This window comes from Catharus ustulatus, chromosome 1 (genome assembly GCF_009819885.2).
Source record: "Catharus ustulatus isolate bCatUst1 chromosome 1, bCatUst1.pri.v2, whole genome shotgun sequence".
NCBI classification, from domain to species: domain Eukaryota; kingdom Metazoa; phylum Chordata; class Aves; order Passeriformes; family Turdidae; genus Catharus; species Catharus ustulatus.
In genome coordinates, this window is record NC_046221.1 from 113814414 (window position 1) to 113958592 (window position 144179).

The 144179-nt window shown below is 42.4% G+C and overlaps 1 protein-coding gene across 6 annotated transcripts; it reads right to left on the bottom strand.

Annotated features, from left to right (window-relative positions):
• Window positions 1–12363: 12363 nt before the first annotated feature.
• On the bottom strand, window positions 12364–110476 carry KCTD1 (potassium channel tetramerization domain containing 1). 6 transcript variants are annotated; one of them, XM_033062277.1, is made up of 6 exons: window positions 51927–52014; window positions 50972–51133; window positions 45442–45620; window positions 19080–19224; window positions 16549–16854; window positions 12364–13343 (listed from the first exon to the last, which is right to left on the bottom strand). In XM_033062277.1, the coding sequence occupies exons 2-6, from the start codon at window positions 50975–50977 to the stop codon at window positions 13185–13187; spliced, it is 795 nt and encodes a 264-aa protein (XP_032918168.1). In that variant the 5' UTR covers window positions 50978–51133; window positions 51927–52014; the 3' UTR covers window positions 12364–13184. The 6 variants fall into 6 exon arrangements, with proteins under 6 accessions (XP_032918168.1, XP_032918188.1, XP_032918148.1 ...); XM_033062297.1 differs by lacking the exons at window positions 50972–51133; window positions 51927–52014 and adding an exon at window positions 110429–110476; XM_033062257.2 differs by lacking the exons at window positions 50972–51133; window positions 51927–52014 and adding an exon at window positions 79389–79768.
• Between the last annotated feature and the right edge of the window lie 33703 nt (window positions 110477–144179).

Here is a 144179-nt window from a genome sequence, read left to right on the forward strand (position 1 = left end):
TGGCTTCAGATCATGAAGCATTTGCCATTCTGAGGGTGTGTAACTCTGAGGAAGCAGAAAAATGAGAAATATTTAGTAGTTTTTGACAATCAACTTGAGAACTCTTGAAGAACACTGATTTTTCAAAATCATGGCACGTTTGCTCTCAGACAGCCTGGCTGCTTTCAGGTGTATCATGCTGGGCACCTGCCAAGGCAACCACTGAAATTGCAAGTCTGCTCAGAAAATCTAGATGGGAGATTGTGATGGAGGAAACTGTCTGTGCTACTATTGCTGAAGTTACTGATTTTTACCTCCTCTGTTTTTAAATTACTTTGTGGCATTATTTGCTCTTGAAGAGACAGCTAGGAATGCAAGGAGAAACTGGAGACTAGAAGCATGATTTATATTGCTATGGGCAAAAGACTTGATTTTCCTGGGTTTTCTTGGATGCTCAGACCCTGTTTTAGTTCCAGGGACAATTAGCACAGGGAACTGTTGTGTTTAGGTCAGATACACCAATTTCACCAAAGCTGTTGGTCTGTGCCACAGCAGAATATTTGCAATACGTATTAGGACAGAAGCTGTTTACCACCCACTAATGAACTTTTATATGTAAAACATCCCTTTCAATTTGGGCTGAAGCAGACACTTGCTTTGATAGTTATATGAAAAAAACCCTTAACTTTGCTTTGGGATATTTATAACCAAAACACGTAGAATTATTGCAACATAAAATCTGCTTCACTGGGTCTTGGTGATATAAAAAAGGAGTGGGGGGGGAAAGAGGAAGAAAAAGAAGGTTAATAGAATAAAGAAAAAAGACAGATGAGTACATAGAACACACTTCAGATCTACAGCACTATATTGTCCCAGCAATGCCACCAATTCAATTTAAATCCTAAGGAAAAAGCTAATGCTATTGAAGCACTGCAAATTAACAACAGCCCTGGCCTTGTACATCACCCCTTCACAACAACCAGCCCATCAAACACCTTTGCGGCTCCACATGAAGACAGAGTGGAGGAAAAGTGAAATGGTTTCTCATCCTCTGCCCTGCCAGAGGCAAGTGCCAGCTCTCACTGTTGTAAACTGTAAGGCAAGGCAATCTGCAGTGCTATGGAAAGAAAACAAATACCACAGTAGCAGGCAGGCAGGCAGACAGAATGAGACAGAGATATTTTTAATTGATGCTAGAGGAACATAAATAGATGAAGCTGGCATTAAGCAGCACAGCCCTTTTTCTCTCTCTGCCAGGTACCCATTTACCCGGGCTTATAACCAAAGGCCAACATGACATCAGAAGCCCTGTGGTGTTTTGCCTTTGGGCAACAGCCGGTAAAACTGGTTTCATCTGGCAGATGAGCATGTGAGCTGAGGTAATTGGTGTGTTCTTTTCTGCCTCAGATTCCTTATCTCATCCTGAATATTCCCATAACCTCCCTTTTTCCAGCCCCTTTTGTTTCTCAACAAAAAAAAATATTTACATTGAAATAAACAGTGGGAGCCTCTAGATTGCATCGGGAGACACAGGTGCCAGTGCCGGTAACTTCATGAACAAAGAGCAGCGCAGTGACAGCTGCAGAAAGGATAAGCTGGAAAGGGGGGCTTTTTCTAGTGAGACTGTTCCTGAACAGAAGGGGTTGGAACAGACACCCTTTGATAAAGGTGCCTCACTCAAAACCAGCTGCCCTTCCATTTTTCTTTCACTTCTGAGATCAGTTTGGATTATTTTTCTGAGGTGTTTTGCAACTGCAGAATAAAACCCACCTGAATGTGATCAGAACACAATGTGGGAACCTTTCTACCTGCCAAGGCTGAAAACAACCACGGCTGCCCATTCCTAGGGCTGTGTTAGCAGTGCTTTGGCAGCACAGCCATCCCCGGCTATGCAGAGGTTGGGCAGGCTTCCTGCGGGCATCCCTCACATCTCTGCCTGCTTTGCTCACTGAAGAGAGCAGGGTCGTGGAATAAATCCTGCCAGCAAAACTGTATTTTCTAGCATATCACTGAATGTACATTACTGGTGGTTTTGTTGGATTATCTATGTGGATGAGTGACTTCACCCATCACAGCTGTTGTTTAGGGATGGCCACTGCATGTCTGCAGGATACACGTGCTCAGAACATTACTGTGGGGCAGCACCACAGCCAGGTAATGTGTGACTGGGTAATGTGGGGGACTGGACAGAGATTTCTCGCTTGTTTGGAACATATAAACCTCTATAAACTTCCCCTGGAAAGAAATTGGAGGGCAAAAAAGTGTTTTTTCCTTCCTTCCTTTCAAATATACTACCGATATGTATAAATGTGGCAGAAGGACTGGGCACCAGCAGGGACATGCTGGGGATGGGGCTCCTGCTCTTACACATTGTCTCAAACCAGGTGGGATGCTGCCTCCATCTCTGTAACTTAAGGAAATGTGGCCTACTTTCCAGAAAGTTGTTCTTTCTACTTATAGGTCCCTTTGGAGCTGGGAGCATGGAGAAGCTTGGGAAATCTGACAATAGACAAACGCAGACCCTTGGGTATAGCCTCTCACATTTTGAATGTTCTCCCACTTCTCCTATGGAAATCACTGGTGAAGCTTCCCACTGAAGTGAAGCTGGATCCCAGTCTGTTAATGCTGACATATTAAGAGGGAGAAGAAAATGCAGAACATAACATAGAAAAAAGAGCCTCCAACCTGCTAAACAAGGCTAAAACACAAATCTGGTGGTTATGTTAAACAGTCCAAATTAAAATTATCCAAATGTACAGGATTATAGGAGAAGAAAGAAAACAGACAACTGGAAAGAGATGATGAAAAGTGGGCTGAGGGAGGAGGAAGATATAAAAGGTGGGAAATTAATTGGAAAATCCACTTGGGGATGAGAGAGAAGCCAAAGATGATGTAGGAGGACACAAGTGTAGGAAGATTGGTGTGAAACACAGGTAGTTCTGGGTGCAGGCACTGACATGGGGGCTTTGACATCTGGGTCTGAGCCTCACAGATGTGGAAGAAACACCTGGAGGAGTATGGACACCTCCAGGGCTGGAAAATGTCTGAGCTCTTTGTGGTCTCTATGGAAAAACAGGTAGGGGGAAATGGGACAAGGAAGGAATGGAGGGGGTCCCTTGTCTGTCTGGCCCACCTTGCTGGATGTGCCCCAGAGACCAAGCCTGGACAGGTGCTGCAGGAGCTCCCGCTTTTACTGGAGGGGCTTCAGGGCTTCCAGTAGGACTGAGAAGCCCAGGTCAGGGATGTGGTCCAAGCAGTGAGCAAGACAAATCCAGGTGGCTCCTCCAGCACATCCCCCTGCCCAGACACACACACACATCTGTCTTTGCGCCACCCTGCTGCTCCCATCCCACAGTCCAGCACTGCAGGGCTACCCAAGACCTGAGCAGGAAGCCAAAGGGCTGCAGCCTGTGCTGCTTTACACCTCTACATGGCACATGGATATTTGGGAGCCAGAGGACTCTGGCTTCTGGGGAGGCTTCTGAGCTTGTCCAGGAAGGTGGCTCTTCCCACACACACAGCCCCACAGTGACTGCACATGATCCTATCTACCAGGATTTAAACCAGCTCCACCCAGATAAAGCTGAGAGCACTTTTGTGACCACTCCTCCTGTCCCTGTCCTCTCTCCTGCATTGAGAATGTTTTGGCCATGGTCTTAGCAGCAGAAGGACATGTCCCCCACTGCTTCTCCCTTTGGTGAAATACTAACCAGCACACCACTTCGGCAAGAAGACAAATGCCTCAGGTTCAGAAAACACATTTTGGACTTTTAAGAAGAGTGAAATGAGGCAGCTGCCCATTGTGGGCAATTTAGCTTAATGTGATATTGAATTCAGCTGTTTAATATACCCAGATGCTCCAGCAGTGAGTGTATAAAAACCCCTCAACTTCAATAAATAATGAAGATGTGAAGAATTTTTTTTCTGTTTGTTTCATTTTTTAATGAAAGTGGCAAAACCACTAATTTGCTACTGTACATCTGCATCAGTTATTTAACATGATATCTTGCTGTAGTAATAATCCATCAACATCCAGTATTACATATGGATTCATAAAAAGGTTTATGCTTGTGTTGGTACTTTTGCTTTCTGCCAAACTAATTATGTACATTTTACAATAAATTATACATATTGAACTGAGAACCTGCTGTGCTAATTGCTCACATTTTTGTAGGGGAAAAATGTGGTCATGGAGTACTTTTTTCATTTTAAACATATTGAGAACATGGCAGAAGAAGATGTTATGTCTTCAGTTTTTCAGAGCTGAAAAATCAATATTTAGCCCTACAATAAGTAAACCAGCCCTACAATAAATAAAATAAACAAAAAAAATCAGGAAGAAAGAAGTTGGGGGAAGCTTTTTCTGGTGCGTTCTTGCCTTTCTGTGTCTTCACTTGGTGAGGTATGGAAATACAAACACAATTTTAGTACTGTGAGTGTCCCACAAAACAAAGACCAAACTTCTTCTGTACCAAAAGCTAAGGGGTCCCTGAAATGCCTCACCAGATCAGGACCCCACAAGGAAGATATGAAGGAGCTTTGCATCTGCCTTTCTTGAATTTCTTTGTTTGCTCTTCAGCAACAGTGACATGTAATTATGAGATTCAGCTGCACTGTTCACAGAATTTCTGTGAGTAATACTTTAAATATAGTTTATTACATTAAGCCCAGCACTTCCACCCAATGGCTTTCAAGTCCCATTAGGAGAGAATCCCCATTCTTCTCCCTACTGAAAAAAACATAAAAGATCATTCTTGACTGAAAAGAAATAGAGGACAGAATTAAAACTCCAGATAATATGATAATGGCATCAAGTAAAGAGGTAGGGCCATATTTCACACTCCCTGAGGAATCTTTCACATCTCAGTCAGTTCAGTCTTCCTGGAAATGACAGAAGACATAGAATGGTTGAGGTTGGAAGGGGCCTCTAGAGATCGTCTTGTTCACTCCCACCTGGCACAAGCAGGGCACCTTGAGCCCATTTCCCTGTGACTGTGTCTAGCGAGGACTGTGTCCAGATACTTTTTGATCTCCAGGGGACCCAGAGGATTTGCCTGATGATAGAACAGGGAGATGGGCACCCAGAACCCCTCAATGCCAGCAGCACCTCTCCCAGCCCCAGCACTGAGTACAGGCACTGCCCTGGGCTGCACCTCCTCTTGCTGCTGCACGGTTACAGCTGTAACATTTTTGGGGTGGTTTCTCATCGCTGGTGCTGCTCTTGCAGCTCTCACTCACACAGCAAGGCCCCATGAGCTGGGGAGGACACCACCACAAAGGCTCCATGGTCACCACATCTGCTGTGTGGAGCACCAGCTAAGGCTGGACCAGAGCAGGCTGCTGAGACAAAAATAAAGCCAATCCAAACACTGAGGATGAGTAAGTGCCCTAGTTTTCAAAGATATGCATTGAAAGGGGTGGTTCATCTTACAATGCAGCTGTTATCAGGCCGATAAGAAAAGCAAGGAACAAAAGCAACAACCAAAGATGTGGCTAAATCTCTCAAGTTAAAAAAAAGTCCTTTTTAAATGAAAGCATGTTGGCTAAAAGATGAGAGGAAAAAAAATCCTCCAAAGATAAAGAATAACATTCACTATGAATGTGTAGGAACATCCTGGTCCTCATCATGCTACAGCCCCATATCACATCTTTGATGGAGGAGATTAGGAAAAGACCCATAGCATATACAACAGGGAACAGGAAAGCAGTATTTCTTAAACACTTAAAAAATCTGCACTTTTTAACCCTAACAAAACAAAATATATGCTGTTCTGATTGATTTATTATCTCAGCATTGCCCTTCGGGCTCAGTGGATATATTAACATTAAGCAGGTAAAGACTTAGGAATAATTTAAAATAGAGTTTACAGCAGCTTCAGATCTAACTGAATTCTGCTGTGGGATGGTGAAAAAGACAGAAATACTCCATTAAATTTAGGAAAAAAGACAGCGGTGTTTAATTATGTTAGTGAGAAGAGGCTGAGACTCACTGTGGCTGTGAATTCTCTGCCAAGCTGGAACGTGAACATCATGGTACAACTGGTTTGGTCTCACAGAGAAGATTCTTCCTCAGAGGACATTCCTTCCCTCTCCGAAGAGCAATGGAGGATTTTTCCTTTTCATCAAGGAGCAGATCAATCAGGAACGAACTTAAATGCATGAAACATGTTAAACCCACCAAGTTACATGCACTGTATTTGGTTTTCCTTAAACATTGTTTCTTTGTACTTCTTTACTAGCCTTCAAAGTGTGCCAAGTACTCTGCTCATGCAATATCTGGTTTCAGGCAAACCAGCATGGCAGTTTGCCTGAGCTGAGAAAATATGCTTGAAGTTGGCATTCACAGGCAGCTTCAACATCCTAAGGAAAATGCTTTGTTTTTGTAGCCTGAAAGTATGTCACAAACATGAATAGAATTATACACTCGCTCTCCCTCACCCTCAATCCTCTTTACCTGAGGAAAAAATTATACACTTCCAATTACAGGGCCAGTTAAAATCAATACAAAGGTGGGAGAAAACAGATCATTTTTCTTATGGAAGTAACTGTTTTCATTAATTTTTCATTAGTCCTGCTATTGTTGTGCTATCCATCACTGAAGAAGCTGGTATGCAGTAGATTACATTTAGGTTATCTTACATGCTTCCAGGATTTAGTAGATATTGCCCGATAAAGCTGCGAGCTTTATGGCTTTAACTTACATCTATCAATAATGCATCAGAAGAGAATTTTTCTGCAGAACAGCTGTCCCTGAGCCAAGCAGCTTTCTTCTGGAATAGCTGCACTGGTTACAGCAGAGATGATAGCACAGCTTTTAAACTACTCATCTAAAGGCTACAACTGTGAGAAAGATGAGCAGATGCTTAAGGAGGAAGATAATCCATGAGGGTTTGAGCCCTAGTTTCCCACTGTTGTCATTTTCATTGTGGAGCATTTGAAGCTGGGAGCCAGCTGTGCCTTGCCCCATCTCAACAACCACACCTGAAAAACATTCCTGCCATCCTGGCATGCAGCAGGATTTTGTTGTGACCGCTGTACAAACAAACAAAGCTCTTTCACCAACTGCACTGGATCTTTCCCCTTCTCCCATTTTAATGCCTGAGTTCTGTGTTAAGGAACATAAACATAAACAGAAAATTATAGTCCCTACTGAAAAACTGAGCCAGAGAAATTAAATTAAGTAAGCCATCAGTAGACTTCACTTAAAACATGTAAGGTAAAGGAAATTTTATTTCATTTAATCTATTTCTCTCTCCCTTTGGAAGGAATTAGAAAAAGAAATCAGAAAGTGAGCCAAGCCCAACATGGTTGCAATGCTAACATTTTAAGCTCATTCAGACATCCCAACAACTCCTTCTATGTGCTTGAATAGCTTCTAACTCTCAGTTTTAATGAAAAAATGTGTCACAGTTCCTCGATTTCCACCTCTTTCTGTACTGCAAGAGAGCTTGTGGAACAGGACAGCTAAGCGGGACTCCAGACGTGCAGTTTGACGCCCAAGTGAGTGACAGTCGAGTTTCTTCAGCCTCCACAGCTGCAAGGTGAGTTTATTGCTGTCTTCTTCCCTTAGAGGTAGAGAGATGCTTAATTGAAGGTCTGCACAATGCTTTGAAGAGACCAAGCACTGCATTAGGGCCAAAGTTATTACTCTTGAGCTGCCCAGGCACAGCCCCCAGCAGAAGAAAACAAATTTCCTGAACTGGAGGAAGAGAGAGAAAGAAATGCACAGCTGCTTTTGGTTTTAATGTAAGCCACCCAGAACTGAAATATGTATTCAGAAGCAGCAGGGATTGGTGAAATCATGGCTCCAGATCTTCAGAACAAGCATCCATGCTCTGCTTGCTTTGCGTTTTGTTTTTGCAATTTCTTGGTGGCTAATCAAATGAAGTCTCAAACATCCACTGCTGAGCCTCACTGAGCCCTCTGGATTGACCTGAAGTCAGAATGAATGCAGTACATGAGTTTAGGGGACTTCACCATATGCAGTTTTTGTTTTAAGTCAATGTCACCCTGTCTTTTAGACTGCATCCTAATGGTAAGGAGGCAAGGCCAGCCATCCCATGCTTCGCATTTTCCTTGGGAAAATTAATAACAGCACTGACAAGCTACATAACAGAAGCCACAAGACCATTTAGGGTTGTAGATGAGATCATTTATCAGTCCAAACTCCAGAGCACACAGACAAATCTCCCTCTCTCTATGTTTCCTCTGACCAGCAAGCCAGAGCTGTGCTCTGAGGACCACAGGACAGGGATCAATGGGCTGGGCTAGGGCACCAGCACTCCATGCTCCCCAGGAAGCACAAATCCAGTCTGCTCATACCAGCAACAGCCTCTCCAGAGAGGAGAACTCATATATATAGGGCTTTAATGAGGCTGAGAGAGAAAAGTCTCATCAACCCATGCTTCCTCTGACCTGCAGTGGAAAATACTGTATTTTTAGAAATAAAAGACATGACCTGCTATTGCTGTGGATGCAACAGCACTGACAGCTTCTGACTGGGATGTGAGGCAAGTTCACCATGAGTATGGAGGGCAGAAGATGGACTCTGGCTCATAATCTCCAACACCACCTAAAAAACATTACACCCCTATTATTTTAGGGACACATTAGGTCCCTAGTCAAAAAAAGGTGTGTGGGGGGAAAACAAAACAAAAACAAACAAGCAAACAAACAAACAAACAAACAATTCCCAAACAGATTCAAGGAGAAGTGGGCTTTTCTCCATTTGTCAGAGGACATTTCCATTTCTTGAGCTCTTAGTTGTGCAAATAGAAGATGCTTCAGCAGACTAGCACTAGGGTTTCCCCATAGCATCGATGTTAACATCCTGGTTGCCAGCTAGCAGAGCTAGCTCAGCTTACAGGAGGATGAACTTGTGTACTGCATGCCTGTATTTTTTCTTTTTAAGAGGAGTTAGGGCTATGATTTTAGCAGTTTCAAATAGAGGATCCCATATGCTAAGTCAGTTTTGGGGTCTTCAAAAAAACAAATCAATGGGGCAGCAGCCAAAGCCAACAATGGGACCTGGTGCAACATATTGATTTTTGGTGGTGGTGATCCCTTCAGACCCTCAAGAAATAATAAACCATTCAAACTGAAGTCTGAGAAAAAGCAACTGGTCTACAGGCCCTAAGGATGTCTTGGTTTCATTTCCACTGTAAATAAACCTCAGGCAGCTTGAATGCCAACATACAAATACCAGTTGTCCGTAGAAATAATTCATAATATAGAATTCCACAGTGAAGAAATGACAGATGGAAATAAATGTTTTTATTTCTCTGAGAAACTGACCATCGGTCAATAAAAATGCTTTTCTCATCCCCCAAAATCAAACCCTTCCCCCCAAGTCATGCAGTGGAAACATTAAAGAAAAATTCACTTGACAAGCCATTTGGGTGGCAGTAAAAACCCTGTAATTAGTATAGAAATCAATTTTTAAAGCTTGCTGCAAAAAATTATGCTTATGAACAAAATGTTTGACTTCAAATTGAATTCAGTGCCTGTTCAGCATAAAGGAAAATAATTGAATGGGTGGCTCAACTTTCATGTTTTCAGAGTTTACTAAGTTTTCCCCATTGGTTTTTGTTATGCATTTTAGTGGGCATCATAAAACAATGCGTCAACTCGACTTGCTTGTGACAGTCAAGAACTGAGATGATCAGCTTCCTTCTATAGACATGTGGCAAAGGAGAGAAAAAACATTCATTGGGCCAGACTGCCTGGCTAGTATGTACCTGAAGACAGAATAAATCAGCAGCACCTACTTACCAGTACTGCTTTTGGAAAGAGAGATGACCCCACTGAGAAAGCAAGAATTCTCTTTCTCCAGCACAGAGTAAATTAGCTCAGTCTTCATTGAGACATCCAGTTTTAAGGTTCATCCAAGCATGCCAGGATCCATACTTACATTACTGCTGTTTGGTGCATTAAGGAGGTGATGGGAAGAACTAAACCCTGGGTCGATGATTATTGCAGAAATCCAGCATTAGCATTACCCAAGGAAAAGGTGAGGACCAAATTCCTCTGCCTGTGTCTCTCTGTGGGAAGAGGAGTTGGTGCCATCTGCAATCTCTGCACGCCTGCAGGAGTTCTCCTGGCAGCTGCTTAACCAACTTGCTGAAGTACAACATTGGCAGCTACTGCTCACTGCAGCTCTGCCTCTTGGTATTAAATACAGCACCACTCATGGCATAAAATGAAGTCAACACTTTCTAATAAAAAAATAGATAAATTTAGATGTCAAAATTACTAACCTCCAGAGACAAGCTGACAGTAATCTGGTCTTTCTTGGTTCCCCCCACTCCCCCCACTTTCCTGGAGAAATTGCTCATTTGTTTGTTGATCAGTTTTTCTAAAGAACATTTTAAAAACACATGGTTATAAACCTCAATCGCAAACAGGACTAATCTCATTTACTCTCTAGAAATCTACAGCCAGTGTATTCCTGCATACATTTTTCATCAGCCATTACTTTGAATATTCATGACCTCTTACTCCATGAGCACACTGTAACTGCAGAGACATTTACATTCAGGGTCTCAGAATGATTTTTGGCTCCGTCAACAACAAAAGTAGGCTTGGTGAGAGAGTGACCAGCCAACTGAGGATTTGGGAGGAGCACAGTGGTATCTTCAAGGTCATTGACTTGGACAGGTACATGCTGAGCAAGCAAAACCACCAGCAGAGCATAACCTGCTGGCTTTGGGAGCCACGTGTTGGAAAGCATCAGAGGCAAAGCTCCTCGCCTTCCACACCCTGCTGCAGAGGCTGCAGGCTGTGTGGGCCCTGCCAGCACTGGGGGGACACTTTTGGGGCTGCTGATGCTCCTGGCCAGGCAGACTTATGGTGCCTGCTCGCTGAGGAGCCCAGAAAGGAGCTGCACTGCCCCCAGCTCCAGCCTGCACTGGAGCATAAGCCCATATGCACAGATGGGGGCCAACAGGGCAGTTCTGGATATGGGAATACCTTTGGGCTGAACAGAGAGGGTAAACACATCCCCAGGCACACTGTGGAGGCCCCAGAAAGTGCAGCTTCACCCAGATGCACGGGAGGATTTGTACAGCAGTCTCTGAAGAATCACATCACCTTGCACTAGCACCCATGTACTCCCAAACCCATGGGGTCCGGCATCTTTTTGGACATCACAAATTTCATCAATTCCAAGGTTTTGAAGATCTGTTAAAAATATTTATTTCCCTGGGTTTTAGCTTTCCAACTTCTATGCAGACTAACAACCAAATTGTGGGCAGTAAGAGCAAGCATTTGTTTATTTTGTAAGAGGACTTCTTGCTGCTAATTGAAAACAAGCATTTTCAATGAGGCAGCTGTTTCAGTACTGTGAATAGACAGATCAGCATCACATTGAAGATCTAATAACCCACTAATGAGCCTTAATTTTTAGAGCCCCCTCCCTCACCCATTTTCACATTTCAGCAATTCCAAACAGTTGATATGTGCTGCCAGTTATTTAGAGATGTTCTCTGACATCTTTTAATAAAAACCATAAAAAATGTGATTTGTCTTTTTTAGTTATCAGACTACATTAAAAACCTTGTTGCATGTATCTAACAGTTTCTTTTTTTCTTTTCTTAAATAAATAGCAAAGTGTGACCAAAATGACCAGTGGAACACCAGCACCATTGAGTTGATAGAAATTGCCATACTGGGATGAACATAGAGTCATATTCTGTGACAGTGCACAAAAAGAGACTTTGGAGGAAAGGTGGTGCTTCCTGGTGCATCAACCCATGAGCAGTCCATGCAGTGGCATTGGGATGTGGTGCCTCTGCAAAATCCCACAGGCCTGGAGCTGGTGAGGAGACCTCAGGGAGACTCTGCAAGAGAGCAGCTCGTAGGACATCTAATGCAGGACGTGGATTTACTGCCTGCTGCCAGAGGACACAGCCACTGGGTGACACAAGGGCTGGCCATGTCACTCTCTAGGCAGAACAATGGCTTAAAATGAGGGAAATGAGCAACCTGAAAACCAAACAGGCTGACTTACACTCAACAATGCAAGGGCTTGGAGAGCCAAAGCTGCCAACTCCTTAATCAAGAGGGAATGATGCAAGGATTCACTGTCACACTGAAGGTTATAGAATCAGGTGTCATTTTTTGATGGGTTTCCCTGGGCTGAGCTGGTGTTATTTTCATGTCTGACCAACAGCTTCTCTTTCAGCTGGGACAAAGCTTGAAAGGGACAGCACTGAAGGAACAGCAGCCACATGCACCACACCAGAAGATCCCTCAAAAGCCTCTGCTGCCTTTAACTCACTCCATCTTGTGCAGGAAGCACTGCCCACCCACTGCCTTGCCCCTCTACATGCTGGAGTGCAATGCAATCCCACCTCTCTGCTTCTGTTGGCTTAAACCAGACCCTTGTTATTTTAAACAGGAGTTTATTGTATTTAATACATTATAAAATTTGAAAAAATTGTAGGAAAGCAGCAGATTCAAACCAGAGCATCTCTACCAAATATTAATTATTCTGGCCCCCTTTGAAAAACACAAAACAAAACAACAAAAAAACTCATTCAAAAGAAAAGTTAACCTTTCACATCTGTGAGGGCAGACAAAAAGTGTGCGACTTCTGTACAAACTACATTTAAAATTTCAGCTTTCCAATGCAATGGATGGTTGTCTCCTGAACACCTGCCCATCCACCTCTAAAAAAGACAGACATAAATCTCCATATGCAAATAAAGTTGAATCAAGGTGTGTACACATTAAAAAGTGGATGGCTGTTTGGCAATGAAAATGGGTGAAGAGCAGTCTATGAATCCCCCCCTGGCAATGGCTTGTACACCGTTAAGTGGGCCTGGGAATGGCCTAGGACACTTAATGGCCATCACAGCACCAACCTCATCTACCACATTTTGTCATTGCATTTCCTACCCTTTGACATATACATACATATATATATGTACAGACATACATATACATACATATTTTTTATGTGTGTGTGTGTGTGTTTTCTTTTATACCTTGAGGTTATTATTATTATCACTACTATTCCAAGTGTTCCCATATGAATTCAGGTGTGGTCTCTATATTTGATATAAATGTGTCTTTTATTCAATTTTAGTTCCAGGACTTGTTTGGAGTCCAAACTGCACATGAAATGTCCCCCTTTTTTTTTTCTCTTTGTTTTCCTCTTTTTTTTTTTTTTTTTTTTTTTTTTTGCATAAAGAAACATGTCCATTTTAGTCCAGAGGTTCTTGCTTTATTCGAATGACAGAGGGTGCACGAGATGTCCTTCTGAGTTCTCGTCTCAGTACGTATTCACTGAATTGGGAAGAGTCCACCCCACCTCCACATGAGCCAACAATCTCAAACCCTCTTTGCTGTAACCTCTCAAGTACCTGCAAAAAAGAGGAAACAATCACCAATGTATAAGTAAATAAGCAGACTATTTGCTGTCCAATCATAATAGCAGCTGTTTTCAAAAGGATTCATCTAGAGAAAAAAAGAAAAGTGGTTACATAGCTTAATTGTACTGGATTGATTTCTGCTGACTATGGCCACTGAGCAGTGAAAGAGATAAAATGAAGAAAATTTTATTTAGTTTTTAGTACTGCCAACAAATCCAGTCTCCTGGCCACAGAAATATGACTAGAAAAACACACTCTGCTTCACAGAATTTACAACACAAAAGGGCAAATACATGATTGCACAGTAGAAGCTGAGCAAACACCTCAATGAAATGGTGACAGTGTAGATAATATTGTCATAATTTCAGAAAACCTACCATGGTATTTACTAGCGACTTAAAAAACAACTCTTTGTTACTTTTATCATCATCTTCACCTGTTCTGGGCTTCCTTTGCTTCACCTGTGAAGGAGACTTCCTGAGATATACCAGGGTCAGCCTGACAGCCACCAGGGCCAAGGAAGGGGCTGATGCTCCTGGACCCCAGAAGATGTGGGACCCTCTGTTCAGCATGACCAGACCTCACAAGGGTTGTGTTGGAATCAGGTGCCTACCCTGGCTTTCCCAGCTGTTTCACCAGTTGTCAAATTGGCTTGCATAAATTCTGGGACAACACTGGCAAGCAGAATGGCAGAAAGCTGCAAAGGACTAGGGCAGGGGAAGAGGCAAGCTGAGGTTTAAAAATGCTTTAAAGAAGACATACCACGTCTTTACATTAAATGCTTCATGTTGGCAAATGTCTTTCTGAAATACTTGAGCATGGCTAATTGCACAGCAGTCATATCAAAAAGGAAAGGGGTAGGAAAAGAGACTTTGAAACAGTGATCAAAACACATGTGATCTTTATCTTTTAACAATATATGCCAAAATTCCCTGCCCAAACGTTGGTGCAAACCATTGAAAAACGTAACAGGAGAACTTGGGTTCTGAGAAAAAATGTGGTGGAAGTAATTCTGGAAACTTGCTCAGCCCTGGACAATCCATTTGCTCTGTACCTAACTCTTCAGGTCTATTGGTAGTTCTTGTCCTGTCTCCCGTTTTCATTAGTATTGGGAGATGCTTATCCTCCTATTTATCAGTGTGGGATCATTACCTCTCTTGAATCCTATACATATTTTGCCACTTTGACTCAGGTTTTTACATCAGTAAATATGCTTTGTAATTCTTATTTGTGCAACAAAATTGTAAGCATCAGAATAAGTGACAAAGTGCTGAGGGATACAACTGCCTTGATAATTATCATATGGTGCAGCTAAACAGCCATCCTTGAAACGCCTTTTCAGTTGTAATCTGACATCTAAGGCTGTCCTAAATTTGCACTAATCTCTACGACAAAACAATTCTGATGTTTCAGCATGACAGTCAAGCCAGTAAGAGACAACTGTCCAAGCATAACAGCGGTTAGACAGGTCTAGATGGGTCTATCTAGACCCTTGTGTTAAGTGTTAGCACAAGTGCAGTGCCCAGCCAGCCGAGTGTGCCCCAGTGCTCAGCCTGCTTCATCTGGAGAAAAAGAGGCTCAGAAGGGGTGACCTCCTACAACTACCTGAAAGGAGGCTGTAGCCAGGCAGGTGTCAGACTCTTCTACCAGGAAACCAGCAACAGGTCAAGAGGAAAAGGCCTCAAGATGCACCAGGGGACATTCAGGTTGGATTGGACATCACAAAGAATTTCTTTACTATGAGAGTGGTTAAGCATTGGAATGGACTACCCAGGGCAGTGGTGGAGTCAGCATCGCTGGAAATATTCAAGAAATGACTGGATATGGCACTTAGTGCTGTAGTTCAGTTGACATGGTGGTGTTTGATCAAAGGCTGAACTTGTTGATCTTGGAGATCTTTTCCAACCTTAATGACTCTGTGATTCTCTACCTGGACAGTAGGACCTGGCAGATGAAAAGATGCCAAGCTCAGCTTGCAAGCCTGTTCTGTACAAGAATTCACTTGTGAGCCTGCAGCCTTTAGGAGGTGTGTTTAAACCGAACAGCATTGATTGTGCTATTGATGATTCCACATGGAAAGTGCTGGATATGAGGTTGATTACTTTTAACCAACAAAGGATAGAAACATAACATTAACCCTGAAGTTGATTATAATTATTCCAGGAGTTACCTGCATTTGTCTCCCAGTTTTTTCTTATCCGTTTCATAACATCTACTGATTTTAGACATTGCTACATTGCATCATAGAACACTTTGTGTTGAAAGGGACCTTTAAAGATCAGCTTGTTCAACCCCTCCGATGCCTAGAGGAGCTGGAACAGAGGCTACACAGAGTTAAGAGGAATAAAATGGGTATTTATGAGAGGCCTTCAAAGGCCACACCCTGGCAGTACCAGTCATGGTCCCTGCCTGGATGGCTCCAAGATGGAAGCAAAAGAGGGCTTGGTCATGAGATCTCACATCTTTATAGGTTTTAGTCCATTTGCATGCAGGAGTCAACTGTCCAATTAATAGTCTCAAATCGTGAAGTTTCATCCTTCTTGCTTGCTTGCTGGCCCACCCTTCTCTTTTCACGTTGTTTATGCTTAGGGCTTGAAGTTTGAAGAGATTGTCCTTGAGTCCTTAGCTGGAATAGGTTTTTGTCTTCACCACCCAAGTACAAGAAAAGCACACCCAAGCAGAACAGAAAAACTTAAAACTTAAGGCATCTCCTCTGCAATGAGCAGGGACATCTTTAAGTAAATCAGGCTGCTCAGAGCCCTGTCTAACCTGACCCCTGAATATTTCCATGGATGGGACATCCACCACCTCTCTGGGTAACCTGTTCCAGTGTTTCATCACCTTCACTGAAAAATTTCCCTCCTTTTATCTAGCAAAAATCTACTGTGTTTTAGTTTAAATCATTACCCATTGTCCTATCCATTGAAACAGGCGTCTACTATGCTATAAAAATCAGGAAAAAACACTGAAAGGTTTTCCCTATGACCACAGAAAATTCTAACACTACTGTAGCTTGTTTGCAAAGAGATTTAGTGATACATGAATTAAATGGAGAAAGACAACTCAACACACAGAAGTAAATAACTTGCTGAAAGCCTCCAGCTGATTCTGCTCACCAAAACGCTCCAGTGACATGGAACAGGGTCAGCCCTTTCAAAAGGGCTCCCTTCCAAAAAACGCACACGTGGCTTCCTACCTGAACTGAGTTGAGGTGACAGTATCCGTTCAGCGGGAATCGGATGACGTGTGTGGAGTCGTGGTTCCAGCCGGCATTGACAGAATTGCACATCACATCACCGATCTCTGGGAACACCTCCTCTATCAAGGACTTGTCTCCACTCAGCGTAATCCTCTCGCCGAGATCTGGGGCCACTCGCACCACCAGGCACTCGCAAGACTTTGAGAAGCGGCCGCTCTCCCGGTCCTGTTTCCACCGTTCCATCTCTCCCAGCATGGGCTGAAGCTGGAAATACTTTGCTTCTTCATATAACAAGCTGTAGTCCTGAAAGACACGTACATTACTGTGCACAATTAAGAGAGGCATCTAGGTCTGGAATCCTTCAGACAGAGCTCCTAATTACTGTGTAGGAAGGTGTAATAAAGTAAAGTGCGAGCAAAAAATAACCATCAGCCACTTGAAAAACAATGAATATGGCAGCACTTGCAAGAGTAGGGAAAGGCTATGCTTGTTCAACTCCATTCTGCAAAAAAAAAAAAAATCACACTTTTCTCCATATTTCATCCCCACAGTGATGTCATATAATAATGATCTCATTGAACAGATGGAACAGAATTCAATCAGGATTCAGAAAATTCATCACTAGGATCCATTGTGTCTTACAGCAATACTAGCAGGCATTGTAACAGGTAGAAGAATGTAAATGAGGGAGTCTGCAATGGTTTTTAGTGTAAAATGATTCAGATATTTGCATAATGTTTCCACATATTAGTGCATTTTAAAAATTAAGTATTTTTTAATACTTCCCTATTTTGCCACTAGTATTGTTTACTACATCATCTCAAATGTCAGAGCAGAGGGAACGCATTTCTAGGCATAGCCACTGCAGAAGTAATTTAGAACTGATGATGTGGAGTCTGCCTACTGCCATTTTTTAAATTTAAAAAACATTTTTTTAAAAAATCTTGTTTTTCTAGGTGTAAGAGCATAAAACCCTTTGGAAAATATTTTTACAGAGAAAAGAGATACATGAGAATTAGGGAAGAGAGAGAAACAGAATGACAACAAGAGAAGCTTGCTAACAGTCAGTATGGTCCTGAATTTGAACTAGAAACCAAACACTTGATGAGGACACCTAAATCATGGTAAAAATAAAAAATACTGCTTACATTAATTGTGCAACAAAAAAGTAATGTAATCTATGTATTTCTAAGGAAGAAGAAACACTGTTCATTTTAATAGTTTTTTTGTACACCTCAAAGCATAGCTGGGGAGGACACCCCTTTGAACATCACAGTTGGGTGAACTTGCCAGGAGTTACATTTTTAATTTCAGCACAGCTACAGTATATTTATGTGTTTAAAAGGCTCTACATATGTAATTTCTTAATATTCCATGAAAGATGACTTTTACTTTTTCTGTATTTCTGATTACCTGCAGAAGTGCCGAGAGCAGCACAAAGCCATGCTAAGGCTTCAAAAGAAGGAAATGATGCTTATCTGCTAGCTCCAAAATCCCACATTATTCAGGGAGATCTACCCTTGTCACCTATGGGAACAGCAAGGATGTGTCTGCACCAGATGATTCAAAGATTGCTGAAATACAGCTCTTGAACTCAGCCTCACAGCTATTAGTCCCAAACTGCTGAAAAACTGTTGAGCTATGAGGGGAAAAGAACTGCCCAGCAGTGTGAGCTACTCCATCCCTGCCTCATCACCCATCACCTCTCCTGTTCAATGCAGTTGCTGCATTTCCTGCAGTGAACCAGGTGCACTGATGTGTGATCATTAAGTAAGGATAAGGATCTGTTCTACTGAAGACACCACATATACAACCTCATACCTACTAGCAGATACACATCACATAGATGCTAAAGCTCTGCCTCAGTAGGCTTTGTCTGACAGTGAACTACCACTAATTTGATTTGTTACTAAAAAGTTTAAAAACAAACAAACAAAAAAACCCCAGCTCTTTATTAAAGTTTAAATAATAAGCATAGAACTATTAATTCCTGACTTCTCTAAAACTCCAAAATTAAACTTGCAGTATGCATTCAAGAGTCTGAGGGAGAAAAGATTCTATGACTTAATGCCCAAATATTACCATGTGTGCAGTTTATTTTGTCAATATTGTGATTCACACACCATTTTCTGAATTTCAGTGTGGGAGTGGAAACTAGAGCTGCTGCAATCACTGGGGAAGCATAAAAATGGATGAAAGGACAAGTAATCAGCAAAGCCATAAGCAGTCAGTTGCAGATTGTAACATCCCTTCTGTTTCCATGAGTATGATACAACATTTAATTTCCCTAGGTCAAATCTGGCAAGGCTGCTTTATTGCCACCATAGCCAGGAGGGGAAAGTTTAATATTGATGCCATTCTAGGAAAGGAAAACACCACTTTAGCAACCCCATTCTTACTTTTGCCATGTACCACAAATCAAATACCATACCCGGCAAATTCCCCTTCCTATCCAGGGCTCTGTTTCTACTACACACCAGGTACTTGCTTTACCAAGGTACATGCAAAAAAGTCTCTTGAAATCTCACCTTGAAATCATCAGGAATGAGGAGTTTTGATGTCCTTAAGAAATTCAAGATATATCTGAACATCTGCCCATCTCTGTCGATGAAATAATGCTGCTTGAGACTGTCGAGGACAATGGGCTCCGTGCCATCGAAAAGCCGGCCAATTCTAGAGAGGAAACAAGACACAAGGAGCACAGTCAGACCAAGCTCAGCTCAAGAGCTGCTCAAATGGCCCAGTGCTACAAAACCCTGCCATGCAAACTTCACTGAAGCAGCTCTGTGGTTTTGTTTCATTAGAAAAGGGCTGGTTTCAAAGCACTGTTTTGTGGTAAAAAATATATGTAAACCACATATTTTCCAGCATGGCCTCATTACGTTCCAAGCAGCACAGCTGGGGAGGTGGAAGGGAAGAAGCCAAGCCAGCAGCCTCTCCCACCCACCTCACTGCCCCAGTCTGTATCTCATAAGATGACAACCCCTCAATTACTTTGGACACCTCTTTTGATAGCCCCCTTCAGCACAGACCATCCCCTCTAGATGCTCCAATGTCCTGGACTGATTCATTCCAGGGCACTGCGTAGGGAACTTAATTTAGTTTGGAAACTGTACCTGGGGAATAGATTGGTTCTTTGCTTGGTTTTCATTTGTTTTTTAAACCCAGGTCACTTTTTGGATATCATTTACTGCAACCAACACTAGGGCAGGCACAGCTGAGGTGAGGGGCAGCACATTGTGGTAATATAAAGATGGGGGTACAGAGTTGATAACATTGCAATGTGAGGAAATGTAAAAGTTAAGTGCTTGTGGCAGGTGTCAATCAGAACATTGAACTAATACAGAAAAATGTCTCAGCTTTTAGACACCACCCACTGACCACCAGAACCACGCAGCCACCTAGAGAGCCTTCATTTGGCAACAAGTCTTGCAACATCAACCACTGGGTGCACCTACATTTCTGGATGTGGGTCTCCCAAACCAGCTTTAGTTAGAGCAATAAGAAGGGCTGAAAATGCCAAACAAAACCCTCAGAGTAACACCAAATAAATGTTTTGTTCCTGCACTGGTGCATTTGCAAAACACTCCTGAGTCACTGGTAGTTTCCCAATGAAATGAGCAGGAGTGACTGGCAGGTCTGATTCTGTGTGCCTGCTCATATGTCTGTACTGCAATGTGGAAGTACTTTTTGACAACAAATATGGCACACTATTTTTGTTTTGTTTTAAAAGCAGTGAATAAACAATGAACCCCCAGCAGCAGCAATAAAAAAAAGCCACCAAATAGTCAGAGGTGATCAGTCCTCCACGAAGCACCCCAGGCTGAGAGATGCCCCATCCACTGGCCAGCAGAACGGGATGTCCAAGAGGCAAAATAAGCTCCCAAAGAGGGGGAAGCAGTAGGGCTTGCAGCAGGGTCCCAGGGAACTGCAGAGGGGCAAGGCTCCAGGTGACCATGACTGTGTTGCATCAACAGCCAAATACCCTCTCTTTGAAAATGGCACAGGCAACCCAAATTGAGTTTGGAATGATGTCTGTGCCTGGAGCAGATATATATATATATATAAGTTGTGAACAGGATACAAATCTCATCTATAGTTTCTCACCAGCTGGGAGGAGACCAGGAAAGAAATAAAACTCCATTAACCCCAGCTGGCCATTTACAATTCTGTAATAAATGCCTGAATCAATTCAAGTTGCATGAAATCTCTAGCACATAAGGAATTAAATATATTTTGCATCATGAGTGGGTACAGAACACTTTTTTTTCAAAGCCATGCCTTGAACTATTCAAGCTTTCTTCCTCACAGACTTGTTACTGCCTGCCTTGCTGCTCAAAATTTAAGCTGTGACAGCCCATATAACACAGGCTCCTGTTCACTTGGTGTATGAGCCACATTTTATGTCTAATATGGAAGTACTCAGCATTTAGAATTAATTTTCCCTTATACTCAAGCATGTCATCTTCAAATTTATCACGGAATTCACACACAAAACATGTATTTGGCCAAGTCAGTCATTACTGAAATGTATAATTGTAATTGGTTTCTGCAGCATTTTCCTAGTTCTAAATTACTTATATAATTACATATTTTAAACCTCTAGGCTTTTTGTCTCCATTTTATTAATTGTTTAGAGAAGGGCAAGATAGTATCAGAGGATGGAGCCTTCTAACAAAACCATAATGCTGAGGAGAGTGCTCAGCCACTGGGAGTGCTACCTGGGACCTGAACAGCTTTGGGAATGGGCTGGAAGCATTAACAGAAAGTGCTGCCTTAGTGCTCTGCTGCTCTGCAGCAGCAGCAAAATCCCAGGAACTGCCAAGTCCATATTCCCTCCTGACTCCCCTCCCAGAATCCCTCTGCAACACACAACTGCACTTTCACACATTAATATAGCATTGGAAGGGAAGACCCCCCAGCAGAGACTTCTGTAAAGAAAATTAAAACATTTTTCCTTTTCAGATGGAAAAATGTAGATTCCAGCTTCCTTCATATGTCCATCAGGGAAAATCTCAAGACATTATGGGATCCAAATCTGGTGACATAGTCCTGCTCTTAATCTGTATTTGCCACACACATCAGGAGAGGAGACTGGGCTATGCCAGGATCTGGGGAACAACCAGCACCCTCACCTTCCAGCCTCACCAGGAACTCCTGGGTTCCCAGGGGCACAGAGAAAAGCACTCTCTCATGCCTCACTTGTCACCTCCTCTGTACAACACTATTTGATAACCATCCTCCCTGCCACCCATAGCTGTGCTGGCACTCCTGCTTGGTCTCACACTGGGAATATACACGCTTAAGTGGCACCAGTTTGCTGGCACAAGAAAGGTCTTTAATAAGGTAAGTCATTACAATACTTTACTTACAATAAGGTAAGTCATAATTTCACTTCCCAAGAAAACCTGAAAGATGTTTTTCCCCATCTCCTTGACACTGTTGGCCAATGATTGGAAAAGACACCTTTCTTTTTTAAATGAGAAATATGTAACAGCTAAATGGAGTTTTGAGACAGGAAAGCACTTTGAAGGAGGCTTGCAAAATAAGATGATAATTATATGCAGAATTAGCCAAATATCAAGGGTAAAGGATAAGAAACTGCAGTCCATTTACAAGAAAATGTGCTTCTGAAATATTTAATTAAAACTAACAGGCTGGAATTTTCCATATATCAGGAAAATTAATGTCCCATGGGTTGAAAGTGCGACCTCCAATGGGTAATAATTAATGTCTGTGGCTTTAAGTATCATATTCCACTGTCAGAAATCAAATGCTTCAAGGGTTGAAAATATAACCAGTGGAAAACCCTGTTTCCATCAGAGAATTTGGTTTTACTTAAAGGACACAAACTAAGTATAGACAAACCCTTGTTTACTGGGGAAAAAAAAACAACAGGGAATGGAAAGATTATTGTTTTAATTCCATAAAATACTACAGGGATGGATTTTTCTTCCCACAGATCAGCACTCCCCTAACAGCATTTCTATACCAAAAAGCTAGCACAGGAAAATGAAATTGCTTGCAGGATTTCTCAAATTCTTCAGAAAAAAGTCCTGCTTGTCAAGTATAAAAATATATTGTCTGCAGCAAAACTGTATACATAGTGTGTTTACAGCCTCACTCTCTCATTGCATAAATATTTAAATATATTATTACTATTACACACATAAAGAAAAAAGACTTCACTTTAGTATATTCTGCCTCAGCTGGAAATGTGGGAAAGCAACAATAATTAGGAACAAGATGGCTAGTACTAATTAAACAAGTCACCTATTGCAAAACTCTCTTAATGCCAAGAAAAATGACAGTGTCTACAGATTGTTTCAATGGCTTCACTGGACAGAGCTAAAATTCTTCCTTTCTGTAATCAAAAGGATACAGGGAACATGGAAAAGCTGCAAGCCTTGATGCTTGCAAACATGAAATTGATGTAATATTCTGCAAACTAAGGTAGAAATAAACCTTTTTCTTCTCTGAAAAAATACAGGTCTCTTATAATTGGATATATTCAGTATATAATTTCTCATATTAATGTTTTTATCAGAGGACACTACAAACTCCAAACTAACTGAAAATCTTTTGCAACAAACTACTTTCAACAGTTCTGAGCTGTCAGAGTTCCCTGCTCCCCATGTCTTTCACAGAAGAACAAAAAGGGAGGAAAACTTTTCTTAACCCATCAGAGGGGGCTGTGCAGCAGGAGAAGCATCAGTGATGCCCTGGAACCTGCAATCCCACACTAATGGCAAGATTTCTGCCTAGATTACACTAGGGCAGACATTCAGCAGCTAGCAAAGAGCAAAATACTCAAGAAAACACATCTCTCTCCCTCCAATAATGAATCACATCACAAAGTAAATGGATTTTATTTCAAATCTTACTCATCTGGTTGGAGCCACTGCAGCGAAGTGATCAGGAGTTTGGTCCTTAAAAGTTAAGTGCAAGTTTTATTATCACATCATTATATTTATGTGGCTAATGGGAATGCTTATTTAACACTCTGGAGTGTGTGGAGAGTGAGCTGGAACAAGCTTTTACTTTTTTCCTCTGCAACTTTTTAGTCTGAGCTGTCCTTATTAATTTCTTTTCATTTTCTTTTACTGAGTGCTCAAAGGCAATTTGCATAAGAGTCCATTATAAATTAGATCTGTTTAATGGTATGCTCATCTCATGGCTATTTAATTTTACTTCCTCGTATGTCTAAATTATATAATTTTGCACTGTCCCCTAGCAGCTAGTGCAGTTGAAGAGGCGTCCATGCCAGTGAGAAATGTTATCCTACCCAACTGGAGAATGATGAGGTTTCTATTCTTTCTTTTCAGAGAGCCACTTTGACAGTATCAACCTGCTTTTCTTTTTTGAATAACTCACATAATTTGGATCTATAGAGACTGAATACATAGCAACCTTCATAACTCTGCATAACAAAAGTTGGCTCATAAACATAACAGAATACATTTGCAATTTTCAGGAACATATATTATGAAAACCACATTTTAACCAAATACCCTGTTGTAATCTCTTGCTCTCAGTGCTATTATAATTTGTTCTTATCTTTTTCTTCTTACATTTAATTTAAGGTTTCATGTCCATGAGTCTCAGGAATTCCTTGGCACATACAGTTCCTACATTATGAGAAGATGCATGAATACAAATAATTATAAAGCAAAAGTAACAGGGGAAACATGTTTTAAAAACTGAAAGCTCATTAAACCTTTTATAGAAAAAGTATTTATATAGGAGCCAAAATGGCAGAGAAGAAGAATGTACAGGAAGAGGCATAAAAACACCAGGTCTTACGAGATTTAAAAAAAAAAAAGTTACATGGCATTTTAAAGAACAGATAAATGCCAAAGACTGAGTAAAAGGATGTCAAACCTTTGTGGAAATATTTGCTGAAGATTAAGGAACTGAATCATTTACATGGAGAAGATTTCAAACATCTTAAGATTGTTATTTCAGCATGACAATAAAATAAAAGGTAGGGGAAAGCTCAGAGGGCTCATCAAGCATTTAGAAGGAAGTGAGATAGACAAAAAGTGGTGAATAATCTTAAAGACAGAGTAAAGCATGTGAGGAACAGGTGGGAAGGATCTGAAATGATGAGTGACATGGTATCATCAGGGAACGCACCAGAGACAAAAACAAAACCCTAAGAAAAAAGAGAGAAACATGGGATTTGCTCCAACCTGCCTGATCAGAGGCAGCATCAGGAGCAGGGATGAAAGAAAATCAGACATATTACAAAATGAACTAATAGTCATTGGAGCTGATCCAGATGGACAAACTGACACATTAACATTAACTGGAAAAGTATAAATTGCTCAACATGGTGCAGTCATGTTGCAGGAATGCCACTGACACGAGAGCAAACTACGTCTTTCTACGGCACAGATGAGCATGGAGAACGAGACGTATGCCAATAACAGCGGAACAAACGTGGATACACGGGTCACAGGGAACACAGGGGCGAATTAAAAAATGGATGGCCAAGGTTCCACAAGTCAGTAGAAACACCCTAACTTGTGCTTGCCCAAAGAGGAAGTTTTTCAAAATAAAATAAAACCTGTATTTCCCCTGCTAAAGAAGTGACCTAGCTACTTAGGAGTTTCACACCAGAACTAATGACTACACCATGAGATAGAGCTAACACAGCAACTCCCTGGGTGTACAGAACACACTCACTGACAGTCAGTCACCCTGGTGGGTGCAGGGTGCCCAAATGTTCAACAGAAGCCAGTCCAAACATGTAGTCTCTGCCACAGCCTTCTCTCGGGATGTTCAAACCCTCATTCCCAAACTCAGGACCATCATCTACCCAGACACAACTGGCCCTTGTAGAAATGCTGACATTTTAGAATAGAAAGGAATAAATAGTTGGGATGGGATGTTGAGAGCTGTTGACTCATGACCAGAGAACAGTTTATGCAGGTAGATGGAAACCATCTCCCACATTTCAAGATGGCAACAAGGGTGAGGCCAGCACAACACTACCCCAGACCGTGGATGGGCCAGGGAGTTTCTGTTTACCATACTCCTTCTCTGTCTGCTTTGGTGTACCAGGGAGATGCAGACTGATAGGAGGAGCAGGGCTGAAACCCTAATCTGTATTTTTTCACAGAAGGCTGGGCAGGTAAATGTTTTTAAAGCAATTTCAATACCATGTCAGCCAAATCTCCTGAATCTTCAGGCTGCATTACAGTCTTCAGATGTGGCTGAGAGGGGTCTATCCTCTGCTCACCAGCTGTTCTCCCACCCCAAACCAGGATCTTTACCCCACAAACCCCACCACTTTTCAGAAAGTGTGGTTCCTCCATCTGACAGACACTGAAGTCCTGACACTTCCCAAGACATGTATGGGCCATTCATTTAAGAGCTGGACTCGATGATCCTTGCAGATCCCTTCCAACTCAGAATATTCTGTGACTAAATACATCCTTGATCCTCACAGCTTTGCTTGTCTTCAGATACCAAAGGTGCCTTCAAGCCCTTTTGCTACCATACCATAGTCTCTGGGACTTTGAGACACCTCTGGGACCAGCCAGCACCCTGAGTGACCCACCTGCCAAATCATGGAGACTTAGGGCAGGGCAGGAGGCTGCAGACGCTGCCATCACCCCTCTCATCACAGGGGGCAATTCGCTCAAGGTATTTGTGAGGACATCAGGCAAGAAGGAACTGTACACATGGCACTCCCACATGTCCATAGCTACAGTTTGACCACCAGGATTTCAGTCTTTTAAAATGGCATCTCTGCACTTTCTTTTCAGGCTTGTGCACGCACTGGATACACTGAAGAACAGTCTAAAGCCTTTAAGCCCCACATCTCCTACAGTGTTTGGTATCTTGCAAATAAGTCCTTAAAAACTTTCTAGTTTTCCAGAGCATATCAAAACCACTTTTCCTAAAATCATTTAAACCAATGAAATGTTAAATCAATTATTCATGCAAATACTTTTGCCATCTCTGTTTTTTGTAACCAAGTTTTCTTGGCAATGATAACATTTCACAGAAAAATTAACAAATACTCTCTTTGCTTGCCAAGATGATTTTACTAAGCTTGAATCCGATTTCATTGAGGTATGTTATTTGTTTTATCTTGAGGGAAGCTGCCTATTAAGTTAGTAGCAACCGTGTCCTTTTGCTTGTGATATGGTTATTACTGAGCTATCAGGAGTACCTTTAAGTTATTAGGGTGCAATGGCAAATTAAGTACTTTGCGTCATAATTAGCTAATAACTTTTGAATTATATTTTAATCATGTTTAAGATGGTCAGGTTGGCTGTGAGTACAGATAATGGAGGATAGGAGAACAGGAGTGTTTATCATTCAATACCAAAAGCCAGAAAGTAGGTAAACCGGTGGATGCACAACATCCCAAAGGAATATATAATCCATATATTCACAACACTGAACTCCTTCACAGGCAGCAATGTAAAAAAGTGAAACTTGTGTCTTAGGATCACATTTAAGTAAAAAGCAAAAATATACCCATTTCAACTCAGCCTATTTTGAGCTTGTCAGCTTTGTTTTTTTTTTTTTAATAAAAAGATTGTTAACAATATTAATCTTCAAATCCCTGTTGATAAACCTGCTCATGCAGATCCCACAAAGACAGGACACCGTTAAAGCAGCTTGGAAAAAACTACCAGAGCTATTTCCCTTTCAAAACTCATGATGTTCAAGAAAAACCAAACAACCAACAAAAAAAACTTCTCAGAACAGGGGAAATCCTTTGATATATTCCTTTATACATCATGTTTGCCCCTCAGCTTTCATGAATTTCATTCAAACCACCATTAGCTCTCAGTATTTCCTCCATATCCTCGAGAAGACTCGGCATCAAAATTCCACATACGAATCACCGGAAATCAGGAAACACTCTTGAAATTCTCCATGAAAATTCTGCCTTAGAAAAGTAGCAGCAATACAAGTTCTACATCCAAAACAAATAGATCCCACTACAGCACGTACATGCCTTGTGTGCTCTAAGGTGTTGCTAATTCTGCCCCTTTCCAGGATGTTACTTTGAGAACCTGGCATCCCACTTCACATGCTTGGGATTGCTTTCTCTATAAATGACAACATGGCAATGAAACCATAATAAATTAAGCTTTCCAAGATCTTCACAACTTTGACTACTCAGCCAGAAATCACATCTACGTTGTTTTGTTAACTGCTGCCTTCTCTAAAGAAAGGACAACACGTTTCCATAGACAGGACAAGAACACACTTGCCTTTCCCTTTGCAAGAGTTGCACAAGTTCCTCTTGCATTGCAGCCCATAAAGACAGGAGACAGCACAATTAACCTCTGTGTGCTCTGTGGAGGATTCTACAGGAACTGCTTCCTGAGAGAAAGAGGCCACTACTGCATTAAAGCCTAAGTAAAAGCTTCCTATTAATGAATAAAATGGAATGAATAAAAATTAATAAAATTCAGAGAGACAAAGGCTTCTAAAACTTTTAGACGTTAACTATGTCTGTGCCTGTGTCCCCAGAAAACACCACCCTCCAGAGCCCAGAATGAAGTATTCCCAAACATCCTTGCTCTTCTGCTTTCAAGAAGTACCCATGAAAGTCACATACAGAGGACAACAACTTGCTGCTGTTAGCTCGTGCAGCAGAAGTCTGTAAAACACATTACCAGGTCTCAACCTAGCTGCTGAACTTGGGCTTGGACTGTCAGACAACAAATTTGCCAGGGAAGGTAGAAAAGATGTTCAGTCTGCTTTTTAAAACCCCTACACAAATAGATAAAGGAGAAAAACATACCCATTCAAAGAACGCTGTTAAGGCAGTCAAAACAAGCTTCACAAGTTAAGATACGTCAGATATTAGAGACGCTCCTGCAAGTCACGTTTGCAAACCTTGCTCTGTGTGAAAGATTTTAGACTATGCCTTTAACCATCCACTCTTTTCTCACAGTACCCTGAACTTGGCATCTAAGCCAGGAATATGCCAGGTTTGTACAGTACAGACCCCTGCTTAATCCGCTGGAGCTCTAGTGGATGAGGAAGGGACTGCATGAAGGGAAGAGGGGAAGGTAGATGGGGGCTGACCCTGAAAAATGAACTCTGTCCAAGAGTGTGACAGATTTCCCCTGAGATGCTACCACTAAGCATATATCACTTAATTTTTTCAACTCCTTTGAGTGAAGCAAGAAGGTATCAGACTAAGGAATGTTGTAAAGAAAACATTCAAGAATGACTCTTCAGAACAGGACTCAAATAATAAGCAGAAAATACAGCCCAAGGGACACATGCTGAACTGAGGAGGAACAGGAGATGCTGATGACATGTTTAGTAAATAAGCAACACATCTCTCTGCACTGAGGCAGGCAAATGTACTGGAGATGGAATTATTACACATATACTATGAAAACCACAAAGGTCACCCTGACTGCCCAAATAAATGTTCTTTTCCTATAAAGCTTACTTTAACTGCAATGAGAGAAGCTGCAAGGCCAGCTACTCAACAGCACATTTATTATACTTCAAATATTAGTGTTCTCCCTTATTTACTTAGCCCACCTGCTCAGAGATTCCTCTATCTAGACTGAAAGCAGTACTTTCAGACTAACACCCTGGATTACAAATTCTTCTAGAAGGGCAATGCATATAGTCTAAAAGCATACACAACAGAGGTAAGGAAAAGATGGTTGTTATAAGCACAGAATTTAGTATGAGAAACACAGGACTGTACACTGCTCTATTTTTGATTAACTCACATACAGTACAATTACATTGCTGTGATTCCTAGTGTGGACACACATAAGTGTCTACACAGGGAAACGTGTTTATACCTGCATAACTCATTCCCATACATTTACATGTTTAATCGCTTCCATGCTAGAGGTTGAAATTATTTATGCACTTCAGTAACTAGAAAAATCACACCATTAACCAAATCAGTTCATACAAAACCTGTGTGCTAATCAGTTAAGAGGACAGGAAAGTCCACCTAAAACATCTTAGACAGTGGCTCTGAGCAATAAATAATGATTATTGCACAGGTTAGAAATGCCAAAGCCACACCTGAACATTTTGCTGGTGGTGGGGTGATAAAAAAACACACAGATAACATTATTTCCATTGACAAACTTTACATATACAAAACAGCGGCTTTATTGTTTATTAAATTAGATGCTGCCATGGTGTAATCATCCCTGCAGCCATACCAAACCCAACAGCAGGTCAGATGCAATCCTGTGGAGGAGGTAGAGAGAGAAGGAAAAGAACTGAGACACAGCACAGAAGCAATACAGCCCCATAAACTAGTGATGCAAGGAATAATTAATCCATGAATGTGAAAACAGATGCCATAACTGTAGAAAGCAAAATCTGCAAAAATACCACATGACAAAAGTAAATGTTACAACATGGTTCCTTTAATAAACAACATCCAGGATGTGATTCATCTGTCTGTTGCCACTTGAGATACTCTAGGGCATCCCAAAGTGCTGGGTGATGGCACAGGGACACTACTGCAGGCTTGTGCCCTGCTGGAGCAGCCACAGAGTCTGAGCAGGAACAGTGCACAGGCATTAACTTCCCATGTCAAGGTGAGTGTATCCCACTCACAAAAATGACCAGAAACTAACTGTACCAAATTAATATATTAAACAAAATATAACGTTCTTCCTAGACACTCACTTCAATTTTTAAAAAGTCAGGCTCTATTAGATAAAAAATTACAAATTCATATGATATTAAATTCAGAGCAAAAGTTCATGGTGCTCCTAAATTTTACAGGAATTAGTAACATTTTTAATTTAAGAGCTCTTTTACCTAGCAGCTCAGGTCACTCTCACACAGAGGAGCTGACTGGTCCTAGCTTCTTCCTGAGCCACAGCTTCACTACAGGAAATACAGAAGAGTCGCATTACAAAGTCATATTACACTGCAAAGTGTGTTAGGAGCCCTTCATCCTAAATGCAGTCAGCCTCAAGTATTTTAGCAGGGTGTTGAAGGGAGCTGGCTCCAGAATGAAGCTACAGCCCATGGACAGACAGACTCCCATGGATCCACACGGGGCTGGATCTCATTCCACGCACACCCTGTGCACCACTGCAGCAGGAATTGTGCACCCCAAAGATTGCGACAGCTCTGTCACGTAGCAACTAATAAATGCTGAAAGCAGGCAGACAGGTGGGAAATGATCTGTCAAGAAACACTCAAACAAGCATAACTCCATCAGTCTGGAGGATTTACAACAGTGAGGATATATGTTTTACATCCACTGGGATCTTCCTGGTGGAAACCAGCACAACCCAACAGTGAGAATGTTCCTGGGGTGGTTCCAGGCTGCTAATAAACAAGAAGATGCCTACTAAGTTGAGCACTGCTTTTAAACTGGTAGAAATATGCTGCTTGTGTTTGTAGGTTTTCATTATTTCATTCACTTAACTGTGAAGCTTTTCTCTAAAAAGAGCAAAATATAACTATACTTGGAACAATAGAATGGGAAAAAACCCACCATTTCCTAAAGGTCTCTCCATACTGCATCTGCGCTTTCCCCCAGATTCTGATAAAACCACACAACCCTCATATCAATAAATTAAGTTGCAGCTTGCACTAAAACTGAAAAAAAAAAAATCTGATCAAGAACCAACAGAGGTATGTAAGCCAAAAGACTAGGATTCCCTTAACAAGAAGAAGATAAAAAAGCTAAGAATAAGAATTTACTGAGAAAAATATTGAAATTCAAACCTACAGATTTTTAGAACCATGCAAGTCTGGTACAGGCATTTTTGAGGACAGAAAACTGTTTCAAAAAGTTCTCCTCTCTGTTGAAAATAAAACACATTACAACCACCTTGCATTATTCCCTCCACTTGTGTACTTAGTTAATGCCAATGCTTTTTGCTCTATATGTGAATGTAATAAAATTTTAATTTAGCAGAAATCCAGGTGTCTTGGTAGATTTCTGATTTTTTTCTTTCTTCCATCACCCCAAGGCATAGATATAAATTGTTTTCTGCTATCTTTACAGGAGATCTACAGAACCACGTTATCGAAAGGTGCAGAAGACTGAAAATAGTTTAGGGTAATCAAGACCTGAACTCTTTCATCAAAGCTCCATCTCTCCAGAAGCCACTGGTGTTGCAACAAACAGTTTGGGGCTATAGTTTGATTTTGATTATTTTCCATTACCTTCCTACAAACCTCCTCTTTTCATAGCAGGCAGAAGCCAATTAGTACCATGAAAGGAAGAAGTCTGGAGAAAGATAACGTGTTAAAACGACCAACTTCAACTAGGAAGTCAGACCACCAAATTATACATTGCTCACCACCCCATGCACAAGTGTCTGTGTTCATTTGTTTTAACCTCACAGTCCTGTGATGGAAATGATGGTGCAGTTCTTGGCCCCTCACTTTTGCACAGCTTTTCTTCTCTCAGTGTATACCACAAGGTGACTACCCACAAAAAACGACAGGAGGTGAAATGGACCTGGGCTGCCCAGCTGTCTGCTGCTGAGCGCCATGATGGGTTTTAACAGGAGGGAGAAGGCACCTGAGGTCAGGCTGGGCTCTGTTATGTCACCACTGATACTGCAGCAGTGCAGTCCACAAGAGCAGCAAGACCACAGGTCTCGCTTGCAGCTGCCCCTCAGACCAGATGCCTTCCCCAAGCCCTACTCAGCTCAGCAGCTGTGCCCACCCCATCCCTGAATCCTGCAGCCCACCCAGAGCTCCAGCCACAGTGGGAGCAGGCACATCATCCATCCTCGCTGCCTCCAATTGCCACCAACCACTATCTACGTGCTTTGATGTCAGAAGATCTCTGGCAGGGATCTGCCCCAGAGATTTACACTGCAGGAAAGAACCAGTCTGCCATATTCACACTGGGAACACAGAGGCAGCAACAGCTTTGCAGGGGTCCTTGTGAAGTGTTTACTAAGAACTGAGCCTCACAACTAATGACTAAAGGAAGGGATATTTCTCCACAGTGCTTTAAGGGTTGGTTGCTCTTCAAGGAAAATCCTCTGCTGAACAAATACTGAGGGGCACAGAAACAGCCAGCCTGAGCCTGGACAGTAACCCAGGCTACTTTGCAGGATTGAAGTCAGACAAAGCATGTTTGCTCCTCAGAGCCTGTGAACACAGGCAAAATTCCACATCTAATTTTGGGATCACTGGCTTATTATTTATTATAAATAGACACTCAGATGAGACAAAAAAGGAGCTTCACCTCAACTCTGAAGCAGGGATAGCTGACAGGAACACATTCTTGCTGGCTGAAGCATGTGGAGTCACTTTTGAGCAGGGGCATCAGCTCCCTCCACACTACCTGCCCTACCATTGCCAGTATTTTGTTACTACAGCAGAATAATATTGGGACAGCAGTGAGTGAAATAAACTCTTTGTTATGATGAATGTGCATTTAGTCAGCAATGTGCTACAACAAACATGACCTTTATCAGGACTAGATTTCACTGACTACTTTTTTTGGGACCTCACCCCATTTATTTTGTTCTGTCTACAGCCTCTGCAATTTCTGGTTGATAAAGCTTTCATCACCTTTTCCAGTGGAAACACATTGCAAAGAAACATATTCTGGCATGCAAGGTCAAGGGACAGAGCCCTTTCTGTGGTCTTTCACAGCACCAGAAAAAGCTCTTGGAGGAAATTCTCCCAGAAGAGCTGCAGATGAGCTGTCCCAATGTGAAACAGCCTGGCACAGCCCCACAGAGTTTCTGCAGGCTCAGGTTCAGGTTTGCAGAAGAACATGACTCATTTTTCTTCTCTGAACTGCACTGCCAGCTGTATGTTTTTTACACGGTACCAAACCTGTTATATGCTCTTCATCACTCCCAGGGTCATTCATGTTTATCATGTTTCCAGGATTTCATTAATAAACAAAAGGAAGAATGCCTCTGATTGAAGTACTTTGCATTTTAATAGGAAATAATAAACTGACCCACGTGGAAGCTAAACACAATTGAAATTTGCAGCCATAGCAGCTATTTCTATTTTCAAACCACTGCTTTATGCCTTGTAATGATAGCAGAGAGTAGCTACTTCCAAAGCATCTTTTTCATCCTTCATTTTGTTGAGCCTACCCAAGAGAGAAGCATGAAACATACCTGATTAGGGCTTTTATTTCTACTTCCCAAGAGGGGAATTAAATGCTCACCTAGAATCAGACCTCTGTGGTCTGGAGAGCAGCATCCATTCAGTTTTGGAGAGCTGCACCATTAATCCAAAGTGGAAGTGGGAAAGTGCAATTGTAGCTCTGCTGATGAGTTTATCGAGGTTAGCTACTAAGCAAGGGAAGGCCAGTATGAGAGGCATGGCCCAAGGCCCAGCTTTATGAGACAGCAATATTAGAAACTGGGAAAATGAGAATGCCTGATGAAAAGTGGAGCCTCAAAATACGCTTTAGCTACAGAAAAGCAGTAGTTTTTCTCCTTTCCCATAAGGTCTTCCAAAGGGGAAATAAGCAGGCAGCTATCCTACCTGCCACTGTTTTGCCAGCTTGTATCTCCCTAGAATAACATTTGCCACCACTTCCCTACTCATACACCTCCTTTGCACCACAACAATGGGCACTGGACTTTTCCTGTGGCAGCACAATGGAGCCAGTGTGGTTCCCTATGGCACTACTGCAGCAGAGCTGGAAGCTACCGTGAGCAGGGGTATCAAACACCCTCCTCATCAGGTTTTGAAAGGCCAGAGGGAAGATTATCACTCAGGGGAGCTTATACACACGAGAAGCTAGTAAAGTAAAACTAAACCTTAATATTCTGCAAAGGATAAGGACATTGTTTTTGAAAATGTTAGCAAGACACGAGAAAAACATATTTAAAAGTCAGCCACTGGCACATCAGGAGTCAATCATGCTGAGCAGTAAAATATTCAGAAAAAATGTAAGATGAATATAAATATAGCCCACACATTTGAAAAGTACACATTAACAGCCTTTCACATGCTTTATGTCAACTTCAGTCCTGTGCAGCTGTAGCCACAGCACTTGGAGAAAAAGCAAAACATCTAATTGTTTCAAACAAACATGAGCAGTTTCATGTGACAAGCTCCAAGTATAAAATGAAAAAAATATTCCTAAAACTCCCACATTATACTGCTAGTAAACTAGAATTTCATAGCAAAAGTGAATAAACAATAGCTTTTGAGGCTGGAGAAATTACCATCATGGTGTTATCTAATCTCTCCCCAGAAGTCAAGAATTATGACTAAACCCTTCCAACATAGATATAGCCTGAAATTCTATGTCAGAAGTATGTCCAATTGCATTTGGCAATCCTTAGCCAAGAGAGAGGCTGACTATAATTGGATGAATATTTGAAGTGCTTCATTATTCATGTAGGAAGGCTAGGTAAAAAGTGTTTTGTAGTCCCAAGACACTGGAGGGTGTGTGTTATTGGGTAATAACCAATTAGGAATGTTGACAGCACTCTGCCTTTGGGATCACCCTGGCCAACAAAGCACCTGGGTGTATGTTGTTGTGCAAAGGCACACACCCGCTGCCTACTGCTCAGTTTATTTAAGCTAGGCTTTCACCAAAGGAAATGGAGGACACCCCAAAGGATGTGTGTTTGACAGCTCAGTTACATTCAGAAATAGTGTTTCTTCGTTGTTCTGTCTTCCAAAAATACATCTTTTTTAACAGTATTTCTGAATTGCTGATGCTACTGGTTATTGAAAACAAATTCCAATTCTTCTGTTTTACTGCTTATAATCTACCAAAAGAGCAACATGTTTCCTACTTCCAGTAAGGAAACACTGATAGCAAAAGATCAGCTCCTACCCCTGTAATCAGGCAAAAAACTCCACTGCACCATTGTGAATACTTCAAACTCAGAACAACAGAAATCAATGATTTTCCTTTCATGCTAGTCTAAGAAAAACATATGATTCATTAATACAGGCATGCAAAAGATTTTTAAAACTCCAGCATTTAAAAACTAACAATCCCAACACTTGCTCACACGAACCAGAAATTCAACACCAATTCAGGTAATAATAGAGCAGTTCAACCCTATCACTACCTCCCACAACAAGGGCAGAATGGTATTGATGGTACAAACACTGATTTTTATTTGCTCCTTAATTTTCTTTATCGTTGTAATGGAAAAAAAAAAACAAACAAATAAAACCTGCAAATTTACATTCTCATTGAAAGCAAAGAAAATACTGTACAAGCTGCCCAACAGGACTTTCATACCACAAAAGAAACATTCAAAACTTTTCCTGAAAGATTTGCTTGTTTCAAACATGCAAAATTCAATATGTTATAAGGAGGAACATATCAGTTTTTCTGCAGCTCTCATTTTCTGGCTTGTATCATATTTAGCCTGTCCTGTGGCATTGAGAGTACTGCAGCATTTTCCCTGAAATCCCCCGAATGCCCCCCCAGCCTCTCCCCCATATATCACCAAGACGATGATGTTTTGATGAAGCATCCAGCACAGGCCCTCGAGATAATGGATTCAATGGGATACACTTAAAAGATCATTTTTCTCTTTTGTATTGACTGCTTGCACTGCTCTAAGACAGGAAGGGCTTTCATTTTTTATGTAAGCTGCAAGACCCCGAGGGTCCTCTAAACTGTTTAAGAGGGATCAATTTTCAGATGGGTGGAAGGGGCCCAGCAGACGGTCACGGTTTGGAGCGCCTTCTTCCCCTCGTATTGCCGGCAAGTTGGGGTGAACCTAAAACCAGCTCCCAGTCGAGCCACTCTCTGGCATGGCAGCGCTTCCCACTGTTTGGGATCTGTGGTTAGCACTCCAGCAGAACTATAATTTACAGTATGCATGGAACAAAATAGGAAAAAAAAGTTTCACAGAAGCAAAATAATCACGGGTTGACAGAGATAAACAGCAATAGCGCTGCTAAGCAAAGTAGGGCTTGGCGCTGCTGCAGCAGCAGGAAACCATTACCCCATGACACTGGTTTAATGCAGTGACATTGTTGCAATTACATCCAGGCAACCTAACAAAACAAATTCATTGTATGGCACAAAATATTTCCAATTCAACATTGCAACATTTATTTTTAAATTACAGAACAAAGAACAACTTTTGGGGTGTGGAAGGATATAATCCATCATTTGCTCTGAAGTGACACACTTATGGCAAATGCTGTATATTATAACTTTCTATGCCACAGTAAGCAACTACAAGCAATTTCTTAGGCAAGGAATGCAAAGGGTTTGGGTGTGGTTCTGTGAGATATTGCTTATCCCTCCATCTCCCTCTGTGTCAGCAGGGAGCCAAAGGCAAGCCACATGTTGCTGCACTGGGACTTCAATCACTCCTGTTTTACATGTGTCACACAGCTTGTGACAGCCTTTCACCTGCAGCACGCCTCACATGGAAAGAGTTTTTACCATTAAATACAGCCTGAACGGGAACATATATACAATTTTTAATTAAAAGGAATGAGATGGTAATAGGTCACTTAAAGAACAATTATGTCTACCATTTGATTGACAGGCTTTGCACATTTTATCATGAAAATCCCATTGCGGTCTAGGAGATAGAATTTATAAGCTGCTGAACTACTGAAGCAAACCCCATTGCATTTAACACTGCTCTGTCCGACTATCTCATCTTCTGAACAAAACCCTTGCATCTTTCTAATACTCTCCCCCTTTACTTCTTCTAGTCTTTTGCAAACAGAAAGTTTTTGATTCACGGAAACTGAATTGCCAGTGCTGCTTTTTTTTTATAAAATGCCTGTTCTGCAAAATGCAGCAGTGTGAAGAAATAGGAAAGATAGGTCTTCGGTAATTAGCTTGGGTACCAGACATGGCACAGCTGCGTTTGCTGGAAGCAGGAAAAACAAGTCCAGGTGGAGCGTCGCGCTGTATTGCTTTGAGCACCTGAGCTACCCAAGTGTGTACACACATGGTGCTGCACAGTGGAAGGACTGGATAGGAAAGTGACTGTGAGCCCACTGCTTTCCTAAAGGCATGTCCCTACAAAGCAACCCACAGGTAGCAGCTACAAGCTCAGCTTAAATGCTTTCAAACGGTTGCAGAAGCCCGTTGGTTCTCTGAAGCAGGCAGAAAGTGCCTGGAAAGTGCCTAGAAAAGTGCCCACATGAGCTGCACAGACAACTGTGCAGAAGAGTCCTACAGACCCAGGCTAATGAACACATCAAGGCTAGAAACAATTTATTTGATTACTGAGTTAAAGACTCAGTGAAAGAGATCAATGTGAATGAGTCTCAGAAGCATCCCTGAACTGATGGAACTAAGACCAAAAGCATCATCTGAGATATCTATAAAATACGCTGGCTGCTTATCTGCTCTAAGACAGCTCACTAATAACAAGAGCCAGAAAACCATACATGTGTGGGAGGAAAAGGACAAGCAAGCAAGCAGTGTGCTTTGATCTGGTCAGGTAAAGATCACTTGTGACCTCTGTGAGCTCTGACTCCTTCCAACAGAGATAGAAAGGTGTGCATGAAAAAGAAATGAAGACAAAGCAATGAGGGACTAGTTGATAGAAGTAGGGTCAATGCTCAGAGCAGAACAGGGACAAAAAAAAGATACTGGAAGGCAAGAGTCAAAGAGATATCAACATCTTGTATGGTGTAGACAAAGGCAAAAAAAAGGTTAAGAACAAAAAAACAAAAGGAGAATAAAGCTTGCCAGATGACACTTATCTGGTTATGATATTTGAATAAACTGCAGACCGGTTAAGTTAGAGGAAAAGTTCACATAACAGGAACTGGTGACATTCCCTTGGCCAACACAGCATTTGTGCCTTACTTGCATTAAAATGACTGCAGATAACCATTGAGTCCTGAGCAGTTTTCACCATTTCCTATGCAGCCTCTGCAAACACATCCCCAAATGGCAAGCTTACTTGTATACATGAAACCCAGCCAGAAGGTTGATCGTCACCAGAAAGAAGTAAGCCAGAAGTTGGAATCTATATCCTAAAGCTTCAAACACACCCAAGAGGTGGCCGGGTGTTGACGGCAAAACTGGAAGCCAAATGTTTGCTTCTGCAATTATGTATGTACTAGATGCCAATTTGCTTAGCAACTACATTGCAATTTATGAAAGACCAATGAAGTACAAACAGTTTATGTGGGAGAAGAATGAGAACCTTCTGCTAACATACTCCTTGCCATCAGGAACCTCTGTAAGTACAGCAAAAGGCAAAACAAACCACTGAACCTCACGGCTATGGCTCAAACCTGGGCTCTGTCAGAAGTGACCAATAAGCAGAATACTTCAGTGCCACCTCAGTTTCTAATGGGATTTTTCTTATTAGGTCAGCGAGACTCAGAGACTCAGAATATTGTTTTATCTTCCCAGGTATTGGTCAGGCAGAGTGAGAAATACTGCTTGGGTGCCTTCAGTCTAGCTTATGAAACCAAGCTATTGGGCAGAAATATACAAAAATTTTAAGGTTCCCATCCACTGAGGATTCCAGGTGGCCTTTGCAATCAAATGATTTCTCAAAGGACAGACCCTTAACCTACTTGACAGCCTCTGCTGGACTTACAGGTTGATCCAACCCCTACAAACCCACATGAGCCAACTGGCAAAGGAATCTACACTGATGATATGGCTATGGATTTTCTTCTCTCCCCTCAAGAAAAATGATTGTTACTTCTGAAGATTACTAGCCTCAGGAATAAGGAGCTGAAGTCTTTAGTTTTCTAACACTTCTGGATGTAGACACTTATTCCTCTGAACATATTTCCTTATACACTGTCATAGCCAGGCAGCCAGAGACAAGCATGGCATGAACCCCTGTAGCATCAAGTCTGCACATCTACTTTCTCTGGCTCTGTACATGTGCAAAGAGCTCTTCATCAATCCACTATCTTGATTTTACTGTCATTTTAAACATTTGAGTGCAAAAGCATTGAACAAGTACAGGACCCTGCTTTTTACCCTCCAAGTAAATACATATAAGCCCACTTTTACTGGTGTTTTGTGGCCCCTTTCAGTGATGACTCACCACCAGTTACTGACCACATGATGTGAGAACCTGCTAATCTGAGGGTGCTATTTCTTTCACCAGTCACCAGCCACAAGCAACAGCAGCAACTTGCTGATCTTGCAAGTTAAACATATTACAGGACTACAATTTGAAAAATATTTACTTCTATAGAGGCAACAGTGATGACTGACCTGTGGTGATCATTAATTGAGGCAAAATGAGGTCAATATATACCCTAAGTTCAATATACATACCTAGAGCTACAATTAATCTTTGTTCAGCCAGGACCAGAAAATACCCCTCTGAGCTCTTTATTGACAGATGTGTGTTGCAAGAGAGTTCTCTTTAAAATATCAGTTGTGTAGATTCTCCTAATTTCTTTAAATAGGGATAAAGTAAAGTATCACTCATAGTTCTGTTTCTATTTTCTTTCCAAATCTGTATATGTGGTTACACTGACCAACACAACTGTACTGCCTGACTGTGTTGGGTCAGGTACTCATGAATCAACAGTTAATTTTTAATTTTTTTTTAATACATGTTACTGATGATAACAATATCATCAACCTCTATCTCAGTTACTGGATCCATAAATATTTATGCTTAGAGATAGTAATCTTTTGCACTTTCAATCATCGTCCCAAAGCACTCTACAAATTGCTTTTTTGTTAACCTTGGTAGGAAGCAAGCAAAGCTCAAAGTTAAATCAGTTATCTTGGGTCACAGAACAGGTCAGTGAGAGTCAATGCATTTCCCTACCCCAAGCTCTCACTTTTCCTTGCCACAAGACCATGCAGCAATCAAATGATGAAATATAAAAGGTGAATAACGAGATGAGTAAGACAGGATAGATAACAAAGACTGAACTGACCCTCTGCCAACTTCTGCCTATTTCCCTCCTACCAGGAATGCTACAAAACATTAGAAAACTGTAATCTGGACCATTCATGCTACTACAGCAGACAAAGCTGGTTACAGCAATACTGAAAACTTTCACAGAAGTTTGCTGTTGATGTTGCCACTCTAGAAAGATACAGATAGAGATGTACCTCTCAGGAAGATAAATCCAAATAAGGAGCGTGGAAATAAAGACAAATTAACCCCCACTCCCCAAATATTTCCTTAAAAAACTCAAATCACCAAAGGCTCATTAGTTAGAAAATGTTGTATTCCTCCAAGTTTAGCATAACTTAGAGCAGTTTGAGAATTTCCTACTCACTTTCCAAGGTGAGTAGGAAAGTTGTGACAGGGTTTCTCTCACGGAGGTGTTACAGAGGGAGGCCTATGCCAAGCACACCCTCACTTCAGCAGGTCTCTTGTCAAGACAGAAGCCTCCAGCATGGTGCTGCAATTTGCTGGAGTTTGAACTAAGGGCCATGTCAGTTTGTTTTGGACCTTGGGACTGATAACAGAAACTGCCAGAGCTCTGAAACAGGCAAGCAGTGCTGCCTGATTCACAGCACCTCCTTGGAAGTCTACCTACACAACTTAAGTCTTTCTTGCAAACTGTCAAAAAAGGCCAAGGACAGTCTGGGCACTCTCTTAAGTAATTCTGTGCTCTTGATGCAAAAGAAACCCTTACCAATAAAAAAAAAATAAAAAATGCCAGTGTCCTAACTGGATCCAAGTGTGTGAAATTTAATTTCCCTGAGGGTTGAGAGTGAAGATTGGGTAAGAAAACTGGGACACGAATGGATTGGTTCATATGAAAACCTGAAATAGCCCTGGGCTGAAATTTGGACGGATTGTGAAATAGTGTATAAGAAGAATCCATCTTCATATGCAGGGAGTAACTCAAGATGGGAGATGTAGCAACACAAATAGAATCAAAAGGTGCTACAAAGCTATATACAAGGTTTAAAGTGAATTTTTCCCATTCTGTTGTGGGAATATAGGATGTGGCAATCCAATGCCATGGTGTTATGCAAATATTTGTATCAGATGACTTGGACAGAACTAATTAGAAGTTCAGATGCTTTGAACATATGAGATAGACAGCACTGCTGATATTGCTGATATCAGAGATATCAGACAGCTAATGCTTGCATGATCAAAGTTAAACATCCTCCCATTTAGCTCCAATATTCAGTTGAGGTTGTCTTAGCCTGGTACACAATAACTTTTGGTAGATGCCACGCAGACAGCATTAAGGCTGAGAGATGCAGGAATGCCGACTCCAAGCAAAAGAGTTCAATCCTACTGCAAGATGATAAGGCACTGGAAGGAGAGTAGGTTGCTTGGGTTAAAGTGTCAGAGCTAACCAGCCAGTGCTTCCTCTCCTCACAATCATAAAACCTAACACCTCAACTCATTCTCCTCATACTTTCTGGTGACCACAGGGAACAATGACACTGCATGCACGTGTCTGAGCTCTCGGGGGAGAAAGGCTCTTTTAGCAGACCCTCATCTTGGATCCACCTTTTCTGGAATAATTTGTTTTTCCTGGGCAGTGGAACAAGAACAATTTTTAAAAAAATCTTTATTTGCAAAAACCAAGCAATTTTTAAAAAATTGTACACCCAAGTCTTTAACAGATAGCTCTCTGTTGCCAGATACCAACCTGAAGATCTGGTAACTTCAAGTAAAACAAAGATTGTTCAATCTACGCAGGAGTGAAAGCACCAAGGTCCACAGTCTTGGTGGAGAGAGCTACATAGAAGGACACCTGCTCCCTCCTCAGACTTTAAAAGAAAATTGCTATTTATTTCAGCATAGACATCTTACATTAGGTCTTCTTGGTAGACAGGCTGATTCAAACTGCCGCTTCCTGAAGCCTAAGTCTGGCAAATTGTGTTAATGAGCTTCATGAGACCATGTTTGAGGTATGGTCTCACTGTTTTCTTGGAAGAAACTGAAGCCTGTTGATGAACTAAAGGGGATTTTCCTTGTGGAAACAACAGGTTATCCCTAATCTAGATTATAACTGGGCTCTACAAAATGATATGGTACTAGATTTTAAAGTTCATTTTTGAAGGCTTTTTAAAGCATTATTTTAGCTTCAGAATTTATAATTCTAGGATTACTCAATTCAAACCATCTATTAGATAAGCTGCTTGTCTGTCAGATTGCTTCACTGAATCAGCTTTTGCCCCAAACCCAGATCAGTTCTGATTCTTTGGCTTCTTCAAGCACAAGAGCATTTTTAGAGAAACCCACAATGGTCTTTCCAAATCAAAGGGTGGAGATCCAGCAACAGTAGCAAGACACTTTTACAGTCACACTAACGTTTCTTTGGAGGAATGAATAGATATCTGTCAGTAGGCATTTTACATGTCAAGGCACAAACCAGGTTGGGGAATCTAACACAAGTATTATGGAAAATGATCCCTTCAAGCTACAAGTCTTTACCTGATATAATTTAAGGAACTCTTTTTTAAAGAACTCTTTCCAACTCATACTCTACTGCCCAAGAAGAAGAAAACAGCGAGGTACAAGAAGAGATGTTCTTGACCCCAAAAGGAGAAGGAAGAGTACACTTGTTCCAAAGCAGAGACTGCTCTATCAGAATAGGTCTCCCTCACACCAGCAAGTCAGATTGTCTCCAAAGCTGCTGGTTTGAATATCACCCTTTCAATCTCACAAAGAAAGATGACTCTGGTACCTGGCCCACAGATGAAAGGTTCATTTTAGGCTTCTGGCCCTTAGACTACATGTAATATGAGTCAGAAACCTAATGACTTTCGTGTCTCAACCTGTTACATGCTGGAGCCTGCAACTGATGCCTTGACTCATCCCTGGAGCACTGCTCTTTCAGGCAAGATAATCAAGACCTTATTTTTCATAGAAAATACTTCATGTAACAGTAAGTCTCAGGAGGTTTCAACTGGCCCAAAAATATCAATGAGACCTTCCTTAGTTTTGATATCATTCACACATATCATTGGAAGAAAAAACCATATAAGCAATGTTGACAAAAACCTTGTGCCACAGTTGAGTAACAGTGTTAGAGTCTAGCTAGATATAAACTGACCAGGTCAGGTTCAAAGAAACAATTTGTATTAATGTCCAAATATTCCTGGATAATTTTTACCTAGCACTCACTCTATATAAATATGTATAGATATATATATCCCAACCCTCCATGGGGAAAAAGCCTGATGCCAAAATCTCAGACAAAACCCAAACAACTATATCATGATTACTGGCATACTGTTTCATGCCATTGTCTTGACATTCAAACGAGCTTAATAATTGCTCTTTTGAAGCTGCTAATGTTAAAAAAACTTCTCAAGTTCTGGAAGTGGCTGGGAATTCCAGGTTCTAACAGCTATGCTGGAAATATTCACTCATCAAGAGGTTCAAAAGACACTGTCAGAACTGAAACACAAACACATGTCAGAACGACTTGAAACAGAATGACTATAACTCAGAGTTTGGGTTTTCTTTAAATTATGTTTGAAGAGCTTTTAAAATGTTTAATTTATTAAACAGGCTTTGATACTACAGGCATAGCTTTCACTTTCAAGTGCTGCAATAGCTCAGCTGAGCACAGAATATATTAAGCTTAAATTCCACTGCCACCATACACATTTTTGAATGACATTTTCGTGTTTCTTCACTTGAAGTAATATACTTTCTCTGTGAATTTGACATGAAAACAGAAGCATCAGCCTCTCACTCTGCATACCCAAGTGTAAGACACCATCACCGCTTCAACTACCAAAAAACCCACTAAGCAATCACAACTACTAGGACCTAAACACAAGCAGCTTCTAAAAAAACCCCAAAAGAACAGATTTGGTTTTTGGAAAACAGTTCTAGTTTTCTCAGACATTACTTCAATCTCTCCTGGCAGACCAGGCTTTGGCATGGCTTCTTTTGCTCCCCTCTGCTGGGCCTTCCTTGAGGAGGCTGTCATAAGGAAGGCCATGTGCCTCGCTGTATGCACAGTTTTCTTCCTCCAGCCCTGTCAGGAGCACTACCTCAGTCCACCCAACACTGTGAGCTGATGATGCAGTGTATGATCAAGTGAAACCCAGGCTTTGAACGAAGTCACATCCCATGAAGTGTGCTTTGTGCCCTTTGAAAAGGCAAGTCAGAGCTGTGGGACCAAGAAACTGAAAATCTCCCCCCTCAGACTTGAGAGAACACAATGGGAACACTGCCTTCCCTCTAGAGCAGGACTGGGTGGTGAAGGGCAAGGTATAGATCTATACAATGGACACAATGAATTCCTGCTGTCTCATAACCAACCCTTAGAACTACAGCACCACTACACTGCTTGTGTGCCAGCACCACCAGGTAATGCCCACACACACAGTTAAATACACTCCTGATTTCTTAGAGATGCACTCTTGTTTTATCTGCTCTACAGGCACCGTTTGCTCACACACACAGCAGTTCTCTGACTGCGTAACACCAGTGAGCTACCAGAGTCACAAATGCTTCGTTCAAAAGGTATGCGAGAGTTAAGAGCCTAATTATTTGAAAAGTCCTAAGATTCTACAAAAAGTATTCAGTTAATACTGTCCTATAGTTTGTTTCGTTCATCCTTGCCTTTGCCACCAGTGACACATCCGAGATGGTGTGCTGACACTACAGGAGAGTGGTTACTGTTCCAAAAGAAACAAAACAAATACGCCAAGACCCCACCTTTGGGCTTAAATGCAATATCACTACAGTTTTTGCATGTAACAAACCACAGCATGGGTGCCCTGGCATAAACCCCAGGATCCTAGATAGTAGAAAGTAAGTGCTCTTTTCTATCAGCTTTGTTTTAGTACCCACACATCAGGATTTGCAGAAGTGCCATTTGTCAGAAACACAGTGGAGCAGGGAAAGAAAAGTAAGTCTCTAACTGCCTACTAACAAAGAAACCTAATTTAATTTTGAAACAAAAGGAGCTAAATTCATCATTCTGAAACAGCCCCAGGACGTCCAAGCGCAAAAATGAAGAAAAGGAAGAAAAGGAAGAAAAGGAATTTGCCAAAGACATGCAGAAGAAGCTTTTTAAAGTTACCTGGAATCGGGGTATTTTGTAAGCGTGGCCAAGCTGCTGGTATACATGTGCCCACCCACATCAATGTGAACTGGTGCGTTGGATTTTGTGAGCTGTGCTGGAGTGGGGATGCCTTGATTGTTCAATGGAGATGCAGGGGATCTAGTGATCAGAGGTCTTGACATATTGGGCCGACTGTCCTGTGAAAAGATAGACCTGGGTTAATGATCTCCTGAAAAACCTTACTGAAACCTCCAGTCTTGAATCGATAGGACTGTCTCATAGTCTCATATTATGACTTTTATCTTGGTAAAGCACAGACAAATATTCGGCAGTTTTTGAAATGAATCCAACTCCAAGAGTTTGAAACGGCTACATTTTAAATAAGTGGGGCAAACCGCACTGATAAAATCCACAAAGAAACCACGTTCAATAAAACAAGTTTTTCCTGAACACTACCCGCGACAGTCAATCCATACCAACAAAAAGGGTCATTCTCATTTTTAAGAGTTGATGAAAGCACTGACAGAAAGAGATACAGACAAAAAGGCTGAGAACAGTATATTTCGTAATTAAGACCCCAGGTAGACTTTCTGCTCCTTCCCAAGCCCTCCGTGACTGCCGTACCACCAGAACAGAAATACAAACCCTCAACTCCTCCATCCTGCACACTCTTCTCTGGAACTCCCAATTCACATAGCACAGGAACAGAAGCAGAAACACCTGGACTAGTCAACTGCTCATGGGCTGCAGACCACTGGACATCGACAGCCTTTGAGAAAGACATTTTCCATTTAAGAGTCAGGCGTCCGGCGCCAGCTGCCCCCGCGTGCGGCGCACAGGCTGCGGTGCCGCGGCTCGGCGGGGCTGGCGGGAGCGGAGCGGGAGCCGAGGCTGCGCCGGCAGAGCCAACTTTGAGTCACGGAGGGAGCGCTGCGCCCGCACGGAGCGAGCCGCGGGTGGGGCAGGGCAGGGCAGGGCGCTGAGCTGCAGCCAGCGAGGCAGGCGGCGGGCTAAGGTGGGGATTAAAATAGAAATGCATCCGAGAGCGCTCGAGAGACAGCCCCGCTTTCGACTGGAGGACAGCTCCGCGCGGGGTGGAATCTTATAGGGATGCCCTGAGAACTAAAAGCCCTTGCAAATGACCGAGTTTTACATTTAAAAGGTAAGCAAAGCAGCGAGAAGTCAGATACACTTCATCACAAAACTCCCTTTGTTCTTTCCACACTGTCTTTGGGCTGCACGAAGTAATGGATTCCTTGTAAACATCAGCAAAACCTCAGCCATGAGAGAGTTACGGGGCGCTCGGACTAGCAGAGCCCTCTCCGCCGCCAAAAGCAGCATTCCTCCGTTTTTCATGGCTCTTAAAAGGCTCAAACCATAAAGGCAACGTGAGCCAGGTAATCGTCTGGCTGAAATGATTTACAGGCCAACGTTGCACAATAAATCCGAGTAATATGTAACAAAAGGCATCTATAAACCACAAGGTACTTAACTAATTTTCTTTCAAACCCAAAAGCAAGCTTAGGTCCAATACTGATAAAAACTAAGGGAATGAAGAAAAACATCTAGTTTAGCTTTTGGGGGGGGGAAGGGTTGGGTTTCTTCTCTTTCTTTATAAGCAGAAGTTAATATAAATCTGCAGAAATACCAGGCTTAATCACTACAATTGCTGGAGGAGGTGCCTGCAGCGCAAAGAAGACAAGTCCAGACAAAATAAGGTACACACGCTATGCAAAACTAATGTCTGCTACAAATGCTATGTGGTACAACCACCACCCAAGATGCTACTGATCTGCAGAGCAGTATTTAGTAAAATAATGAAGAAAAAATCAAAAACAACGACTACAAAGGTGAAAGTAAGAATTCAAGGACTGATACAAACTGGGGGTGAGGGGAGCATGTGCTGGACGATTAGCAGGAGGAAAGCAGCAGGTCTGAGAAACCCATTTCAGTGCTTAAAAGCAGACAAACAGTTTGGCAAAAACAAAGATAAAATTATCAATGGAAGTTGAGACTAAAAAGAAAAACAAATTCTGTAACTTGTATGAGATGGACACCCACATGTCCCTTCACAGGATCCTCTCTGGCAGAAAGAAAACATAGCTGTCTTGCAATTTAGCACCGTGCAGCACCACCTAGTCTGTCATAGTTTTTCAATTGGACACATTCTCCTGTATACCCTGCCTGGGGCTGCTCGAGAGAAAATGAACAGATTTGCAGGGTTAATATTGTAGTTAGGCTGGAACCTCATTCAGTGTAGCTGTGATAGCACTGGCTGCACAAAACAGCAGAAGAATGTGTAATATAAACATCACTGCCAGGATGGGAGATAGGGTGGGGGACCATGAGCATTTTAAAAGGCAGAATCCACAAAATATAAGAAAAGGGAACCAGTTTCCAAACCCAAGTCATAACCAAGCTGCTGTTTACACAGTTTCCTGACTAAAACTCCCAAGAAATAAAAATGCTTTACAGTAAAACCTTTTGCTCTTTTATTTCACCCTTCTCCTATTCAACATTTCCTCTTCAAGTTACCTGTGTTTATTGTGTTTCATGGAACAAAGTCCTTCTTCTCAATGGCTGATATTTAAGCTCAACAATGCTAACCTTGCTTCAGTCCTAGCCCACAAAGCACATGTCCCTGCACAAAAACAGTTCGGTACCATTTTGGAGACACTTTGAAATGAGGCAAGTGCATTTCTACTGCAGTTGTCCCAGAGAAACTAAAGCAGAAATGGGATTCAGAGAAGCAGAATCCCATTTTTTTTTAATGTGGCACTGTCAGAACGCAGAAGATCACCATCCAATAGGTACAGCATTTAACAGATCAGAGTTATACAACTGCATTTCTTAAATAACTGTATTGTCCAGCTATGGAAAGGACAACACAGGGGCAAACAGTTCCTGAAGAAATACATTGCTTGTGTTGGATTATTGCAAACATGGAAGTGAACAAGCTTTGGTAAAAAGTAGCTAAAACAAGGCACTGCTGGTAAGCTAACCTTGTACCACCTAATGTGATTACAAATACAATTCCTTAGCAAGAATTACAGGTGGAGAGAAGAGAAACTAAACTCAGCGAGCTCCAGCAAGCTATCTGGAAGACCTGACAACAAAAAGAATCAAAAAGCTCTTCAGAAGCCTTTCTTGGTGTCAGGCAGGTGAGACATGAACCCAGGAACAGGTTCAGAGCTCAGCCATGGTTGTTCCCACAAAGGAGATCACAGAGGTTGTTGTCTGCCTTGGGAACTGCTACAGCTTTGCTCTTGAGGGGGGCACAAAGCGTGGCCACAACCTGCACTGGCTGGATGAGCAGTGACCCTCCTGACCTGTCAACAGTCTGACCCTTCATAGCTTTCTTTCTCAAACATTTTACTATTTATCTACACATAAAATTAAGTAAGAACAGAAAATACAGTTTTATAACAATTCCATGAACCAGAATACTTCAAATGCCCCATAAAGCATGTATAATTTTTAATATACAGATGATTTCCCCTCACTCCAACAACTTTTCATAAAAATTAGTTCCCACTTTGACTCAGAATCAGTGTATGACTGAAACTGTGCAATCAAAAGTGCCAAAATCTGTGTGCTAGGCAGGCTAAAGGCATTTAGGTTGTCTAAAACTTTTCAGTTTTGGTTCAGCACACAAAAGCACTGCTCTTAAAGGAGTCTGGAGCTCCTTGCTGATATTTGAAGGAGTCTTTTCACATGAAGTAGCTCATAGGCACAGGTCTTTAGAGTATATCTGAACCTGCTTCACATTTTTTGCTCTAGGCAAGCCCTCCTGTAGCCTCAGCAAAAGCAGCCCTGCCTTAACTACTCTGCCTAGGATTTACAAAAATATGTATCATTTAGAAGTCTTCCTACCAAAGGGAGCCAAGGATCATGGAGAAGTGCTCACAAATCCCTTCTCCTCTCCCTGCCTTTTCTTCTATACCATCTTCTCCCCAACTCCACTCCAAAAAAATTGCTAAAGAATAAGCCTTTACACCTGGGTTGAAAAAAACCCACGGTAGCTGCAGGGTTGAGATGTGCACTCACGCAACTTGTCTACCACAACAATAACACAGGAACCATGTCAATGTTCTGGTAGCAAGTGGAAGGCATAGGAGATATCTGAAGAACATGAGTCATTACAATGTGCTAAGTGTACAAAAATCAAAGAGATGGGAGGCTTACTCCTCCCCTCAAAATATTAGCACTGGTGTCCTAAGCATTATTCATTCACACTCTGTGGTCTTGAGTAAAATCATCTTGGTTCCCTTCTTAAGACAGAAGGCCTGACAAAAACCATGCCACTATAAGACAACCCAAGCTCAGGTACAGAAGGACCGGCCTTCAAGTACAAACTATGTGCTTGACTCACTGGACTGTGAGGATCATTCCAGTTTGCAGGTCAAGACACTGCTGGCTGGAATTATTTTAGGCAATGTCTTCCCTGTAAGCCAGCCCAGCTCAAGCAGAAGTGTATATGCTTCTCAGTAGCATATATACTCCCTGTCAAAGCCCCAGCATTTATTACTGCTGAGAAACTCAAATTTACACATTTCTAACTCCCTTGTATTTTTGGGGAGGAGGTGAGGGCAAGCTTGTCATATCTGTTCTGGACATTAGAACAAATAACCATGCAGTAGTTTATTCTAAAGTATCAAATCAGTCTGTGTTCATTGTTCTTTTTTCACAACACAGAGATATGAGACAGATGCTTCTCCTCACAAAAGCTTGGTGCCCAGAAACAAGTGGAAACAGCAGTTAACACATCCACATCAGCCACCTCCAGCAGAAGAGTCTGAACACATATATCCCACTGTTTAGGGAACGAATACAAACAGCAAACAAACTTCAGAAGCTGGCATCAAATCCCTTTTCCTCCAGTACAGAGCAGAAATCACTCAAGTGTCAGGGACATCTGTGTGCCTGCACTCTGAAATAAACAGCAGGCTGATGCTCTGGGGTGCTTGTGGGATGGGGGAAAGTGCAGCTCAAGAACCTCATCCAAACCAGGAACATTAGGATTGCTCTAGAATTTGGCTTCTGCACAAGTGTCCCCATTTTGAAGATGCACTTTTTCAAAACAAACATTTCATTAAAGATTAAAAAAATAATCATGATCATGTCTCACCACAATGCTTAAACAAGTATCCCCCCACTTTTTTGAATTCAGCAAAAAGAGTTGCCACAACAAAGAGGCTGGAGAAAGCATTTATTCAACATAAACAGTATCAGTATAGTACAAACAGCACTTCTGGAAGGTGTAGCAAGTAGACAGAGATACAAAGCTATGTGTCCAAGAAACCCAGGAGCTTATCCTGCTGGAAGGGGAAAATCCCACCCTGGGTACCTCTATGGGCTGCTGATGTCCTCACACCAAATTCTCTGGCTGTGGCTCTGGTACTCAGCATCCATAGATGATACCAAACTGTGCTGGCCCCTCAGACAGAGCCCTGCAAGGTGGTCAAAGATGACCATGTGCACCACAAAGAGCATGCAAACTGCATTTTGATCTCAAGATGTGCATGCCATCATGGTGCTTTCTCTTCACCTTCATTCTGAAGAGTCCAGAAGGACAAAGAAATTGCTCAGATCTTTGTCAAAAAGTCTTTACATGTAAGCACATCCATCCTTTTCTTCTGCTTCTTCACCCTGACACCAATGGTCGGTAGCTCCCTGAGGACATGGTTGGGCTTTACTGCTGCCACTGGGTCTGCAAAACAAAGAAACAGCCCATTGTTTTCCCCAGCAAAAATATGCCAATTGCACTGTCATGTTTTGCCTTTCATCAATATAATCCAACTGCCCTTTCTCTCACAGCTGCAAGGTTTGGGATTGCTGACTCTGAACATTAGGAATTATGTTTATAAGGCAAAACTCCAGAACAATTGTGTTTGAGCGTCACACGAGAAATGGGCCCAAAACACAATCAGCTGCAATTCAATGCCACAGTAAGTTAAGACACCAGGTCCACTGAGACTCAATAGTAGTACTAGATTTATTATTCTAAATCTCTAAAGCTTCATTTAAAATCCTGAATGTCTGTCAACATACGAGAGAAGGTCAAATGATGCTATGCAAGACTGTCAAATACAATGGAGAGCTTGAGAAGCATGAAGGTTTTCTGGATATGCTGAGCCACCAAACTGCAGAAGATCTACTATGCCAAGCAGCTGCTCACCCCTCACACCACAAGTGCCATGCTTGGGGCACGCAGTATTATTTGCAGAAATAGATGCAGCAATGCATTTTAGAAAGGTGGATGTCACAAGGACACCTGAGAGAGGGGACAGAGATACCCAGAAGGGTCCCTCATAGCCAGGGTGTAGGGTACAGTTAATTGTGAAACAGAAACCTTGGCCAAAACTCTTTCCTGAAGGTGTCAGGAACAGTATTAGGCTCTCTGTATCTTGAAATAGTCCAAATGCAGATCAAGCCTACAAAGGTGATAAATGCACCTCTGGTCACACCAGAGTGGCTACAGCAGTGGTGACTGGAGCACTTACCTGATGGGACAGTTTTAACTGGCACATTCTCCTTGTCCCAGAGTCACTGGCCCCGCAGTGGAATGCTGATCTGGCCCCTCAAGAGGGGGTTCCCTTGCAGCACATCCCAAATGCTGGCTGCTTACAGCCTTCTCCTCCTTGAGATGCTGACACTGCTGGGTATATGCACATGCTAAGTGCTGCAAGCGCTGGAGAGATGTGCTGGTATTTCCTTGGTAAAATGAGCCTTGCTGAGATTTCAGAGCTGACCAGGACCTAGAATAAATGACACAGGTGCAGAGAACCAAATGCAAGGCAAGGGGCTGAAGGAAGCAAGGTATTTGTTTGTGCTGGGTGGAGAAAGTTGCCTACCTGGAGACACAGGACAGTTAAAAACCACCCTTGGACAAGAGCTTGGAGGCACCTTGATAATTCCAGAGCCCAGGAGCCAAGTCTATAGCACACAACTTGCTTGAGCAGAACAGCTCTAACCACACTTTCATCAGAAACTTGTCACTGAGCACTTAAGAAAAATCTTTAAGTGGAGAAAAAGAATTCATGGATAATAGCAGAAATCAAATGAGGGCTGTGCTTACACCAGTACAGCAGTAAAGGCGAGTCCAAACACCTGGCAAAGTTTACAGAGACTGGTTGTATCTTCTCAAGTGCTTATAAAATTTCTCTGAAAACTTCCCTAAGCCTCGAAACTGCAGACAAAAGTTTAATACCTCCCTCAAAATATTTTATAAGTTTGCACTCTTTATGGAAGATTAACTCAGCCCCTTGCTTGTTTGGGTGAGTAGTGCTGAGGTCAGCCCAAATGTTGTCATTTATTACATGTCACTTCTTCCTTGGGTCAAGCACAACCCTTCTGCCGGAGGTGGCTGATGTGCACACTTGCTGTGCCTGGGCCAAGCAAGTGGCAAACATGGCCAGCACAGAATCTGACTGAAGCCCCTAGCACAAGCAGGATCTTTGGAATACATCCAACACACTGTATTACAAAACAACAAACCAAACTTGGGGGTCCAGCCCAGACTCACTACCCCCAAACACAAACACTTTGCCTTCCATGGTGGAAGGAGAACTTCTACAGCCTTCAGAGGTGCCGATTCAATTCTCACTCAGCAAAAGTGTCCATTTGATTTACAAGCAAAACCGGATTTGAAAGCTGCTCCCAATTAGTGCATAGCACATCACTGCTGTCCACCTGACACTGTAATCACAGGGTGTTCACCCCAGGATGCAGAAGGCAAAAACATCCCCTAACCATGCTGGAGGACACAGTGTTTAGATGCAGGAGGACATGGGACCAAAGGTAACAGACTTGCCATTACACTGCTAAGGGTGTCCTATGATAGTGGTAGACTGGACAGCTGGCATTTCAGGCCACTTGCTCCACCAAGGGTTTGTCTGTTCTGCACCAGCATCTACTCCAATTAGCAATAAAACAGAGTTAGGAGTGACCAAACAAAAATGTAACTCCCAGCCTGAGCTGGACATGACCAGTTCAAAATACTTCACGAGGTACACAATGCAGCGCTTCTTTATTCTCACTTGCAAGAGGGGACAAGTATCTTGTCAGATACTGCAGAAACAAGCCAGTAAGTATGAAGTGATCCCTTGGTCTGAGCAGAGAATGACTGCAGTCACTGTGGACACTTAAAAAAAAAAAAAAAAAAAAGAAAAGAAAAAAAAGAAAAAGAAAAAGAAAAAGAAAAAGAAAAAGAAAAAGAAAAAGAAAAGGAGGAAATGCTATTAAAAGATGAGCAGTCCCTGGGAAAGGCTTCCAGGTCTGAAGAGCCTTTAGCAGCCTGGCAGCCCTGCCCACAACACTACAGCTTGATACAAAAGTGTTCTGCTGCCCTGAGGACAGTTTCATTTACTTTCCTTTAAACCTGGAAAATAGGTCGCTTTTCTTCTCGTACCTCTATCAAACCTCAGGTAGCAGAGACAATGTGAATTTACTTGTACTTCATAGGAAAGTAAGCACATACAAAGGGAGTTTCATCAGTAGATGAGACTACTTCCCCACCATACAAGGCTTCACTCATTCCAGTGAACCATCCATCCAAATATCTTGGACCACTTCATCCCTGCTGCAAGAGGTTTAACATGCCAGCTACTTTGCAGACAGCACACCTAAATACTCTGGGCCTCCCTGAAAGAGGCAGCCACTCAGCCAGCTCTCCCCATTCCCAGGGAAAAGTCCAGCACAGAGCAGTCAACAGCTCCCACTGCCTCTGTGAGGGATGCAGCATCTCATCTCCTGCACCAGTGAAGGCAGGAGTGTGACAGCCACCTTCACATGTACATGGGATTTGGGCCAGGAATAAGGGAACTCTGAACACTGGAATCCATCTTTCAGCTGCTCCCAAGTAGACTACTTGTAGGTTGATATTTACTAATAATGTAATTTTTAGTCAGACTTTTCACTCAAGTGCTGTTGCCTTTTATCCACTTGTAGCAGGCACTCTACACATATTTTGCAAGAGTCTTCACGTAAGGATAAGGGAAACACAACAACAAACACTCCCTCCTGGGTTCACAAGGAAAGGACTTCTCTTTGCCAGAACCATCCTGGTATATTTGAATGCAAAGTCAAACAAATCCTTACAAATGGTGTCAAGATTTGAGTGGGAAAGAAACCAACTGGTTACATTCTTCTTGGACCGAATTTGCAATCTGTCCAATAATCTTCTGGTGAGAAGTAACACTAAAAAACAAGCATTGTTAAAATCTGTTTTGTTTGCAAGGTAAGATCCTATCAGCAGTACATGAATAAAGATTAATGTCTTGAATTGCAGTTGCAGCTGAAGATTTTAAAGACCCATAAAAATGTAGACTGCAGTGGAATAACTGGAAGATTGTAATGAATTCTCAGAATTTGAGAAATGGGTTTTTCTTCTTTAGATTTGGCTCACAAACTGAACAAAAGTAAGCCTGTACTGCCTTATTTGAAGTCAGTTTACACTCCACTTTGAATAGCACCTGCCCTTGGGTATATTCCAGAAGAACATCTACCTTTCCACAAAGGGAGGCTAACACCCATTGTAAAACTTCCAGAGGCACATTAGATGTCTGTTCTCCCCCCAGCAATTTCACCCTTAGAAGTAGAAGGAACGCTGCCAGTTACAGCCTGTGCTGAGGAAACATGAGTTATAATTTTACCCTGGGAAAATTGCTGAACTGGGAGCTTCTGGTGTGGCATAGGTCTTGCCTTCGCAATCCAATGGTTCTTTTGATTCAGAGAGGCTTTGAAAGGGTGGTGATGAAAAACATAGCCTCTCCCTTTGAATCAGCCAGCCGCCTGCTTTCCTTTGCACTTTTAAATTTGGTTTATTAATTTGCCTAGGAGCAGAAAGAAATAACACTGACCCATCTAGAGAAGATATCTACTTCAGACCGAACAGGAAAACAAAAAAAAACACCCCCACTTGTGCAATTGTCTGAAGAATTTTGTATCTAAAACCACCTTTACCACACTTAAGAAAAATATAAGAAAGTCTTCATTAGGTCTCCTGGCCATATGGAGAGGAAAAAGGGACAAAACAGAAGGATCTGATAAAACCATGTCTCTGAAATGTTGCATGACACAAGAGTTTTAAGCACTCTCCAGATGTTTCTTGAAGCAACCAGCAATAAAATATTGTCAGCTGGAATTGCAATTTTGAAGACATTGAATCGTCTTGGTAATTATGGCAGTAGCCAGTAAAACAGACAGTCATCTATAACCTGACTGCAGGAAAAAGTGCTTTGAAAGTGCTTTGAAGCCACACATTTGCAATTATCTTATTTATGATAAGGATGTAAACAGAACCACAATTTTAAGAGTCACAGCTCAGTCTCAGAGAGAATTAGAAACAGGGTGTAAAATTGTAATTTTAAATTACACATTCCTTACTCCAGTATCAATGAAACACCATGAGCAAAAAACCCTGTTGACCTTTAGAATCTCTGTGTCACTCAGTTTTCTTTCTTTCTTCCTTCCTTCCTCATCTATTCCACTTCCAACAAGTCTCTGAAGCTGAACTTAGCAAAGCAACATCACAGTCTCACCAAAATGATAATCTATCAAAACCCCACTAGAGGGACAGAGGCTGCCAAGAGGGAGAACAGTGCAAGGAAAGGGTAAGAGTTGAACTTACTGATATGGCTGAGGCTTTTTGGAAGTTCTTGTCAAGACGGACTGCAATAGGGAGCATTTACCCGCCTCTACCACGATCCCATGCATTTCCAGGGCTAGCTGGGACTTCTTCCTCTCCCCTTGTAACTCCCATTAAAATTATCAGCCTACAGATTTCATAACAAGCAGGAGAATGAAAAACCCAAACATTATCGTGAGAGAAATCGTATTATGATTAACTATTTCAAAATGCCTGTGGGTTACCTAATAGCTTGGGACTGGCAGCATAATACCACCAAGGTGTCACAGTATGGGGACAGGAAACAGCCCCCTGCTAAAAATACACACACAGAGCAATGGGAATGGGCTCTGCATGTGGCACATGAAACCTGCACTCAAACCCACCCGTTTTGACTTCCCTGCCTCTGCCCCACTGCAAAATCTGTCCATCTTTGAATTTTAAATCCCTTAGAGAAGCAAGGTTTTTTCTGGGTGGCTAGTAGGAAGAGGCTGAACTCCTGAACTAAGCTAAATACAACTGTGACTAAATTAAAAAGGTTCCTTCAATGCAGTAGTGCATGAAAGTTTTTTACTTCACTGTGCCTCTTTTCTGGTGTTTAGAGTTTTCTTAAATGCTGGAAATGTATTCAAGGATGAATGGAGAAAGTCATATGCCCACCATTCCTTATGCGGGTCAAACAGCAATTCTGTTTTGTTAGTTTAAGGGCAGGATTCAAGGAAAGGAGAACACAGGAGTCTGCTCTGGCAGGCAAAAAGAGTGCTTGGCAAGACAACGACCATATGGCACATGAACAAAGCATATTTTAGATTTGGTTCATTTGATTCCATTATATGTAAAAGATACTCTAAGATCCACAGCTAAGAAATACAATTTTGGTTATTGTTTTCAGACCTGTAGGGATTTCTCCAAGTAGTCCTTGTAGCTCATACAATAAAAACATCCATTGGCAGCTTATTTTAGCATTTTTTACCCACGTGGGTGATTAACCCTGAGTCTATATAACCCTGTTCTATATGTTAACAGCAGCCATCATTGCCTCTGCCAACCCTATGAAGAAGCAATCTACTATTTAGTTGTGGACAAACAGTCTCTGCTAAATAGCTTGGCAAACTCTTAATTCTGTATTAAAAGGCTTTTACTTGATCCAACACCAAATCAGACCATGCATACAACCTTAGAAGAATGGATGAATTCTATATTATATACAATATGCACTTTTCTGGATAGCACAGCCTGCTTCTAAGGTAATACTTCTCTGGTCATTACTAAAACACAAAACACCAGTGGTTGGGCAATAAAAGGACCTGAAAATGTTTAAAGAAGTAGAAAAATCTATGCCTGTCAATCAAAGATAAATGCCTATCTCATTTCCTCTAGCTACTAGTTTTTATTGCCTCTAATGTACAACACATTTCAATAAAATTGAAAATACAAACACATTGACATTAACTAATAGCCAACATATCTATGCCATTGCACAGAGAAGAATCACATCCTTAGATGATTCCAAGGGACAGCTCAAACCAGCAAACAGCAGCTTCATCAAGAAAATAAAAGATAAACATAATAAAGGTACATTATTTTTGAAATACACAGAAGTTAAGTGAGACAGCCCTGGACACAAGCTGCCACTTGCCACAGCTGGACCAGCCACCAAGGAGTAAGAGGCATTTAGCTATGAAATAAATGTCTCTTCTGACAGGCTGCTCTGTAACAGGGCTCTCAGAGAAGTTGGCAGTGGCCAGAAGCTCAGCTCAGGCCACTTAAACTGCTATTGAGCTTTAGATGAATTTACCCTCATTTGGAATAATACTTGAAGAAATCTTTTGTTGTGTTTGTAGGGAAGCAGAGGAAGAATTAATTTAACCAAAGCTAGAGGAAAGAAACTCACTGAATATCTTGAGTGATAATAACCAGTAAGACCATGCTGCTCAGGGGCCTCTCGAGGCCCAAACAGAGTTTTGAACTTATCTTCTTCAATATAGAAAAAACAACTTTAAAGAATAATAAAGACTAGAAGAGTTCGGACAAAAAAAGATTTTTAAAAAAAATCATTAGAAGAACAGTTTTGAGTATCAAAAGTATGAGAAGGTGCCAGGTACAGAAAATCATCAACTATGATGAAATAATTTTTTAAAACCATATGCAAGAAACCCACCACATTCCAATAGGGACCTGAAACATGGAAGAAACATTCACAACAGAAAAAGTTGTCAGGGACAACTGTACATGGCAACACATCCAGAGCCTTTAAAAAAACCAATCTCAGATAAAGTATGGGAGGCAACTGCAAGGAATTTTATCTGAAACCAGGTAAATTTGAGGGAAACATCTGGAAGGCCTTACAGCTTGTGTTTCACTTCATACTTGCCTCCCACTCAGGAGCAGTGGAGGAAACCATCAGCTCTCCCTGGTGTGGAAAAGGAAGAAAGCAGAGGCTGAAGCACTAGCATTCCTGAAAATGGCAAGGACAGGGTGCAACAGAGACACGACTGCATGTTGGGAGTGGGAAACCAAAGTATCCCCTTTTGAAACACCAAAACACTGCAAGGAAAAGGAAAGAGCAGATAGAAGAAGGAGGAGGCATTAAATTGCTAATAGAGGGGGGGAAAAACCAAAACCAAACTCCCACAAATGCCAAACATTTCAGTTGATAGGTCTCTCCTCCAAGAAAAATTTGAAAAGCCTGGCTTCAAGAACAGAAGATTTGTAATGACAGAAATAAAGCAGCATTTGAAACAAACAGAAAGGGTTTCAGGAGTCTTGTGGTGATCATCCAGCAGAGCATAAGAGAACTTAACTCCAGTAACAATCCCAAAGTTGTAGATTGTCTCAGCTCTCTTCCATCCCATTACAAATACAGTCAACTGAACACTTGATTTCTGATGAACACCACCTTACAGCTGAAGAAGCAAAAGGGAATAGCTTGGGGAGAAGTTTATCTGTGGGGAAAGGGGGCTGAGTGGAAGGATGAATGGCTAGATTTTGTTTTTCAGCCGAAAAAACATGATTTCCACTCACACTGCCTTGCACAACGAATGGAACTTCAATCCAGAAATCAACAATGGGTGAGGGTATGTGTGTGCCTTATTCCACATATTTGAAAAGCAGCATGGAATGAGGTGTGGCAAGTGGAGTTCCTGATTCCAGCCCTGGCCAGGAAAGATGGCTGGATGCCAACCACGCCATGAAGGTCTTGTCATCTAAAATTCAAGTAAGTCCTGAGGTGCCCAACACTTTCTCACACTGAGGTGTGCCACAGACACAGGAAAAGCCCTTATATTAGACTCACAGGGTTTGATAGCCACAGGAGTCTTGCCTGCCACATGCTTGCTTCAACAAAACCTCTTAACCCATCTCACAGTGATGAGTCTTACAAAGTGCTCAGCATTGAGTAGCTTCACAGAGAATAACACACTCCTGCCAACAGCAGCCTCACTTGACCAGCAGCAAGTTTGGAAGTTTCTACGATGCTGACACTGTGGAATGCAGTAGGAGACAGATGAAGGTTCAGCTTGCGAGGGCACAGTGAAGCAAGCCAGGAGGTTCACCTAGGACTCAGAAACCCAGGAGAAATGTGAATGCATGGCTGAGCTTAAGCAGTAGCAGTTACCTTAAAGATGGTTTTAAACACAAAAAAGGATCAGAAGACAAGCAGACAAACTCTAATACTCACATGCAAATTAGAATCGATGATGATGATTGATTTTTATAAAGGGTCTAATGATACAATGCCAAATAATTCTTCCCACCTGCAGTCTGGCACCATTTAGCATACATTTAATCCAAAAGAACCCTGAGTATGTCTTTTTCTTCTCCCCCTTCTTCTGGTTCTTTTTCCATGCTGACGCTTGTTTGCATTACATCTATTTTGAGCTAAATTAAATAGGAGAAGCGGAGTTTTGATTCAGTAGTAGCAATAAATGGGGTTAGCCTGGCATTGATCTGTGTAAAGGGGCCAAAACTAGGACTGCCAGAAGCAAAACATGGTCAGTGAACTCTACAGCACAAAGAGTGACCCTGCAGCTGAATTCCTAGCCCTGATTACAACAGAAAGAGACTTGCTTTCCTGAACAAAGAGTATTTCAGGCAGCAGATTAGCAAGAGAAAGTCTACTTGCAATGGCAGTCAGAGGAAACTGACCAAAATTAAGAACCACAGCAGACTTTGGAGGATTTAAAAAAGCCTCTGAACAGTGCAAAACAAATGCCTGCCTTACTCTGCATTTCTTGTATACCATCACCAAGCCCAAATACTGAAGGAACAACACTTTTCTTTTGCATCTCAGTTAAATAGCTTTAAGTTTAAAAAGTGTGCAGCAGGGAAGATGAGCCAAAACCATGTTAAGGATAGCATGCCAAAAAAGTTCCCTTGAAGACTAAGAACATTTATCTTGCAGCTCTGCAGAAAGGGCAATCACATTTACTCTAAGAGGAAAGGTCCTTTTTATAAATCATGCTTTAAATTCAGCCAGCAAATTTGTACAGAAGGAGAATTTCACAATCCTTAGGAAACACGGATCAAATTTGCTCGCTCTCTGGGTGTTTGTGCTGTTGTGCAACGCAAAGCAGGGAGAGCACAGCAGTAAATCTGGCCTCATGACTACCAAGTTTAATCACAGTATATCTGTGATGGAGAACAAAGTGCCTCTTATTCCCACTGCACTGTGATCCCACCGGATCTCAAGCCAAGCAGGGTCAGCTCAGGCTAGCTTTTGGCTAGAGGCTGGCAGAGCACTGGAATCAGCCATTCCGAGGTCGAAGCAAGCTCACATCTCTTCCAGTGAGGCCAATTCACACAGGAGAAGCACACAAGGTGTTGGGTACTCAGTCATCCCCAGCAGCCCTTAGTAGCACAGCCCTGACATGTGGGTGACATGGTGCTGTGTGCCCATAGCTCACCCTTGCTGGAAATCCTGAGTCAGGGCTGATGTCCAGCAGTGCAGCCCCACTCCTCACACTGGCTTCACCAGGGGCAGTGGGAACCTCAGCCCCCAGAGCAGTGAGAAAAAAGAGGAGCACTCATTATCGCTGCTTTGACTTTTAACTTCTTTCTTTTCCAAATTTTACATGAGCATTTATTTAAAAACAAGGATCACGAAACTCAGCCATGGCAAATCCTTATGTATAAGCTATTAAAGGTCTTCAGCCCATTTTCCCTGCACAAAGTCCCATATGTGATTTTTGCTTGCTTCTCTACCAAGCAGAAAGAGGCAAAGTGGAGACCCATAGAGGAAAGGGAGGAAAATTGAAAGTCTGTCAGCATACTGACAGCCCACAAAAAATTAAGTCAGAAATCTGCAAGATTGCAGCACCTTGGTTTCTTTCTTGCTGCTCATTTGGTTGGTCACTTTTACTAGGGGTTGATTACATCCCTCTCCTGAGTTTTGCGGTGGTTGCAATGTCAGAGTATGGGACGTGGTTGTCATGACTGGGAACTTGCCGACTGATTTACGAGAACTTACAAACCTACATAACCAGAAGATTTTTATTATTCACTCATGTTCTGAATGTTCCTTTCACCTTTCATTGAATGAATCTTGAGAAAGTGAAGATTTATTTCTAGTTTGAAATTCAGCTTCCCTTTTGTAGAAGGGTGCCTAAGCATAACATACCTTTGCTATGGAAAAATCACCCCACAATATCCCTCTGAACAGCTCGAGGTCAATATATCTACATTGGTAAGAGCATCTTAAAATTAGGTTGTCATTTTAACTGTTTAGCAGGCATTGAGCCATCTCAAATAGATCAGTTCATTATTAAAAGTGGCAATTATTGTAAATTATACTCTTCATAAGAGCAGCTACCTAAGCTCTAAATATGTTGTGATACCTCCCTGACCATTCCCTTTAAATGAGGATAGCTGAGGGCTCAGACATCATCATGCAGCAAATAGCTGTGCAATTTCGGACAACTCTTTTTTAACCACTCCTCTCCCCAGGGCTACCACCCCCATAGCAGAGCTGGCAAAACAGACTGCATGCCCCTGCCTCCACTGTTCCAGTTCACAGACTAAATGTGGCAACCCAATTTACCAGTGACAATGATGGCACCTAAAAAATACTAATCCCTTGACCAAGGTTTGTCGTAGCTGCTGAAGTGCAGGCACACGGTTCCTTTTGCTGACTCCACAAGGGAGCAAAAGCCTTCCACAAAGGAGGAGGGCAGCCGAGGGCAGTAACATCAAGCTAAGATTTGCCAGGGCTTGTCTGTCAGCGGACAAAGTTTTGCATTTTAACCACTTTTGGCACATTCCACATTCGGTATTTTCAGGAGCTTTCTAGGATGTTTATGAAACAACTGCAGGGTAGGCAAGTAAATTGATGGCGGCACAAAGAATGCCTTCCCACATTCTTCTCCCATGCTCTTACCGTTGAAGTAAATGAAGATGTAGTTTATGTTTCTGTAATTACAGTTTGTTAAAAGGAGAACAGGTTGTTAAGTTATGGTAAGGAGCCCATGAGCCTGTCCTCTGCTTTGAATACCATAGTGATGTAGATTTTACCAAATACAAAGACCAGTCAAAACATTAGTCAGAGAGAATCTACACTCTGATGCCATCCAGCATAAAACAACCTACTTCTGAAATAGTCACATTAATCAAACTTATCAAATGGAAATTGTTCTCATGAGAGCTATTTTTACACAGGTGAACACTGTCAAGTTTCAGTCATTTAATATTTACTGAAAGGACGTTACTACACATTTGCTCCACACATTTCTGTACCGTACATCATCAGCTGTTTGCTTTTAATCCTGCATTTCCCCTGTTAAAAACTTACAGCATTTATACAGCCTCATAAAACTCCAGTACAAAAGAATAAGCCACCAGAACTTTTCCCCATACATTACTTACCAACTTAACTATGTAACACAATGTGAAAGGTTTATGCACACCAGCTGGATCTCATTACAGCTAAGTTTCTGTCTTTTTAAAATGTACTTTATCTGGAACATTGAAGTCCCTTAGAATTTCACTTAAAAATACTGAGCTGACATACACACAACTTTCTACTGCAGGATGCTCAGTAAATAAGTCCACAAATCAAACCTGTGGACACTAATTTCTGGAGTTTAAAATGCATCAGGTACAATTCAAATATGTGAAGCCAACTGAACACCTCAGCCTAATTCAGTCTTCCCCTCCTAAGCATCATGATAACTAGAGATGCTACTCCTTGTACAGTAAGAAAACCAGCAAGGAAAGTAAAAAAAAGAAGAGTTTCAAGATAGCATTGGTATCACCTCCCTACCAATTGGTGCTAAGGCTCAGAGGTACACCAGCTTTACATACTAAGATACATCTAAAAAGCAGGAATCTGAGCAGAGATGAATTCAGTAGGAAGACCATCAAAGAGTTTACTAAATACCCAGCTGAACCAAAGAAAGCTTGTCAAACACTTTGGTATTACCAGTTGAGAGATTCCTGTTCAATCGTGAGGCAAGAATTGTGGTTTAATAAAAGCGCAGAACAAAACCAAGCATAAAAAAAATCATGTGCAGTGATTTTATTTTTGTTGTATATTTGACTGTAATTACTGTCTTAAGTACTTTAATTGCCTGGCATCTCCTCAAGTGCCTTGCCTGTGGGGAGGGGAGGCAGGGCAGTTTATAGTTTGTTATTAATGAATGAAGTACAAACAAGTTTACCTTGTCTGTAATCAACGTTCCCATCAAAACTGTTTGAGAGGAAAATGTAAAGGGGTCCATACATCCCACATGCCCAATGTGACTCTGTTAATATCTGCTTTTTAATGATTAATGTGCTTCTGATATGTCGCACCTCAGAAGGAGAGTGACAAACATCTTTATAACACCCACATGAAAAGCATCACCTATCTGTCCATTTTTGCTCTCTTCTACAGACATCTGCTCTTGGCCACTGATGTGGGGATGGGGTACAGGGACAGGCCCCATATGACCTTCCTTGCATGCACTCTAGGAGAGAAAATGGGGTATGCAAGCAAATCTGTAGGGTCACTTACAATAGCGCTGGAATGACACACATCCAGCCCTTCTTCACTGGAAATAATTTTTGCCTGGAGTGGAAATGGAGTAGAGGAAAACAAGAATAAATGATGAGAAGCAGTTCACAGAGGATAAAATAAAATATAATTGTCTGCTTCATTAAGAAATTATTAGAGACAAGGAGCCATAAGTAAAAGTCAGTGAGTTATATGAAAAAGATGGTGAAGCCAGGAGGACAGAGAAGCAAACTGCTATTTTTCATGATTAGTGAAAGACACATGTGTAGAAATTTGGCCATTAGTCTTGTTTTTCCACTTAAATTGGTACAGGAGTCTGTTGCTTTGAGGTAACATCACATCAACAGTCTAGCAGACCATCCAGGCAGCAGAGAGAGCTTTCTCTTGTGTCTGTCACCCTGTCCTGCTGGTCAGGAGCTCAGCTCTGGGGCAAGAGCAGCTCTTCACCACCCAGGCTGCCAACAGCAGGGACAACCAGCATGAGTGCAGTAGCCTCCACTGCAAGGATACTTGCCCACTAAGACCCAGACTGAGACTGCGAATTTTCCCACAAGTCACCAAAAAATGCTCTTTAGGAACAGCTAAAGATGCTTTCCATTTTTACAGATGGGGACCTTTTTCCCCACCCACTTTTTTTTGACTCTTTCAGAATAACATTTCTACCATGTATCCTGTATCCTGCTTACAGCCTTCCATTAGCTGGTACAGCATCTCCAACATTGTCATCTCCCATGTCTTGAAACACAACTTACTTTAGTGGCACTGTCTCACTGGCACGGAGGCAGCACATTTTTTGCTCCAGGGAGGCTTGATGTTGTGGTGGCCACTTTTCTCCACAGTTAAACACAATTTTCAAGTCACAGCAAAGGCCAGCATATTTGGCAGTTTCTCCAAAGCACATTTCTTATACAACTGTGCTCAAAGCATCCTCCTATCATTGTTTAAAAGAAGAGATATTGCTGATCTGATAAACACTTCCCCGTGAATAAATTTCTTATAAAATGCATAACCATGTATCTTGATAGTGCTGTATATATAAAGCATGAAAGTAGACCCTGTAAATATTGATTTGAGCCTCCTACTCATACAGATGCATAGGCAGAAACTTGATAGAAGAGATCATAAAAGTTTAAAATATATTTATGAAAAAGTGGAGTACACTATGACAGCAGCTTGACTTCTTCTCAAGAATGGGTTGCTGAAAGCTAGCACCTGGACATCTACCTACCAACAAGAAATTCCTGACTTCTCAGAGCTGTGACACCATGTGTTTCCTTAGGGGGGAAAAAAAAGTGTTTTGATCAAGCACACCACCGAAGCATTTAAAGTTGTCATGCAACATGAACTGACTACACAAGAGAAATTCAGGCATTAACATACACAGAATAGACTGGCACGCACAAGTCATTTTGGATGCAGACAGTTATTCATGCAAATAATTCAACAAACCTACTATTCCACTAGGAATAGGTGGGTCAGGTAAACATGGGGAAAACAAGACACTCCAACTGTCTCCCCTCAACCCTGTACACTTCCCATGTGCTTTCCCATCATACAATGGAGCTGCTCTCTGGCTTCCAGGTGGGATGAAGCTGTCTTTGAAAGCAGGAACCCACCAGGGCTCTTCTCAGGAATTTTATGAAGTAGCTGAAAGATTAAGAAAGTATATGACTAACTTCTACAGCTCTCTGATCAAAAACACGTTTTCCCAACTTCCTCAGTGAGCTTTAATAAGATGTGAATGAGAAATTGATCCGGACACTTTAGTTTACAAGGAGCATTTCAAGTAGCTCGAGGAAACTACTTTATTGTCCATTAGGCATAAAACCAAACACAATGCTTACAGGCCACTTTACCACCGTGCTGACAGCAGATTTCTTTCAGAATACATACCCAAGACCAACACTTACTCCAACACGGAACTCTACAGGAAACCACTGTTTTAAATTTCACATTTTTAAGGTTAAGGTTAAGATTTTAGTTCCCCTAGAGGCAATAATACTTAAATTAAGTTCTACTCACATTTTTTTTAAACTCACTCTAAAGCTGAAGAAAACCCAGACTTCCCTCCCTGCCCCTTAACTGTTCTTCTGTATTTTCCTTTAGTTTTTCTACTTTAAAGAAAAGAAGTGCATAGTTCTTCTTTGCCATCCCTCTGGGTTTATCTTTTCCTTGATCAGATTTTGTTTCAGTGTACCTACTACATTTGTTATTTAGCATTAGGAAAGAAGGAGGTTTTCCCTCCTAATTTCTTCCTCCAATTTTAGCCCCTTTCCAAACAGAGACATCATTTTTTGCTCCTTTAACCCATTAAACTAATCCAGCAGAAGTACACTGGTAAACGGAAGTTAATCTAGTTCCCGAACTGATATGCTGCAACAAGATAGTTGGTATGGTATTATCACCCTGCTTTTCCTCTCCTTATTTTCTATTTCAACTTATTCCTTCCATCTCTTTCTTCTCACAAATTAATCATGCTCTGCCTTCAAAATCCTGCTAGCTCCGTTATTTAACCCTTTCTGGCCTCTAGATAGGTTGGAAAGCTCACATCTGCTCCTTTCCCCTCCTAAAAATCTATTCCCTTCAGATAAAGTAACAGCCATTTCAGCCCACTATCATTAGTGTTAAAGACAAACAAAGCTTTTTAGGGCGAGGCTTTTTTGGAGCTTTTTGATATTATAAATATTGGAGTGGGGTGGGGGGGGAGACATTTTAATTTTTCCTTATAGGATTAGTTGTCATTTTGGGAGGAGAGCCTGAGAAGACCTGCAGAACCCTGAACCACAGGCAGGGCTGCATGGCCACTGCTCCAGTGGCCAGAGCCTGAACCAGGCTCCCTGTAGGAAGGACAGGACCACGGAGGCACTGCCACCCCCTGTGCCAGGCAAGGGGCAGCTGCTGTGAGGGGTAGGGTAGCTGGGCAGGTCTAGCACCTGCTGCTGGTAATCCATGCAGAACAATGCCAGAACACCATGACACCAGAGCATTTCACAGCAACTAACACTGGTAAGATCATAACCCTGTAGCAAAAGAAGTGTCTGGTCAAATCAGTCCAGCACTTTACAGAAATAAAAATTACTTGATAAGTTAGAATAGTCAGCTGAGGTACCAAGCAGAAGGAGGAGTGTGTTTTGCTGTTTTAGCAAAAATTTGGACATGGGACTTGTGAAATCCGTATTTAAAGAACAAACAAAAAAAAGTTCTCATCTATTATATTTTTTTTTCCTGGAAAGATACAGATTTGACCTGATGCTTCTGTATCTCTTAACAATTAAAACAACATACACAAGCTTCTGAATGTTTTACATGACAATCACAGTTACTACCATATCATTATCCTGTACTGCAAATCCAGCCTACTATTACGTTCACGATCCTGATTATATCCACTAGCAGTCTGGAAGTGAATATACTGTACTGAGAAAAACTGAGTGGTTAGAATTCTATTTTAGCACAAGAAGGAGAGATCTTTTCTTAATGAATTGCCACAGTAAACTCAGAAGTGTTGAATTATCCTCCTCTGTACCATGGGGATAATTTTGCGAGTTACATAGTAATATAGTGCTACTTCCATACATCAATACAATGCATTAGCAACTCAACTAATACTATATTTAGTATTGAGTCATGGTACATTCTACATGCCATGCCCATTTTGACACATTTGTACTTCCTAGTTAGAATAAACCTCATTTTCCTCAGCTTTTTAAAAAAAATCCTTACTTCTGATACTTTGCAATGCCTAAACTTGAACAGAATAGCTTGTATCTAGAGTACTTTCAGTGGAAACAACAAAAAAAATTTGTATTCAAGCACACCTCAAAAGTAACACACTAAAAGTCTCTCTAAAAAGGTAACTTACAAAGACTTCTAAGAGATAAAACCAGTAATAAGGTTGCTTTGGAAGTGTGTCAAATATCCCAAAAGGAAGGCAAAACTACAAAGTTCTTGAAAGGACATTAAAGTTGTTTCTGCTTTTCAAAAATCAAACTGTAACTGTATTACACATACTGCTTTGGATTGGCAGAAGCTTCAGAAAGCAGATTTTGCAGCAGTTCGAGGTTGACACGGAAACCACATTAGTCCCATTCTGTCTATTTTATTTTCAAACAGTACTTGGGGCAGGGGGGAAGCAGATTCAAAGGCTGAGGAATTTTGCATTGCCATCTCTGCTACGGAATACAACTTTTTCAAGTGTTTGTGCTGAGAAAAAAAAAATCATATTCTTACCAGAATCAGTCAGTTCTAGAGAATTTAAGTTTTCCTCACATGGTTTTCATGGACCACATAGCTTTGCCTTATCTGGTTTTCCTCTAAGAAAAATTACTTTCCACTCCCAAGTCCATCAGTCACTATCAATGTTTGTTTTCAGAGAAAGTGTTGGGGTTTTTTTCTGAGAAACTGTATTTTCAAAGAGATAATCAGCAAGACACACACTTCAGCATTTCTAAATTAAGAGACAAAATAAACCAAAAAACTCAACAGTTCTTTCTGAATTGCTGATTAGCTAAACCACACAAGCTTAGAGCATTTTATTATTTCCCCTATCCCTTAAAAAGCATTTTAAAACCTTGAGCAAAATGTGAACCTGGTTCACAACAGTTTAAGGGAGAGTTCCAGAAACTGCTGTATCATGACAAGAAAGACATTTTCTACACCCAAGATGGAAACTAGTACTGATCAACGTGATAAAAGCCTACAGAAAGTGTCACCACAAACAGCCAGTATCACTGTCACATCTGAGATAAGGAGGAATAGCACTAAAGCTTTTTTTGTGACTAGCCAGTGCTGCTAGTTATAAAATCATTAGAAACACAGAGAAACCCTCAAAAAGGCAATCAGTTGAAGCAGGCTCCCTCTTTATCTGAATTTCAAACACAGTTTGTACTACAGCCACAGGATTCTGTTAGGACATCTGTGCTCCCATTTACACTTTCCAACTTGTCAACCCAACCCTTAGCTAGGTCCTCCCAATTTGGCATCAAAACTAGATGGGTTAATTACAGCACTTCAGATGACTGGAATTCTTCTGAATGGGGCGATTTCAGTACAAGGGAAGGAATTTATCAGGCATGTCACAGGTGAAACAGCTACCCCTTGTTAAGAAGGAAGGAAGCTATTTAAGTCTGCTTCACCTTCTCCTCTTCCCCACATTTCAGGCAAGAGGTCAAAAAGAGTCTCAAGCCACCCCAAGTAGAAATGAAGTGGGGAGGGCGACATGAGCGGATTTCCCCTTCTCTTCCATGCTAAACCCACACACCCATGCTCCCACCCCTTACACTGGCCAGACACCACACACTTCTGCTGCTACTTCCCCAGGGGAGCTTTCAGCCAGAGGATGCTCAGTAATTAACCACTGGTGCTACTGAGCCCAAGAGTTTCAATGCTGTCCCTCTGTGTGCACTGCAGACAGCTCACCCATGAAACAGGAACTCTCACCAGCAAGGTGAGGACAAGCTCCCCATCTGGCCAGCCTGCATCAGTCAGAGCTCAGTATGACTGCACTGGACTTGAGTGACTCAAAGCCAAGGCTTCAGACACAGCATGCTGCCCCTACTGCAGACCAACCTCCCTCTGACACTTTTGAAGCCTACTAGAACCATACAGACAAAAATAAACAGCAGCAAAAGAAGCAGCTAAAGAGTGGTGAGTAAAAGCTCAGGATTCAGCTGAAGGGTGTTGAGAAATCACTTTTGAAATTTTTCCAGCAATCTTTAGTTTTGAATAAACATAAGTGCACACACACACAGAAAAGGCTTAAAATAAAGGTATTTTAGGGGAGTAATTCACTTCTGCATTACATTTCTGATAGGCTGACACAGAAGTAGTAACAGAGTACACAGGTGCCAGTTTACAGGGGAGCCTGAGAGCTGTGGCTCCTTCATTAGAGCTACCAAGAATTAGAGTCTCAACTGCACAGGCTGCTCTTCCTCTCACTCCTGATATCAAAAATCAAACTAAAACAACAGCATCATCAGACCTGGTCCCTGGGCAGTTTTTGGAGGAGAGTGGGAAGTGAAGCACTGTGGTAGAGATAAATTCAGTTCAGAAATCACCCCAGCACCTCCTCAAGACTTTTTGGATAAGGAAACTGGAAAAGGAAAGCCAAAATTCCTTTGGAAAGGAAAGCCAAAATTCAGCTTCACACCTTGCCTCCTGCAAAGAGTTTTCAGCTCTCGTCCCTTTAGACAGACAAGTGTTCCAGCCTGTGTCACCTGCAGCACCTACCAAACAACTTCCCTCCTGCCACGAGCTACCCTCACTACCCAAAAAAGCTCCACTCAGTCCTCATCTCCTACATCCACCTGGGGAAGGAGTGGTGACACTGTTTGAAGAGAAGTGATTACCTCTTTCCAGAAGTCACACAATAATGCATTATATCAAGACTACATGACCTATTTTAAGTATCAAGAACACTGCAAACCACATGAGAACACTCGGGATTTGAAGCAAGTCAGAAGTCCCAAGGAGGTGCTAGCTCAGAACTGTGCTATATGGAGCAAATGTGTGCTAAACATACAATGAAAGAAAGAAAATTTAAAAAATCCATACATTGGTAAAGTGAATGTCATTCTATTTCCATTTCATTAAAATGATCTGTCCTAGCCACAGAAGTGTACAGGTGCATACAATAGGCAAGCTTATCAATGAACTAAAATTTTATTGGGAATGTTTATAATACATTTGTGCACTACAATTTTGATTATTTTCAAAACTAAAAGTTGCATTAAGAACACATCAAAGGTACTTGTTCTCATCAGGGATTAAGTCCTTAGCAAGTTTGAAGCTTTTCAGATCAACTAAAACTGGCTGAGTGCAAAGCATGTAAATTTCTAAAAGCTCAGAAATGCCATTTTTCCTTGTTGATAATCCCCAAAAAACAACCAGAACACAATTCAATTGTACGTCTTCCAATGTTACTTTTAGATCAAGGTATTACGAGAAGTTCCAATCCCTTCCTTATTCCCCATTCTAACGCCTGGAAGAATCTGAAAGCTTTCCCTGGAAACATGATTATATATTTTTACTGTCTCAACACTAATAAATCTCTTCCACATCAGATAAAATGCAGTTACCAACACTTGTCCCTTGAATCCAAAATATGATAAAAAAATTATCTTGCACATACATATTTGGCTTCATGCCCTTAACAATTTCCTTCGGAAAAAGATGGGTGCATTGGTTGGTTCAGAAACAGTAAAGCAAAATAGTCAGAAAGGACACAGGGAAAGAGATGAACAGAAGGGTTTCGAAAGTGACTGAAAATCTACAACATCTCTAATTAGGTTCCAGCTTCGAACACAATAGTGGGGGTACCATGGCCTGTTATCAAGTTTATAGCCAAGGGCACAAGACAATACAACCCCACATTCAATTTAATTACAGCCTATGGCTTTTGCAGTAGTGGTGTGTTTCAAAGGGTTTAAGCACTCATTTATTTCTACACCGTACATGAAATAAGGCAGCTCCCTGTCATACAGACTCACCAATTAGACTGAGCAGTTTCTGATCTCTTGCTCTCTAGAAACAGAGCAGTGGGCAATGGGAAATCTTTCACAGGATAATCACAGAACACTTTTTATTTAAAAAAAAAAAATCAGCTCTCTGCTGCCTTTAAGCTTGTGCATTTTATCTTTGATATGCATAGAGTACCAACACAGTCATTTCAGATTCTACAGGATGTAAAAGAGTGTCAAAATACAGCAGCACTTCAGTGATGTTTTATTCTCCTGATTGTATTACAAAGGTCATATTTATTTGAGCTACAAGGACCTGGTCACTTCTTGCATTCCTGCCATCACTGAAGAACTGGACAGAGCAAGTTCTCTGACCAGCTCATGTGATATGAAATAAAATTATTCTAACTTCTAAAAATGAAAAATATTTTGAAAAATTAAGTGAAATTAGTAGAAATCACCAGCTGAAATAGTTGCACGATTTAATACCTCTAACATATCATGCCAGTACAACCTACAAAGGACCTACAAAGACAGCACTGGACCTTTAGTTCCACAGCCACCATTCTAAATGCACGTATCAAAACACCATTCTTGGACCTGCTCTGAAACACTCTCCCAAATCACCTTAAATCAACTCCCTCCCTAACAGCCAATTCAACATGGACCAACCTCAGTCTAGGAAAGAAAAACCAGTTCCCTTCATTCCTTTCAGTGCACGTACTGCCCCCATATCTGTATATGAGACCACCAAGCCTAAACTCTATTCTGCTTGTCTTGTACTCATCTTGGGAAACACATGCCTACCAAGCTACATGTTCATTATAAGGAACACAGCCTCTCTTCCACAATCTTTAGAAGCACTCAGTTACAAACAGCACTGACTTCCACCCAAGAGAGCAATCAATAGCCAGGATTCCTGCGTTTCACTCAGGAGATTGATAAGAAAGCTTTGGGGACCATACTTGACACCCACTACTACCTTATTCCCTGCCCTCCAAGCATTTCAGAGCGATTTTGATGACCACAATAGTCCCTTCTACAGTTCTACTTTCCACATCTGTAACTCAGCAGAAGACAAAAAATCTTCATCAGTAAAAAACCCATAAGTAACAAAGCAACAAACAGTAGCTTCTAAGGTAGATACAGTTTATTAATCCATAAATTAAAGTTTCTTTAATCCTTACCTTCTACAATTGTAACCCCAGTGCTTCTCATAAAAAAGGCACCTAGCAAATTGTGGATTTTCTTGCAATCTGGGATAATCCAATAACCAAAAGAGAAGAGCACTAACTATGCAGTAGGGCAGCCAGCACTAACCTCTGAAACCTGATCAACAGTAGTACTGTCACAAGAACTAACAAGGTATTTAGCAGTCATCAGTCTTAATAGCCACTGTACTGCAAGCCCTTAAGATAGGGATATTGCTCCATCTATTACCCTGGTAGAAATAAAGCTTAGCATCTTTACACCACTATCCCAAGCATCCTCCCCTGAAGCTACCTGATGAGTTCTCCAGCTCTGCCTACTGGGAAAGCACCTAACAACGATTCTGGTCAGAGTATTAGAGATATCTGTACAAAACACAAGTCTCTTTTGTGGCATGGAACGTGCAGGATGTTGTCAGATCAAAGATCAAGCAGACAGATTCTTATCCATCTCCTCCAAACTCCAAGACTAAAATGGGCTAGACTTGTTAGCTACTTTTGATTTGCTCCCAGTTGTGCCTACTGCCTACTCGTATTCCTCACATGCTGTTGTTCTGCCTTCTTTTGCAAAACCTGCAGCCAGAACTAGATTTCTGGTTTTGGTCAAAGTAAGCCCTTCAAAGAGAATGTAAGGCAATGAAAAGACGTGCCAGATCAAAAGACAGCAAAAAGGGCAACTCTGAATTTAAAGCAGAAAAAAAAATAAAAGGCATTTCAGGATTCCCCGAAACAGCTATGACAAATGCACATGGCTCAGGTTTTAATGACCAAGCTTTTGGTAGATATGTTAATAGCTAATAAATTCTTCACAGCCCAGAGAAACCCAACCAAGCAACAGAACAAATGTAACCAAAACATTTGCAAGTGACAGGCAACTCTCCTCCCCCGTGGCAGAGGCCAAACTATTTCCCTACACCTATTTTTGGGTATTACTACTGTAGCAAGTTCAGCATGTACCAGATCTATAAAACCCAAAAGCTACCACCACATTGTAGCATCAAAAGTTTAAGCTTTAGCTATTGTTCATCTTTCAGCAACATGGGAGATGAACAACAGCCAAATTACATCTCTCTGTCATCAACTTGAACTGAAGTACTGCTGTCAGTGGCAGGAAAATTGCTACACTTCAGAGCAAATAAGGACTGAAAATAAAGTTGTGCCATGATGGCAGTGCTGTATGCTGAAAATATACTATAAATGCTGCTCTTAAGGCTAAAACCTAAAGCAATAGCTGGATCAAGATGAACATTTAATGTACGTTTCCTGAGCTCTGGAAGAGGCTCCTACAAACTCAGCATCGAAAAGACAATTTGGGGCTAAAATGAAAAATGGGAGCTACAACACAAAAGCATAAAATTAACATTCTTGCTCAGATAGTCAATGCAAATGGAAGACACTCCATTTAGTACTTTCATTTTCCACACTTTGCTTAATGCTATTAAAAAACCCCAACAAAATGCACAGTACAAAGATGCTAAGAAACCCACACATTATGCCACCACTTTTTCACCGGAGTATTGCATAAATCCTTGGGCTCAGCAGAATCTGTCCCCTGGAAGACTAATTACAAAGACAACCAATGAACCACAAACTTACGACCTTCATGTTTTCAAGGAATCAGTAATATTTGTCAACAGTGGAATTTAGTGTCATGGTACTCGATGATATATATTCAGCAAAAAGGCCTAGAAACTCTTTGTTTATAATTAAGCAATAACGATTGAGGGTCAGGGCATTTCCTGGGAATTAATGACCGACTGGGAGAGTCAATGGCTTGAGGCAATGCCTTGGGCCATTAACCTCAGCCAGTCATTAATTTCCCCAGGAAATGCCCTGGACCTCGATTAGTGTAAGTATCATAAAAGGTAGCTAGAGAGAAAAAGTTTTGCATTAACATTCTCCCAAGGAAATCCATTCCACAGTCAGTATTTTTTCATTTTGTCACATCCCAGAAGTGCATAAGTTAAAATTGACACAGAAAAATTGGTGATAAAAAAAAGGGGGGAAAAAAAAGATTTTTTTTCTCTTAAAGATTTAAATTAATGAGGTTTGCAGCAAAGGCAAGACTCAGCTACAAAAGTGACTGAGCATCTCATTTAACTCATGAAATTGTGAACGGAGGTGAATATTTCCATATAATTACTGAAAAAAGCCCACACTGTCTAGTTCTAGTACCCTTGCTGATTGCTCATTTTCTTTCTTGATACACTTAGGAAAACAGCAGATGCCTGTGTACTCTCTTTTAACTATTTCTCCCTTTCTCCCCTCAGCCCGCTGTTAATGAGAATAACAGCTCCGAACGCTTCCCGTAGGAAGTACAGCTTTGCAACAAATGCTACGGCAGCTGGATTTCTCCTCGCCTAAGCTTTATGCAAGTGTGAAGGGATTTGTGGGCTAGGGTAGAGACTGGGTTCTCTAGTCTGACAACTGAAAGTACCAAGACACTTCATTTAACAGGTTAAAGACACACACAGTCCCTGGCCACTGACTGCTCTGCCCAGTTCCCTCTTCCCCTTCCCAGCCCCAAGTGCGGTGCTCCTCCTAAAAAGCTCAACTATGCTAGAAGTTTCAAAATTACTTTGAAGATCATTAAAAGTACGGGGAAGAGGAATCTAGGGTTAAATACAGAGAGGAGCATTAGCTTTTACCTGAAATAATGAGCTAGAACAAAAACATTATCTGCACCTAATCAAGCCTCTAAGCCATTCAGAGACACCAGATACACACAGCAGGAGATCAAGCTACAGCACTCCACTGAAGTGGTCCAAAAAAAAGCTTCCCTGAAAGAAAGGTCACAGGTATCTTAAAGAACATAGATGCTTATGCAGGCATTCACTGGGAGCTCTGCCCTCCCCTTCCCCACCCCAATTAGCCTTCAGGCTGGTTGATTAGTTGGCAAACTCTTTGAAAGGGTCAGTCTGTCCAGAACTGGTATTTCCACTCGGGAAACAGCTCAGGCATGTCATATACCTGTGCCTGCCCAGCACCGCGCTCCCTGGCTGACAGCTGTGATCCCTGTTATTACTTGACACAAGAATGTCAGAGGGGTTTTGTAATCATGTAGGGCAGCCAGCAGTAAAGTTCTTGCCTGAAACGCGGTATTTTATGGGGCACAACGTAACTGCATGCGCTTTACAGATTTAGTTAGAATGACTTCCAAACTTCAAGCCAATTGCAGAGGTGCAGCGAGTCTTTAATTGAAGTAATTTAGCTCCGGCGCTCAAACACCCGAGAGGAAAGTACTTTTGGAGGGGATGGGGAGCAGGCACCAGCACGTGCTGGCACACGGCAGAGGGGGCTCTGTAAGGCACACATTAAGGCACAGCTCAACAGCGTTTCCGACAACATCGTTTTACCTCAACGAAACGCATCTCACAAATTTGGGCTCATTCCACAGCTAAGCTGCACCTAAACCCGTTTGATTGTGCTCTTACTGTATATTTCGCCACTATGGTAACTAATGCAACTAAAGCCAATTTGCCTTTAAAAAAAAAAAAAGAGGATCCCTGCCAGGACACAGAGCTATTTTAAATAAACAAATACAAGATGAATGCAATTGCCATATTAACCCTCTTGTTAACTTCTGAAGTTTAAAATTACACCCTCATTACTAGTGTGTAATTGAGTATTCTCCCGGCTGTTTCCTGCATTTGAGGTTATTCAAATAGTTCATTAGCACATCAAGAACACCACACACACTAATGATACCTGATGCCCCTATCTACTATTCTGGCCCGACTTTCACAAGTCACATCTCCTGCAAGAAGAAAAATAAAAGATGGGGAAAATAAATAAAAAGGAGGAAAAGGGCTGAGCTGTCAGTGCTGCTGCTGAGGGGGAGCACGGCAGCACGAGGCACCATTCGAGTCCAACACCCAGGCACACAGTGAGTGGCCACTGGACCAGTGGCAGGGCATGAAGAGATTGGGGGGGCAGGTAAATTGGATAACTCGCATCCGAGCTCTTTGGGCATCTGAAGAGTGAGCATGACCCCAAGAGCCACCCCAATCCTGGCAGTGTGCCTCAGTGCCCAGCCTTGGGGGAAGAAAGGAAGGGGGCAGTGCAGACTATGTGGGGCAAGTGAGGGGTTGCCACTTTTTTTTTTTTTTTTTCCTTTTTTCTTTTTCCGGTTACCTGTGTGGGGGAAACAATAGCAGGTGAAACTACTGTGGGTGAGGTGGTGCTTCTGTGCCCATTTGCTTCGGGGAGAAGGTGAGGCAAGGGGTCATGTTTCACTGAGACCACCACCACGGCGGGCGCAGCGGCATCCAGGGGCTCGGCAGGGCGGCGGCAGAGTCTTTTGGGGGAGGCAGAGGGCCCACATGCGTCGCCGCCGGCCGCAGCCCCTGCCGGGAACACTGCCTCGTAGAGCGCCCGCTTGGCCGGGGCCACGGCGGCCACTTCTGCTTTCACTGGCGCAGCGTCACCGTCTTTGGGCAGCACGTAGGGGTTGGCAGCGGGTGGCCGCGGCCGAGGCCCACCATTGAGGGCAGCAGGGGTGTAGCAGCCCCCGCCAGCGGGGTGGTGGAGGAGGTGGTGGTGGTGGGGAGGGGGGTGGTGGTGGTGGGGCGGCTGCAGTCCTCCCAGCTTGGTGCCAATGCCAGCGATACTGTTAAGGGTGGCAATGGAGACGGCACCAATGCAGTGGTTGGTGTAGGTCTTGGAGAGCTTGGCCGCCTTGGAGAGCATCTGCATGCGGGTGCCCAGGAGGTTCTTCCCGATGGCCTTGTTCTCGTACCAGGTGATGTCACCCTCGCTGCAGTGGTCCCGCGGGCGCTGGAAGAAGGCCTTGCACAGGGGGTTGCGCTTGGAGAGGTACTTGACAAAGCTCGCGTAGGGGCAGAACTCTGTGCCAGTCTCATACATACGAGGCAGGTTCTCCTCGTCGCTGCTCTCTGCCCGCTTCTTGCTCCAGGAGGACGAGCGCGACTTGTGGTAGGGCCCCAGTGCCTTGAAGTAGACGAACTTGCGTCCATCCTCATCCACGGCCAGCCCAAAGGAGTCCTCCTCCAGCTCCCGCTGGTTCTCCCGGCCCCGGGTGCAGAAGTACATGCAGGTCTCAAACCAGACCTTGTTGAGGAGCCCGAAAGGGCTCTGGGTGCTGAACACGCTGCACGTGTAGAGCTTGCGGAGGTCGGCGCGGGTGATGGCCTGCTTCTGCACCACCGGCCCGGCGCCCTGCTCCTCCAGCTTGCGGATGACAGCGGCCAGGGTGAGGTTGGCGGCGCGGAGCTCGGGGTCCTTGGTGAGGTCGAGGGTGCGGCAGTAGGGCGGCTCGTTGAGGTAGCGGTTGAGGGAGCTGCGGATGCTGATGAGGGACGACTTGGAGTAGAGCTGTCCGCTCTTGGAGCGCGCCTCGGCGTAGAAGGAGCGCAGGACCCGGCAGAGCGCCCCCTTGTCCATGGTCTCGAAGTCGGGGCTCTGCGCCTTCTCGCTCAGGTACTCGCGGAAGATGCGCACGGCGTAGCGGGTGGCCAGCCGCGTGTTCTCGCTCAGCCGCGCCCGCTCCGGCCGCTGCAGCAGCAGGGCCGCCTCCAGCTCCGCGTCCTCCGCCGCCCCCCCGGGGCCGCCGCCGCCCCCCGGGGCAGCCGCCGCGGCTCCCCCCGGGGCAGCCCCGACGCCGCTGCTGCCGCCGCCCGGCGTACGGCCCGGGGCGGGCGGCAGCGGCTCCGTGTCCTCCTCGCCGTCCCACTCCAGACCCATCTCCTCTTCCTCCTCCTCCTCGTCCAGCAGCAGCCCCCCATCGGCTCCGTCCTCCTCCTCCTCGTCCCCCGTTATCTGCACCTCCTGGATCTCATCCTCCTCCTCGCCCTCCTCCTCCTCGCCGGCGCTGCAGTAGCGGTGCGGGCGGGGGGCGACGCCGCGGCCGGACGGCCGGTCCCCCGCATTGCTGCCGCCGCCTCCGCCGCGTCCGCCGCCCCCTCCGCCGCCGCCGCTCCACTCTCCGCCGCCGCCGCCGCTGCCAGGCATTCTCGCCATATTGCCGTCTCCCTGCCAGTCCTCGGGCAGGGCGCATGCGCTATATTGGACCGCAGCGCTGGAGCGCTTTTGTGTTTTAATGACCTTCAGCTACCGGGAGGCAAAGCCGGGCTCTTAAAGGGGCCGCGCTCCCACTGGCGGCGCCGGGGAAGGGGCGGGAGAGGTTGGGATGGATGGGGAGGAGGCTGAGTCGCGCTCAGGGGGTACCGCGGGGAAAGGGAGCGGTACTTACCGCGCCCGCCGCTCACCTCGGGTCCGTCCCGTCGAACAACGCTGCTGGGCGCCGGGCGCGGGGAGAGCCGCCGGGCAGGTGCGCCCCGGCCCGGAGGTTCCCCCGCCACCCCCGGCGCCCGTCCCACCTCCCCATCCCCGAAAAAGAAAGCGCTCCGCCTGGGGAGCGGCTCTTTCGGTAGGGACGGACCGCCACCGAGCTGCTACGACGCCTCGCACCTCCTCGTTCTACAGTAACTTAAACACAGACCAAAAAGAAAAAAAAACCAAAACCAAAAACAAAACCCGCAAAACGAAGAAAAGAAAAACCAAACAAAAAACCAATCAAAACCCAAACACACACACACACAAAAGACTCAGGCTGTCCGCAGCACGGCTCAGACCTCGCTAGGATGCTGCCGGGGAGCGGGCGGAGGAGCCGGCCCCGCTCCCCGCCTGCCGTGCTGCCGCGACATCGCCCGCCGCCGACCTCGCACCTTTGATCGGGCGCCCGGATTTCGGTCGAGGGGCTCGGGAGGAGAAGGACGCTCGGGGCATTGCATCCGTGCGGCTCGGAGTCCGCCCGGGAACAGCCAGTCGGTAGCCGCGGCGCTCGCTTGGCTTGCGGGAGCCCCGGCGAGGTTGGCTGCGGAGAGGGAGCAATAAGGACTCGGGGGCTGACGGGCGCTCCGGGCCGCCCTCTTGCTCGCTGGGGCTGCAGACCTCAGGGCAGCCGGAGGGGCCTCAGCCCCCCCGTGCCGCCGCTGCCTCCCATCGCGCCCGCGTCCTTCCTCCGCTACTGTCTTCAGCCACGGAGCGAAACCCGAGGGCACTCCCGCAACCGCGCCGGGGTGCGGAGCCGCCGGACTCAACAGGGCACTTTGAGGGTGTTTTGGCAGAGGGGAGCCCCGGAGCGGCGCAGCGCGGGCGGGGGGCGCGGAGCCCCGGCTCAGCCCAGCCCTGCCCCCGCCGGCCCGAGCCCCCCGCCCCGAGCGCGCCCGCGGGGCGCTCCGTCCCGCCCGGCTCTGCCCCGGGAAGGCGGCCGGCTGCACGCTGCCTTCCTTACCCTTCCTTCCCGGGAAGGGTCCCTGGCCGGGCTGGGCGAGGGCAGGAGCGAGGGCATAAGCCTAGGGCCGCGCACCGCGGGGAGAGGGAGCCTGTCCCACTCGGGATGGGACCAGGTCGGTCCCCGCTGGGAGCACCCCCACTCTCCGAACCAAACTACCCCACAGAACTCCCCGTGCTGTTTAGCCGGGCCATTTCTTTTATTCGGGACGATGAAATAAATATTCATTTCGACTGCTGGCTACACCTGAAATTATAGCCCTAATTGCAGAGCTGTTGGCCTGAGTTACCACATTTGCTGCTTACTCATCCGTAAGAATTGCTCAGCGCCGGGCCCCAGCCGTGGTGGTTCCCTCTGGGGGGGCTCGGTGCTGGGCGGGGCCGAGCCCCGTGGCCGCTCCCCTGGGGCAGGGACCGACGGCCACGGACGGGGCGTACCGGACCAGCTCCCGCCGTCCGGGGATGCCAAAGAAGGGATGTGCAAATTGTTGAGCAAATTAGGCCAATTCGAAATAAATAAGCACTGCGGGAAGAGAGCCTGCCACTCCCGGGAAATAATTGAAGAGAAACCCGGCACTGTTATATTGATGTAAGCCTGGAGTAATTACACGGAGGTCAAAGTTGTTGCACGCACTACAGAAGTTGTGCTCACTCTGTAGTTTTAGAGCGGATTATGTTCCCTCTTAGGTCGATGGCACACGTATAAAATTCTGCACTTTTTTCGCCTATGCGCGTATAAATAAGGGTTTTTTTCCCTTGTCATACTTCATCTGTAACCTAATCCTGAAACAGTCTCAAAGACCTTCCCATGAGATGGAGAAGATGATGAAACAGATAGATAAAATAAACAATACCTTGTTGTGGTTAAAAGCTAAATGCCCCAGACAAGCTCCTTTTAGGAGCTATTACAACCCACCTTAGAAGACAGAGAACTGCAGGGCTTGCAGCATAAACTTTTTTTTACAGAGATTATTTTTCTTTATTGTTCCCGTAAATGCTAAAAATTACGTGATCGGCATTGACCTTTGATTCTGTCTTAAGATCGTGGAAACCACTTTTTTTTTAAAGACCTTTTCAGAGCCATATGAGTGCAAAAGGTAATTGAATATTTTTTTAACTTTAAAAAAGACGAGCACCAGGTTGACAGCTTCTGTACTTGGATGTTCATTTAATCACCATTTTCTGATCACAGGAGGTGAACTATGCTGACAGACTTGCAGATGAATATGCAGCCCGGTATACGAATAGTAAGTATAAAGGACATAAAGAACTTGCAGTGAGGTTGGAGGGGAAAAATGTATACGGAGCATCCGTATTACACACATCAACTGGAAGCACCTCAGCAGCCAGGGGGAATTCAGAGAGTGGCAAGTGAGGTGTTCAGAGTGCTGCAGGTGCCCATAACTGGGAAGAGACATGCATAAGTTATATACCTCTACAACCTATATGCATACAGGTAAGATAATCACACACATGTATGTTACCTATGTTCCTAAAAATAGCACTTAGCCTAGTCAGGTGTATTCCAGAAGTTTAAATCCTATTGTTCAAGCTCTCCAGTTAGATAAGGTAATCGAACTGCATTCCAAAACTGACAGAGTTGCACAAGGTTGTCTAATGTGAGCTGGCATATAACATTAAACTTACATCCACTCCACCCTCCACATCACTAATCAGGGGTTTATCCTGCTGAGAGCTCTGTGCAGGCATAGACAGCATTCTGCATTCTCCCCTAGGACGTAAGGTTTGAGGCTGATTCTCAAATAGGTCCTGTCCGCACTTGGAGAATACATTTTATTACTGCTGTCAGTAAAGAAGATGTGAAACCCACAGAACACTAATAATGGACTGGCCTCACTAAAGATTATCCTTATGCGTACTTGAGATCAGTTCATATGCCACAGAATGAGCATGCCAGTTTAAAAACCAAAACAACCTTCTCCATGAGTCAGTTGGTTTACAATAAAGGTAGTGCTTGTTACCACATTAGCAAATAGTTTCAAGTCTTTCTTCACTTCTTTTTTTAAGCTACTCTTGCCCCTGGCCTCGCTCCTGGCAAGCAGAGAGCTTGCTAGAGTTGTGTTCTTTGACAATCGACTATTGTGCTAAAGCTTTCCACAGTCTAATTCTCCTTCAGACTAACACAATCTACTTCTCCGTAGCCTCTGTAAGTGGTTATTTCACTTACAGACACCTAAACCTTCATGCTTCGGTGAGTGCTGGAACGTGTTTCATCATGAGGCTTCACGAGGAACTAAACTGGAATACCCCCAAACGCCAAGAAAAAAAAGAAAAAACATTGGGTCCGTTTGCTTCTTAGGATCCTGTCTAGGCATCTAGAAAAGTTTATTTTAAAAACAGTGCTTAAAACAAGCTGGTGGGTTAACCCTAATGCTGGCCACCTGGCATTTTTTAAAGATAGTAACTGTTTCTCCATGTACAATTTTACTGTTAGTTTAAATACAATAAACATTTTCTTTAAATGTCTTAATACATATTCTAAACACAAGATGTTTTCACTGTAGAGACAGGCTATGTGGAAATTGGTATGAGAAATCCATATTGACACTACAGAACTAGAAGGCAAATAACACTTGGGACTCTTGGAAAATTCACTTAGGGAAAAAGCATGTCCTAGAAATCCTTCTCCCACCCAGAAACATGCAGTTTTGAGATAAGCTTTTTTAGCATTTCAGAACTGTCACTTCAAATGCTAATTCCATTTTTATTTTACTCTGTTATTTTTGTATATGATATTTCTACTTGTTTCATTACTTCTTCATACTAGGGACAGCTAATGCTAACATGTAGTGTGCTATAACAGATTTTAAATCTCCTTTATTTTCCTTTTTTTTTTTTTTTAGCATCTCCCATCTGTGTGGCAATGAAACAGCTTCATATAACTCAACAAAGGAGACGCTGATTTAGTAAAGTGAGGATGTATCCATCAGCACTAAGTTGCAGCTGTTCTTAATGGATTTTAAAATACAAAAGCTATTTCACCTCTTAGATTGTCATATTTTGAAATGTTAGTAGTAGTTGCACATATCAAAGCACCAGCTACCACCCAAACCTTGTGAAACTGAAGGCAGCATCAAGCCAGCCCCCTTGAGAAGCTCCCCGGTGCCAACTGAAAGCCTATTTCCCCAGTACGCTCCTATGTTTTTTTTTTTCTTCCCGCAGGTATTTGCCGTTACTCATTCACTGTTTTTTTTTTTTTTTTTATCCTTTTACAAAAGCAATATTTCTGCTGCTGAGGCCACGATTTGTTTCCCGATTGCTTTGTTTTCAAAATAAACCAGAGAAAACCCGAGCCATCATCTTTGTAAGAAAGCACACATTCAGTGCTTGCCAAATTACAAGGCAGGACTTTGCAAATCACCTTTATTTTCAGTGTCAAGCAGCTGGAGCATTTTTACTTCTAAAAATATAGAAGAGCTATGTTGTCAGACAGCCTGGAGAGAGGCAGGTAATAAATCGCATTGTGCTGCATAAAGGGTTTTAAGGGTCTTTTAAAATGTGCTGCAGGTAAGTTGCCAGGAGATACATTAATGCTGTTATTTAGCTGTATTTCAGTTTGTGTTTGTCTTTGCTTCTCTGGCGTTGAGGGCACTTGAAGCAAATTGGCCGGTCTGTGTGGCACAGTGGTAGCTGGTTAAATTTGCTCTAAGTGGTTGTCTGATCATTTCTATGAACTACTGACACCAAGCAACCTGCTGTGTTAGTGGCACGAAGTTTGGTCTCTGTGGAGGGAGAAAGAGCTCTTTCTATCCAGGCTGATAATTGGTTAGTTTTTATTCCTTCTCAACTGAGTCCTTACATCCTACATGAAGGTGACGGAAATTCAGAAGGACCAAGTTAGTAACTTAAGAAAGGGAGCTCCAAAGAGAGAGATCCCTGTGAAACCACAAAGCTTATTTGTTGTAGGTCTAAGCACAAGTTTTCACTTCATACAGTGTTTTAAGTACTGTGTAATAAAGCATAACTTTATTCTGTATTGGATATGGAGTTCTTGAAATCCTATTTTCTAATCACAGTCTTCCAGTAAACATTCATTTTGAACTATGAGCTCAGGCTGGAAGTCACACTGGGCTGGAAGAGGTCTAGAAATGCAGGGAAGGACAACTGGTTATATGGTAACAAGTTTTGGTTGAGAAAATTCCTTAAACATTCCTTTAAGAAAAAAGGAAAAAACAAAACCAAATCCAAACAAGAATGTAATATAACAAGACTCTGAAGAAGTGCACTTTCCAACTTGTTTCTGTACCACATGGATTTTGTCTTGGTTCCTTTTACCATCCCCATTGCGTGACCCAAAGTTTCTGTGTTGCCATGAGCTGTGCTGGGCACTGATTCCCGCACAGGGCCAGAGGTAGAGCTTTACAGCCTGTGCAACTTATTCATACCAGGCTTTTCTCAGAGCATGGGGTCCTCAAGGGACAGGACAACAGCTGGCCTACAGCCCAGCATGGAAAAGGGAATCTTCTTTTGACCATCAACTAGTGGCTTTAAAGCCTCTTTATACCATGAATTCACTGTCAATATACTTTTGTTTTGATTTAGTGACTGAAATAAACTGATTATTCCCCTTTTCCACCAGTATTATGTCTGTGTCATCATGAATTTGGAAATTCCCTTTCAGGTATTTATATAGCAAAACCCTCAGTACCAATGGTCTGTCTTCTTGGATTTTCTTTTCTCAATTGAGTTATCTCAGCTGGGTTGACACAAACCCAATTTAAGCAACTTTAGAGTTGTGTGAGTTCAACGGAAGCCCACAAAGGGTGTAAACATACTGTTAAACAGTGTCAGAGCCCTGCTCAGGCTGTCACCCAGACCCACCTTTCCGTTGCTGTTGAATTTTAAGTTACACTAACTTGTAAAGCAGCATTCGAGTAGAAGGGAATAAATTCATAGGTCATATGAAAGAAGAGTACTGGGATAAAAAAAGTACAGCAATGTTTACTGCCAGACCCAATCACCTTCTTCATCAGAGTGATTTAATTCATACCAAGAAAAAAATGGTAGAGCATGTGGAAAAATATTAAAAAATTAAAAAAATAAGTAAAGTCCTTTATACAAAAGTACTTGCATGAATTAAATGTTCCCACTGTATCTGTCTTCCTGTGAAACTGGGGGAAAAGCCTCAGGGTACTGTCAGGACTTTTGTTTGAGGTTTAAAGCCAGAGGCCATAAAAGACCTTTCAGTTTGCACCTGCATTTGCTCCATTTTAAGTTATAGAGAGTAAAGCCTGGAAAAGTAGAAAACCTAAAATGATTCAGAGAAAATATAAAGAAAATTGATAAAGTTTAGTAAAAAAGACTGGATGTATTGGATGCACCTCTCTTTTTTCAGCATCAGGTAATAAAACAGATGAAAAATACCTTCTAGCATCTGGTAAGCATCAGTATTTTGTAGGAGTTTGGCATTAAAAAAACCCCAACAAACCACTTCTGCAACTGCTGAGAATGCTTAACTGCAAAGCTTTTTTTGTCCATCCCTGAATTACACTATGCTTTGAAAAACCTTGTTTTTTCTATCACTGAAAGGCTAAGCTGAGCTTGAATCAAAGTTTTCTTATTATTTGACGATCAAGGCTAAAACTCAATTTCTTTTTACAGAAAAAATGGTATCATAAAATAAATTTAAATAATCTAAAAAATCCTAGAGCCAAGACTGAACTTCATGAACTGAATTATACAACTACAAGCAGGTAGTTATTTGCTAGTAAAGGCTCTGGTTTTAGTAGAAATGAGCATTGTTGAAATAAGCAAGAGAAAAATTACAAGGTCTTCCTTTGCCTTGGACAAAACAAGGTCACATTTGCAATTTGCAGTGCTTGATCTCTCCATTAGCAATCTTGGCAAAGGTTTATCAAGTTATTCTGGATATTTTCCTTCAAGTTATGAGTGTGTCACTTGCTCTGTTATGGACCTGTTCCTTCAGTTTACTCTGCTGTTTACCTGTGAATTGTCACACTCGTTCTTGCTGATGGGTGTCAAAAGAAAAAAAAATAAAAATAAAAAAGGATTGTCTAAAATCAAAGCTTCAGTGTGGAAGGATATAAAGTGTGAAATCCAGACCCATTGCTTTCATTCTGGCTTTAGTGATCATAGAAACCTGCTGTAGGGCAGGACTAATCTGCCAGAAAATTATTATTGAGCCCTGGTAACTCAGATATATGTGCAGACTTGAAAACGTTGTTCTTTGTGCCAACTCCAGGTCCTACAAGAACCTCACATGGTGTCCTCCACCTGGCTCAGAAATACGCCACGTTAGAGGAGGAAGTTTGTTAATTCCCAAGCAGCTCTGAACAATTTAATCTCTCTCCAAACAGACCAACATCCTATTCCAATCGAGAGTTTCTTGGGGGGTGGATAGTTTGAAGAGCTGGTGAGAGATAACAGGGTCTTTCTTTCAATTCCATTCCTATGGATTTGGCCTCAACAGAAGCATCTTGACAACAGGGGTTGCCAAATCTCAGAGCCTCACGATTCTTGGTTGGAGTTTCCTCCTCCATATGCTGGAACTGAGAGGTTTAAAATTAGACTTTGGCAGACAACTTTGAAACCTTGAATTATTGCTCTGTAAATACTTGGAAATCAGGTGGCGATCCACAGTTTTGTAATTTTAGGAAGAAGAAATCCCTGTAATTTTAAGATATGATTAAGATTTTATTCTGAACACTGGTGGTTGGAACTCCTGGGATTTCCCAGATGAAATTGCCTCTGAGAACTGAGCTGACAGCTTGAATTGGTTTTCTGGACAGGTCTCTAAATTACTGAATCCTTTGCCTCACATAATTTCTTAATAAAAAATCACCATCCAAATCCTACAGAAGCCATTTTTGCTACCTCTTTGGCAATATGTTTAGAAGAGTCAAAACACCACAAAGAGCTACTTCAAGAAATTCATACCCAGATTTCTTCGAGTTCTCAGAACCAAGAACTTTTTTTGTTCTGATTATCAGAAGGTCTCTGCACTCAAAAATGGTTGTATAGGTATTTAAGCCAGCTGTACTTTTAAACAGGCTTGCACCTGATATGGTTTCCATGGGAGCTGCTTGGTCCTCAGCCATTTGCAAACATGGCTGCTTATGTAGATAATTAAATTAGAGTTAGTGAACACAATGTTCTGAACAGCTGACCTTCAGTCTTTCTGGCACACTAGTGGTAGAGTGAAGGGAAATACATTCTTTCTATTCATATTTCCTGTACCACGTTTTTCTTTTCCTTAAGACTAGCTAGATAATACTTTCTGGATACTTTACCAAAATCTCCTTCTCTGAACTGTGTTTTCAACAGCTACCCTTGGATTGTTCTGCACAACTCCAGACAGAGCATTTAATCATCTTAGTTCTTCTATTTTCACTGGAGTTTCCAAATTTTTAAGCTTTCTTTTTTGTCCAGCAAGATATATTTGGCTTGGCTTACACTAAAATGTTTCATAATATTCTCTAAGAACTAGTTTTATTCAATCAGAAAGTAGTGGAGTTTAAGTACTTAGGAATGTCAGTCATATCTAAAGTGTAAAGGATGAATTATAGGAGCTTTGTTTGTAAAGCAAAATGGATCAAAGTATCTGGAACAATTTTTAACGTTTTTTTGGGCAGGCGCTGTACTTCAAAGGAAGTTGTAAATTCATTTTGTTAATCCATTGCTTAAAATGAGTTTGTCAGATCCCAAATAGGAGGTGGGGACAGGATTTTGGCTACTGAATTCCAGTTTGGCCACTAGTGCCTGGGCTAATTGGGGGTGGGTAGAGAGAAGCACACACACAGATGAATAAACTAGAAAAATCCTGATGTCCTACTGAGGTCAGAGCACTAATTAGCATCCACAGACAGGACATCTGTTTGAACCTGCCTGCTTTCCTTTGGTCACGTCCAAAATCATACAGGGAAATGATTCTGGTGCTATATCCTGCCAGAAGCACATGGTGGGATGCTCATGGGCTAGCCTGTCCACCCAGGACTTTTATAACCATTCTCACTCACTGGTGCTGCTGAAATTTTGTTGCATGGAGAATACAAACCAAGAGACCTTTTGGGTGCTCAACAGAAGGAGTTTGACCCTTGCAGGGGCACCTGTCTGCCTGGCTCTTAAGCTCTGTGAAGTCCAAGAAGCCTGGTACTATTCTAGGAAGTCATGTTGAGAATTCCTGCTCTCTGCAGCAGTACCAGAAACACATGGAAGCTACAAACCACCTCCACGTTGGGGAATTTTGCCAGGCCTTTATTTCTTTATACTTTCTGTCCACAAAACAACACTTTGCAGCATAATGTGAACATAAGCATTGTGGTGGCAAATATTGGCCCTACAGTAGTAGTTTCTCAAAGTCCTATGCATTAATGATTATTTTAGTAGGCAGTAGGCAAGCTATCACTTGTCTGTATGAAAGATTTATCCTTCATTTTAACCTCAGAGAGAGAATCATTCTTCTCGATTTCTTCTGCTTTGCAGAAAGGACATGAAACAAACAGAAAATGTTGTGAATGTTCTACAACTTCGACTGGAATAAAAAAATAAACCAAAGCAAAAAAACCACTTCAGCTGAAAACCGACTGAGGAAACAATCAAAAACACTTAACAGAACTTCTGGCTTTGATGACACAATTGTTTTACATGGTGCTAAAAGAGTGTATCTCTCAAGTGTGTGTAAAATGTTGCCAAATCACAGAATAGTACGCAGAAATGGACAGGGATTTTCTTGTATTGGCATAACCAGCTTGAAGACACTCAGCTGGATAATGGAGAACAAACTTTTATCCTGTGGAAATTACCTATTACTATAAAGCATCTATTACCTAATCCTGCAAAGTACTTCAAGAAGCACTCCAAAAGCAAGAAAAGAGAATCTGAGTCCACTGGTTGCACCTGTCCTTTTGCATCCAGCCATGAAGAGCATCCTTCTGTTCTGGGCTGACACTGCCTGGGTTGACTCTGTTGAATCTGCCAACAGAATAAGGCTTAGCAAATAGACTGGGGAAAGGAGAATTCAGTCTCAGCTGTTTGCAGTCATCTGAGAGCTTCTGGTGATCCATGCCACTCTGTTTGTGCTTGCTGCAAAATGCATACACCTTGGGGGAAAATATTAGTAATCTGGGCACAAGAGCTAAAAACTTTCCGGTAGAATAATCAGAATCACATATTTGGCTTAGTTTCCCAATGCAAGAAATAGAAAGTCCCCTTGCTCTGTGAAATCAACCATCATTCAACTAACTATTATATTTTTAAATGACATTCTCAGTAAACTGCAAGGATGCCAAGGCTGCTGCTGTGACCTAATGATATATGTGAGACCTTAATGTTGATACACAGCTCAGGGTCACGAAGATTTTCTAGGAGAGAGCGGGAGCTTTAGAAAATCTACCACCACATTAGCAAAATTAGCAATGTTGAGGGGAACTCTTCTTGGACTCGTGACAACTAGTCTGACCCATGATAACTTGCAAAGTCATAACAGAGAGAAGTAAAATTTCACTGTGGACATTTTTATTGAGTAAAGATCACCTCCTCTGCCAAAAAGAACTCCAACCAAACCCCACAGAAATCCAGATCAAACAAATGGCTCTTTCCCCCATTAGCATCCTGTCTTGGTCTTTTTGAACCACTGTCACTGCTGTATCAGGGAACATTTGATACTGGGATATCAGAGCTGGGCTGGGTTAACCAAGCCACATAAGATGGAACAACAGTGAGCAACAGGAAAAGGTGGGGGGATCGAGTTGTACTACAAAAGAATATGAAATAATTCTGAAATTACTCCCACTCAGGTTGTACTTTCCTCTAACAATTGCTGTGTGCCCTCTAAGTTTGTTGGCAGTTAGCCAAACCTTTAGAGTCCTAAAGCCATCCTATTGTCAAACTGTCTAAATTTTGCTGAGAGGAGCATTTAACAGAGGAAGATATGGTCTGGTTGCCTGCAGTTTTTCCCATCAGCAGACACAGTGGATAGAAAGAGTCACTGTAGGAACATTCCTGTAGCCCTGATCCATTGATGTTCCTTTGGCACATGCATATTCATGAGCTCTATATCCAAAACAGGTGAATTATTCTTAACAGCACAAATTTGTACTCTGTTCTCCTAGTGAAGGGCAGTGGTGGACGTTTGGGTTCAGGGCAAGAGCACATTTGACACAGAAAAGATAGGGGACAGATCTGACAGAGGCATAAAAGGATGCTGTAGAATCAGATTTCCTTCATCCCACAGCTGACAAGAGGTGGGATTTGCCTCTTTTCCCTCCCAGCAGTGACTCTGCCTTGGTGAAAGCAGCAGCAGGAGCAAGTCTCATTTTCTATGGCTCTGGCACAGATGATGTAGACTTGGGACCAGAGCTGATTTGTTCCTCGAGGCAATCTGCTGACCTCAGCAGCTTCTGTGTTCCTAGAACCTCAGGTCAGCTCTGTTCAAAAACTCTAGCAACCTTCTCTCAAGACAAACTCCTGCAGTCACGGGCGAAGCCTAAATAAATTTGCTGTGCCCTCAGAGGCAAGAGATGATTTCTTCTGGGACACCTGGTAAGGACTTCAAACAGTGATGCCAAGCAGCACAGATCTTGCAGTTACCTTCATCAGACTGGGACACTTCACCCCAAAGGTGGCTGAAAGTGAACAAAACATTGGGTTGCAAGGCACACCAAAGGTTTTCTCATTTGCCATTTTCACAACTCTCAAAAGGGGTACAAAACCTAGTAGTTTCTCTTTGTTCACTCCAGATGAAAGAAACTAGAAATTTAATTTTGATGCCACTGTCAACAGTCCAGTCTTGAGCTGGTAAATCTGGCTGATAATTATCCTGGGCCTGGGACTCTTCTTTCTTATTCGAAGATAAACTCCTTGGTTTTTCCCCTCTTCCTTGTGCATCACACCCAGTAACTGAAATGCTACACATCAGTCCCAGCTTGGACAATGCTTCCCCTCCTCATTCATCCTATGCTCTCTCCAAATCATGTCATACTTTCTCCCATTCCCTCTCCTTCACCATCTGTTTTTCCTTTGGGAATGAGCAGAATTACATACTCATCTGTGTTAACTGTTTCCTATGTTTCTGCTAGGAGAGATTGGGAAGATGAAAGATAGGGAAAAGTGGTGCAGAAAATATACTGAATGAAGCTACACTGAGCATACCTTCTACAATCTCTTCCTTCTGCTTTATCTCTGCTGCTTTGCAATTCTGTGGAAACCAGGGGGAAATCAGGAAAAAAACCACTGCATGGCTTCAAAGGAGGAGAAAAGAAAAACCCCTTCCTCTCTGAGCTGTGATTACATCTCTGTATAGATGACTTCCCACACTTCTCTGGGAGAACCCCTGGCTGCTCTCTTGCTCCTGTGGGGCCACACAAACAGCTGAACAAACAGCAGTAATATCTGTGGGAAAGACAGGATGATTCTACCCCTCTTCCCCCAACTTTCTTCATTTTTCTATAACCATGCCTGCCTCCTCAGGAGGTTCCAGCTCCTCACCTTGGCACACTGTGCCCAGCATTTGTGATGCTCTACTCAAGATGAAACCAAACACTGCAGTCCTGCCAGGACTGTTGTCCCCAGCCATGTGTGGGGGAATCTCTGTGCTTTCAGCCACGTATCCTTGCTGGTGTTTGGGTAAAACAGTGCCCACCTCTTGCTAATCTCTAGTATTCATGACCACATGATGTTCCAAAACAAAGCATGAGGAAAGAGATGAAGCCTGGATTATTTTTTAAACAGTGTATTTGGGAGTAGTCACTTAACTTCTGGGTTTGAGTTTTCAGACTGCAATAATTTTTAAGTCCTGTTCTACCTTTCCATTCTCTTACTGCTTTATCCATTTATCCTCCACCTCAAACATATAGGCTAATTATCCTCCATCCCAAATATAAAGGATAATAATGATTGTTTTTCCCCTTTTAAATCCAGGAATCTCTTTAATCCTGGGATGTGAGACAATGGGAACACACTAGGAGGTGAGAGGAGAGGCTTGGCAGTGCAAAAGAGAATGCAATAAACCAGTTATTTCTTTTTCAATCATTAAACTCCACACCCTAGAGTTACTGGTCTTTATGGCAGCCTGGTCAAAGAGAAAAAGACACAGAAAAGCAGAGGAGAAAGGTCCTATATTTCCAAACTGATGCATAGACAAGGTGCCAAATGATTGCATTTCATTCATTTGCCACAAACTGGGTTAGCTTTGAGCTTGAAGGAGAGAGAATAGCAGGTTTTTAAGTACTGCTTCTGGGTCTGGCATCAACATTTCTGTTGCCATAATGAGTCAGAGGCAATGCACATGAAAGGATGCAGGCCAATGCCTAGGCAAACAGAAGTGGGAAAGCAGAGTTGAAAAATAAGTGCACGTGTCAGGGAAGAAGCACTCCATCCTCACAAAACTTTTGAAATTACAACCTCAATTTCCTTTATTTTATCAAATAAATTCACTTAAAATTAAACCTACTACCACCACTACAAAACCCCCCTTAGAATTCTGGGCAAAGTTAATTTGCCAGAGGCAGAGTTTGTTCTGTTAATTGCCATTTGCCATGTACCGATGCCACAGTCCCCAAATGCTCTTGCACATTTCCCATCACGCAAGCACACACACGATTAAGAACATTTGAGCAGTCATCCTTAGAACTGTGAAAAACATTAATCCTTAAATGAAGGGAAATCAGTCTTCTGAGCCACAGAAAGCATGGCCTCAGCTGCTCCTTCTCTTTGCCTTTAGCCGGGGCTCCTGAAGGGCTGTTGGATGTTCAGGGGTAGATAACTGGGTCTGGTAACAGACTATGGAAAACATTTCAAACTCTGATTTGCACCCTTATTTGGGGCCTTCACTGGGAACTCAGAGCAGTTCAGAGACACATATTTGGCACTTTTCAGCTGTCAAATATCTCCCTTGATTGCTCTCTTATGCCTCACATTTCCATTGCCTTTTCTTCCTCCTTTCTTTTTCAGACATCCCTTCTTCCATGACTCCTCTTTCAACTTGTATCATCCTCACCTAGAGAGTTGATATGTGTTCCTTGGTGCTCTTCTTTACTATTCCTTGCTCTCTCCAACACTTTAACAAACATAATTGTCACAAGGAAAATATTTATTCCAAGAAGTTTCAATGAACTGCTAATCAACTAGTACAAAATAATCAACTACAGAAATAGGAAAAATCTCCCGAGTCCTTACTGCCCTCTGTCAGTAGTCTTCCTTTACTATATCAGGACTTGTGTGTTGACAGTTCTACTAATATGACTGATTAATGGGGAAGTTTTCCTTTTATTTTGACCAACAATTGTACTGAGAGAGTCTCATCACTGTTAGCACAATTGCATTGATGTGAAGATACACATGGGCATCACCTCTTTGATCTTGGTAAGATCACAGAAACTGCTTTCCCTCTTGGGAATCAGAGCTGCAAAATTTTGTCTTGCAAAATTATGTGACATAAAAAATCCCTACTAAAGCACAAAGAATTCAATAACCATGTATATAACTCTCTGGTACCTCCATTGCTACAGTGTTGGTACAATACAAGCCAAAATGGTGAGGTCACTGCTCCAATAGGAACACAGTAATGAGGTCCATTATCCACAAATAACTTGCACGCACTGGTTATTGTTCTGGAGGCACTTAACGATTAACATGGATTAACTTCTTGTGCCTTATGGACATAATATCAGGGTTTCTCAAAAATGTAGGGGTACAGACGCTGTAGGGATTTTGGGAATAGATTCTATTCTTTAAGATTACATAGTGTTGGAAAGCAGAGATTTTACAGAATATTAGAAATGTGTTGAATTCCTGACTCTGCTGCCAAGAGTCAGCCATCATTTTACATGTAGTGCCTTGGTATTTCAGGCCATGTCTGCCTAGTTATCCCACACATGTGCTGAAAACAAAGAGAACGTGATAAGGCAGCAGAAACACGATTAAGCTTTGATCTGAAAAAGGATCTTGACTCTCTTATGCTGCGGAGAGTTTGTGGGCACCAAAGAGAATATGGTAAGTTTGCTCAGCCAACTAGACGTGTGACATTAATACAAGTTACCCAACACTAGAGTCTTCCATACAGCCACAGCTAAAATAAATCTCTTTCCCCACTAATTAGCTTAAAGCCAGCATAGCTATGTTGCTTCTCCTACTGCCACATTTTCTTTTGCACTTAATGATCTAATCACATCCTCCCTTTTCTACAGGGCCTTTGCCTCATTCAGTGCCCAGGATGGATGCGACTCATTGAATAGGCATCTGTAGTCTGACAGTTTGTCTCAGATTTGCCTGGAGCTGAAGATACATCCTTTGATTATATCCCTGTCTCTGCTGCAAAGTTTCTGTGTTAGGGTACTGGACGAGTCACTTAAACCAAACAGAGTGGCACAAAAACCCTTCTTCTTTTTTTTTGCGGTGGGTATCTGATTGTAATGACTTGGGATCTCATTTGTGAAAAAGGTAAGTGCTCATTACATGCAACTGGGGCAGAATGCTGCAAAATGCTAAATACTCTGAAAAAGAGACAGACACTCAGAGGCTCAAAATTAAAATTAGTAAAACAGTGTAATCCATAATCTCCCTTTCCTGTATCCAAAACAGTTCTTCCAGCATAGGGACGGTGAGACAGTAACAAGTACATATCTGGGAAATGGTAGTTTTGAGATTTCAAATGCCCATTAGGACAAAAGGAAAACCATTCTCAGGTCAGAAGGGTGGACCTCTGTCTCATACAGGTTCCAAGTGTTTAGGCTCTCCTATGTAGTTGCTCAAATCAGCAGACTTTTGTTACTTCTAGATCATATGTCCACTCAGTTTAACCAAGAAGGCTTTGACCTTCATGATTTATTCAAAACTTTAAAATTCCAGACCAAAAAAAAAGATTACTGTTTTGTGCATATTTCCTGTTTGAACAGCTGAGACTATGGCAGGACTCTGGGATGAGTGTGCCAGTCCCACTGTACAAGTTTTTGTTTTCAAGAGGTGTTGCTCTGGGAGTAGTCAAACTAGGCTTGCAAAGGCATGTCTGAAGTTCATCTGAACTCTTCTGTATCAACTACAGATGCTCCACAGTTCCAGAGGAGCTCTCCTGGCTCAGGTCATCATGCCATGCTACAGACACAGAGGGTGACCAATTTCCTTGGTAAGCCCAGTAACTCTGGGCAGTCTATCCAACCTCAAGACACTCAGGTTTGCCCACAAAGCAAAAGTTTGCTTCAGGCTTAGAGTAGTCAACGGATACAACATTACAAAAACCATTTGAATGAAGCTGGCACCTATGTAAATGTCAAAGCTTTATAGCTTTTTCACATACATACATCCCTGTCCACACCACATCTGAATCTCTTCATCCTTAAGGAGAAGATAGTGTCTCAGAAGAGAGATCACCTGTCCTTCAAGGCTGATGTCCAAGGACAGCAAGGAAGATCCTAAGCTGCCCTATTTGCTAGGCACTACAAAAGCAGGTGTAATCAAAGCTGTTTCAAGGACAGGAGACACTCATCTCATTCCTCTTGGACTCCAGCCAGGTATTTCCATTTCCTTTTCTATCAAACCTTCCCACTTTTAGAAGACAACAAAATTTAGGCAAGACTACTAGAAGAGATGGAAAGATTTCAGGAGGCTATGGCAGCAACAACAGCCTTTGCTGTCTGGGTTTTGTGCACATCGCTTCTAACAGGGATCAGTGCAACCTGCATTTAAATAATACTACCGTGGGAGCGATTCTTTTCTGCAGCATGCTACAGTTTCTTGTGCAGAGTCGAATTTGGGATCATTCTGACATCTGGTCTGTGGCGCTCATCCATCTGTTGTAACTGAGTAGGTGTTGGGTGGGGTTGGCAGGAGAGACTTAAGTGTTTGTTTTCATCCTGTAGAGGAACGGCAGAGCCAGTTCAGAAATTAATTAAATACTCAAAAAAAAAAAAAAGAAAAAAAGTGTGTGCTAATATTCTAAAGAAATGGTGAATAAGGCAGCTGGCACTTCTCACTGCTGAAATGTGCGGACATTGTTCCCATTTCTGCTTGATTCCATTTGTTTTAGTATGCCTTCTTCATTGGGCTGGCACTCTGGTTTCTACTCCTGACTCAGCCAGTTGCCTCCTGGCTGAATTTGGATAGGTCACTCCATCTTTTGTGCAGCAGTTTCCCTCTCTGGAAAATGAATTCAAAGTAAAATACCTCTTTTTTATAATCTTTGAAATCTGCTGATAAAAAATGCAGCAAGATAGGTGGTCAATATCATTACTGCCATTATATTAATCTGTGGTTATTTTATTCAAATAATCATAATTTTAAATTAACCTTTGCAGTCATCTGCTCATAGTAAAAGAAAGGATCTGAACACAGTGAAAACAAATCCACAACTTCTTTGGCTGACTGTCTGTGTCTTTTGGGAATTTGTCTCCTGTTTCATGTAGAACAGAGCAGAAAAATTCTCCTTGTTTAACTGTCTGCTCATAATCTTCCCACCATTCACAAATGCATGGTGCACCAAGCAACCATGTCCTTCCCTGTGAGTGACTAGGGAATGTTCCACCTGCTCTGTTTTAATTTCTGGACAAACCTTGGTATTCATTTCTTTGCCTTGGAACAGTGACTCCTGCTGTTCTGTTTGCCAGTCTACTGGGATGTAGTTGTGCTTTCTATTTAGAAATCAGTTTTACCCTGCTCTGTGATCAGCCTATGGACTGAAGAAGTTATTGATAACACTGGAAAACGCCTTCAGTGGAACATCTATTTGCAAATGTACTAGATAACAGGGGAATTCCCTAAGCATAGCTAAATATAGTCATTTTTGTCCAGCAGGTCTGATCCTGTGAGGTTCTGACCACCTCCACGAAAACCTGGCACAGGCAGAAACGCTCAGAGCAGCTTGCAAATTGCTATTTTGTGACTGGCAGATATGCATGCCACATTCATTAATCCCAGAATATATTTAAAGATGTGCACCGAGCTATGGAGATTACAGTCTGTGCTTGTGAACAGAAAACTGTGTGATGTGGCTTTTCACTTTCCTCCTTCCCCTTCTGGTGTACACTCAGTGAGAGGTATTAGCCTAGGAGTAGAGTAAAAGAGTTTGTGGGAAGGCATTAGATATTGAATGCTTTGTATTTTCTGGTGGCCTCTAAAACCTGGAATCTTGGCACGCTCGGAGTTTAGCAATTTTGCACCTAAGATTATCAGTTATAAAACACAAAAGTCACATCCCGGGATTTCAAATGCAGTTTCTTCTAAAATACTCTGTTAGGGAAGACCAGAAGCATCCACTGGGGACACTGATTAAGGAGAACAAAATGCAATCTCTTTTGTTTTGCTTTGCTTTGTTTTGTTTATTTTGTTTTGTTTTGTTTTGTTTTGTTTTGTTTTGTTTTGTAAAAAAATTCAGTGTTGGTAATATCACCCTGAAGCTATCTACCATTTTACCGGTAATGTTACTCTTTGCCAGGGAAAGGTGGAGATATTAAATGGATTTTATTTGTAGATCAGGTTAGGCAGAGAGGTTTCATATGATTATTTCTTAGCTTGAAGACTAAAGCATGTACTGTGTGTTGGAACTAAATTCATCTTCCGTTTCTCTACTGTGATTTGTGTCATAATAAACTTTAAGTTTCTTCTCTAAATTATTTCCCTCTTTGTAATTTCCTCTGGTGACTCCTGGACCCTGAAGTGCCACTAGCTGCAAAATTATAGATATGAGTATTTTGAACTTCAGTCATTCACAAGAAATTCATAAGCCTGACATCCCACAAATACTGGTGTGAGATGAAAGGAACTTATTCACTGCTTTAATCATGTCCTATTCATTTCTAGGATTTCTCTATTCAAGCAACTCTCCATTTTTTTCTTTCCCACTATAGGACTGACAAAATTTCAAATAACTCATGACAAACTGAACACTTTTTGCAGCAGAATATGATCACTACAGGAGTAAGGGAAGGAAAATGCACAAGAGCAGTGAAAGGAACCTTTGGATTACAAAATTTCCTAATTTTTAGAGAAAAACAATATGAAGGCTTCAGTACAGTTCTCCTTAAAACTGGATCACAGCTTTGTTGTAAGGCACTAAGTCCCATCCTTGTACAGTCCTCTCTTCTGTCTCTCTCTCAAGGACCAGCCCTGGGTGAACCTCACTCTGCCAGCCCATGCTGAGCTGAATCATATTTGCTGTCAGTTATAAAATCTTCAAATCATAGAATAGTTTGGGTTTGAAGGGACCATTAAAGGTCATCTAGTTCATCCTGCACCAGGGAGTTTCCATTTAGTATCAAAATATAATTCCTCTTATCAGCTTTAGACTTTCTAGCTTAATGTTTTCTTTTGCATTTCTGATTGTTGTGAGACCGTTGCCCTGGCTGGTTCAGTATGCAAAGGCAGGGAAATAAACATGGAAATGGGCAGGAGTGATGCTGCAGCCAGTTCTAGCCAAGAATTTAGAAAAGCTGTCCTCCAGAAATAACACTATTTTCTTTTTTACAAACTAACGCTGCTACACAAAGAATTTCCTAATATTGTGGTAGGGCAAAATGAAAGATTGAATTTATCTTCCCAACTGTATTAATTATATAATTTACTTCTATGATGTGCTCCATCCTCTCTTAACAAACCAGCTCTTTTGGTGCATTTTCGGTCCGTTCTGTGTTTAACTCTTGTTCAATGGGGTGACCAGATGAGTTCACTTGGGTGAGGAGCCTGGCTGTGTTAGGGGACCCCCCTCTCACTGCCCTCCAGGTTCTGGTGCTGCCTGGAGCCTCTCCAGCTTTGCTTTCAGGAGAACCAGCACCACAGTCTGTCCCTTCCACTGCTGCTCTGCTCTTACGTGACAAAGAAAATAAGACGGTTTAAGAGGTTTTTCATAACCTGAGAGTGTTTTCAGAGAACACAAAATATTTCCTCTTATATTGGGCACTTTCCATGTTGGCAAAGCAATAAAATTAATGTCACCTTCCTTTTCATCCTAGTTTATTTGAGTATCCAAGTTTTTCAGAGTCGTCTCCCCCTGGTGACCAAGGGGCCAGATAATTTTCCCGATGTTGTTACGTTTATATGTCCCACCTTATTGTTCTGATAACTCATCAAAGGATTCTACTGCCTTCTTTGCCAACCTTTCATGCTTCATTCTTGCAACACTTGCTTTGTTTTGCAAAACAGATCTAGGGCAGATTTTCACATCTCACTTCACGATTACTGGATTTTCTTAACAACATCTTCTGAGATAAATTATCAAAGACTTTCTGAAATTTCCTTAAAAATTTATATTAAATGGCTCTGCATAATCACTGAGATCTTCAAGATTTTTTTAGGAAGTTATAAAAGGACTGGATTAAGCAGATTTTTTTAGTTTGCTAACTTATATTTGAACATTTCTTTCTTTTTCATTTGGTTGAGATGATCATGATTTTAAAGTAAAATACATGCAATGTTCCATTGCTTTGGTATAGCAGAATACCCTATTTTTAAGGGAAACTTGCATGATTTTTTTTAACAGCTATCAGTCTTGATTGATGCCATCTGCTCTGGGAGGTTTGTTACTTTAGCATGTCAATCCTGCAGTTTCTCTTCTGATACCTCAGTGTTTGACAGGCACCCATCTACAGTAATTAAATAGAATATGTAGAGACTGACTGTATTTTCAATTGGTATAGACTGATGGAAGGATGTAATGCAGTCCCTGTAATTGTATCTTGTCATTTTTAACTGCCCCTTTGATCCAGCAAATTCACTAATTCTGTTTTAGATATTTAAATTTATCATTTGTTTGTAGAAATGTGTCTTTTTGCATTTGAAATATCCTCTCATCCTCCTGTTTCCCCAGCCAGTTTACTATGTTCCTGTCTTTTGGGTTAGCCAGGGCTTGATTTCCTTTTCCTGAAGGTTACCTGTTTGGTTCATCATGCTGTGTTTGTTTTTTCTAGCCTTCCTGCTTCCTTTTTGGTTTCAGGGTATGCATACCTTCTGTGATGCAATTATGGTATGTTTAAGTAGTTCCATGTTGAGGGTAAGGATTGTAATGCCTTCAATCCTGACTTGCTCTCTGCTCTTCTTTCCAACCCTCTCCTCCCTCCAAATGCAAGGAATTTAAAGGATTATATTTTAATTGCAGTGCAGTTTAAGTGTTATATTGTTATTAGGCTTCTATCTGCACCCCAGGAGGCTTTATATGATGTTTTTTGTGTTTCACCAGGGTGAAGGGGTAATAGCATATTAGCTTCTTTATTTAGGACTGGCCCAGACCCAAGTCTCTACACTTGTAGAAACTGCATGAATTGCAATTGTGACACAAACAAGCAACAAATAGAATTTAAAATAAAGGTCCTGCCAAGGCCATTTGAAGGGAAATGATAAATTCAGATTGGTCAGACCATTTGATGCAGGAGCAGGCTTCAGAGAGTTCAAGAGCACTAGCAGGGTTTTGAAAAAAAGCTGTGTGTGTTAGATTTTTTTTTTTTTTTTTTTACACCATGATCCTGTTTAACCATTTTTGTTAAACAAGAAACTGGGAAGAAAAGAGTCAGAAAAATCCTGGTTTAAGACCAAGAGACACACATGCTTTGTTTTAGCATCTCTCTGCCATGGTAGGACAAACAGCTTTAATCAGTTTCAAAAGCCACGCACAGCTCTGGAACCCAGAGGAAAAATAGAGGCATTTAAAAGAAAATGCCCAGAGCACTGGAAAAGGGAGGAAAGAGGATCAGGGAGGAAAGAAATGACATCTTGCCTTCTGCTCACACACTGACAGGAGGAATATGATCTGTACAGGAAACAAAAATTAGGGAAGGGTCAGGCAAAGCCCTGTATATGAACAAATGGTTTGCATGTAGAGCCTGGCTATGAACGACATCAGATCACTGAACTGCAAAGAAGCAACCAAACCCACACAGGTCCAGCTTAGGCTGGGGGACCTGGGAGTGTTCCAAGGCTGGATGACTGATCCAGCTCCATCCCAGTTCCATTCCCTGTGAGTGAGCACAGCAGCCAGGTGGGAGCTGTGCACCCTTCAAGCCGCATCAGCAGTCTGGGTGTCCCAGGAGCACAGCAGGGCATAAATGCACACAGTGGAGCCCACTCCAGAGAGAGTGTCTGACTTCAGCACAGTGGGGTGGGGCTGTTTGGCTGTGGTTAACTGAAGTCAATGGGAAAAGCCTCCTTCCTGATCTAACTGCAGGACTGACACCTTTACAGAGAAAAAGTAGCAATCTCCAGCTTTATACTAAGCTCTCTGTGGCCATGGCAGTAAGACAACATTACGTTCACTGGAATTCAGCTTTGAAAGGAGTTGCATAAAAGAAAGTAATAGCACCACCATACTTTTTAGGAGAAAATGAAAGAAGAACATTTTTTTTGAAATTGACCCTTGGCAGCCTGTTTAAAAGAGCTTGAAACTATCTGAACTACACAAGGAAAAAAAAAAAAAGAAAGAAAAACATGCCCACAAGGGCTGAAAAATCACTTCAGTAATAGATGGCTTTTAACTTTACATCAGAGAATGTTTGGCAGGCATAATTTTAAAGTGTTAGGAAAATGTGTGTGATGACTGCTTGGGTGAAAGAGCAAATGTAGTCCACAGTGAGATTTATCAAATGTTCACATAAGCAATCAGAACCTGGCATGGCCAGCCGCCCGTGGAGAGGGGCAAAGAGGATCACAGCTCTAAACTTTGAAAATTTAATGAAGCCCACTGACTTCTCACAGGAATTTTTTTTAGCATGTTCATGTGTCATGGGAATGCTAGTGAGCAGAAGGCTATGACAAAATGCCAGCTATAAGGCATAAGGGAAACAAAGCACTCCAAACCCCACCAAAATCCAAACCATCCTTTTTCTCTTTTAAAGCTGCAAACATTCTTGATGTCTCAACACCCCTGAGCATCCTTATGTGTAATCCTTAATCACACAAACAAGCCTATTGACCTGAATGGGGTTATCAGGAGTTTTCGAGGATTGGCCTCTTTCCATAGAGACCAGAAGAGCACCAAATTTCCTGGGGCTTACACAGGAATATGTACAGAGGCTTGAGCTCCAGTGGCACGAGCAGACAGTGCTGTCTGGGGGACTCAAGAAACCAGGAACTGACTCTGCATACAAAAGGAAAGAGAGACATCAAGAATTAAAAAAAAAAAAAAAAAGGAGCGATGGGGGAAAACAAGCAGACAAAAAAATGCAGTTTAAAGAATAATGTACTTTTCCTTAGTTTTATTCTTAGTTTTATCATTCTTGTAGAATAGCATCCTACTAAAGTGTATTCTGCCAGCATCTTTTGTGGCACAAGAAGATTTAAAAAGAAAGGTTTTATAGTTCAGACACCTCATAGATCTCTCCTCCCACTGCTTGATACATGACCTTTTTGCAGCAAGCAATAACACTTGGGAAGGTGTGTGCTTGGGAGACTGGAGTGTGGGGCTGTGACAGCAATGCACACCCAACCAGAGTGCTCCTGGCTCCTGTGTGCCAGAAATGAGGCACCAAATGGCACACCCAGGCAGTGAGGTGCCCCAGACCTGACGTGGGCTTTTGGAGAGTGATGGAGGTGCTAGAAATATGTAACAGCCAGGACTTGCTGAAAACGTCAGAGGAGGGAACCAGATGGGCGAGTCTTAAGCTCCTTGTAAGAGCCTTGACAGGTTGTGGATAATTAGTTTGTGTAGGCTGGAGGCAAGCCAGCAATACCTTGGTCTAGATCCCACATGTGGGAAGTATGAGTGGGAGTTAGGGGTACCTTGTGTCTCCCAGGAACAGGCTGTGTCCTATACGTAAAATGTCAGAATTTGATCCTGTTTTTCACTTTCATCCGGACTGTGCTGACTTTCCAAATCCCCAAGGACACATGAAAGTCATATGTCTGTTTGGCCCAAGCTGTTAGTAACTCATACTTTCCATATGAAGCTCACCATAAAATAACAAAAAGAAATTACTTAATTGAATATGTTTGGAACCTAATAATCAGAGGAGTGTAACAAATAGGAAACAGTCAAGCACCATACAATCAAAGAGTTAGAGAGAAGTTACAAATTTCAACACACAAGCAGCTGCCTTGTGGAAAAACAATCAAAACCACTACATTTAATACAGCTATGCATCTAGAGTAATTTCCATCTAGACATGGAGAAACACTTGGCATACTTTGCTTGAGATTTCCCTGTTGTATTTTCTGGAACTAAAAGGGAAACTGTGAAACTGCAGTCAAGTGATTAGTCTAAGGTCATAGGGCAGGGGATCTGGAAGAGGAACTTTGGAGTCTTGGTAATATACTTTAACCACAAGACCATCCTTCAGTCTCTTTCACGCTGATGACTTTGGAACTAGCTTTAAAAGATCCAGTGAGAAGCAAGATGGGAGTGATAGATAGCTACACTAGATAGCCAAAGGCAACGAAAAAGATTAGAGACATGTGGGGGCATTTCTAAACAAAAAGATTAAAACCAGAACTATTTCATTTAGAAAGGAAAGCAGTAAAAGACGATGGAATTGAGGTGTATAAAATAATGAATGGTGTGAAGGAGAAATCAGATGCCCTTCATAAAACAAGAAGGCATCTAATGGAATTAAAAAAGGCATTAGCTTATAAATGAATAAGGATATCTCTCAGCAACCTGTGGAACTCTCAGTTGCAGGACATTGATGCAAATACTTTGGGAAGAAGAAGGAAAAAAGGAAAGACTGTACACAGCCAGTAATAAATACAGATTTTTGAGTTAAAGAAAATGCTTCTTCAAAGCCAGTTTTCCCTGAAAGAACCACCTCTCTCCCTGAGAAAGAGCTAACTGTTTTATTCCTGACCAGAGCTCTTCCCCAACAGGAACTCTCCTGCCTACTTGTTTCTCAGGAAATCTCTTCCTTGAAGCAGCATTACCAGCCTCAGAAACTCAGTTTTCTGCTAATAGCAAAAATCATGTCTTCGTGTTGCCTCCAGGAATCCCAAGCTATTTTTGTACCACAGAGGCCACTGTAAGGAAAAGCTGGAGGATATGGAAGGTTGCACTTTCTCATTTTGTCTCTCAGCTCACATCTGCAGACATCTTGGACTCCACTACTTCTTTCCCCCTTCTCCAGGCTGCAGATCCGTGTAAGATTCCACCTGGATCTCATCAGTGGACATCTATTGAAAGCCTAGAATAAACCCATTGGCCTTTTGTTTGTCCACACAGCATGCAGCTGTCCCAGCTCTCCCTTTTGACTCTGAATCCCTCCATTGGGTTTCCACCATCTCCAAGGCTCTCCCTGACTTCCTTGCATTGTGAGCCCCCTTTGCTATCCCAGGGTGTAAATTGTCCTCTGCCGGTTTAGCCATCCTGTTTCTCATTTTCTCCTGTAATGGTCTTCATGCCTTCACCTACAGCCACCAGCTGGGACAGCTGCCCTGACATCACTCCAGACCCTCTCCCACACAGATGTTAAGCCTCTCAAACCCCTTTCCTGCCATCCCACTTAGAGCAGAACAGGCTGCTAGAGACTAGTGGTGTCAAACCTGCCTGTTACTGGCGATCCAGGAATGTCTGTTTACCTTGTGTGAGTGGTCCTTAGCAAAGGGATTATCTCTCTTTAGTGTTTAGAAAAGATTTGGTGTAATGGGTACATAATGGGCTACAGAAATGATAACGATCTATGAATTATTCAGCACTGGTCCCCTGTGCTGAACGGATGGCCCATCAATCTCTCTTAAGGGCAACTTAACAACAAACCTCGAGGTGACTCTTCCCTTCTTTAGAAAGCTGTACATCTCGGGAAGACCCGCACCGGTATTTTAGCTAGAGACCTCCATTTCATCCCGTTCCCTCCCTCCTTCCCTTGCCAGCTCTGTCAGGATGCTTTGCAAGCTGCGCTTCGCATCTCTTCCACCTAATGCCGCCGCCAAGTCCAGTTCACAGAGGGAAATAAAGCTGTTTTAAGGCAAAGTGCTCTTAGGAAGTAAACTTTCAGCTACTTCGGCAGCCCCTGGATTCTTTGGTTTCCAACAGTTATTCTTTGGTTTCCAACAGTTAAACTCTCTCCTCTCCCTCTCCCTCTCCCCTCCCCTCCCACACATATAAATGTGTATATTCTTTTTAAAAAGCTAACAATTTTATCCACTGACAGAAATGTTGATGAAAAAAACTTAGTCAGTCATAGCCCATTGGTCACAACTAAGCTACCTTTTTGGAAATATTCTCCAAGTAGCCCAGGTTTTAAAGGCATGTAAAAACAGAATATTAACAAATTTAAGATCTCACTTTCAATGCTGCATCTTCTAGATAATGCATCCGAAAGTGTTTTGGGAAATCACTGCCTAAACAGGCCCAGTTTATATCTATGTTTATTGTCATTTAGCTTGAATAGCTACTTCTCTCCTCTGTGGGATTCACTGCCTGTATGACTTCACAGGGAACCTTCATAACACTTTGCAGACTACACATTGCTAAAAAGGACATTTAAGCCTCTTCTAATCTCCTTTCAAAAGACATACTGTCCATTCCCAGTCATCCTTCTAGATGTGGTTCCAGCTTAAGTTCACCTTCCTCAAAGATGAATGCTCGAAGATGCACACTGTGCTACAGATTAAGTTTCATCCATGACTTCACAGAAATATTAAATATTTCCTCATGTGTGCTGGAGATATTTTGCTTGAGACAACCTCCCATCATTTCTGCCTGATCCAATCATGATGTGGCTTCAGATATCACCTGTGGGAACTAAAAGCTGACAGGTGAGGTCTGACAGCCTAGGACAGCAGTTTTGTTCCCACACCAGCAGCCTATTAAGAGAGACAACCACAATCACAGAGTCAGAAGCGGAATGCACGTGCCTGTGACTCTGTCCTGCAAATCATCCTGAGCTATGTCAGGGAAAATTGGGAAAACCCATAGATCCCTATACAGAATCTGAGGTTTGAGGCAGAACTAAGTCATAAACGCTGGCTGAGGGGTAACAACCACAGATGTAAAGGTCTTGTTTGAGAATGAGAAGCAGAAAGAGAATTCTTCCTACCATCTCTGAGCACCTCTGCTGTTCAGACGTGGTTTTTTCAGTTTTGGGGTGTTTTTAAGGCTGTTCCTTATCCATAAGTGCACTGGGCAAGGAAGACTAGTTGAGTAAAAGCCACTAAATAGTTTGTCAGGATGAGTTATCCTTAGCCCCAACAAGCGCTCCTAAACTTTGTATTCCTCACCAGCAGACTTGGGCTGCTACAAAGCACCTGCAAAGCCGCGTCTGCACAAACCTGCCAACCACATCAAACATCAAACCCTGACTTCCACCGCCAGTGGGGGTAGGCAGCCGGATGAGGAGCTGGCAGGAAGGGGTTATCAGGTGAGCTATTCACTTCATAAACACGGGATTACAACCGAACTTTCCACAGCATCAGCTTTGGCTCATATGGATATGGGATGTTGTTCATTTGATTTCTGCATTAAAAGCATGGTTAAAACAAACATTAGAGAACCCAAGATGATTAAAGCTACAGCATACATCATCAATATGGAATGTGCTAATGGCTTTCACTTCAAGATTTTTTTTGAGGTGTTATCAGCTAGGAAGATAGCAGCTACTCCCTTCTCCTGCCACAGACATTCTCTAAACATACACATTCAACTAAATTTACCAGAGAAGTAGAGAAAGAAGAAATCTCTGCACGAGTAGTAAAGGTGGGCAAAATAAAAAACGAAGATGTACAAATTTTATATTTGTCTCGTCCTAAAAATTAAACTTCTTTCTTATAGTAAAAATGCATTCTGTGGAAGGCAGGACAAGAGAAATCTGTATTTTAACACAGAAAAACAAATTAATGCTTTGTGAAACAACACAGAAGTCAATGGCACTCTACCAGAGATGAATTTTACCCAGGCTGTAAAAAGAAAACATAAATGCAACACAGACGAACAGAAAATATTCCATTTAGAGTAAGAATTATGTTTCTGTCAGAAAAAAAACCAACAACTAACTAAATTTATTTCCTGGAAGGAGATCCAACTTGGCTCCGCTGCAACAGTGTAAAAGGATCCAAAATAAGTAACAGCAGGCATCTCCACTAAAATTTGCTTCTGATCAACATTATTTTTCCTCTGGTACAAGAGAAGAGTTGAACACGTACTGCAAATGAGGCACAGTAGTTTACTGCACAGAACATGAGAAAGGAGGCTAAAGCTCTGGCATTTAAAACTCTGCTCAGCCAGGGAGCCAGAAAAAGGTCTTAAACAAACCATATGCACTCTGTGGAGCTAATTCCCAACTAAATGCTTTCTATTTCAGACATTTAAACTCAAATTGGAGGGGGTGGGGAGGGGGTGGAATAGTCTTAATTACACCCAAATCCTATGCCTGCTTTCCCACACATGAGGATGTCAGGTCAGACCTTCACTGCAGCGATGTCAGTAATGCTGAGGGACTGTCAGCTCCCTGAAGTACCAGCGTCTTACTAAATTCATCTGATGACATGAAAGCAGGAACTTTATTCTGTGCTTTAGAGGTGGCAGTTTGTATATACCAGCACACATTAATAAACGAAGAGTAAAGCACCACAACCACAATCTGCACATCTGTGTCTGCTTTATGGCATCCTTAAAAATATTTCTAAAGTAGTTGGAATACAGAAAGCAGAAATTATCATTCCTTCCCAGCTAGGCTCATATGAAATGCTATCTGACTGTGACTGGCAGATTTGGTATTTTGTTAATTGTGAGAGACCCCACTTTGAATAATGTACAAACATTTGTTATGATCAGTGAATATTTCCCTTCACATCGCATTTTCTCCATACATAAACTTACCATAATCCAATAAAGAGCCTATGTGAGCAAGTCTTCTACATGCAGCCTTTCCACTATGCAGGGGAAAGCCTGCCTGGTTTTACATACAACGTTCATGCAATTTTTCATTTCTGCCTGAGTGAGATCTGCAATGAATGAAAGTTTTCCTCACACAAAATCTTAGGGTGTTCCAACATCAAACTGAAGGTTTAATTCAGAGACAGCTAGTAAGAAATGCTTCTCAGAATCCAGTAAAAAAGTGCTGCACTAGACATGAGGAAATCGCTCGTTTAAAAACCCCCACAATATCAAAACCCAACTAGGGAACTACGCTCAGGTGACAAATGAAATTGTAATGGGGGAAAAAAAAAGAATAATCAAAACCCAACTGAGTCCCAAAGTTTCACAGTAGTTTGTCTTTCAAGAAGCGGATGTACACCAAATACTCCCCCTAGAATCTTGCATCTAATTCACTCATGGTCAAAATGCAATTTACATTAAGTCAGTGTTTCTAAGGGACAGAGGAACACTAAGGTCCAAACTTGACTCAAATCCAGAAGAATTCCACTGAAATCAATGGTTACAGCAGTGCAAATCAGCAAGAGATCTAAATCTGTCCTAGCTGATTCCAGATCTATCTTTTATTTGCTATATGGCTTCAGGCAAGTCAGTGACCTTCTTTTTATTTCTCAGTTTCTCCATCCGTAAAATGGTGATAATATTGTTGTAATACACGAAGATTGGGGGGGCAATTAGTTCTCTAACACAGTCTGGATATGGAAATTTCTCGGGATCAATGATTTTTAGTCACCTCCGTCATCTTTATTGACTCTTTATCTCATAATACTTGGCTTTTTGCTTGCTTGCATGTTTCTCTCTTAAAAACCACAAGCCATATCCTGGTATCCTTATTCAAGTTTTACGCTGTTTACTTCCATGGCAAGATTCACAAGAGAAAGCCGAGTACAAGATTTGGAATTGGCCCCAGCTACAAACGGTGAGGCTATTTCAAACAAAACTCGTAAATCACTGCATGAAATTAATACCGTTTAGGCTCGTTTTTCCAAGAGCGCCGTTATGAACTGATACCCAAACAACCAGGGCACAAACAAGAAAACCGCAAATCTTTCTTCACCCTTATTTGAACATGGCACGCTGCGCTGGCATTTGAAGGGACAGCCGGTTTTGTTCACACAGTTAAAGCGGGGAAAAATAAATAATGAAGAACAACCCAACCTGAAAACACCCAAACGTCTGACAGCTCTGCGAGGGACCTCTAGCGTGTGCTAGAACATTTCGTGTCGTGCTTCGGGTGCAATTAATACACCAAAATCACCGCAGTCATTTTGAATAGGCAAAGGGAAGTTTTGCCAAGTGCCTCCGACCCGCGGGGCTTCATCTTTCCGCGGGCCGAGCATCCTTCCGCGGGCGCTGCCGAACCCCACCGGTAATTATTAAACTGACACTTTTTTTTTTCCTTTTTGTTTTTTTTTTTTTTCTTGTGACCTGCCGGACTCGGCGTGCGCAAGGAACCAACTTGCCCAGGTCACCCCGGAGTTTCCCCACTCCCCGCGCCCAGCTCCCCTTGCACGGCCCCCGGCTCCCGGCCGCCCCCGGCGCTCGGGGGCAGCTGAAGCTGGAAAGTTGCGTTCCAGGCCCAGCCTTCCCTCCGGGCTCGTGACCGGGAACAGCAATTACGGGAGCCACCAGCCGCACCGCGCCTCCCCCCGCACCGGGCGCTGCCTGCGGGCACCGGGCGGTGCTGCCCCTTCCCTTCTTTTCCCTTCCCTTGCCGGGAGGAGCCGCGCTCCTCGGCAGCCCCGCCGCTCGGGAGAGGGAAGCGTTTCGCCCATCTTTAATTCTCCCGAACAGTCCGAGCACGCTCGGAGCCCGCGGGGCACGCTCACATAAACTTGTACCGCGCTGATTGGAAACAGGCGGCGGGCGCTTGCTTTCTTCTTCCCTTTTCTTTTTTTTTTTTTTCTTTTTTTTTTTTTTTTTTAGCCGGCGGACCCGGCTCCCTCATCCGGGCCGGCGTCGGACACGGGGGACGGGGCAGCGCTGCCGGTCCCGGGGGGCACCCGCGGTGCTGGCGCGGAGGGAGAACCGCGGGGCTTCCCTTCCTTTCCCTTCCCTTTCCTTCGCCGCCCCAGCAACAAAGGGCACCGCGGGGCGCTCCGGAGGGGGCGCGGGCATGGGGGAAGGCGCCTCCCGCCCTCGCACACTCACACACTGACACACACACACACACACACACACACACAATGGCGGCCCCCTCCTGCAGCCCGGCGGAGAACAATGCCAGGCGCGCACCCCCAGCGCGGAAACACTCACGTTTGCATCAAACACATCCCCCCGCCCCGCACACGCCGCCGCTCGAGTCCCCCCATGGCAGCTGCGGGGAAAGGAGGCGCCGCGCGGCCCCCTCCCTCCCTCCTTCCCTCCTTCCTTCCCTGGCTCCCTCCTTCCCGCTGCCGCCCGGCGCCGCTCCCCGCCCGCCTCCCCGCGGCGCTGCGCGGGTTGCGCGGGGGAGCGCGGCGGCCGCGTCCCCGCGCGGGGTGCGAGCGGAGCGCCCGGCACATGCGTGGAAGCGAGAGGCGCCCGAGTCCCTCCGCACCCTCCGCTGCAAACAACAACAATCCCGAGCAGCCCTTACCTGGAACATCGGAGCCGCCAAAGTGTCCCTCTTTTTTTTTTTTTTTTTCCTTTTCTTTTTTTTTTTTTTTCCCCGTCCCTTTTTTTTTTTTTTTTTTTTTTTCTTCCCCCCCTTCTTTTTCCCCTTTTCCCCCCACAACTCACACTTCCGATATTTCTCTCTCCCGGCAGCGGTCTGCTCTCCTCGCTACACCAGAGAGAAATGCAATAGCTTGGCTAAGGTAGACAGAGCAAAATACAGAGAATAGTTGCTCCAGGGCTTTGAAACCCCTCAAGGCAAGGATCAGGATACAATTAGCTCATGTCTCTACCTCCAGTCTGAATCAATCTCCGAAATAAAAGTTAAATTAAATTAACTGATCACACGGGCATAAAATTGATCTCCTTCGAAACGTGCATATAGAAAGATATATATATATATCGCGTGTAATTTTTTTCGGATTTTTTTGGTGGAAAAAACAGTCTCATTCCAGCCTACAACTTGCTTTTTACTCTCCTCTTGCACAGAAAAGCTGATTTTAATCGTTGTGATTAGTTTTGATGTAACGTTTCCGCGGGCGATTTCTGCAAATGGATGGAGTGTTTCTTTGCCAGAAGAGGGAAAAGCAGCAGATGATGATAATTATAAGGATTGTTGGTTGTTTCTTTCTTTCTTTCTGTCTCTCTCTTTCGTTTTATTTGTATTTAGATCTGTCTCTTCACTTTCCCGAGTTGACCTGACATTGCCATTGCACTAAGGTCGCACAACTTGTTGATTAGGATCACCTCCCGTTTTGATCGAGGGATATGGGATAATTTGGCAGTGGAGCAACACATTTTCTGTTCCCTTGGCTATATAACTTCCCAAATGACGTGTATAAAAATAAGCACATGGAGTCTGCTTTGCCCCAGTCAAGTCTGAATCAGTGCCTGGGGGTGATACACAAACTCATTTCAAATGTTCAACCATGCAGAATTGCAAAAAGATTGAGGGAGTTGCACTGCATTTTTAAAATTTTTATATATGTGTCTATCTAAAATTATTTTTTTTAAGCAGCAAAATTAAAAGAAAACAAATCCGTGTAAGCAAATCCAGGAATTTACCACTTAGGTTCATGTGACATCTCTTATATGCTACTAACTTTCCTTCTCCAATTACCCAATTACAATGGAGCCTTGCCTTTTTCATTTTCTGTATCCTGCAGTTTGCAGCTGCGTTCTCCTGAAGATAACGAAACCGTGAACAGACAAATAACTCACAAACCTTATTCTTGGTCACTTTTCCGTTATTCTACCTTTCTACACCTCCCACCCCACTGTATATTGCTTTGTTCAAAGCTACTGTGCATAGAAGCTGTATTAATTTGTTGTTGTTCTTGTTAGAGTGGACCATTTTGTCATAAACCCACGGGTCACCTCCCATTAGTGTCACATCCTCGCGGTATACTTTTGTGAAACGGTATGTTTCTAAGCACTTCACAGTCCATTAATTCAGGGACTAAACTGACATTTCTTAGGATAAAGACCAGGCTACGAGGCCAAAACTGCCCAGTAAAGCCCCTGAATAGAACCAGACTTGTCCAGAGAATATCTGCAATTAGCTTTTTATGATATGTTTTTAGCATTTTAGAGAAAGTAATGCAAAATATAACAATCGCCTTTTCTCCTACGGCAGCTGCTGCAGCCTAAGGAATGACTAATTCTCTTGCTTAAAACCACATCCAGCCCAATGCATTCTTTTTGGTTTTTCCTCTTTTTTTTAAGTGATAAGCCTAACAACATGGTAGGACTTCTCGCGTAGGAATCTCACACCATTTGCGAGTGCTTTGTCATTCTGTTGTAACGAGAATAAATAGGTTAATTAACCAGGAATGGCTGACAGAAATTAAAAGGAAAAGCTAGAGTAATCACACATGCCCCAAGAAACGTGACTTCATCTTCAAATACTATTTTTAATATTCTTCCAAAAAACTAGTAGCACACAAGAGGAAAAACTCCCCTCAGCCATATGCGCCTTTCCCAACTGGGTTTGTATGAAACAGGATCATTGCAACCCTTACTAATGTTATGCAGCTTGAGCACAGTCATTTTCAAGTACTTAAAGCTGGTTCAACAATTTAAAGGTTCTCATGATTTGTCAGTTCGCAGCAAAGAAAAATTTCAGTTTCCCATCCAGATGGAATAAAAGCTCACATAAAGTCCAATACACCTGTGTCATGACCTAACTTTATTTCTGTATTACAATGTGTCAACAAAAAAAAAATTTTTATGGCCTGTGTATGTGACTTTTAAATGCTTCACTGCTCCTGTCTTTCTAATAAATAAATAAAGCCATGCCAGCAGCCTGGCACTCATTAGCGACCTGCATAACACAGAGAAAAATAATCAGTAAAGGAACCAACTTTAATTCCAAGCTAGCAAATGTTTATTATGGTGAAAGGTGAAGAAAAATAGCAATATAGCATCCTTTAAAAATATGAAAAATATCCTTGTACAGTTATTTTACCTGCAGCAAAGTATTTATCAAATGATGTCAGCACTAGATAAGAAAAGGTATATTTTCTCATAAAGTAAAAAATCATATTATTTTTTACCTTAAGGAGGCTCATTTGGTAAAACTTTCTTCTCCAAGACAGAAAATCATGGGCTGAAATGGGATAGGGTAAATGCCCACAGGGGCAGCTGCAAGCCCTTTTGGGTAGATAATGCTGCCTCAGTTTCATATCAAGATGGGACTGCAGCCTGGTTCTTCCCTCTACACCGGGATCCAAAATATAAAGGCACATGAATAAAATGGAGATTTGTTCAAAGAAGTAACTGCTCCACTGAAGTACTATCTGCATCTCTTTTCACATGCAAATTAAACATTTCCATAGTAAGTCCCCAGAAGAGGAGAGAGACCCTGGCTCTGGTTATTCTTTCTTCTCAGTTTGCAGTATCCTCAGCCTTCGCTGTCTAAACTCAGACCCGAGTTTACTACTGATGAGGCCAAACTCTGATCTAGGGATGTATTTTGACATAGGTAATGTTCACTAGATATAAATATAACCCATACAGGCTGCCACGTATATCTAAATAAGATAGCAGTGTTTACCTTTATTAACTGCTGAGAGGTAATTTGCATACAAAGGAGAACACATTAAACCAAATTATGTTCCATTTTACTTGGAGTTATCTTTTTTTAAACAGATTTATATAAACTACAACATGTTTGTGCATTATGAATATTTTACTGATGCTGAATAGCAACCTTAATGAGCTCAAACTGAGCTCAATATTTGACTTCTGAATTTTTCCTCAAATCATCACCTGTTCATAATTAGCCTCTGGAAAACTACAGTAGTTTTTCCATATCATTGTCACTGTTAACAGTTTGGAAAATTGCAGCTTTTGAACAGGGAGGTTTTCCAATGGCTGCAGATCATATGTGTCCACTTCCTAAAGGGCATTATTTCTGATTTAGCTATAGTTCTGATTTAGCTATAATTGCCTGGAAACAAGTACGTACACTGGCTTTTTCAGGAAGGCCCTCTTGTCAGCTTGACCTTCATTTAAAAGTTCCCTCCTGCAGTTCATGGACTTCATGTGTGCTGCAGACTTGTTTCAAAAACACTTGGAAGAACAGCTTAGTGTGGAAATACAAAGCTAGCAACACTTGCCTGCACTAGATATTTTGTCAGTGGCTCTTTTTACCTTTGAGAAAAATAGAAAGATACATTTAAGTACAGAAATAGAAATATTACATTGCATTTGAATGGGGGAGATTTATAAACACAGTTTTCCCAGATTTGTTTTCCCCAAGGAGCGTTAAAAATAATGTATCTTTTTTTTTTTTTATTACCAGTAACATTTTAATGCAGTGTTTGAAGAAATAGATTTTGTTATTTAGCCATGAAATGGGTTGAACAGTGTGAACTCTCTCAAACAGTGAAGGAGCCTAAGCAACATCTTCCCTTCTGCATTTGTGAGAATAAGAAGGTGTTGGATCTTCTATAGGGAGGAAACTGAACTTGAGCAGCAACAAGTGCTCCTACCATGTTTCTACATTGTCCTTGTGGACCACTTGCACTCATGTCCTTTTGCAACTAGTTAAAGATGAACTTGAACAAAACTTCTTCTACACCCCACTACACTTCCTGGTTATATGGTTGTCCCTCTGTTAGGCAATGCAAATCCATTCAGAAACAGAAGGAGTGGTGGATTTCCTTGTGGATCCCTTAGCTCTGGCCTCATGTCATGACCAGATATGACTGTTCTGCCTGCCAGTCACTGTAAGAGTGGGTGATGTCTCTCTCTACATCCCAGCACCAAAATCCCTTGAGCTGCAAGCTCCTTCAGCTGTCTGCTTCAGAGAGTACCATCAGACTTGTGGAGTCGCTGTTTTAAAGTGAAATAGCATCACTAGAATGCGACATGAAGCCCATTTTTTGTAATTTTGTCATTGGTATGAAAACTCACAGAGTGAACTCCCTTCTCCAGAAACATAAATTTTTAGAGAAGTAGTGTACAAAATTCTCCTGGAGCTTCTCACTCCCTTATGAAGCTATGGATAATCTTACAGCCTGGATGGGTAATCAAAGGATCACAGAGTAGTTTCCCAGAAAGCCTCTCTTCAGGTTTTGGGGGCTGTTCTGTAAGTGTCTTTTGGAAGCCTTCAGCACTTCTAAATCCCTCTGCCAGCAATGGAGGCTAGAGGTGCTAAAACCTCCAGCAAATCACGACACTTGTGGATAGGTTAAAAAGGTTAGAGTGTTGCCTTTGAGCATGTAGGTTTGAAAATGTGAACCCTGGTGTCATTGCCTCCTATGTGCATACACATTTATAATTAACTTTGGGGAATTCTCTGCATTTCTGTCATGTTCTCTGCTTTTCTCTTCCCTCCCTAGTTATTCTTTCCCCTGAGAAGCAGCTCCTCTGCTTGCTTGGTGATTGCAAAGACGTTCTGAGGGGCACAAGAGGATAGCACCACGCTGGCTTTGTTTCCTGCCTTCAGACATTTCTGTACAGAAAACCTGTCTGTGCTGCAAGATAGGTGAGAAAGGACCCATTCTATACAACTTGTGAGGGCAGAGGCAAGTCAGAGTTTACCTCTGCTCCTGCTTTTACTCTGACTGAATTTCCCCAATGCACACTGGAAACATTTACCCCTCACTGCAAGGAAGACGTTTTCTTCAGATTAGTCAACACCCTTTTGCAAAAGGATTAATGCACTCTTATGGTTACTGTAAGCTTTTCTGGGCTGGATCAAGTGAAACACCAGCAGGGTTGAATGTGGAAGGAGCTTCAGCTGGTCTCACTGTTCAGAGAGATCGTGCAGAATTCAGGGCATAACTGATAATGTATCTCTTGAGATTGTACAAATTGCTCTAAGAGCGTTCCAATTTAACTGCTCAACTCATTCTAATTAAAGACTACAGTGAGGAAAAGTGGGGAAAATGTGCTTTTGTGGGTATGTGTGTGTATGTTGGGGGAGAAGGGAAATTGGTAAGGAGAAAAGTAAGCATCTGATTAAATTGTTTTGCTGTTTCATATTTCATTAGCCTGTAACAGAAAACATGGTTTCTACAGGTAGTATAATCTGCCTCATTCTCAGTTCATCTAGTCCAGAAACACTCAGTTTTACTTCATGGTCCTATTGCCTGAGCCAGAACTGCTCGTGAGAAGCCCTATAATACAATGGAAGTACCTTCAGGGCACCATAGAAATTTATGTTAGTGTATCTCTTTGTGCATCCTTTGGGTGTCAGAATCTCTCTGCATTCCTACCTATAAAAACGATTCCCTGAGCACACGTATATACACAGACACAATGAGCAGAGGTATTTGGTGTTGTTAAATAATAAAACACACCAACAACCTTCCCTCGTGGAGTTTTAACATTAAAACTACCATTCTCAGAAGTGTTACTCAACTGTACCTTGAGATTTCAGAAAGGAAATTGACACTGATGTTGCAGTTTTTTAACAGAGATATATTTCTAAACACTCTCCTCCAGAAAATGTGGGATTCAGCATGATATGGAAATACATTGAGATCATTATTTGAAGTGTGAATTTCTACCCAAGAAACCATCCTACTGAACTGAGGAAATATATCAGAGTGATACACTATACAGCTGCAAGAGAAACTCAGGCTGTGAAATCTGGATTTGTGTCTGTGTTTTGAATAGCCCAAAGTCTGGGAGTGGATATTATGATTTGGGATTTTCAAGGAGCTGATCTGGATAAAGAGAGGGGCAGATCACAGAATGTGAACAGGGCTGTTGCTTCATCCACCCTTCAGAAACGTGTTTTAAAGAAACAAGGCTTCAGACTTATAAATACTGCTTGTAAGGAAAGACCTGCAGATTTTGGAACCAGACTAATTTTCTAGACTCATTGTAGAGTAAGTGTAACTTGTGAAAAGGATGTTTGAAGGAGATACTCACGACCCTTCTGCTAAAGAAGCAGCAAGGGTCTGCAACAGCCCCTTTCCAAAGCAAAAGCTTGTTATTATTCATATTATATTTATGTGTGACAGAAACAATGTTATGCTTTCAAAATTATACAGGAGCTTTGAAAAACTGATGTTGCCAGCATCTCCTTTCTTTGTAGAAACAAGAATCTGTGGAAAGCAGTGGTACTTTTTTATTTCGAATAACTTGGAGAAATCCACTTTTAAATCAATAATGTTTTTCTCCCAGCCACTTCCTGAAAAGCAACAGTTTTTCACATGCTTATTTTATACCACTGCAATTTTCTGGGTTTGTAGGGAATTTCAGGACCTGGACTACTCTGGCTGTATTTGATGGATGAGTTTATGCAAAGGAGGGAAGTTCCTTAAATGCTAAGGTACTTGGTTCCATATATAGTGTATACAAACCAGCTGCACTTATAAGGGTAATTGTCATGTTTTATTAATGTCTCACTACCTATTTTTATATAAGAAAAAAGTATATAGTAGTGGTGATAGACAACAGTAGTTTTTTGGGTAATGATAGCAGTCAGGGATATGAACCTTGAGGCCTCATCACAATCCATATTTGTTAATTTCTTGGTCAAAACCAGTGGCTTACCAGAAGCACGTCGATATTTTAATCCATGCCCTGCTGGTCCTATCACAGCTGCTAGAGGGACATGAAGAGACCTACATGAAGAGAAGTTAAAGAGGATTTTAGTTGACTGCCTGTGAAAATAAACACAGTCACATCTCCTAAGGCAGAGGCTGAAAATGTCTGCCAGGGAAAAATGTCCATCTGGCAAAACTCTCCCTCTCATGCCACAGTCAATGAAAATTGCTGTGCTAGTTCATGCAAAGGCAATACTGCCATACATACCTTCGGGCAACCTTTCTCCATCCAGACCAGCAGAAGACAGATGTTGAGAGAAGTCTCTCCTGCTAGACTGCTATGTTTTTGGTGTTTTTGGTTTTTTGTTTTTTTTTTTTTTTTTTTTGTGGTATTTCTTCCAGTCTTCAGCCTTCCAGTAAGCAACAGAACCATGGGGAGTACAGAGGAAAGGGGTGCTCCTAGAAGAGAAAGGACATGACGATCACCAAATATAAATCCAGAGACAATTCAAGGAAGGTGGTACAAAAGAAGCATCTCAAAAGTAACAACAAATCAGCAGGAAAGCATTGCTGCCAAGGTGACATCTATGCTAGGAACAGTCCCCTGACAAATATAAAAGCAAATGGTGCTGGCCCAAGAGTCAGTGGCTTGACGTGGCTGGCAGAGTTGCTGGTGCAAGGAAGGGAGAAGGGCTTGTGCCAAGGCAGCTGATTGCCTTCTCCTCTCCCTGCAATTACACTACCTGCGTGCACTGGTAGCTACTCCAAAGTGAAAAACAGCTACTGCAGATGCACCCACACTGCCAAAGGTGGCTTATCCCTCTGTGTTCTGAATTTATCTTCTGCAGGAGAAAATGCTGCTAATGCAGAGGCAGCCACCTTTGCTCTTATGACAGCCAACAGAGAAAAGCAGTTACCAAAATGGTCAGGAAGGATCACAAAGGCTGGGAAGATACTCTTTTACCTTTGCCTGGTGATTTGCTGCCACTTACCAGTGGCTTGGCTGTGATACTGTCTCTTTTGATTTCTCTCCTAGCTTTTGTTTTCAATTTGCCTTTTAAATTCAGGGGTCAGCTAAACCATCCACACTGATGCCTAGGAACGATCCTGAGTTATTTCTCTACGGTATGATACAGAGAGACATGAAAATCTACTGGTTGTGACTGTGCAGCAAATTCAAGCCAAACTTAAATCAAAGTAAAAGCTGTAAGGTCACCTGCCAAAAAAAGCTATGAGAAAACACTGCCAATGTTTATTCCCCTGTAGTAATCCAAGATAAATTTCATTTGATCATCAGTCATCCCCAAATTCAGGATACACCAATGCTTTTCAATTCCTCTCAGTATTCTCACAGTTCTCTTCAATGGCATAGGACAATAAATATCAGCAAGTGTCACTCACTCATTGTTTATTTTCCTCTGCCAGCTCACTAGTGCAAACACTCATTGAGAGAGGTTTTGGTGTCCTCTTTGGGAGCCCTTCATTGTCCTTTCTCAACAGCAGCCACTCCCAAACCTGAAGGATCTAGGCAGGTCCTGGGATCTCTTAATAGTTGTGGAAATGGAGTTGGTGTGTACAACCTTATTCAGTAACAAGCTGAACTAAACTAGGTGGAGTCTGTGTCAAAGCTGGGCTCCTTTTTCTTCTGGTTTTTATTTTCTGTAGCATGCCTTAGAATTATGGGTCATGACTTCCCGAGAAGAGAAGTGTCCTTGCTTCCCTGGGAGAATCTGGTGAATACTCTTTCAGCTGCTTTGCAAACATTGACTAACTAATCCATGCAATACCCCTCGAGATAGGAAAACGAGGCGGAGAGATTATATGACTTGCCCAAAGCCACAGATGGAATAAGTGTCAGGCGTATTATGAACAGGGCATATAGATCAAAGGAAATACAATGAGCACTCAGGAGTTCCTGTCTCCCAGTCTGCTTTTTACAACAGAGAACAACACCACTTTTCTACTGTATAGCTTTTACAGGATTTTTTTTTTTAGGAAAGGATCTTGTTAAAAACTTGAAGGAATTACAAACAAATAATCTTAATTCTACTGTATTGGTGTGGATGACTTCTGTTTGTGAAAGGAATTTACGTGCTTGTCAGATTTCAGTGAGAAATGATGTTGTAAAATCACAAAGGCACAATCTATTTCTCAAGTAAAATTAATACAACTTTCCTCTACGGCCTTAGCTATACAGCTGCAGGATTTCTTTTTATGTATGTGTTTTCAGTCTTCTTAACTAACTTAGTTGCAAAACTTTACTAAGTGAAATAAGTAAGTCACAAACTTCCTTTTATCACAGCACTTCAGGGAATGAGGAACTTACAAATAGATGTGTACCACACACCACCCTTCTGGATTTTTTGGATACTTGGTTCTTCAGGGCTTTGTACATCCCAAGAAAAAATAATTTTAATGGCAACTGTACTCCTTATCAAACTGAAGTAAATAGAAAAGTTCCTGTAGATTTAAATACCTCAGGTTTATACTTCTCATTTCTATCTTGATCTCTAAATGAATTTTACTGTGGGGATCATAGCACAGATCCACAGTATAAGCTTGTGGAAACAAACATACTGCAATTTCACATTATTTTTAGTACTGGGAACAAATATGTTGTGTTACCTTTTTTTTCAGGTTTTAAAAATTACTTGGTTTTATGAGAACTCCTTTAGAAGACTAGTAATAATGAATACTCTTCTGTGTGTATCTGTATGTGTGTATAAACATATACATATCTATCTGAGAGCAGCAGAGTCAAAGCTATGCACCAATCCCCTCCATTTCCTAATTTTAAAATTATGAGCTATACTCTCAATGCTTTATTCTCCACCTGAGTTCTGTTAAATATTTTTAAAGAAAGATGAGACAATCAGAAATACTGCTGGCCAGACTGTGGAATGAACTGCAGGAAGAAGTGTTAACCCCCTGAGCTGGATCTCAGACTGCCTGGAGGCTCTCTCGAGGTCCAGGTGCTCATTACCCTGCTCAGCCACTGGGTGTTCCTGGGTGACTGCAGATGGCAGCCACCCCTGCACACAATGGCATCGCCAGTCAGGGCAGGGCACCTGTTTCCTGATCACTGTTTGGACACGATCTCATCTTTTCAAAGAGTGTTTTCTGAGTCTGACTTGCTGGATTCTGCAGGGTACTGAAATTTGATTGTTTTTTACTGATTCTTTTTGGCATGGAAATGCAGGTCGGATCCTCCTTAGAGAGATTCCTCACAATACCTGAACATTGTGCTCAGTGTTGGGCCCCTCACTAGAAGACTTTGAGATGCTGGAGTGTGTCCAGAGAAGGGCAATGGAGCTGGTGGAGAGTTTAGAGAGGAGCACTTTGATGAGGAGCAGCTGAGGGAGCTGGGGTGTCTGGAGAAAAGGAGATTTATAAAGGGAGACCTTATCTCAAGTTGCACCAGGGGAGGATTAGGTTGGATCCTAGGAAAAATTTCTTCACCAGAAGGGTTGCCAAACACTGGAACAGGCTGTCCAGGGAAGCAGTTCTGAGTCACCATCCCTGGAGGTATTTAAGAGATGTGTAAACATGGCACTCAGGGTTTAGTGGTGGACTTGTATAATTTGTTGGACTCAATGATCTCAAAGGTCTTTTCCAACCAAAATGATTCTATTCCATGATTTTATAATACTGACAATATCATTCACTGGTTTTAAGAGTTGCATTTTGTCCTTCAGCCCTGCTTATTCTCTTGCACTCTTTGCACAAGTGCAATGATACTTAGCACATGTTTAAATGCTTTGATGAACTGGGCCCTAAACCCTCCATATTGCACTGATTATTACACTGATTAAGGTGGCAATTAAAATTTTCTGTTTGGAAAAATGAGTGAAAAAAGTGAAAAAAACAGGACGGCAACCCTTGCTTGTGGGGATGCTGGTGCTTCCAGAATGTCTGGGTCATGATATTTAAGAAAAATGCTGCTCCCAGACAGTCATACAAAATAAGCTGGCAGTAGGTAAAACAGGTGCTGTCCTTGCTGTGCTGAATCCTGCAGGTAATTCTATACCTGGTTGTCTTTGCCTGTATGGAAAGCATTTCTTCTAATGTCATTGCTACATCATTTGAGCATAATGTTTGTAACACGCCTGGGTTCATACATCTCTTAGCTATGATGTGTAAATAAACCCTGCACGTTTGGGGGTTTTGTTGTTGGTGGTTTGGTTTTTTGGGAGCTTGTTTTGCGTTTTTTTTCAGTTTCTCAATGCCAGGCATTCACAGGGTAAATGCCCAAACCCTACAGTTGTATTTAGCTTTGGTTTGCTGAGCTTCATTTCAGATTTTAGAGGACTCCAAAAGGTAGGTGATGTTGTGCCACTCCAGGCACATTTTGGCAGGTGCTGGCACAATTTCCAGGACTCCTGGGGACTGCAGTTCCCCTGCAGACATGGGCGGGCCTTTCCATTGTTTCTGCCTGGCTGGATTGAGAGCTTAGAGGGATCACCTTGCTTACTAATCATGCATTTCTTTGCTTTTCTGCTGTGCTTCCTAGCTGGAGAGTGCTATTTTCTCACTATTTAACTATTTATCCTCACCATTTAACTATTTATCCTGAGTGGCAGACATTGCCTCCTCCTTAGGTTTTCCTTCTTAACTCCTGCTTACAAATGACATGAACTGAAAATATCCTGAAAGGTGGGCAAACATATCTGAACTGTGTGGATACAGAATAAGACAGGTAGGTGTAAGAAGGAAAATTATGCTCTTTTTGCATGAATTTGATCAATTTGCTGTTTGATTTGCTATTCTGACACCAAAGCCTTTAAGGGAGAAAAGAGGTCTCATCTAATTACACCCAGCTGACTCCAGCAGTGATTTGTTTACTAAGTTGACAATACCTTTAATTTTAGATAACACCTCCCTTGTAAATTAGATTAATACACCCACTGTGAATGTGTAAGTGTTGCTTCATTCCTCACTGTCACAACTGCATTGATGACATCTTCCAGGAATCAACAAAGTAATCTTGGAGTTACTGTGAAGATTCACATGGCAGGGATCTAATGCAGGAAAGGAGCAGCATCACTGGTTGAACTCAAGGCCAGTGTGTGTCCACAGACACTTTGTGTTCATGGAAATGTATAAACAGCGGTTAGATAATCTTGTATATTTTAGGATAAAAAAAAAAAGGTAGGATCCAGCTACCTGGTAAGTGCTTCAGGGTAATGGCAAATGCAGGATGCTCCTGCAGGATGGAACAGCCTCATGCCTGGCTCGTGTCAATGACAGCACGAGGTTATCAGCACCATCAGCTCTTATCACTAAGCACCATCAAGCCAATGAAAGAAGGGATTCTTCTCCTGGTCTAAGAAAACATCACTGTTGGATGCCTGACACTTTTGACTGCCTGTTTGTCCCATTGTTGCTGATATTAAGATACAAATATTAGTTCCTAATTGAGAGTGATTGTGTGAAAAGGCAATGAGAAAATGACCTTCGTAGTTATCCCACTGACCAGGGACTACAGCACCAGAAATGTAAATTTGTGGCTTGCTTCAGAACAGAGGGGCAAGAGAAACTAAATTGAAAATAAATTTTTGAAAACACAATAAAAAATGCAGTTAATATGGGCACTGGCTTTAGTTGAGCTCAGATCTTAGTTCCAAAGTGAGCTAGCTCACAAAAAATTAAATCAAAAGTGTTATGAAATGATGGACTTTCCTTAAGCTCTTCCAGGCAAAAACCTCAGAAGGCATCAGCACCCTCTGTAAATTAAACATTCATCATGGAGCCTGATTTTACTTTTATTTTTTCCTAATAAGTAAAATCAATTCAACATTATTTACACAGGAACACTGTAAATGAAATAGTCTGATTTATTTAATCTGAAGATCTGACCCATTATTATTTACATTAAAAGGCTACGTGGAAAAAATCCTCACAATTTTTGTCATTTCCCCAAATGAACCTAAATAATGAAGTGTGTGTGTGTGAAAAGAAGTACAGAAGAAAGGAAGAATGAGTATCTTGGTAATTAGGCTCGTCCCCTTCTCTCCAGCCAGACTATCCTTAACATCTCTTTTTTAGAAGACGCAATATTAAAATCTTCCAAAGCAGCCTGCTCTAATTAGCCAGTGGAATTTACTGTACAGAGTCTGTGTAGTTTTATAGTGGAATCTACAGTGTGATCATAAACCAGTCTTGCAGTGTCCTAAATTTTACGACAGAAAGATTGCTTGAAGGAATAACTCCTTTTGTTTGGCACATTGGAGCCCAGATTGCCATGACTATGGCTCATGTTTTGTTCATGGGTATACATATGTATATATTTTCACTTTCCGCTTCTTTTCATTTCTCTTGCAGCGCTGAGGCTTGTGTGTTCACTAGTTTCAAATTTCTGCAGTAGGGGAGCCGAGGAGTTTGCTTTTTATTTTTTTCCCCCCGTTTGTTCCCTGAACTCTTCTTGCAGTTTAACAAGTCAAATACAAAACACAGGGGGAATAAACATCCACATGATGGTACCATGCGTGATATGGCATCATTGATTGGTTATACTGCATTGGAACATCACACAAAAGAGGCTGTAACGAAAAAAAAAACAGTTGCCTGAAGCTTTGAGCTTTCAAATTAGGCTAAAGAGGTTCCCCTGATAACCAGCAGTGTTGAAGCTTTCAGTATTATTTAGCTGCCCTGGTATCAGTAACAGTTTTCAGTTAGAAGAACCCAGAGACCCAACGCACTGGTAAGGTAACCCACCTGCCCTTTCAATACTTTGGGATCAAAAAGCCTATCTAAAAATCTCCAGTTTACCAAGCATAACTGGGAGCAAATGCAACTCTCCCTTCTTCAACACTATCTCTGTCTGTGCAGCCTATTTTGCATCAAAAGATCCATTTGAAAGTAGAGATCCCTTAGAGCTAAATATTCTAAACTGACAGAAGAATTTCTAGTGGCACACCAGCCTAGAGCCATATTTTTATGAGGACATCACTTTCTATTTCTAAGCTTCAGTATGCACTCATGCTTCCTCATTGCCAGGAGCCATGCCACATCAAGTTGCCTCCTCCCAGCTTTTATGGGTTTTTTTTGTTTTTTTTTTTTTTTAATGGAGTCCGGTTTTCTGCCTAATTTATGGCTATCTCCTTGACAAATTGTCAGACACCTATGTCGCTAGGACAGAGGTGTCCTAGTGCGGCACAAGCCAGAAAGGACATTGCAGGTATCATTAAAAAATTTATTTGGGACAGTCATTTGTAAGTCTGATTAGTCTTGAAGGTTGGGAGAGATTTAAAAACACCCCAAAACCCCGACACAATATGCAGTATTTAGGCCTTAAGTATAAGATAGGAGCTCTCAATGGACAAGAGCTTTGAGTTCATGGGGCTGACCCTGCATTGCTTGGCACCTCTCAGTGCTGCAGTGAAGGGAAGCTGTGCTGGACCCTTGGCACCAGCAATGCTTTGCAGAGCTGGCCTTGGGTTGCAGTCACTTGGGGTAAGGCTCTGGGCTCCTTCATGTCTTACTCAGCACTGAGCAGGCTGCTTGCACTCAAACTGCCATTGCTTCAGTATCTGGCTAGAGCCTGGAAAGTCACACTGCTGGGTTTCACGAAACAATAATGGGCCTTCTTTAATTTCATGTCATGGGAAAACATTGCTTTTACAGTAATGAAGCTAATTTTTTTCCCCAGTGAAAAGGCATCAGGGTTGAAATGCTCCCTCGCAGTGTCAGGGAGTTTAACATTCACTAAAATATTCTCAAGGACTAGCACAGGATTTCAGTCTTAAAAATTCCACATCCATCAAAGAAGGTAGGAATTTTTATGTTAAAAGAAGAAAGATGTGCTGTTATAAGTCAGCAACTTAAAATGCCTTTATCTATACAGCCTGCAAGACATCTGCAGAACATTCAGCAATTAAATATGCCCCCAGCTGAACAATAATGTTGCTGCTTGGTCTGCATATAAATTAAGAATGAGTTAAGGGTGTGTGTTCAAGATGGGCTCTGTTGTTGTCAATATCCTGTGCCATAAGCTGCCCTTGAAATCACCCTGGAGTCTGCAAAGGGCACTTGAAAAGGTCCCAGCCACACATCTCTTCCCTTCTCACCCCAATGAAAGAGAGTGCAGATCCTTGAAAGAGGGATAAGTAGCAAATATTCATCATCTTTGATAGCTTAGATTTTCTCTCAGCCTCCTAGAATATGCCACTTTGTGAGGGACAAAGGAAGAAGAAAAAAAGGTGCAATTTATCCAGGGGTAAATTTATCCAGGTCCCTGCTTCTTGTGAGTACCAAGCCAGGCTGGGAGTATCTGGTGAAGCTCCCCTCCCACTAAAGTACCAGGGTTTTCCCAGAGGTGCCACCATACCTGGAGGTTGGTTTTTAGGCTGCTGAAATCTGCAGCTTTCCTTGCTTGGCAGTTTTGACTGGAGCGCGAACAGTCTGGGTTTACTCCCCATGGCAAATGTCCTGTCCAGCTGTGGTTTGGAGCTCCCAGGTATGTGTATGTCACTGTGTGTGTGTGTGCTGGAGGGGCTGGAAAAAAACAGCTGGAGAGGCCCTGCTTTTCTTCCACTGCATCATTTCTGAAGGTGACTGGAGGGTGTTGGCACACCTGGCTACCCATCAAGACTTAACTACAAATAAATATTTTCTGTAGTGCCTTCTGTGTAAGGATCCCAAAGTATTTTAAAGATGTTAAGGTGCTTCTTGAAGCTGCTGTATTGTTCTAGTGAGGAAGAAGCTATGGGTGCCCACTCACATGTGCAGCAGCAACAGCTGCAGTTGCTCAAGGGACAGCAGCCCTTGCTCTGGCTGGTGGCCCATCTCCTCTGCCAGAAGTCACCCCTTGCAGGAGCAGAGGTAGTGAGACAGATGCCTGCCCATGCTTCTGTGGCTCCTGTGGGTGCTGGAGCAATGGTGCACTTGCATCCTGGTTCTCCAGGAAAGCACAGAGAGATGGATCAGGGAGGGCACTGGCACATGATGCTTTCTGTGACCCTGCACATCTGCAGCAGCAGGGATGGGGTTTGCTACAGCTCATTGTTCAGGACCCCGAGGCATTAACTTCTGCTATGACTTACACCATCCTTATGACTGCAGCACCTTTTTGTTTACATTGAATTGCCTTGAAATTAAAACAAAAGATAAAATAACAATGAAAAAAATAATTTCACTCTTGCCCATTGGGCCTTTTCGTCCCGCAGAGCAACACAAGCCACATCTGTATCTGAAAAAGAGAAGCACTGGCTCACTGATCCTGGTATTCTTTGTGTGGATAATCTGGAAAGCACAAGAAAACATACAGCTATGTGGCACAGCACCTAGCATGTTAACACATGTGGGTTTACAATAAAAAATCCAGTTGGAGGTCTTTCTTCTGGGCAGAGCTTTCCATGTCGCCTCTCAGCAGGAGAGAGCTGCTTATTCTTCACCTTGATTCTAATTTTAACAATACCTTTCTTTATAAACACTACAGAATATCTATTTTCTTTCAGCAATCTTGTAACAACAAACGGGTAATACCTCCCTTTCCTTGTCAGATTTTTTTTTCTTACTTTTCATTCCTTTTTTGGGCTATTTGAAAAGAAACCCTGAGTTTTGCCTGGCAAAAACATCACTTGATTTGTTAGACGTGATATAATGGGGTAAAGAGACTTAAAGTATGCAGGGAAACCAGCGTGTCTTGATATCTATATAAGCTTCTGGGAGAAAGGCACAGAAATATCCAGAAGGAGTAAATATGGTAAGGTATGCATAGGGTAACTCCAGACCATTAGCTAGGGACTCATAATGGAAAAATGCTGTCTTTAAAGGCATTTTTGTTTTTACAATTTTTATGACAGTTTTATGGCAATTCTGTAACTACTGTACATTACTGCTTCACAGTGATTCCTTTTTATCTCTTGAGATTTTTCCAAGATGTTAGGATGTAATATATGGAGAGAAGAGCAATCATCACATAGGAAGCTACACATAAAAGAGTCATATAATCAATTGTTCTGATGTCATAAAAGTCACAGTCCACTGATCTGATGTCACTGTGATGGATTGGGAGTTTTAATGCTTCATTTATGGTGTTTAAAAAAAAATGTGGGAAGGGGTGGTTATGTCAAAACACATGCCATTCTTAATGTGGCATTAACAGAGCTAAATGGGATGCAGTGATATTTATTTATTTGACCACAGAAGTGTGAGCCAAGATCAGTGTTAACAGCATAAATGTGACTACTTCTGTGTGCTTTCAGAAACCAGTGGGCGAGAGCCAGGAGCAATGAATATTTACTCCAGCTGAGGATCTCCTCCAATGTTTTAATTAATAATAAGGGAAGTAAGGGCTCAGCCATGACTTTGCCCCAGGTCAGGGGCACATGGCTGTGGTGTCCAAAGAGCAGTCTGAGATGCTGTGGCTGGTGGTGTTGCAGTCTGCTGCTGCTTCCCACATGCTTTGGCAAGGGAAATACCCTCAGCTTGTCCTTCCCTTGCTCACAGTAACCAGCAAGTGGGGAGAGGAAGAGGAGCGGGGGCTGGAACAGAGGTCTGTGAGTATTGCCATGGACAGAACTGAATGGACACAGCAGTCACATGGATGGTTCTGCTCCCTTCACTGTGGCCCACAGCCAGGGAAAGCTGCTTGAAGGGAAATGTGGCATGTCCCTTACTTTTTAGGTGAGGCAGTGCAAGATGGGTCATGTAGGGCCATAAGATTCAAGACATCCTTAGGTCACATACTCTTGGGATTTAGGATTGGAAAACTGTCCTGTTTCAGTGTTTGCACTCCTGAGACAGTGGGTTGTTCAGAGGGGCATGGACTGGTACCATTTTTGTGGTTGCTCTGTGGTGAGGAGAGGGAGTGTATTACTTTTACAATGGAGGAGCTTGAGGCTGGCATTTCCCATTCTAGCAGTCAGGCACAGCTCCCTGCTAAAGCTCATCAGGTGGCTGTTTCTGCTCAAACTTTTATTGGGCTGGTCTTGAAAGTGTCACTGACAGGTTTCAGGGTCTGTGTGTGCTGGGGATGTGGACAGGTCATGAGTCCCAGAAACTGCCCTGGACTCCCAGGGCTTGGTTTAATTTTTAAGAAGCTTTTGTTTGCAACTGAGAGGACTGCAAAAATGTAGTCACTCCTTATCAAAAGCTGCAGCTGTGAGATCACCATAGACATGGGTGTTATGCATAAGAGCACTACTACCTTAGTCTGTGATGGGCATGGGAGCTTTTGCACCTGGCCAGGTGTATGTCTGGAAGAAAATAAGTCAATCTTGGGCAACATTCTTGCTCATCCTGACTGCAGTTAAAGGATGATTTTGTGGCATTACCAGACAGAGAAGTTATCACTCTTCTACAAATGCTGTTCTTAGCTCCTGTCTTCCTCCCCTCCCCTCCCCTTTCTCCAGTCTTCTCTCTGCTTTCATTCCTTCACCCATAAAGTCCTTTCAGCCTAAGAGTGTGCTCCTGGCTCAGCTCAGCTGGAAACAGTGACTTTAGAAGCATTTCAAGCAGGGTCTCCAGGGCATATCAGCCCAGCAGTGCAGAGGACTTGTGGGCTTACAGGCAGGTAACACTGGGCTTCCCTCTGCAGTGGGATAGTGCCCACTTAGTGCCCAGTGATGGCCAGAAAGGGAACACAGGAGCTCACTTGCAGAGAGGGATCCTCTGACCTCACTTGGAAACCTATTGTGGGTTCTCTGGACAAAAACAAAACACTTTATCTTTGTCCTCTTGTCCTTCTGAGGCTTGGGAGCAGGACTTTCACTGCCACCAGGAACCCCTAACAGAACCACTGCCCTGTGCTGGTCTGCATCTTCCCTCTTATCCAGCTTATTTTCTTCTCCTCAAACACAAAGTTGGCCAAGGGATCCATTGCAGATATCTGTACTAGTGTGTATTTTTTTCACCATCATTTTTGAAGTTTCATATAGTCCCCTTCCTTCATGTTGAAAGCAGAGTAAGACAACTCCAATTTCATACCCTCAGGCCTGAATAAAAGAATAAAAACAACACAACATTTGCATCTGTTTAGCAAGCTCTATTCTAGAAGTCTCCATGCAGGAAAAAAAAGTGGGGAGAAAATCCCCATCATTTCAGGTGACATGGAGCTGTTCAGAGAGTACTGTGGATAGGAAAGTCACAGAAGAAAATTATTGTCATAAATGGCCTAAGAATTCATGGCCTTATGATTGCAAACACAAAGTCTAAAAAGGTTACATTCTCTTGCTTCTCTGCCTACCCCTGATATCAATGAACATCAGCTAAAGGTGGCTGAAGAACCAATTTCATGCATCTACTGTAGAAGGAAATGAACTGAGCCAAGGGCAAAAATAAAATTATACAAATGTTATTATAGACTAGCCTGCTTCTGTCCTAGTTTAATTCAAATTTCAGTGCTGCAGGCTTTGCTGCTGGCAGTAGCCTTCCTGAATAAATCAACATTTGCTTACATCTAAATTATTAGAGAAACATGTGACTTTGTTTATTGTATAAATTATACGCAAGGTTAAAGCATTAACTGTTCAACGGGCTCTGTGCAGCCACACAATCTCTCCCATCCCCCCAAACCTTTCTCCCCCAACACTATTTTGAGGACAAGGCATGCAGGGTGGGTTTGGTGGGGGCTGCCTGGCAGGAGTGCAGCTAGAGGCATCATTTTAGGGCCTTTCCTTTCATTGTGCTGCCCCGGGGGAAATCACTCGCTGCCATGCAGAGCATGCAGAGGATGTAAAGCACCCTTGTGCTGACTGGGAAGCTCCTCAGCCCTGCTTTGCAGCAGCGTTCATGGGTGCAGGAGGTGATGGGGAGAGAGGTGCTCAGCACCTAGGCACGTTTGCAGGCAGGAGGAAGGAATCTGCTGCTACCAGCACTGTTGTGATGGGTGGTGGGGTCCCCATTGCCTGGCTCCAGAGCAGGTTCCTGGCTGGAACCACAGCAACCCAGGCTCTGGGACCACGGCAGCTCCTGGGACTCCAGAAAATTTGTGTGCCACAATCCCCAGACTCCCAGTGGGTTTTCCAAGATTCATGGTGGCAGCTGCTGAAGTTCAGCTGGGAAGGTGCTCATAAAGAAAACTGAGCAGCTCTGCTGCCTTCACCACACATGTCCCAGCCCCGAAGGAACCAGGGGGTGCTGGGGCATCCCCTGGCTGCCAGCTCTGTGTCTCTGTAGTGACAACTGGTGTGGCCCCTCCCAGCTGGACTCCCTTTCCATAGCTGCTTTCCTTACTGCACTTCACACAATAGAAGCACTCAGCTTCCCTTGGGAATGCAGTCCTGTAGCACAGGAAGGCTCTGCTGCAACAGTCCTGAGTGCTGCAGCAGTGTAACTTCTAACTGCAGTATCTGGGATTATTGCCGCAAAGTGCTGAAGGATCCTCTTTTTAAAACCATACAAGCAAAAGCCACAAAGGAGCGCTTGTCCCCCAAAGCCAGTGATGTCTCACAGGGCAGTTGGTATGGTGCTTTTTGTCACAAGTGTATCACCGCACAGCAGCTGTGTAAATCTTTTCCACAAAGGTATCAGATGCCACTAGCTCGGGGTCTAGGATATGGAATCCAAATATATGTCTCCTGGGTTCCTGCCCTGAAATACTATCAGGAGGTTTCTGTGGCCATGCCGAGCTGAATATTTTGTTTACATTTCATTTACACTTACAAATTAATATATACTTTCAGTGCTGTTAAAGGGCCATTGAACAAAACTGTAGTTTTATATTCAGCAACAGGATGTAATTTCCCTATCAATAAAATTGTTTGTTTTTCTCTGCACTCGATTATTATGGAAATTTCACAGTTTCTCAGCTATAGTGGTGTCTAGTGAAATAAGCAGGCCATTTATGTGGAATTTTTTTCAAGTGTCCTTACTCTTTTCTATTTATGCTAATGTTATTTCATGCTAATAGCAGACTATATTTTGCTTTGTTACTATTAAAACCTGGCTGGCTTGAGTAAAAGAAACATTTTTATAATGTTTTCTGGAAATGATCTAACACAGTAAAATCATTTCCATTACAAGTGTGGTTTTAGAGGAGACTCTGTTTCCCTGCGCTTCAATCCAAAAAGTGAGAAATCCTTTAGACATAAATTAATTTCACTGGCTCCTTTTCCTATTTTTGTTCTTTGTGAATGATAACTTACTGTGTAATTTAGCTATGCTGCAAGGAGTTCTTCTTCCAAGAGGGATTCGGGAAGCATATATTGTTTATCTCAGCCTGTGAACATGAGGTTTACAAATCCCATTACCAAATAATGGGATTGGAATTCCTATTTCAATTTTTATGCATCCTTTTGCAAAAATGTGACCTCCTTCTCTATCCTGAATAGCTGAGATCTTCCTTCTCCCTTGGACAGGGCTCTGCATCATTATAACCTGTCCTGGCTTCCTTCCTGGGTATTGCCACAAAAATCTGTGGGATCTTTAAACATGAGAAATTCACTTTCAGCCTGGAATGGAAGCTAAAGAGAACTCCAGCTCCTTTGTCTGAAATTTATATCAGACCTGTGAGAGGAGACTCACTGAATGAGAAGATTCAAGGCACAAAATGTAATCAAAATCGAGGCATTTCTAATGACAGAGTTACTCTGTCTTCTATAGTGGTTCTGTTCGCACCTGCCTTCAGAGCCTCCTACCCCAGTGGTGCTGAAAAAGTGCTGAGGAAAACGAGTTCATGCTCCCCACATGCACCCCACCAGAGCAGGATTCCCATGAACCCCACAGCAGTTTTGGGGGAGATGTCAAAATGCAAGCTAGCTCTTCCTTGGCCTTATGCTGCTGCCTCCGAGCTCTTACACCAGGGATAAAAATCTGGCGCAGCGACATCTTCCCTCGGTTGGAAAATTTGCCTCATCTGACTGACAAGCCTGGGCACTGAGGTCAGCTGGGAGGCCTGGCTGAACAGAAGGCTGTAATGAAGACATTTGCTCTCTCCTGGCTGACCTCCTACAGCCGACAGATTTGAATAGCCTCTTCTCCAGCTGACAGAATGAAAAGCAGGCTAGCAGAGATCAAAAGCACTTACCATTTATCTACCTAGTTATTCATAAAGTCCCTCATCACCATGGTATCTGAAAGCCTCCAGTGAACTGGGGAGAGTTCCCTGGGGCTAAGAGCCTCCAGTTCTTCCTCACAGCAATCAAAATTGCTTCCTGAGGGTTGGTTTGTTTTTTTCCCTTCTTTCTCCTGCTCATAATTTTTATCCATTACTGCAGATCATCATGGGGATTAAAGGGAAGATTGAATCAACTGGGCAAAGGCTTTGACTGAATTTGCATACACTCTTATCCAGCTCCAGTATTCTAGCTTCAGATCAAAAGATTTATTGTAACAGTAAAAAAAGTGGCTGAAGAGAGGAATTAAAAGTTCCCAGCCACAAAGTCCTATCTGGGAGGAAATTAACAGAGAAAAGACTACCATTTTAAGACCAACAGTGTATTTTACATACTGAAAAGACAAATGCATGGCTGAAATATTTTTACTAAAAGGTACAGAATTTTCTGGTGGGAATTTTCTCCTTGCAGTTGCACAGTGCTTTGACAGTTGGTCATGCAAAGCAAATAGCTCAGTGCTGTTAAAGAGAAAAAAAAGAGACAAATATGAAAACAACAAGAAGAATTTCTTTGAAAACATTTCTATAATTTTTAAAATGGTTGTCAGAACAAGCTGATAAACAGCCTACTCTGCCTTGACATTGGTGTTACCATTTCTTTGCTCTGCTTCCTACTTGTCAACCTATTTTGACATCACTCTTGCACTTTCCCATTGCTGCTACAAGACCAAGTCCTTCATTTTTTGAGGGGTGCTGGGATGCTTCAGTGACAAATATCCTGGAGTATCTATTAACAAAATGATGAAAAAATTTAGTCATGGGATGCCAGTGTTTTCTTCTTCTGATTCATATTAAACAATCAGTGATTTATTAAGAGCTTGTTAATTAGTAACGTGGCAAACTTGATGATTAAAAAGAAACCCAAAGCAACAGTGAGGAGAACCTCTACTGGATTATCTTATGGAAAATGCAATCAGGCTGTAAAAGGAAGCTAAAAATAAAACTAATACCTTCTTCATTGACCTCAGGCAGTTGCAATTGGATAAAACACTCTTCAGTTTGTTCCCAGCAGTTTTGTGCAGTGTTGCTCTATGATAGGACTAGCAAGTGTATTCTGCTTGGAGGAAGATTCATCTTGGCTGAGTGTGTGGGAATTTTGAGTTCAAGTGAAGCCTTAGAAGAATCATATTTCAGGTGCCTACAAGTTTATAAACACAGGTTCATAGAGAAGTGGTTGCTGCCAGAGAAGTACCTACCTACCCCTTTATTTAAACATCTGAATGGCATGAGCTATGGTACAGGTCATTAATGTGACACAGCAGAAAAACCTGCTTTAAAATAAATCTGTCCTTTATTGCCTAGGTGACAGGAATCCCTTTATTGTGTAATCTGGCTCTGTTGGAAACTGCAGTAGCAGAGCTCCATTTTGGTGAACGTGCTTGGGTTTTCTTTTACAGGATTTGGTTTGTCATTACAAATATATTAAACTATTTAAAGTTTACACCAGACTTTACCGGAACAACTGCTGAAAATACACAGCAGTGCAAAACTGTACTACAGTGTATACTATGTTATAGTAATCTACCATATTATCACACTGTTGTATAAAACTATACTATATCTGTCAAGAAAATAAATCTAATGTCTGAGGAAGTATCCTTTGCTGGTTTTTATGATAGTCTTTACTCACATAGCTATTAGTTTACAAAATTCAGTATTTCATAGTGGAGCTTCCACCAGCTATTGCTAATTAAACCAATTCTGCCGTATGTGTAAAAGTTATTGGAAAGTATTCTGAGCAATAAGCTCTTCTGCCACATGGGATATATAAATCGGGCACAGGGCAGTGCAAAAGGTATTAAGCTTCAGTGTCCTGTGTGTATAAACAGTCTTGATTTTTTGGTTAGGAGCATAACGTTCTATCACAGGAGAAACCTGGTCTGTGGTGTTAACCTCACCTAGCTCAGAGTTTAGGAGCATTGCAGAGGTGATACTTTCAGCCTTGGAGGGATAATGTATCATACTTGAGCACCTTGTTCACAGCAGTGCTGCAGTCCTGAAATAGGCTATCATCACTTCTCAGAGCTGATGGCTTTCTGCTGCAAGGTAGCAGTGTCATCTAATACTGTGAGGCAAGGGGATGAGGGTGTGGAAGGACAGAATTTAATGAGGAACAATACTTTGCAGCAGTACTTTAAATGCCTCAGGCTTAGTGTCCTAGCAAGCTCTGGATAAGTGAGGAAAGACACAAATAGCTTGGACTTTCACATTGAAAAAAAAAAAAAGAAAAAAATATTTAGCTTACAATTATGCAGGGATCACTCAGTGAGCTTTAATTTTTCAGGGAGTGTCTGATGGTTTCAATGCTATGCAATTAGACACAGCCAGACCTAAAACAGATTTTTGCTTCAGTTGGCACACAAACCTAAACCTTGCCATGCCCAGGACAGATGAGACCAAGTGCCAGTGCCATGAGACATGTACCATGAAGTTTCTAGTTCTTTGCTTTCCTCTGTCCAAGGGAATTCAACCTCCTCTCTCGTTCCCAGCTGGAGGGAGCCCAAAGGATAAGGGTATTTGAATTGTCCCTCCGCACTTTCTGGGAGGACCCATACAAGGTCAGTCCCAGCTGTTGAAAGGACCAGCTCTTTTTCTGACAACTCCTAGAAAAGGAGTCCCATGACCCACTTGGAACAGGAGTTTAGGCAGTGAACACTAAACATATATTAATTCTACCTTAAAAGAGACTAAATACCTCAGCCCCTGAATCAGAGAAAACTGAAGGTACACACATTTTTCCCCAATTTCGTGTTATATTGCATCTGTGTTTTGGTCTCTGTTATGTGATGCTCTGTCTTTTGTCAAGCATTGTGTAGTGTATTTTGGCAGAATCTTCTGTAGTAACCAGACACTCAAAAGTTAGCCAATAGCAAATGGCATGACCCTGCCCAAAGAAATTCTAGGTAATTTTTGTGCCTTTAAGATGTGAACTTTGAAGCAGTCCGTAAGTCCATGTCAAGAAATTGGTTCAGCATTGACAGAGAATTCTGGTACCCGGTGTGTCAGTACTGCAAGCTCAGGCATGACACTGAAGTAACACAAACATGGCTTTCAGGCAAGTGCCTTCCAGTAGGGAACCATGTCTGGACCACTGATGACTCTTTTATTTCAGTGGAGGATTCAGGTGATTTGTCTTAGCTGGCAAAAATGACAAAATCCGAATCCTAAACGTTCTGACTATGAGAGTAAATGGTTGCATGGCTTTTAAGACTGTCTGCAATAAGGGCTTGGTGTCCCTTTTCCAGAGCCGTGAAAGTAAAACCAACAGAAGTGAATGCCAAATCTAGACATCTCCATTCTTGTTTTAGCTACAGAGTTTCTGAGATGTCCACAGGAGGGACAGAATACATGTGCAAGAATAGTCTTGTACCTGCTGCTGGTGCTGCAGAGTGAAGCTCTAGGTGTGTGTTCTTCCTGCACTCAACAACCCTGGATGAAGGTATTCCTGTCCTAGTTGCTGGAAGTTATTACTCCTGCCAGAAGACATGATTCAGCGAGGGTTTCTGAGCAAACAGCTGGGTGAGGTTGCACAGATGAGGAAGGCAATTTTTTTAGCTGTCTGCTTGAAGCAGATAAGGAAGGGCTTGCATGCCCCTTTCTTGTCAGAGCTGAGGAGACAATGCTTTCTTGCAGGGGCACGGTAACCCCCAAGTAGGAATGATAGTCTTTGACAGGCACAGCTGTTTGTAGAATCCATGACCTAGTATGAAAACTTCAAGTGTCACTTGAAAATTAGCTAGACAATGGCAAACAAGATTTACAGATGGTGGAAATCTGGCACTAGAGGCATTAGAGGGCTTGGCACACAGTACTTGGGCAGCCACAGGGTTGCAGGACTTCTGGCTCACATCTTCCTCCTCCAGTCTCTCTCCACTTCTGCCTTCCAGCATCCCCCAGTGGCAGTGTCAGATGGAGGGGTGATCCAAGGGATGCCCTCCCCGTGATGTCACCCAGTTTGATCTGTCCAGCAGCACAGCTCCACAGCTCTGATACCGAAGAAAGCACACACAGCCTGCAGTTCTGGCTGCCTGCAAAAGCAAGTGCTGGCCTTCAGCCCTGGCAGCTGGAATGCAGGAGTGCAAAGCGAAAGGAACAAAAGCACTGCTTCCTTTCTCTCCTCTTTATCTATCCACTCAGTTAAGATGGTTCAGGATGCTGCCTGTTCTGTGGGCAGCCTCTCATCCTCAAGCTGCCGTAACCTTGATTAAATCCAAGAACTTTAATTAGAAGAGAGCTGTAGCTCTGCGTGGTCGTCCCCCACTCTGCAAACAGCAGTAGGGAAGTACAATTACACATGGTGACAGATGGAGAGCACTAACATAGGTGTTAAACCCCTGTGCTGCTCACAGCCCAACAGGGCTGGTTCAGCCCCATGGCTCTTCAAGGCGAATGAGCTGGAGACTTGGAAGTTGACAGAGCACATGTGCCTTTCATAGTAGGACTTAAAAATTGAAGGCACAACACCTTTCATCTGCATAGAGGCTTGCTGGGGAAAGGTTAGCAGTAACTTTTCCATTCCCTTCTGGCCATTCTTCCCAGAGATGAGTCCTGGTTTTTTCATATTTTGGGAAATTATGCAAAAAAGGTTTTGGTAAGAGCCTGCTTCAGGTAGGTAAACAAAACAAAATGGAAGATGGTTTTAGCATTGAATTTTTCATCTGACTCTATTAAAATCTCTTATAAGAGCTGCAGAGCTGTCTTCAGCTCTCCTCTTTTAAAGCATCTTAATTCTGAATGGATCCTTCATCCTTAGCAGGTCTGAGACCCATGATCTTGAAAAGGACAGAAGGAGGGAGGGAGAGAAAGAATAAGCTCAGAGATATTTTTTTTTATCTGTTGATCAGTGTTGTTTGAAGAGAGGCATGCACAGGAGTTTCCATTGCATTGACCACAGTTAATGAGGCTGCCAGGGACTTTTTCTCAGCAGGTGACAAGTTCCCTTTTGAGTGCTCAAAGTAACATCACAAGTATTTCCAGACTTAGCTACTTCTTTTGGAAGCTGGACTCAGCAACACTCCAGCTATGTCACATAGTCCAGTGACTTTCTTCTCGTCGATTAAAGGGCTAATGAAGTAAGCCTCACTGTAGCTGAAACAAGCTGGGTTTTTCTCTAGGATCTTTTGCATCCCCACAAGGAGAATGGGGAGAAGGGTGAGATCTTTCATCCTCAGGATGGTACAGAGCCTTACTGGTGCAAACATAGCTGTGGAAAACAGAGGGTTTATTGTTTAGCACACCCATGTTTCACGCACAGCCAGGGGAATTCTGATGAAGCAGTCATGCTTGGGGGAAGGGGAAGAAAAAGCATTATTTATTCAGTGGGGAAATTATAGAGACATGACCAAACATTGCTCCTCAAAAGTACACCACTGCTCAAAAGCCATCATCTGAGGTAATTTATTAATAGGATTTATGCTACTGAGCAAGCTGTCTGGAGAATACAATAGAAATTAGTTCCAGAGCACCTTTGCTTCCTGATACTTGTGAAACCCAAACAACAAACAAAAAAGTCAAGATTGCTATCTATATTTCTTTGAACACATAAACTTCCATCTCAAATTTGGCCAAGGGTAAGCGAATGCCATCCAACTGCACTTTTTTTCTCTCAGTCTGCTTAAAAATCAGCACTAACGATTCCTCCTTGACTTTAATAAGGGTAGAGGAAGAAGGAAGCAGCTTTCCAGCTACTTCAGCCAAACAGCTGGCTACTCACAGGGTTGTGAGGTATAGGTAGGAAAAGCCGTGGTGATACAGCTCCTGGGATGCAACTCTGACTTTTCTCAGGAATTGCCTTTGTTGGCTGGAATGCTGCAGCTCCCACGTGGGAGATGGAGCCAGGACATTTCTCCTTGCTGCCCCTGCCCTTTTCACTCCCTACAGAAAAATGCTTCCATACAGACTTTTGCTGCCATAGTCTGCCAGGTACATCTCTGCTTCATAATTTCCCCCATTTGCTCAAGTGCATAAATTCTGGATTTCTCCTCGACTGTCCCAGTGTGTGGTGGAGGGGAGGGGAGGCCACAGAGACACAGAGATAGCCCTGCTGACTGAGCCCTGGGGATATGTCTGCTGGGCTTATTTCAGCCAAAAGCTGCACACAAGGGTTACCTTGCTGCCTGTCTTGTCTGCCTCCAGCTATGTGGCTTTATCTGAAGAACACAAGGCTTGAGCCCAGGGCTTGAACCCTTGATCAGTCCAAGATTTGGTACGTCCGGCAGATCAATCCACTGTTGGTGGTACAGCTGTGTAAGGAGACCTCATCACTAGCACTGTATGAGTGAGCAAAAGTTCTGAGAGGGAATTTAGGGCTTATTCTCTCTACCTAGATGAAAGGAATTGGTGTGTTAGCAGAAGGAACAACTTCTGGTCCTGCTGTAGATGTGTTATTTTTGCCAAAGGACAGAAAAAGTTCCTAGATCACAGGCAGCCTGAAGGCTATGATCCAGGAGAAGATGAAGGAAAAGCACAACTTGAAATAAAAATTGCAGGTCATGTCACTCCAAAAAAAGCTGCAGACATCACAAAGGAGGACAGAGATTCAGTGGGTTTTGAACAATAGGGAAAAGAAAGCTAGAACATTAAAGATGATAATCTTTAACATTTTCTTCAGGGCTCTGGAATTGCAACATCACTGCTGACAACTGTAAGTGATAAACAGAAGTGGGGACAATTACATAGTGATTAAATATATTGGAAGAATAGGACCATTAAAAAAAAAAGCATTTCCATGGTAAAAATACAAGCTGGGGGAGGTGGTCTGTAGGGTACAGCAGAGGAAGGAGATGATGCTCAGAAAAGGAGCTGAAAATGAACATCCTGTGGTACTCAGTAGGTTTACAAAGAGAAGGAACAGTCTTTTGCCGAAGCCTTGTGAGACCAATACTGGTGTGCTACCTGCAGACCTTGTACTCACATGGTAAAGGGAAGGTGGGAAGAACAGAAAGGGGCAGTGAAGAGAGTCACACTGATAGTTGTGCTGTGGTGTATGAGTGTGAGACAGAAAAATATTACTGACTGCTGAAGGGCTCTAAATTCAAGCTGATGTCTGGAAGCTGAAACCACAGACATTTACACAGGAATAAAGTGCAGTTCTCAATACAGAGGGTGAGTAAATGTGAAATAAAGGGGCCAGGGAATTGAATGGGTTTCGTTTCTCAGTATCTTTAAATCAACATAAATCAGGGAATAAATTGCTTGAACAAATACAATTTTTTTTTCTTAAGTTTGATGAATCTTTGGTCCTAGATGAGTCACCACAGCTTGTGAGCATAAGGGAATGTGCTGGTGTGTGCTTGCTTGGAAAGGCAGTGTTCAGGGTCTGTTTTGCCCCTAGTAGATTCATACAGACATTTTGATTTTATAATGGGGAAAAAGGATATAGGAAAGTTAAAGGATATAGGATAGAACATGATCAAAGCCCAGGTGTCACAAGAAAGCAGTAATTAAAATATTCTGATCTGAGTGTAATGGCAATATTTCATTCCAAAGGTAATGCTGCTGAAACTTTTAATGCTTGCACATTTCAGTTCTACTAAATGTGGGGCACCGAAATCTTTCTGTTTGAGGAAAGGATCACTTGCAATTACAGGGAGATAATCTCTGCTTCACCAATTTCCTTATGCTCCTTTGAGATGGTGTGGTTTCTAGCACAGGTTTCCTGTGCCAATTCTGCCCCAGTCTGTTGTGATTTTTGATGCTGAAGAAATAACACTGCAGACAATCTTGAAGGTCACATGTAGGCAGGAGAACTGCAGAACAGCACCAACTGCAAGCTGATAGGGAAGAAAATGGTTGCCTGGACAGCCTAGGTCCTGCTAGCCTAAACCTCATGGGGCAAATGTCTTTCTTCATCTAAAGTGTTAGCATTTCTTACTGGAATTGTGCAAAGAAAAGAAATTAACCCCCCTTGTGGGATGTGATGTTCCATTAGCCGATATTACCATCTTTGTTTATCCACTCCTACACCACAAACCCTGAACATGTGCTACATGTCCTTAGGCACCCATTGGTTAATTTACTTGTGCAGAGTAAGGCAACAAAATTATAATAATAAATTACAAAACATAGTACAACTGGAACAAAGATGCTCTACAAAATTTCTTCCAGCTTTTTTCTCTTGGTATTTCTTCTCAGCCAGAGATATAACATAAAAGTACAGGTCAAAGTATGGTCTGTCACATTAATAAATCTTATGAGAGAAACTAAATAATTCATTAAAACAAATTAACACATTAATAAGAACAGAAATGAGTTAAAATACAATAAAATATTATTAATACATCTCAGCCTGTATCTAGAGCCTGTTTAAAGTGAATCTATGCACAATTAATGGCAAACTGAGCTCAAGTTTTTGTACGATTATGTCTAGGGCAGATCATGCAATATCATATAATCTCAAGGTGTTTAATCTCTTCAGCACTTCTGAAATGAACCTAAATGCAATCTGGAGTTCATGGTCCTCAGCTACTGCAGTGATGGGAATTTTAGAAATAAGGGAAACTGGTAGACAGAAAATAGTATATATTTTTGTGGGACTACACTTCATAACCTCCCACTGCAATTTCCTATCTTTGTAATTTCTTAGTTTAAATAAGAATATTTGAGTTTTTCAGTTTAAATAGAAATATTTGGTTTGGAATAAATCCATCTGAATTCTGGATAAAATAATAAAAATTTAATTGTCACACATTTGTTTTGAATGCATTGTTAGATCTGTTATAACTGCAGCATTGATTCATGACATTTTCCTCTTTTTGTAATGGGATTTCTGTGGCTGCAAAAAAATATGAACAAAGAAAGTTGTAATGGAAGAAAAAGCTAAAGGCATTTTGGAAGCCAGGAAAATGAACTACAGTGTAACCCTTCTGAGTTTTTTGGGTGAGGACAGAATTTGAAGTCCTGCTGAGTGAACCCATTTATGTGCTATCCAGGGAATGATGATTTCACTGGGGCTTTCCAGACTTGGCATTGAGGAAGCAGGTCTCATCACTCTGAGATCTTTACACAGCAACAATTTGACATCTTGAAGTAAATACTGTGGGGTTTGTGACTTCAGTTTATCGTGTGTTTTACATCCTTGTCACATAGGTAAATGATCCAAGAGCTCAGAGAAATTCCTAATTTGAATAGACATCAAATACCAGGTGCAAAGCAAAGTTTTGTCAGTGAGAAAACTGTCACATTTTTCTCTGAAAGAATTTACAGTCCATGCTCTTCAGCTAAGAGTCCATGAGATAAGTCTTGCTCTTCTCAGGGGCAAGGCTGGGCTTTCCTATCTCACCTCCCCGCGGACTTTGGTAAGAGATAGTATTCGGATTTTCTTTTTACTTCAGCGGATATTGCGGAGATAAAAAGGCTGCAGTGGCAGCAGGGGGAGTTGAGGTCATTGAGTTTTTACTGCAGCAGAGGAGACCACAACAGGAGGAAAAGCTGAAGCTAAATCTTGATTTCAAAGAACGAGGATATTTCTCTCTTCTACTGCAATAAGCAATGATAGCTGCAAAGGCATACCCTGTCTTGCAATGTGATAATTTGTTTGCCTTTCCCCTACCGACAAACACAGCCCTTTCTGGCCACCTGAGGTTAAATATTGGTAGCCCAGCCTGGGAAACAGCCTGGTAGACAGCTCTGGGCATAACCTCCAACATGAAACATGTAGGTTATTTGGCGAGTTGTGAGAAACAGATGGCTCCTGAAGGCAGACATGTAGGGGTAGGAAGAGTACAGACAGGGGCACAAAACTGTTTGGTCCATGTCACCAACACCTTCTGCCCTGGAAAGGTAATATCTCCAGCAGAGCTGACTATGAGGAAAACCAGGAACAAATATTCTAGAGTAATGTCCCAGCTTCCCTTCCTTGTGTCCACCCTAGTTTTATGAGGTACATCGTAAATCAGTGCCAGTAGCTTTGCCACAACAAAGCCCCAGATGCTGCTCAGGGTGAAACCCATCTCTGTAGAGGCTGAAGTCAGAGTGATGTCATGTGTCATGTGTCTCCAGTGCCTTGTCCGCTTGTCACTCAGGAAGGAATTAAGCTGTCTTCTGGATAGGTGCCCACAAAGGATGTGATAACTCTGCTCTGGATGTGTCCTGGTTCTCAGTGTTGACCATACAAAGGCTCAGATGCCTGAGGAAGTTACTGCCACTTGTCCCCAGAAGCCTGGAGATTTTTAAAACTTCATCCAACAGAAGTTTTTCACCAAGGACTTGCTCCTCAGCATGCACATTGAGATGCACTAAATGCAGTAAATGCAATAGTACTTGACTTCCTGTCTAATACTAAGATATGATGGGACTAGTTTGAAACTCTTTTTTTGCCACCTCAGCAGAAAAACAAGAGATTCAGCATGGGTTAGAAAACAAGAATACCCCATGGAAAGGGAGTCCTGGTCCTATGTAAAGGTGCTTTATATTTTCCCTGCTTAACTAAGCCCTATGGAAACTTCCAGGGTGCTCCAGACCCGTGGAAGGGTGTCCCCTCTGTCTGCAGTTCAGCAACTTGAGGCAGTAAGGGCAGAAGGAGTCTTCAGAGGTATGGATTTCCCTGCTGTAGTGCTGCTGGTGGTCAGCTTTATGGCAATTTTGTTTTTTCCTCCTATTTTTTTTAAACCTTTATCTGGGCTAACCTTTGGTCCGGTGGTGCAGAGGTTCATCAGCCTGCATTCCTTTGAAAATAATGGGCTATTTGTAGGGCAGTGATTGTCCCCACTGAAAAAAAAAAGAAAAAAAAAGAACAGGAAAAAGACAAACCTCCTTATCCTTGAAAACGAAAAAGCATGCCTCTCCTACTCTGTCTCTCTTCTAACACATTGCACTGAGGGTTAAAGGCGTGTCTCCATCTCCTCCCCAAATGTCTTTATTAATAGCTTTCAAATATTGGCCTCCTTAGGCCATGGACAGATGCAGCTCTGGACATGCTAGAGGCTGCATAGCACTCAAGGAGATAAGACAGTTTAGTTTAACACAGCACGAATGATTCCAGCCTCAAGTCCCAATCAAAGAGATTTACAGCTGTTTTAAAAAGACAGTAACGTTGACTTGACTGGTGAAAGAATGCATGAAACCACTCTCAATAAAAGGTCTGGTTTTAGCAAGTAAATAAATATTAGGAGCAGAATGCACACAACTTGATTGTTATTTCATTAAAAATTAGCATAGTAGGGTAATTGTAACACACCACCAATATTTGTGCTTTAGGAATTAACAGTCAATACCCCACAAGACAGACACATCCTTTAGTTAAAACAATTATAAAACAGACATTGAAACAGATCTCCTTTGTCACCATTTAGGAGCAATTTAATGCATTCTGTTCCTAATATTTTATGATGCAGATATTCTATTCTCTAATTTCCTTTTCAAGCTTCTATCCCAAAGGGGTTTTAATTTGATATTTTCTACTTTAATGTAAGAGACCTTGCTCAGCACCTCCCCGGATCAAGCCCTGGGAGAGGCATTAAGAGACCAGAACAAGCCAGCCATCCCCCTCTGCAGAGGGACAAAGGCAACCCCACACCATGAGAGGGGTGCCTCTGCACGGATGCTAATGAAGTGACCATCTGCATTCTGCATGAAATAATTACGAGTTGCCTCCCCTGACTGCACTCCGTGTGCTGGCACAGGCTGGTGGGAGGCGCGCTGGGGCTGCGGGCTGCTGGTGCCCGAGCACAGGGGCAGGGGGGGCTGGAGGAGCAGATCATGTTTATCCCTTCACCACGAGGCACACAACCTGCTGAGCAGACAGGTGCTGGCTGTGCTGATGTCCATGGGCGATGAAGCCTGGTTGTCCTAGTAGCTGACATCTATATCTAGATCT

Bases quoted from the DNA above. Each gene is read 5' to 3' on its own strand.
- KCTD1 (XM_033062257.2), bottom strand. From the start codon at position 79,454: ATGCAATGCCCCGAGCGTCCTTCTCCTCCCGAGCCCCTCGACCGAAAT. The intron at 45,621-79,388 runs GTGCGAGGTCGG...ATCTTTTCACAG, and splicing joins ATCCGGGCGCCCGATCAAAG to GACAGTCGGCCCAATATGTC. The intron at 16,855-19,079 runs GTGAGATTTCAA...CGTGTCTTTCAG, and splicing joins TCATTCCTGATGATTTCAAG to GACTACAGCTTGTTATATGA.